The sequence below is a fragment of the Triturus cristatus genome, chromosome 1_1, assembly GCF_964204655.1.
Source record: "Triturus cristatus chromosome 1_1, aTriCri1.1, whole genome shotgun sequence".
Classification (NCBI taxonomy): Eukaryota; Metazoa; Chordata; class Amphibia; order Caudata; family Salamandridae; genus Triturus; species Triturus cristatus.
Genome location: NC_140579.1, coordinates 142,512,542 through 142,656,720, shown reverse-complemented (window position 1 = coordinate 142,656,720; position 144,179 = coordinate 142,512,542). Strand labels below are relative to the sequence as shown.

At 48.7% G+C, this 144,179-nt stretch overlaps 1 protein-coding gene and 1 long non-coding RNA gene across 2 annotated transcripts; both read right to left on the bottom strand.

The window, feature by feature from the left end:
• Nucleotides 1-22,886: 22,886 nt before the first annotated feature.
• LOC146869852 (uncharacterized) lies at nucleotides 22,887-86,259 on the bottom strand. Its single transcript, XR_014967976.1, has 2 exons — nucleotides 86,089-86,259; nucleotides 22,887-24,902 (listed from the first exon to the last, which is right to left on the bottom strand). It is a non-coding gene; the product is annotated as an uncharacterized LOC146869852 (long non-coding RNA).
• LOC146869853 (uncharacterized) lies at nucleotides 36,924-39,831 on the bottom strand. The gene is made up of 2 exons (XM_085623169.1): nucleotides 39,664-39,831; nucleotides 36,924-38,625 (listed from the first exon to the last, which is right to left on the bottom strand). Exon 2 carries the CDS (start codon nucleotides 38,332-38,334, stop codon nucleotides 37,699-37,701), a length of 636 nt encoding a protein of 211 aa, XP_085479295.1. The 5' UTR covers nucleotides 38,335-38,625; nucleotides 39,664-39,831; the 3' UTR covers nucleotides 36,924-37,698.
• Nucleotides 86,260-144,179: the final 57,920 nt, after the last annotated feature.

Sequence of the window (144,179 nt, the reverse complement as noted above, 5' to 3'; positions counted from 1 at the left end):
TATAACAATTGATACATTTAAAAATTGTCATTTACAAAACCTTTGAAATTCACTGAAAAAACCATAGGTTTCAGACATGTTATAGTTAGGAATTAGCATTTAAAAAACCTTACAAATTCACTGAAAAAACCATAGGTTTTAGGGAAAGTTCTAGTTAGTTGGACATTTCACTCGTACAAAACCATAGAAATTAACCCGTTATAGTCAGCTAACAATAACTCGCGCGCCTGCAATGCACTGCTGATGATGTCACATATTACATCACTCATGACATGGTCAGTGACATCACTGATGACATCACTGATGACATCATCCTTGTGATAGAGTGGCAGACCTCCTCTCACCCTAATATAACCTTTGATACACACACTTAAAAATAGAAACTAACATTTTCTAAACAACGGTCATACCAATACCATTTACAACAACCTATTCACTAATTCTAAGATCTACATACACATCAACTCATACACCAACAGTCCTATATAGTCACTCATACATGTACTCACTCATCATATATACTCATACACCTATACATCCTGTTACACACTGTGAGAAGTTGGCCTGATGTATGATGTCACTAGTTCTAGTGTACACCTTATATCAGTCCAAACAACCCTTATGGTGATTGGTTGTAAAGTCAACCTTATAGACCAGCTATCCTAGTGGTAGCATGGACAAGAGCAGTCTTAGGCTAAACTCTGAATGGCATGTGAAGCCAGCTGTGATACCATATATAATCCCTTGAATACCAAATGAAAGGACACCACAAAAGATATATATATAAAATAAAGTGTATTTATTCTAGTCAAACCCTCAGCACTCTTTATGAGATTCGAGGTAAGTACAACACAGTCTTATTCAAGCATACATTAAGTCACACAGGTAAGTAATACAGTTAGGCCCTAGGGGCCACGCACACCATATACTAAAGAAGTGGTATAAGGACCACTGTCACTGAAATAGAATAGGCCTAGGCCATCGCTGGGGCTACACTACACTACCAACAGTTAGGAAGTGGGAGGCCCACGGGATTCAGGTGCAGAGTGGAAACACTCACACGTAATGCGTAAAAGTTGATAGAATCACTAGCAGTTAGAAATAAGCAGTTTTAGGACACTTCTGGTATAGCTAGAAAGTCGAGACTCGGAAACTAGACCCTAGGATAGTCAATACCCTTGTGAGCACCGAAGTACCCAAGTTACCTAGCCCACGGGCTGCAGGTGCATAGGTGTGAACTTGCGTCGGGTTTCGTCGTGGACTTCTATGGATGCCTGAAGGAAAGTTGCTGCCAGGCAGTCAGTGAAGAGTGTCCGGTGGATCCCAAGGCTGGGATCAAGAAGGAAGGATACCTGCAAGCAGAAGGGACAGGGTCTGGGTCACTAGCCAGTGACCACGTGGAACCAGGAAGGAACCAGGCGATGTCGCGAAGATGCAGGTGAAGAGGTGAACCTTGGCCACAAGGGAGATTCTTCAGTCTTCTTCTTTCGTCGAATGTCGAAGGTCCAGAGTTTCTGTTCAAGTTGCAGGTTCAGGATAATCTAATTTTGCAGGGCCCAACTAGCTACTAATATACTGGGCTGGGCTACCTGCAAGGTCCCTCCTATGGGTGGGACCAGGAAGGGGAGTGGCTACACCCCCTTTCCTTTGTCCAGTTTCGCGCCAGAGCTGGGGCTGGAGTGCCCCAGCACCAGTTTGAACTGGACTATGCATAGAGCACCTTGTGTGCCCCAGGCATGGCTCATTCCTTTCAGCCCTCCCTGCCCCAATACACTAAAGTCTGTCTGGGGAGGTGCTAGCACCTCCCCAAGCAGGAAACCTATTGTCCAGGCCTCCCTGGCTGGGAGGGCTCCCAGCAGCAGGAGGTCAGACTCGTGTCTGTGGCAGCAGCATCCATTTTGTGATGCTGAGGCTTTGGTGAGAGTTAAACAGCAAAGTAGGATTTTAACATGTCTCTCCCTCTAGAAGGGAGGAATAATATCCTCATTACCAAAAATGGTATGGGGGTATTATTCCAAAGTGTTAGACACCTTACACGACATGTTTCGATAAAGCCAAACCATAGTTACCATAACCGTTTAAGATTATAAGGTACTTTAAGAGTATATGGTAGGCTATATCATAGAACAGCTATAAGGACATGGTTCCGAAAGCTGCAGACAGGCTCAGCTCATTCTAGAGCACCATCTCACATGTTACCAAGCACTCTGCCTCCAGGATTGTTAAGGCCTACCATAGGAGTGGCTGATAGGTACACATGTGTCTATATATAAGGGTAGATATAGGTATACTATATCTAAGCAAGGGGTGATTACACGACCTTGCCCCAGCTGAGTGATCAGCCAGTTGTGTCTGATTGGAAGGCCAGACCAGGGGTGGCATAATACATGCTGGAGGCCTAGGGTACACCTACGCCCTGGGTACCTAGGGTACACTGTACCGGGTCCAATAAGGTGATCCTTACCAATTGGGTATGTACCTAGGGTACATGGAGTCCATTTTAAAGAGAGAGCAGACAGCCGGAGACCCTGAATGGCAGGATCTCAGGCCAACTAAGTCGAAAAACCAGCTAGACACTAGGCAAAAAGTTGGGGGTAACCATAGTCAGATATCCACCTTCCTATACACACTGCCACTCATCCATAGAGTTACTCACACACATAGTCACTCATGCTGATAAAGAATCAAACATTCATTTACTTGCATATACTGTTACACACACACCAGCACACTTACATCTACAGAAAGTTACACATACTTACTCTTTTAAAAAATCACTTCAAGAAACACATACTTATTCATACAGGAACTCTTCCGATCTCTCACTCTCACATATACTCACTTATATACAGCAATACTCACATATACTAGTTTAAAACATATGTAGTTACTTATAAAGACACTATTGAGACAGTCATTCACTCACTAACACACCCATACACACACTCATCCACCCATACAGTCCTGCACACATACTGTCTTCAACCCATACAAACAGTGACATACTCAGTCATGCATCTATGCACTAAGTAATACCCTCCACTGAACCATACAGACACTCATACTGATACTCGAAAAACCAAGCAATAACCCATATAGACACTCATGTAGCTACTCACCAACCCATGCAGTCACTTATACATAAAAAAGTGAGAGACGGATACAGATATTTACATATTTAAACATTACTCAGTAACCCATGTATTCACTAAGATACACTTAATCAGTCCGTCATACAATTAATTTTACAAAAATAAAAATTCACCCATTTAGACACTTATATACCCATTTATTCTTCCATCGACCTTGAGATCTAATTATATAAATAATATTTACTTTTCAGAAAGACACACATTTACTGGATGATGTCATCAGTGATGTCATCAGTGATGTCATATGAGATGTCATCAGTGATGTCATCAGTGATGTCACGGACCATGTCATGAGTGATGTAATATGTGGAGTCATCAGCAGTGCATTGCAGAGGCGCGAGTTATAGTTAGCTGAACTAACTATAACGGGGGAATTTCTATGGTTTTGTACGAGTGAAATGTCCAACTAACTATAACTTTCCCTAAAACCTATGTTTTTTTTAGTGAATTTCTAGGGTTTTTTAAATGCTAATTTCTAACTATAACATGTCTGAAACCTATGGTTTTTGCAGTGAACATTATATATATATATATATATATATATATAACCTACTTGCGGTCGTTTCACTACCCGACATCTTCAAGCATGCCTTCTTCCAAGGAGGGTTCCCCCATCGTCAACCTTGCTCTCTGGGTAGGTAGCTGTCCCATCTGCATGTCTACCTTTCGCAATGTTTACCAAAGTGATTCGCCCACCTGATTTATCCTTCGCCCTGAATTGCCAATGCCCATTAACGTTGTCTGACACCTCTACACAGTTCTGGCAATTTAGCAAACAGCAGATTGGTTGCTATTCAGAACTGTATAATATTAAATTTATGTTTTAAAATTCTGCCTATCAACTGTCCTTAACTGTTCATATCTCAAGGCTTCGGTAAATGTGCAGCATTAGTTGTTGAACAAGTAGATGCGCATATGCACTAAAATTCACATAGAATAACAATTCTTTACTGCAAATATAGTAAGTACAAATGGAGACGGGGACATTTATCTATCGCCCGTTTGTGTTCAAGGGACACACTTGCTGGCTTCCTGTTTTAATGTTATCTATCACCTTGCATAAGTAGAGAGCTACGATTCTTTTAAGTGCTCCAGAAGGCAATAAGTGAGGAAGAAGGGCTTTGGTAAAACTGCTCAGACCCTGATCTTCTAAAGTATTTTTGCATAGCCCATAGATGTACCCACGGGCGCCCGGGAGATGGGTGGGGGGGGGGTCAAACACGGTCTGGGGAGGGCGGAAGGGGTGTTATGGTGGGAGAAGTGCGGGGAGGGTCATGGGTTGTTTGTGCGGGTGGCACAGAGGAGATGGTCACCTTCCAAGGTGTGAGGGGCGGGTTGGGGGAGGTTGGTGGTTTAGGGTGTGGGTGTCATTGAACAGGAGAGGAGTGGCGGAGATGCGTGCTGCAGCCTGGTCTTGCAGGGGGTTTGTGGATGGGCCGTCAGGATTGACGGGCGCACAGATGTGGTGCGGAGTGTTGGAGGGTAAAGAGGGGTTTACAAGTGCAGTAGACGGAGGGGTGTGGCTACACCCAATGTTTGGCCCGGGTGCCACCTTACGGGCCCAGAAGAAGCGCGCATGTGGGACGACATTGCCCCCAGCTCGAGGTTTGTCTGGCAGCGGGAGTGGAGCAAGGTGCGGGAGATGGTGTGGGTTACTGTTGGGGCTAGGGTGTTGGTGCTGGCCTGGTGGTGGTGGGAAGTTTGCAATTCATGGTGGGCATGCTGGGCACGGAGGGAGACAGGATTGCAGGAGATATGTGTAGGGAGGTGCGCATCCTGGGTTTGGAGTACGGGTGTTGTGGTGCTTGCCACGGGCTTGGAGCGTGGTTGGGCACGCAAGGGGATCGGTCTGGCACGGTGGGGTTGGTTCCAGAGGGTAGGTGCGGGCGGGTTGCGGTGAAGTGTGGGGGGTTAGGCGGTGGGAGGCAAAGGGCTGGGGGGGTGGAGCTTGAGAGGGAGGACGGTGCCACGGCATACTGGATGATTGTAAGGCTGCCCGGGGTGGGGGTTGCGCAGCGGCCCGCCCCCTTGAGGGCGGCCGCCTTAGTGCCACAGGAAGGCACAGGGGTGGGAGGTCGTGTCCCTGGGCTTGACCTAGGGAGACCCCAGTCAGGTAGCTGCTTCCGGCGGGGAGGAGCCAAGGGGGGAGTACATATTCGGTCCCCGCCCCCTCCTCGCCCTCTTGTCCGCTCGTTTGCCTTGGGTCGAGGTCGCAGTCCGCCGTCGTGGATTCGTCGTAGTGCGCACTCAGCCTCCTTTCAGCCTTTGCGGTGAGTCTTGCCGGTCACCTTCCTCTCGCCCCGGCCCTGTCCCTGGGCAGTACCAGGAGACGGGGCCCTGTGGTCGGTGTACCACGGGCGGGGGGAGGGCAGGCGCGGAGGGCTGGCTGTGTTGCGTTGTTGTGGGGTGAGCAAGTGGCCTGTGTGGGCAGTCTCGGCTCTTCCTCCCACCGACGGGGTGTGTTATTATGTTTAGTCTATCATGCGTTACCTCGTCACTCCGAGGGGCCTTGTTCTCGGAAAGTGGGCCTAGCTGACCGCTTCCTCCTGCAAGGCTCCTGGCGACCTGGTTAGCTGGCCTACCTCCCCCCCACCCTGGTCTCAAGGGTGGGAGCGACTGTACCCTGCTACACCCGACTCTGGCTCCTCCTCGGCGGGGACCGTAGTTTATACAGGGCGCACGTCCGTGGACCTGGGGAACTGGGTTCGAGTTTGGGTAACGACGCTCTACAGCACGTGGGCTGTCCCGGGTGAGCGGGTCCCTTGCCTCGGTGGGATAGGAGTGGGCCTGCGGGTTGGTCGGACTCCCTTGAATGGGGACCTCGGTTTGAGTGCCTGCTATCCGCTGTTACCTCCTGGGACCTGGGCCTCACATCTACTGAGTCACTGTGGCCGGAGTGGTTATGGCCGAGACTCTGTGACTCTAGGTTACAGTTTTCTATTCCACCAGAGTCGTGTTGAGGATGTTGTCCACATGGCCCTAAAACTGCCGACGGTGGTGCAGCAATCCAGGGGCGAGCCTCGGGCTCGAGCGCACTCCCTGCGACTCTGGCCATTGCAAGTTACCCCCTCGTGTCTGATCATGAAATGCCATGCCGCGCTCATGCCAGCGATCCTCTCCCTCACGTCGTCCGTGCCAGATTACTGGGTCTGAGACTCGCCGTCTCGAGGCTACAGTCCTCTTCCCATTCATTCTTTCAATTTTGCTAATGCGATCCTGGCCATTTGCAGTTACCTTCCCGTGCCCGAACATTTATGCACGTGACGCGCTCATGCTCAGCGCTCCCATCTCCATGTCGTTTCAGCGCTAGATACACATGGTCGTAGAATCCTAGTCTCGAGGTTACAGCTTCCTTCCTTTGATCCTTTTATTCAGATCTCCTCTGAGGGTGTGGTCCGTCGGCTTATTCTGCCGACTCCGGTGCTCACTAACATCGTTGTATTCGGGGCAATTCAAATAATCACCTCGTGCCGGAATATTTAATGTTATGCCGGGCTCTCGGGAGAGGATGTGGTTCACCAGCTTAAACTGCCGACTTTTGTGTAGGAGACCAGGGTTCGAGCCTCAAGGTTTCATTTACATCCTGTGATTCTGTGATTGTCATGTATACTGCAGAGGTTTGGATGCGTGGAAGACGTGGATTGGCCGTCGCGCTCGGCTGAAGACGGGGGAGCGTTCCGTGGTGGGGCTGCCTCGACTGCGGTTTCTTGGTTTCAAGTGTGGTAGGAGTAGCCTTGGATGGGCACGGCAGTCGGTCGGGCACGTACTGGATGTAACGCTGCCCTGCATAATAGATAGGACTGTGCATGGTGCACAAGCGTTTCAGTTAAGGTCTGAGACTCTGTTCAGGTAGATCTCTTTTGGTAGTGCCTGCTCCGGGACACCCGGGCCCGCGTTACCGTCCCCCCCCTCGCCTAGAGACCCTTACGGGTGATGGTTCGCGTTCGTGGCTTTGTGGCAGAGCTGCCGTCCTTGGGTCTGAGGTACCACGGTTCGAGTCCGGGCTTTTAATTTCTCGGTGGTCAAGTGGTAAGGCGTCGATCTCATAATCTCGTAAACCAGAGATCACGGGTTCGGACCTCGTCCGAGCCTCTTATTGGATTATTTTGGACTCGGCAAGTGGTACATTGGCGCCACTTCAGCGCTTTGGCTGGCGCATGCCGGGCGTTTCTATACGCCTGTCGGGGGTCGGTAGTGATTAGGTGCGAAAGGGAGCAGTCAGGGCACCCGGGTCTGTGCGGCCCCTTCCCCCGTAATCCCCTCGAGGCAGTGGCATGTGTCCTGGGAGGGTTGGTGGTCCGCCGGAAGCGAGCCTGCTGTCGGGTGTAGGAACTTGTAGATCGCGGATCGACTAGGGGAGAGGAGTTGGCAACGGACAGGGCGCTCGAGCCCGGACCTGGGTTCAAGTTCGTTTTTGACGCTGAACTTCTTAACTTCTTGTGATTCTGGGCTAATCTCAATCTCCCTGTGCCCGACAAAATAAATAAATAATGTGCGTCCCCATGTAATGCAACTGGTGCTTTGTAAGGCGCCCTGATACCTGATTGGACTCCGGCAAGCTAGCACTGTATAAAACTCTGCAATATTAGATAAATAATAATGTGCAAGTTTTCAGCTATCCTACATGCTTTATAAAAGTTGGAATAACCTTCCATTGCGTCAGTGGCCTGGGCAATTCTCCCCCCCCCGTCTCGTTTTCTGCTGTGGTGTGCCATGCTCAGTGGTCGACTGGGTGGCAGGCACCCCGGGACGTGCCGCGGGGCCGCGCTCCGTCCGCTACACTACCACCTCCCCAGGCCGGCAACCTTTTAACTTACCAGGAGCAGATGGTACAGGGTAGGTTTTCGGGGCTCACGTGCAGCAGCCTACATCGGGCAGGCGTAGGCGCCCAAGCCTGGTGTCTCTTTCATGCTATCCGGGGTAGCAAAATTTTCCTCGCCTGGACAGTTTGCACTTCGGCGCCCGGGTGCTGCCACCGCTCTGAGGGGGAGAGTCTGCGGCAAGGGCCAGGCCTATCCCCCGAGACGGCCAGAGAGGAGGTAGTCTGTTAGCTAGATGGGCCACTTTGGTGCAGGAACCAGGGTCGATCCTCGGGTCCCGTTCACTGACGGTGATTCTGAGGATCTCACTTTTCCTCTCTTGCATGAATGTGTTAGGTATATACTGTGCTCAGGTAAGCGCTTCACTCTTCTGGGGCGAGTTTGCGCCGCCGATTTGGTACTGGAACCAGGGTTCTAGCCTCGGGGTTGCGTTCACATACGGTGAGTCTGGGCAACTCACTTAATCTCCCCGTGCCTGAAAGTGCAATGTATGAACTGTGCCCATGTAAACACTCCTACTTTAGGGTCGAGTCGCGCTGTCGAGATTGGTGCGGAATTACATTGAGCCTAATCAGCATAGCGCAGGACACAAACCACATTATTTCCGGCAACTAATAATAATTTTCTAGGGATACCCAATGGAACTTGTTTATCGGGCGGAAAATAACAGAGTTCAAACATTTACCTACTGAAACTTATGCTTTCCATGCACAACTAGCTAGTGCATGGCCCATTACGATATGCTGGAGAGAACCAGGCCCGAAGTCTCAGCGCATTCTCAATATGCAGTGATTCTGGGCAAATCACTTAATCTCCCTGTGACAAAAAAAAAAAAAAAAAAAAAAAAAAAAAAGAAATGAGTGTGTCCTTGGTGTAGCGTTATTTGGTGCACAGGGTGTATAGACCAATGCAATAATCCTGCATCAGTTGTAATTTGGACTTCAGCCCGCCTGAAAGAGATTGTTTATTTGTTGTTACAATGCAGGATATGGTTTAGCTTGGTTGAAGACTGTTTAGATATCACCATCCTATTAGGGAGAGGAGCATAGTTGAGTAGACTGCCTTAAGTCTTTAGTTTTGACTAGGCACTATTTAAGAACTCTGCTTCATGTGTGTGAGATGATTTTCATCTGGCAAGGAAATATATGGAAAGGGCTTTAGGGGACAACATATTCTGATTGGCACGAAGTAGAAATGACTTTGAGGAGGAAGGTAGGGGTCATGTTTAACATTGCCTTGTTTTTGGTGTAATGTGATATATGGCTTAATGAAACATAGGGGCTGCATCACACAAATTTGGTACTGAAGTAGTCACAACGCAGCACAAACTGTGAACTGCAGCTATATGCAGGGGCTTGAGTTGGAAAGCATTCGTGTAAATAGCTCATTGTTATGATCCCTGGGAGAATCCAACATATTTGTAGAGGAAACCTTGTACAAACTTCCATAAATTCCTATATACTGGGAGAGTGAGGAAAGAAGTAGGGGAAGAACTTTGTCTATATGCAGCAAGAGCTGCTAAGAGCCATGAGTTGAACTTCATTAAATACAAAACATGGCCTCGCTCTTCTCTTTTGGGACCTTTAGTGAATCACCTGACCGCTTGGCAAACTTGATGCACAGCTTCTTCTATTTGCATGTGGAAGATGGCCAGATGCTCTTGGGGTTAAACGTTGACTTTATGTCTCAACACTTTCCTTTAATTAAGGAACTGTTTAAGTCTACAGTGCCTCTCTTCTAAATTATTGTGCTGGTGGTGAATGGACAATAAATATGCCTTTACAACTTGTTTTATCACGTGTGCTGTGCATTCAAAGACAGGTCATATGTCCCTGGTTGCGGTTTGGGTCTGCGGTGGTTGATTTGCCTTCCTCCCATGCATTGTCATGTAATGGCATCGTTGCTTGTCTTAGAGATTGGGTGACGTTGCTTGAGTTCTGGTTACCTGGTCGTTCTTTGGGGCTCCTGAGGGTATGATGACCTACCGGCAAGGAACAGCTAGGGTGGTTTACGTGTGCTTCAGCAATCAGTTAAAAAAGAATGCAACGGGGGCCCTGGCTCACACGGTAGTGGGCAAAGATCACACACGCCACAGGTGCCGAGGCCTGTTCTGATGCCTGGCGTTGTGCTCCCAGGTTACTTCTGAAGGGCTAGGCCTTCAGATGCTGAAAGGATGTCCGTGGTTATTTACTTGATTGTTAAACGATGGGTTATTTCCGGGGTCTCCGCTGGTGTAGAGCGTTAGGTGCTTGTTGTCCTTCCATCGGGCCGGTTTGATGCGGGATTGTGGTTTTTTGGGCACAGCCACGTGGTGGGTTTTTCTGTGTCTGACTGGGGTTAGCTTTCCGTTAATCTCCCTATGTGTCGCACACGGTTGCAAGACAGGGGGGTCGGTTTGATGCGGGATGAATGTTTTTGGGGCAGAGCACAGGCTGCTTCCTCTTGCTGTGTTTGTTCTTCTAGGTGTGGTAGGGTCAAGTGACGGAGGAGAGCAATCATCTTGTGGTATATCTGGGCATGATAGAACGCCAGGCAAGATTGTAGCGTAGGCAGATAGTGGCACTTATCAGGGAAGGAATGTTGGTCTCAACGGCATGCCGCCATGCAAGGGGACCATGTACCTAGGTCACGTACATCAGGCAGTGACAGGTGAACAGGGACCATGTGTACTAGAATATCAGGAGTGGTTCCCACCACGGTCGGGCAGAAGGGGAGCTGTCATCTGGATGCTCGATGGACACCCTTACTCCATCACACCCATTGTAAGCTGAGGATGCCTGTTGACGCTGTTAGACCTGCTATTAGTTAGTACACTCACTGTTGTGCCTTGGCTCGGTTTGTCTCGCATCAGGGCCAGTTGGGGTTACTGGCGAATTTTTTGCTCTAAGGCCGAAGCGGGCGCTTCTAGAACAGGGCAAGATTGGTTAGGCCAGGCAGCATGACAAAGGTCTTCTCGGCACTGGCAGAATGGTACAGGCTGCCAAGTAGAGCCTTTGCAGAACTTAGATTTGTCTACATCCGGCTAGGGAATGTTTAGCAGCAGGAAGGTATTGAACCATGGTGAGCAATTGGTTTTGGGTTCGTGCGCAACAGGAGCAAGGGAATTGCGTTCTGTTCCATCAGGGTACGGGGACAGTCTATACCACCAGTTACTGTAGAGCTGCCTTTTTCGCGCTGGGCTGGGGTGTCAATATCTTCCAACTTTACAGCCAGACTCTGAGCAGGCAAAGGCATACTTGTGATGGTGCAACGGGCACTCAACAGTAGAGTTAGATGTGTCATCATACCCCGATATAACGGTAGTGATGAAACACAGGTTGTGGCTACACACGACCAGGCACTCTAGGGCAGCTGGGGCGGGGGTGTGCCAGTGCCAAGAGGGTGCGGGTTGCCTGGGTAGGGCTGCTGGCTTGAAGGGAGCACTACTCGGATCGCCACAAGGGCACGTTTGTGTCATAGAAGGCTGAATTGATACTTTTATGGCATGGTGCCAGTTGCTCTAGTTATGCGCATGTTGCTTGGCAGTGTCAGAAACATTCAGAACGCAAGGCTGGTGGTTAGCCTGTTGTCATGCTGTTCAGAGGTATTTTAGCTCAGGCATGGCCATGCAGGGGTTATAGGCCGGTTAACAGGCAGGTGAAGCGGCAGAACGTGGAGGGGCTTGGGTTGGACCTCTGGATACTAGGGCGGAGCCTGGTTGCTCACTTGGTAGCCCTCCCTTGATTTCGATGAAACAGGTACCTTTGATGCAAGTATTAGTACCGGGTAACTTCTCCCGCCCTTCAGCACTGGCTGGTAGCTATGCAGGTTGTGGAAGTGGCCTTCCAACAGGGGCGTATGGTCCATATGATCGAGGGAAACACCGGGGTAACACTTTTGGGCTCTATTCCGCAGGAGAACATTTGGCTTTCTCAGTATTCAATTAGAGAAGCATTTTACAAGTTTCTCTCCTCTGTGGTCACCCTGACCTGTCCCTCCCTGGTATACTAGCAAATTTTGGGAGGGCAAGGCTTACAGTTGATGGGGACTGATGGAATGCGATGGGCGTACTCCAACGGAGTGAAAGAGGAAGCAAGGCGGGCTTGTCATCTCTTACCACCTCCCGCATGGGCACTGCCAGGCAGGAGTGTCTTGTCAAAGGGTTTGTTCTATAGCCATGCAAAGGCAACCTTGGACCATCGCTTAGTTTGGTGTAGGTCATTTCAGTCAAATCCATGGGAAAGTTTAAAAGGACTGTTTAGAAAGGTTGGGGGAACCTGTCCTGATGGTGCACGCTGGTCGCCGGCCCGGTTGGGCGTAGACTTGTTTTGACTGGACCTGGGAGATGCCCGGTATCAGTATGCTGTAGGTATGATGGCCTACCAGGAGCCAGGCGCAGTTGCGCAGAGCAAAGAGGTCTTGGCTTCATCAGGCATGGTCTTATACACGCCAAGTCCACAGGGTGCCGGGAGGGAGATGGGGTGCACCTCCCTAGTTTAGGCACGGTTCTTTTCCTACTGGACCTAGGGGAAGCTTTGGCTGCAGCAGGCTGTTAGTAATAGGCTACCTTGGCTAGGAGCCCGCTCAGGAGAAGCCATTGAGGTGTCAAGGAGAAAAGTTAATAGCGCCATGTGCAAGTTCACTGAGCTAAGAGGCTTTGGCTTCATCAGGCATGGCCTTTTACACGCCAAATCACAAGGGTGTCTGGAGGGTGATGGGGCGCACCTCTCAACGCGAGGCATGAATTTAATTTTACTTGACCTTGGTGAAGCCTTGGCAGCTGCGGGTTGCGAATAGACTGGTCCTACTGGGCCTAGGGGAAGCTTTGGCTGCAGCAGGTTGTAAGGAAATAGGTCTACCTTGGTGGGGGGCCCTGGTAGTGACGGTGGCCACTCCCAAGGCTGTGGAGGAGTTACAGGGCGATCCAGGGTCTGCACATACCAAGGGGTATAGCATGCAGCAGCACCGTGTGGTGCTAAGCCAGGATACCCAGGGATCTTTTAGCGTGTCCACTGGAAGACCTACGGCGCCCCGCTAACCGACAGGCGGTTGTGGGTCTGAGCAACCGGGGGCTGCCATGTATGCTCCGCCCACCCATCACGGGGGGGCGTGGTGAAGCATGTGGACTGGAGGTCCACGGATGGGAGGGGTGGACCCTCCCAACATTTGGTGGTCACCAATTGGCGTTGCCATGGTGACTCTAGGCTTATCAGACGGGCAGGCGGCATGGGGCTGGCCTGCCCTGGGATCGCCCGTAAGATAACCCACCGTGTTTGCATATTTATTATGCTAATAAACCTGCAGCAATATTTCTCCACTTACATTCAGTGTCATGTGTTTTATTATGATTATGTACTGATGTATGCTAGGATAACGGTTGCCGATATTGGCACTATGTAAGGCTGCCCGGGGTGGGGGTTGCGCAGCGGCCCGCCCCCTTGAGGGCGGCCGCCTTAGTGCCACAGGAAGGCACAGGGGTGGGAGGTCGTGTCCCTGGGCTTGACCTAGGGAGACCCCAGTCAGGTAGCTGCTTCCGGCGGGGAGGAGCCAAGGGGGGAGTACATATTCGGTCCCCGCCCCCTCCTCGCCCTCTTGTCCGCTCGTTTGCCTTGCCCGCCCATCCGCTTACCCGGCATCAGGAGGGACAAGAAGGGGGGGGAAGGTTTTTCTAACAACTTTCACTTTTGTGTTGCAGGAGGAGTTACAGGGCGATCCAGGGTCTGCACATACCAAGGGGTATAGCATGCAGCAGCACCGTGTGGTGCTAAGCCAGGATACCCAGGGATCTTTTAGCGTGTCCACTGGAAGACCTACGGCGCCCCGCTAACCGACAGGCGGTTGTGGGTCTGAGCAACCGGGGGCTGCCATGTATGCTCCGCCCACCCATCACGGGGGGGCGTGGTGAAGCATGTGGACTGGAGGTCCACGGATGGGAGGGGTGGACCCTCCCAACATTTGGTGGTCACCAATTGGCGTTGCCATGGTGACTCTAGGCTTATCAGACGGGCAGGCGGCATGGGGCTGGCCTGCCCTGGGATCGCCCGTAAGATAACCCACCGTGTTTGCATATTTATTATGCTAATAAACCTGCAGCAATATTTCTCCACTTACATTCAGTGTCATGTGTTTTATTATGATTATGTACTGATGTATGCTAGGATAACGGTTGCCGATATTGGCACTATTTGTGAGTTGCGGAGTGGTCCATGGGACCCGCTAGGCAACAGTGGGCAGTGTCGGGACCGAGAGGGTAGAGGTGGCGCTATGCGTGGAGCGGCCAGGTATTGGAGCAGATCAACTTACGGGGATCCTGCGCAGGTGATTTGGTCATCTTGGAGTGCCACAGACCGGTTGTGTGGGCGAGAGTGATGCATGGAGGATCGGGAGGGGGGGAATTTTCGATGTGGAGTCAGAATCGAGCATGGGAGTAGGTTGAGGGGCATGCCAGTGGGAGCAGCGGGAGGGGTGGGGGCTGCTGCTGGAGCCTCGGCTTGGGAGTGGTGTTTTGATGCAGGAGCGGAGGGGACCTGGGTTCAGAACTGCTGATGTTGGCGCGGGGAAATAATGTTTAGATCTCGGCGTGGCTCAACAACATCCTGTGATCCTGGGCAGATTATTAATCACCCACAGTAGCGAAAAAGAGGAATTCGGCCTGGGGTTACTAATGGGCAAGCAGCGCCGGGCCGTCCTGTACCGGAGTGTCCTAACCAAACCCTGGCCTGAACAGCCTCCGTACCTGGGACCAGGTGTGTCCACCAGGTGGAAAGGCAACCCGCGGGGGGGGGGGGGGAGCGGCCTGCCTGTGTCCGGGACTGTTTGCCTGCAGCGGGGGGCACTGTGTCTTTAGGGCTGTCTTGTCCACCGGGCGGGTTTTTGCCCCTTGATAATGATTCGCCAGCTTCACACCTCTCCTGGGGGGGCCTGGGTTTCGAGTTGTGGCATTGACCCTCAGTCCTGTGAATCTGGACTAATCTCTTAATCTCCCTGTGCATAACAAATTGAACGCGGGCATGTGTAACTAAACACCATGTCATTAAGTCAAGCCTGCGTAATTTAAAACTTCAAGAACACAGTGCAGGGCTAATTTTCCCAGACAAGGGGTCTGAGGCTGAGCAGGCAGCAGTGCCCTCCCTGATGGTGTCGTGAGTACAATTTTCAGGCCGAGTGGGGGGCTGCGTCCACCGTGGGTTGGTCGGCTTTGCCGGTGGCAGGTTCAAGGGGAGCGGCGCAGGCGGAGGGCCCTGTTGTGTCCTGCTGGACACAGTCTAGTGTTTTCTGCCAGCCACTCCCCCGAGGGCTGGCCCACACACACCCCCTCACCCATCCAACACGGACGTCACCAGTCAGGTGACCCGGCTAATAAAGGGGCCCGAGTGCACGTGCTCGTGGCCAGTTAACTAACGGTAGCCACGGTGTCTGTGTCAGTCATTGAACATCATGTGGGCCTAGGGCCCACGACATAACATTTGGCGACGAGGGGGTCTATCCCGCGTGTGCAGCCGCCCTGTTCCCGGGGGAGAAGGGGGAATGTGCATCGCCCTTGGAGAGGGCAGACCCTGAAGCAGGTGATTAAATCATCGAAGCGTCCGAGGGGCGTGTGAAGGGCCCCACGGTGAAGTTGAGGTGGTGGGAGCCCACCCCGTGCATGACGAGCCTGCTGACCCCCCTGCACATGACGAGCCTGCAGCTCCTACCGCCGGTGTGAGGTAAAGCCCCATGAACACAGAATGAGCACGGGCGAGACCGGACTGCTGAGACGTGCCCCGAAGAAGAAGTGAGCCTGTCCGGCGATCGGGACAAGGTGAGCCCGAGATGGCGACACGTGCTGGGTTTTTATGGAGCCCCGCAAAGGAAGCGGCAGCCGCCCGTTGCTGACCTGACAAACACCGGTGCACAGCCGTGTCCAGCGAGAACTGCAGAGAGGAAGGCTGGCCGCAGTGCAATCGAGCGGAGCGGGGGCACATCCTGCATTTGATCCGCCTGCAATTCCGCGGGTGTAAGGTGAGCCCTGGCTGCGGGACATCGGGGGCATTGAAGCGAAGCGGTAGCCTGCTATGTCACCCCTCGAAGGAGACAAACAATGCCCCATACCGGCAGCTGCGCCAAACTCCCGCACCCCCCCCCCCGCGCAGCGTGTGAACTGCGAGGCTGCGGCGGTGGGGTGGAGTAAGGAAGAGACCGTGTTCCCCCCACCAGGCGATCAGAGCACCGTAAATGCAAACTCTGACCAGGCGGCCGTCAATTAAAAGTGCCGAAGCACACGAGGGCTGCTGGGCGTGGGACTAACCCGAGATGGAAGGCCCATTCAAATGTGTGCAGAAAGAATAAAAAGAAATTTAGAGAAATCTTACCGCAGCATAGAGTGGCCGTGGAGCCACGAGGACTGCTGGTGCCGTTCGCAGAGGCCCAGGGACGTCCAGGTGTGTCTGCAGATTGGTGGGCATCGGGGCTGTAGAGAAGGCAGCACCCACCACGAGGTGCCTGCCCTCCACTCCTGTGCCCCATCGAAGCCCGGGAGTACAGAACAAACGGCAGCATAACGGAACTGAGCGGGGTTCCAGAACGAAGGAAAACGACCGCAGTCAGCCAGAATTTGCCCGGTAGCGCCATCTAGTGGCCGTTTTGCGCTACCGCGGCTAAAAAAAAAAAATCACATTGAAAGCATACAAGAAAAGGGAACCAATTTCTGCAGCATGCACTAAGTGCCAGGGAAGAATGTCATCCATGTGTGAAAAACAAATAAAACATATAACAATCATAATACGTTAGAGGACACAACCAGTGCCAGCAGCAGCACAGAACTGGTTGTTGCACCAGGAACACAGTGAGGGCTGACAAGGGCATAAAGTGATTGTGCAGGAAAGCCGCCATGCCAAAGTGGTGCCAAGAAACTACACAGCTCTAAGGCTGAAGAGATAAGGCGCAGTTAGGCGCCAGGAGCACAGAAACACAGCGCCAAGCACGTACGCAGCCACACAGTGAGTGCATGAAGTAACACAACACTGCACCTAAAACGAAAAGCGCCCACACCCACTGTACTCACCCCAGCCAACCATAAGGAGAGGACAGAGTGGGAGGAACTAAGCAATGGTCAAGACATCACAGCAATAGATGGATCAGAATGGTGCCACCTGCCCCATGGACTGCATGTCAGGTTGACAAAAAAGAAACTGATGCAGAGTGAGAGACCCCCCAGGCCGGTGGAGAGAGTGAGAGACCCCCCAGGCCGGTGGAGAGAAGAAGAGACCCCCAGGCCGGTGGAGAGAGTGAGAGACCCCCCAGGCCGGTGGAGAGAGTGAGAGACCCCCCAGGCCGGTGGAGAGAGAAGAAGAGACCCCCCAGGCCGGTGGAGAGAGAAGAAGAGACCCCCCAGGCTGGTGGAGAGAGAAGAAGAGACCCCCCAGGCTGGTGGAGAGAGAAGAAGAGATCCCCCAGGCTGGTGGAGAGAGTGAGAGACCCCCCCAGGCCGGTGGAGAGAGTGAGAGACCCCCCAGGCCGGTGGAGAGAAGAAGAGACCCCCAGGCCGGTGGAGAGAGTGAGAGACCCCCCAGGCCGGTGGAGAGAGTGAGAGACCCCCCAGGCCGGTGGAGAGAGAAGAAGAGACCCCCCAGGCTGGTGGAGAGAGTAGAAGAGACCCCCCAGGCTGGTGGAGAGAGAAGAAGAGATCCCCCAGGCTGGTGGAGAGAGTGAGAGACCCCCCCAGGCCGGTGGAGAGAGTGAGAGACCCCCCAGGCCGGTGGAGAGAAGAAGAGACCCCCAGGCCGGTGGAGAGAGTGAGAGACCCCCCAGGCCGGTGGAGAGAGTGAGAGACCCCCCAGGCCGGTGGAGAGAGTGAGAGACCCCCCAGGCCGGTGGAGAGAGAAGAAGAGACCCCCCAGGCTGGTGGAGAGAGAAGAAGAGACCCCCCAGGCTGGTGGAGAGAGAAGAAGAGATCCCCCAGGCTGGTGGAGAGAGTGAGAGACCCCCCCAGGCCGGTGGAGAGAGTGAGAGACCCCCCAGGCCGGTGGAGAGAGAAGAAGAGACCCCCCAGGCTGGTGGAGAGAGAAGAGACCCCCAGGCCGGTGGAGAGAGAGAGACCCCCGACCAGGAGAGAGAGACACCCTGCTGCCATGCACACAGAGCCACCCTGATGCCACTACCAATGTCTTCAGTCAGAGAATTACCTACCCTGGAGAGCTGAAAGTGTAGTGAACCGAGAGAAGAAGCCACACAACAGTGACAAGCTCTAATGAGAAATGCGAGCATTTGCACGCCAACTTGCGGTGAATAGTCCCATCGCAGTAAAGAGAACCTGGCTGATATATTACAGCGCCACTGCTGCCAGAGCAGAGGCAAGGAAAAGAGGAGACGGAAGGGCGATTACCCGCCATCTGTAAAGCACCAAGGGAATTCCCAGAAGGGAGAGGGGCCCTGTGTGGCCCGAAAGCAGGAGGAAGAGAGATCGTAATCACCCCACCTGCACCAACGTCGCCCAGCAGTGAGCCAGAGATTATTCAGGGAGTGCCCCCAATACTGCCTTAAGACTGTGGTGTGCAACAGTCCGGTGCAGGCGGGAGGAGAGTCCAGCACTCCGAGTGGCACGTCACCACTACTGACGCAAGAGAAGGGAGATACATACCTCCCAAGCGATCCGAAAGTACAGCTGGAATACTCTGTCAAGGAGAGGAAGGGTATGGAAGGTCTTACACAACGGATCCATCAAAACTCACCTACCTCCACTGCCGTTCCTGAAATGGCTGACGCACCTGAGAAGCACAGGTGTAGAAGCGACTTGCACTGCAACACGATGCCATTGCAGCACGATGCTACTGCAACACGATGCCTTTGCAGCATGATGCTACTGCAACACGATGCCTTTGCAGCATGATGCTACTGCAACACGATGCCATTGCAGCATGACGCTACTGCAACACGATGCCACTGCAACACGATGTCATTGCAGCAAGATGCCACTGCAGCAAGAAGCGACCTGCATTACGTGGTCTGTTGACACATTCTAGAGAAGATAAGGAGTGGCGAGATATAGGACAGTGAAAGTCCTATTCCAGGAAAACGGACGACAACAAGTGAACAGTGGGAATCAACAAAAGGGGACTAGAACAAGTACTCGCAAGATCACCTGAGTGCACCTTCTAAGATACGACAGCCACTGGGGTGGGGTGACATCATTCTTCATAGCGACCGTCATCCACCTGTCGCCGGCTGCTTAAAGAAAAGGGCATCCCTGTTCTACTTACACAAATGCCAAATCAGAAGAGCTGCACCTAGTGTCCGGCGAGTATCATGACTGCAAAGATTCGACAGTCATCCCTATTCACTGCCAGCTATCACCAGATGTGGTGCAAGTCGTCTTATGGCAGCCACTCCATCATCTGTCATGTGCATCACTGCCATCCTTGGCGCGTCAAGACCAATAACTGGAGTCCCACACCATTTGCCAGAACCAGCGACGATCCGAAAATACAGTGACCATCTGTTGAACCAGCGCATGTCCTGATCCTGGTAGCGAGAGCATGTTTCTGGCCAGGACACATCCACCCCTGAAGTTTGCACGAGTGACGAGGCAGTGGCTCCAGAGTCAGAGCCCATATGCAGTCCCGGGGCAACTCATCCAAGGGGCCTCCCAGAGCATGAGAGATGGTCTGTACTGTGCCCCACCAATGGATTCCAGGAAGTACCCAGGCCATCCAACACACATCCACCCCTGAAGTTTGCACGAGTGACGAGGCAGTGGCTCCAGAGTCAGAGCCCATATGCAGTCCCGGGGCAACTCATCCAAGGGGCCTCCCAGAGCATGAGAGATGGTCTGTACTGTGCCCCACCAATGGATTCCAGGAAGTACCCAGGCCATCCAACCGAGAATCTCAACAGGTCACAGTAGGCCAAGACTGTCGTCAAAGGATCAAGCGACGCAATCGTCTGGTGTGTTACAGTGGACTCATCTATACGCTCCTGATGCACCCTTGTTTGAACAATAAGACACTGATTGCCTCACAGCAAGAGTACGCTGGACCGATGAACATCACGTAGGTGGACCATCCCTCAACTGAGGCGAAGCTGAAAGGTCCGGATTTCAGCAGCATCGTGTTCATCCCCAGATATACCTGGTTAAAGTATGGACATGTGCAAAGACGTCCGGGTGCTCCCAGCTGCACCTGTCCACCGGTGTCCTGCGAACTACATCTCTGAACTGTGGGACTTCCATTATTTTAGTTGTTTTTCTCATTCCTTCCCATAGGTTGGACTTTTGTTTGTTGTTTTTCGTTTTATTAAAATTTGGGAGGAATGTTGTGTCCTGCTGGACACAGTCTAGTGTTTTCTGCCAGCCACTCCCCCGAGGGCTGGCCCACACACACCCCCTCACCCATCCAACACGGACGTCACCAGTCAGGTGACCCGGCTAATAAAGGGGCCCGAGTGCACGTGCTCGTGGCCAGTTAACTAATGGTAGCCACGGTGTCTGTGTCAGTCATTGAACATCATGTGGGCCTAGGGCCCACGACATAACAGGCCCATGGCGTGGTGTGCCCGGGCCCCAATGGGAGGCTAGGAGGGCGATTGTGGAAAGCAACACCGCTGTCCTGACGTCGTTTAGGTCGTGCTCCGTGTGCTGCTGCTCGACATTTGTCACGGTGAAAGGCGGGGGAGGATAGCTGTTAGGTCAGTCACCTTTCGTGTTCTGGTGCTCCCTGACCTGCACGGCGTCAGGCTTGCCCGATAAGGTGGTTTCTTGCCCCCGCTTTGCCTGGTGCGACAGGGTTCGCCCATCGGGGTCAGTGTGCTGCGATCCACGGCCCGCGGGGGCTATTTGAGAGTGCGGGCCAGTCCCGAGCTTCCTACCGCGTTCCGTGGTTACGTTCCAGGGTACCCTCTGGAAGATTCGGGCAAGTTGCCTACCCGGACCCGGGTATGCTGGCCGCGAGCGCGTGACCCCCCCCCCCCTACCCCGGGCGGCGAGTGCGGCCTTTCCTGCTCTTCTTCCGGGCCGCATGCAACATGTCTAGCACCAAAAGGCACAGAATAGAGCATTGCTCATGACTCCGTCCTTGCCACTATATTGTTGACGCCTTCATACCCATGTATTAATGCAAGCAGTGGGCTGCGGACGGGGAGCGGGAATGCCAGTTTTGAGCGCGGTGGCTGTTCTTCATCGTGTGATTCTGCACAAATCATTCCTCTCGTTGTGCCTACAACAAGATTTTCCTCCAGGGGGTGCCTCGAGTTGCGTTTGGCAGAAGGAGGGGCATAGAGGGAGGGTCAAGTGCTCCTTCCGTTGGGTTAAAGTCCATTTGCTCGGCGAACGACGAGGCAAGGCGCGCATCGGTTGCCAGAGCACTGCAAACTTGCCCTCCCAGTGGTGGCACAGACCAGTTCGATATCTGATACAAGGGTAACAATTTAGCACCCAGACGGCGGATGGCATGGCAATGCACTACTCGTTTTGCCACGGGGGCTCAGCCAGTTCGTCCGATGGTTACAATGGTAATAGTTTACCACACTTTTATTACTTACAGCCTTGCCCCTTACGGCTCTGCCATGAGGTGTGTGGGGGGGGGGGCTGCACGGAAGGTAAAAGGCAAAGGAAATGGGAAGCAATCTGGGTCCAAGGTATTTTCACTCTCATCAGTAAATGTATAGCTTTATGATTTAGTATTTGTTTCAGTTGCATTAATGATCACCGCTCAGATGGGGTGGCGGCAGCTTGTCCAGACCTGAACCTTGACTGTGCAGCAGGTGCCGGGGGTGGTTGAGAGCCACGCAACTCAGAAATATTAGCAGGTGGCCGCACACCGCACCCCTATGGCCATGCCCAGCCATTGATTTATCCCTACTGCTCTGTGTGAGCCTTGTCAGTGAAGCGGGCAGCTGCCACAGAAGCAGAGCGGTCCACAGAAATGTTTTCAGCAGATATAAGTTGTTGTAGGTGTGGGAACCCGTGTCAGCCTTGAATTTGTAAGGGATATGTCCTGGGTTGCCAGTATCTGCGGTAAAGATATGTCGGCTGAACACACAAATCGGCTTTCTTTTGGAACTGAGAAAAGTATTGCGATGAGTAGGGAGTGTTTGCCCTAGTCCGAGATTTAGGATGTGCTGAGATACTGGTCAATTAAGGGAGGAGCTTACATTGGCTTTGTATCAGTCGTGAAGATTTGCATTTCCAGTCACAGCTTCATAATTTTACTATAAAGTGGAAGTTTTAAGGACCCCTTCCATGCAGCTGGTCACTTTCCTCAGTCAGTTAAATTACTAGGCCATTGCTTAGAACATGAGGTTAGGAAATCCTAACATAACTCTACACCCACCACAGGCTGTATCGGTGTGTGTCGGGGGAGCCGCTCGGGCGTCTGTCCTTTCAACTGCAAACGTACAGCGCTATGGGCCCTCCCGTTCCTGGTGCTTTGCTGCAGTGGTACGTCACCGTAGGGGTTCTGTGCCCTAACTGGTGCATTCTCTGACAGCTAAGTTTTCTTCGTCTTCACTGCTTGAGTATGCTCGCGAGAAAGTGTCACTCATGTTGGTGAAACATTCACTCATTAAACGGAATATTACGAAAATGTCACACATAGCAATCCACATCTCTGGCAGCTATGATTAATGTGTTGGATCCCATATCCTCTGCCATACATGTACACAAAAGGCAGGGTGGATATGGTTTATCGATTTGCACATCATCATATGTACATACATTTTGAAACGTAATTCATAAAATATAATATTATACACATTCAATATTGGGTGCTAATACAGTGCTTGATACTTATCCACCTCAAGTATCGAATATATTGAGATCACCAAGTGAATCTCAAAATTAGCTTCACACCAAAGGCACTGTAGCACACCGAAAAGAGTTAGTCAATTTTCAATTCAATATCCTTAAGTCCATTCCATAGCACTGAATATCACAAAAAAGTTCAAATATTAATCCAATTCCACGTCGAGTTGTTAATGATTGGCCTTTATTCCAAATTCACAAAGACAGCCATTTCCAATTCACAGGCAGCCGACGCGCGTTTCGCCCAATGGGCTTCCTCAAGGCTGCAAAAATTACACATAATAATCAACAACTTGTTCCTTACTATTATTAATACATACCATAAGATAACCTGTATTTTATTGACATATTTATATAAGTAATGTTATTACAGGAACACCTGTGTCAAGAACCATTACCACAGAACACAACACAAATACAACACATAAAATAAAAATAAAGTTTCATTGTCTCCTTAAGATTAGATTGAAACTTCACCAAGAGTAGTGATAAAAATCGGTTTAGTAGTCCAAGAGCTCCAACAATATACATGTATAACCCATAAAGTGAAATTAAACATATACCAATGTCACAGCATGTGTATATCACCCATTTTGTTAATCATACCAAGAATATGCAATTTAAATATAAATTCCAATGGTGAGAAATATAATTCTCACCTCCAAAATAAGATATTCTTGCATATGTTGTCTCGCATAAGATATCGGTTCCCATTCAAGTCCTATCGCAACAATTCTGCAAAGCAATCCAAATTAATGTAAAAAATACCAATGAAAACCCCCATAGGGGAAAAGCAGAAAGCGCAAGTCTAGAAGAACTAGAGCGACAAGTACCTTATGATTTCTGAATAATAAATCTCATCCGCTGTCCAACTGCAAAGTGCATAATAATAAGTCCAGTCATCGTCATTCTAAGTGTGTAGAATCCAAATCAATTGGTATACAATATACTTCATTCCTGGGACCATGTTATGTCCAGCGGATGAGATTTATTATTCAGAAATCATCAGAATACAATCGCTTTATCCCACAGGAATTTTGCCAACACTGTTCACTCACAAGTCTGCTCGAGCCCTAGTAACAGCTATAACAAAAAGGTCCATTACCCTTAGCAAGTATTTGGGAAAACATAGTGTGTAGAGGAATTTCCTCGGCGATACTCCTCCATTTCCCATACAGTTCCTTTAGCCTGCGGATCTCCTTCCTCATCAGGATAGCACACTTTATTCAGCTGATAGTTTAATCTTCCCACATCATATGTAGTGAAATTAGCAACATGGGTAGCCCAGAGTAGTGCAAACCAGGCCCTACAAGAACCATTGTGTGAGAATGGCAGAGGAATGAAAGGTGTTCCTCCTTTTTTCTAATGAGCAGGCATCATCCCACACACCCAACAGTCAGTAATGTTCGTAGCATTATATGTGTGGTGTAACATCTGGATGAACATGTCATTAAAATAAGACTGTCTATGCTTCTGCTCATCATAAGGGAGGGTGAAGTAGTGGTGCTCAATAGGTGCTGGAGTAGTGGCAGTCAGTGTTCGTCGAGCAGGAGACACTTCTTCTACAACCCAAGTTATTACTGCAATAATGATCACAGTGACAGTAAACCCAGCAATGCACATAGTCTTCTTGTTGCAAATTCTGCAGCAGTCAATTTCTTTTCCCTAGGCATGTTTATCTTGACGTTGAAATAACAAAGCAGATGGAGCGCTAAAGTCCTGGGCAGCCATTGGTTTCTTCACTGAGTTTGAGACGGGTGTCACTAATAGATCCCCCCTTTGCAGCCCAGTCTTTCACTAACCCAGGACGGTTGCTCAACCAGTCTTTTTTCAGCAATGCAGTTTCTCTCCGGGGCCGCAGCTGATATCGAGATGCACCAGGGATTGTGTGGTCCGGGAAGACTTCCTCAGGTGATAGGGCTTGGCCTCTCTCTGTGTCCAGGTAAGTGCAGCAGGCTCCACCAGGGCAGATGACACCTTCTTACAGTGCGTGGAGAGAATCCAATTCTTCCGATTGGTCATTCGGACTGCAGTCCTCGTCGCAAGGAGCACTTGCTCGGGTCCGCGACACCTGGGCTCTAGGATGTATGACCTCTGGAAGACCTTGACCATTACATGGTCACCGGGCCGGAGGTGATCGCTGTCACCCTGTGACCTGTCAGGAAGAGCTTTTCGAACCTGTTGATGAATAGAAAGCAAGCTATCAGTCAACTGCGATAGATAGTCACTCATTAGAACACAAGGTACATCATGCACTGGGCATGGCTTAGGAATTCCCCAAATATTCATAGGCCTTCCAAATACCACCGAATATGGTGTACGGCCAGATCGTGTATGTGGTACTGATCTAATGGACCGCAACGCCAAAGGTAGTGCATCAGGCCATTTCAGAGATGTGGAAGCTTGGATCTTAGCTAATCTAAGCTTGAGGGTAGAATTGTACCGTTTCACCTGCCCTGCTGATTGTGGGTGGAAGGCAGCATGAAACTCCTGCTTAATCCCCAATCCTTTAAAGACATACTCAACTTGCCCAATAAAATGGGGTCCGTTGTCACTCCACAAAAGTCTGCAAACACCAAATCTGGGAAAGAATTCTTTGAGAAGCACCTTTGATGTAGTCAGAGCTGTATTATCTTTTGTAGGGTATGCCTCAATCCACCTACTGAAGGCACATACCACCACTAGGACATATTTTAGATTTACAGCGTTCAAGCTGGATGTAATCCATCTGCAGAACCTCAAAAGGTGCAGTCGGTGTAGCAAACCCTCCTGTAGGAGTTTGTGTCCCTTTTCCAGGATTATACTGGAGACAAATCAAGCAGGACTGCACTATCTTTTTAGCTGTGCCAGCAATTTCTGGATGATTCCAAACTTGCATAAGCAACTTCGCTATTGAGGAAGCTCCAACATGTGCCGGCCCATGTGCCATGTGAATCATAGGATGTAAATAGGCTGTGGGCAGTCTTCATTTAGTCATGTCTTTATTTCTCCAACAGCCCTCATCATCTAATGTTCCCTCCTTGGACCATTGCTCTAGCTCCTCAACAGAGGCAGATCGCTGCATATCCAGCACTTCTTGCTTGGCATCATGCCAACGTTCAGCCTGAGACTTAACCACATACATAGATGTAGTGCTTCACTGCATTGCAGTCTCACGGGCTATGCGATCTGCAAAAGCATTGCCTTGCCCTATTTTATCAGTCACTTTCTTGTGTGCGCTACACTTAACAATCGCTATCTTCTTCGGATATGTCAAGGCAGTAAGGAAATTATGCACTAGTTCTCCATGCACTGTGTCCCATGTGATGCAAGAAAGCGTCTTTCCTTCCAAAGTAACCCAAAATCGTGAGCCACTCCAAAATCATAGCGGCTATCCGTGTAGATGTTGACAAGTCAGTACTAAGTTCACACGCCCTTGTTAATGCTATCAACTCGGCTGCCTGAGCTGACTTCTGTGGAATGCGAGCTTTCTTAACTACTGTCTGAAGCGTTGTGATTGCATATGCAGCTGATGTCTTGCCATCCGGTAATTTCAAGTAGGACCCATCAACCCATAATTCTCCATCAATATTCAAAAGGGGCGTATCTTGTAGGTCAACACGACCCTTTGTCTGTTCCTCAGTAAGGAATGTGCAATCATGAGGCTCTTGTGACGGGGATTGAGTAACCGGATATGGCAACAGAGTAGCCGGATTCAGAGTTGAACATCTTTTCAGTGTGATATGAGGGGCCAAAAGTGTCAATTCATAACCTGTCAAGTGAGCATTAGTTAAATGCTGCGTTTTGGTCTGGTTCAAACGGGCATCAACTGCATGGGGTACTAACACAAGCAATCTATGTGACAAGACTATCCCCTCACTCTGATGTATGGACACAGCTGCCGCTGCAACAGGGGGAAAACACCCAGGCAACGCACGAGCGACTGGATCAAGGACAGCTGAAAAATATGCACAAGGACGCTGCTTGTCACCGTGTCTGTACTAAAACTGAAAGTGCACAACCATCCCTCTCGTGTACATAGAGTATAAAACCCTTAGTGTAGTCTGGAGTGCCTAATACTGGTGCAGAACAGAGAGCTTGACGCAACTGTTGAAAAGCTTCTCTTCCAGGGGATCCTCATCAATAGTCATAAGCACTGAATATTCCCGCCCATGTGCGGGGACCCCGGAAATAATAAAATTATATATGTAAAAAACACATATATACAGCTCTGTATATGTATAAACATATATCATTTTTTCCAAGCAAATGCAGCTCCCATAAAAGGCTAGGCAATGTAAATATACACATCCAATAACACATATATACATATAAATATATATATAAAGGTATAACAATACACCTAAATCTTTTTTTTTTTTTTTAATGAGGTAAACACTCATGAGAAATCAAAAAATAAAGAGAGCAAACTGTGGAAAAACACAGATGTACAACACATTGCCAGCCTGCAGGCTGCATTGCAATATAATACCATAGAGACTAAAAAGCCCTGTACAGGTAAAAACTGGCACCGTGCCTTTAAGGCAGCCCTGACTTCCATATCCCATCATGCCTCAGGGGTGACAGTTAGGTCAGTTGTTCTTTCCGGCTCCTTCAGTCAGGACCCTGGAATTCAGCTCTCTTCTTTTTTGACTCTTTAGTCAAGAATTATTACAACTTTAAGATTTTTTGGACTTCTTCTTACAACATCTTTGAAGAAGTTAGTATCCTGTGTTTTTCTGACTGACTTTTTTTGCTGTTTTGTCAGAAAAATGCCTTCTTTATTTGTTCCATGTCCATCTTGTGGAAAAAAGAAGGCTGCTTCAGACACACATGAGGTGTGTATTATCTGTCTGCCGGACTCTCACTCTCCAGCAACATGCCATCATTGTGAAGACCTTTCCAAAAGGACTTTAAAGGAGAGGGAGAGGATTAGGCTGTATGGCCTAGCAGAACGGTCGACGTCGAAGCAGTTGGTCCCTGTTTGCTCCCCATCGACGTCGGGCTCGGCGTCGAAGACTCCAGCGGCGGGATCGTCGCTGAGAGGTGAGGAGTCAAGGGGAAGTCATGCTGCAAAGAGAAAATCGTCGTCGACTTTAGATTCAGCGTCGAAGCGGATGCGTTCGACGGCGTCTAAAAGCTCGGCGTCGAGGACTCGGCGCCACAGTTCAACGTCGAAGAAGCATCTGTCGACGTCAAGAGAAGATCGATCGACGTCGGCACAGAGATGTTGTTCGTCGTCGAAAGAAAGACATCGTTCGACGTCGAGGTCGGCGAGACATCATTCGACGTCGCAAGAAGTACGTAGGCGATCTCCACAGTCGACGTCGAGGCCAAGATCGCCGTCAAGATCAAGATCGCCGTCGAGGAAACATCGTTCGAAGGCGAAGAGGCTTTCGACGTTGTCGGAGCATTCGACGTCGAGACAGAAGTCTCCGTCAGGAGTGACGTCGAGGCAGACGCCTCCGTCAGGGCCGACGTCGAGGCAGACGCCTCCGTCAGGGCCGACGTCGAGGCAGGAGCCTCCGTCGGAGTCGACGTCGAGGCAGGAGCCTCCGTCGGAGTCGACGTCGAGGCAAAGGCCTCCGTCGGAGTCGACGTCGAGGCAGGTGCCTCCGTCGGAGTCGACGTCGAGGCAGGTGCCTCCGTCCTCACAGGTCTCCAAAGCTTTGGTGAGGTACATGAAGCCTCCGTCGAAGATAATCTCGACGTCGAGACAAGAAGCTCGGAGCCTCGAAGATTCGAGTCAAAGATCTCCGGTGATAGGCCTATCACCGTCGAGGCAGCCCTCTGTTGAGGGTACGCAGGAGGTGTCGCATGTTCGCCTCACGATTCGACCAGTCTCAAGGCGAAAATCTCCTCATAGACTGATATATACGACTCCTGAGTCACCGCGTCTCATATCTATCTCGCCTTCAGGATCAGAGGGCTCAGGTTCAAGATCAGAATCACCAGAGCTTGTGCATCAATCTCCAGTACCTGCAAGAGAAAGTTCGCAGGAGGAGGACAATGCTGTACCTCAAAGTCCCGTAAGGGAGATGCCTCAGGACCCTGCTGTACCAGACGCAATAAAGGCATCGCTAACAAGAATAAGGGGCGTGGTATTCCCAGCGACACCGATCAGACCAAGATCTCGAGAAAGAGAATCCCGAAGTCACTCTCGAGCACCAAGAAGGCGATCCAGGTCTTCCTCCCGCAGAAGGGAGTCGACCAGATCAGAGAGAAGGCGCCGTAGAACCCCTTCTACCTCCCCTTCTTCCAGATCATCCAAAAGGGATTATTCACCGACACTCTCGGAGACGCCACCCTCTCGGGTATCTCCGGTAGATGATATTTCTACGTTTCAGGAAGTGTTGTGTAGAGGAGCTACTAAATTAAATATCCCTATGCCGGTTCAGGAGACCACTTCATCCATAATTTTTGAAACTCTTCATGAACGTACAGTGTCACGCCCGTTATTGCCGTTAGTCCCCGGTTTGCTACAACCGGTAATGGATATCTTTCTTACACCAGCAACCACCAAAACGGCGCCGGCGAGAATTCTAAAAAAGTACCGTCCAGCTCCGGAGGATCCTCTATTCCTTAAATCAGATCCTCCACCGGACTCTGTCATCACCGCCGCTGCCAGGAAGACACATGCAGTAGCTGGATGTTCAACGGTACCACCAGATAAGGACAGTAAGACACAAGACTCCTGGGGGAGGAAAGTTTGCGGCTCAGCATCCTCAAGCTTAAAGGTGGCGAGTGCCTCGGCGCTTCTGGGGCGCTATGATAGGTCATTATGGGACTCTCTGCAGAGGTTCATTGACAAAGTTCCATCAGAGGACAGACGGGACTTTGAAGAGATTTTGCATGAGGGGAGTCTGGTTTCTAACCAGATCATAAGTGCAGCGGCGGATGGGGCAACACTGGCAGCACATGAATATGCGCATGGAGTCACAGCCAGAAGATCATCCTGGCTTAGATTGACGGCCTTGAAACCGGAAGCGCAGGCAAGAATTTTAAATCTGCCTTTCTCCGGTAGTTCTCTTTTTGGGTCCCATGCAGACGAAGAAATGGCCCGTATGAAAGCAGAGCTGGAGACCATGAAAGCTGTCGGGCTTGAAAAGAGAAAAGAGTTTCGACGCCGCAAGGGAAATGACAGGCGCAGTTACCAACAGAGGGTTCAAACCCCTCATTGGCAAAAGAACCAGGACCAGCAAGGTCAAAAGAAACAGCAATACCAGTCCCGCAAGCCATCCAGGGGACGAGGTAACAACAGGCAATCTAATGCTGGAAACAAAGCTCCGGGGAAGCAATGAGAAGCCGCTTCCTCCGTTGCTGTCCACCGCTCCGGTGGGAGGAAGTGTTGCACATCATCTTCCAGAGTGGCAGTCCATCACAAAGGACAAGTGGGTACTGAATATACTGCGTCATGGGTACTCGCTTCGTTTCAGAAGTCACCCCCCATCGATTCCTCCTGTCAATTCATCCCAGCATCTAAAGCAGCTCAGAGAAGAGGTAGCGACGCTTCTACTCAAATCTGCAATAGAGAAAGTGCCCATAAACCAAAGAGCAAAGGGAGTTTACTCCAGATACTTTCTCATCCAAAAGAGGAGTGTGAAGGTAGAGTTCAGACCCATTTTAGACCTACGGATACTGAACAAGCACATAAGAAAGGAGAAATTTCGCATGCTGGCGCTCCACCAAATATATCCTCTTCTCCGGATGGGCGATTGGATGTGTTCACTGGACCTTCAGGATGCATATTTCCATATTCCCATCCTAAGGAATCATCGAAAATTTCTCAGGTTTGTGGTAGGCAACTCTCACTATCAGTTCAAAGTCCTCCCATTTGGCCTGAAGTCAGCTCCTCGAGTATTCACAAAATGCGTGTCAGTAGTAGCGGCTGCTCTGAGGCGCGCAGGAGTCTTCGTCTATCCCTACCTAGACGACTGGCTAATAAAGGGCTCATCACCACAGAATGTGCGGTCACAGCTGTCGCTATGCCTGAACTTATGTCGCAAGTTGGGTCTCAGAGTGAATGTCAAAAAGTCCAATTTTTCACCAACGCAGAGGATCCACTACCTGGGTGCAACTATAGACTCCGTAGTAGGAAAAGTGTTTCCTTCGGAGGAAAGACAGTCATCCATTATGCTAAAAGGCAGACAGATTATAACCAGCAATCTGTCGTCGGCAAGGCAAATCTCATCTCTGCTAGGGGCCATGGCATCCTGCATCTTCCTAGTTCCCAATGCCAGGCTAAGGATGCGTCCTCTCCAGCAAGATCTCGAGGACAAATGGGATCAAAGGAACTCCCTGTGGGAAGAAAAGGTTTGCCTCTCCTCTGCAGCCAAACAGTCAGTCAAGTGGTGGCTGAAACCAAGGAATCTACAAGTGGGGATCCCCTTCCATCAAGAGCCCCCAACTCAGACCTTAATCACCGACGCATCCCTTCAGGGATGGGGTGCGCATTTTGGGACTCTGCAAACTCAGGGACAGTGGTCCAGCAGCGAGCAGTTGTACCACATCAACATGCTGGAGCTCAGGGCAGTCCACCTAGCCCTCAAAGCGTTCCTGCCTGCGATCACGACGAGTACCATTCTAGTGCAGACGGACAATACCACCACAATGTACTACCTGAACAAGCAGGGGGGTACTCGATCCAGAACGCTCTCGCTGGAAGCTCAGTCCCTGTGGCACTGGATCCTAGCAAGGAACATCTCATTGAAAGCGGTGCACCTACCAGGAGAACTCAACGTGCAAGCGGACTTGCTCAGTCGGCATTTCCAAGAGCCAGAGGACTGGGTAATCAACGACGAGGTGTTAGAAGACATCTTCGGGGAATGGGGGCGTCCTCAAGTGGACCTCTTCGCGGACGAGCAAAACACAAAATGCCGAGGCTTCGCCTCAAGATACCATCGACCAGGATCCCTAGGGAATGCCCTTTTGATCAATTGGTCAATGACATTTGTGTACGCTTTTCCGCCTCTCCCACTAATTCCCAAGGTGGTGACCAAGCTACAGAATTCATCTGCCAAGATGATCCTCATAGCTCCGGACTGGCCGAGGCAGTGGTGGTACACGGATCTCTTGCACATGTCGATCCGACCCCACAAGCGGCTGCCGTGCAGGCCGGACTTGTTATCCAAGATGCAGGGGAAGATTTACCATCCCAGCCTTCCCTCGCTGAGCTTAACAGCATGGCTCCTGAAGTCCTCCAGTATGGCCATCTGAACCTCCCTCAAGAGTGTATGTCCATACTGAAGGAAGCCAGGAGGCCTTCGACAAGACACTCCTACTTCTGTAAGTGGAAAAGATTTTATATATGGTGTGCTCAGCATCATTATGATCCCACTAAATGCCAGGAGGATGTAATTTTACCCTATCTTCTACATTTAGCAAGGGCAGGGTTGAAATTTTCATCCATAAAGGTTCACCTAGCAGCCATAACAGCATACAGGCGTTCGCCTTCACAGCAGTCATTTTTTAAAGTGCAGGTAGTGAAGGATTTCTTGCAAGGACTCAAGAAAGTCTATCCCCCTGTTAGACCTCCCTCTCCTTCCTGGGAGCTAAACTTGGTTCTGTCGAAGCTCATGGGTGCGCCTTTTGAGCCTATTCATAAGGCTACCCTACAGCACCTCTCATGGAAGACAGCATTTTTAATAGCCATCACTTCAGCACGGAGGGTCAGTGAGATACAGGCCCTCTGTTCTAAAGAACCCTACACTATTTTTCATCTAAATAGGGTGGTGATGAGAACTCATCCTTCGTTCCTACCCAAGGTGGTATCGGATTTTCATGTAAACCAAGCCATATCCTTACCAACCTTTTTTCCCAACCCCTCCTCTCCAGCAGAGAGGGCGTTGCATTCTCTAGATGTCAAAAGGGTCCTAAAATTCTACCTAGATAGGACTAAGAATGTCAGGAAATCTGATCAATTGTTTGTGAACTATGGGGTTGTCCGTATGGGCTTTGCTGCATCCAAACGTTCCATTGCTAGGTGGATTGTTTCAAGTATTACATTGGCCTACCAACTGGCTCAGAAACCATTGGGGGCGCGCCCTAAAGCGCATTCGACAAGAGGAAAAGCGGCTACCGCGGCTTTTCTCAATAATGTCCCACTCTCCGAGATCTGCAAGGCAGCCACTTGGAGATCTGTCCACACTTTTACCAGGCATTATTGTCTGGATTCGGACACCAGAGCAGACACTCAAGTAGGACAAGCCTCCTTGAGGAATCTGTTCCATGCATAATCATTTTCATGATTCGCTTTCTCCATGGGTGATACAACCTTAGTTTCATTTGCCTGCTGGTGGAAGGGGAGCTTGCTACTCAATCAGTGCTTATGACTATTGATGAGGATCCCCTGGAAGAGAAGGGTAAGTTACTTACCTGTAATCCTAGTTCTCTTCCAGGGGTATCCTCATCAAAGTCATAAGCAACCCACCCACCTCCCCAGGCAAATGAGAAGAAGTGTATTATTCATTATGGAAAGGATATATCTTTGTGTTTAGGACTACGGTCCCGCAAAGAACAACTGACCTAACTGTCACCCCTGAGGCATGATGGGATATGGAAGTCAGGGCTGCCTTAAAGGCACGGTGCCAGTTTTTACCTGTACAGGGCTTTTTAGTCTCTATGGTATTATATTGCAATGCAGCCTGCAGGCTGGCAATGTGTTGTACATCTGTGTTTTTCCACAGTTTGCTCTCTTTATTTTTTGATTTCTCATGAGTGTTTACCTCATTAAAAAAAAAAAAAAAAAGAGATTTAGGTGTATTGTTATACCTTTATATATATATTTATATGTATATATGTGTTATTGGATGTGTATATTTACATTGCCTAGCCTTTTATGGGAGCTGCATTTGCTTGGAAAAAATGATATATGTTTATACATATACAGAGCTGTATATATGTGTTTTTTACATATATAATTTTATTATTTCCGGGGTCCCCGCACATGGGCGGGAATATTCAGTGCTTATGACTTTGATGAGGATACCCCTGGAAGAGAACTAGGATTACAGGTAAGTAACTTACCCATTCTGACATTCAGTAGTCCATGGAAGGGGCATTGGAGTGTCTTTGGTCAAGAGGGCCAACAAAGGTTTAATATGTGAGAAACTAGGGATCCATTGCCTACAAAAAGAAGTAAGACCAATGAATGCACGAACATCTTTCTGAGTACAAGGCGCAGGCTTGTCTAAAATAACTTGAATGCAATCTGGCATGAGTGCACGTCCCTCCTGAGACAGGAGGTGACCTAAATAGGTAACCTGCTGTCTACAATATTGCAATTTCTTCCGAGAAAATTTGTGATGTGTGATGCAAGAAAGGAGAGAAAGGACAATGTTCCTTCTTCACATTGGTCAGTGGTGTCTACAGCCAACAAGATGTCATTAACATATTGTATGAGAGCTACCCCTTTTGGCACAGGAAAAGAATCAAGTTGTCTTTTCAAAGCCTGGCTATAAATGCTAGGACTCTCAGTATACCCTTGTGGAGCTCTGCAAAATCTGAAGGATCGATTATTCAAAGTGAAGTATCAGTGTCTTTCTTCAAAATGGGATGGATAGGACTATTGCAAATATTGTAAGGGACTTCTTCCACAACTCCTACTTCAATCAAATCGTGGACAATACGTATGAGTGTCTCTTCACCTTCGAGAAATTTTGTATTGAGGCAATCGAGATAATTAAGCACCTTGCTTCACCTGAATATGAACTGGTGGGATAACCATTTGTCCTACATCTGTGTCTGACGTAGCCCACAATACTAGGGAGTGAAGCCAATGCAATATCTTCTCTAACAAGACAAGATTTTTCAACCAAGGGATAGTTGTCATTCAAAATAACACGCATGTGAGAAGTTGGCCTGATGTATGATGTCACTAGTTCTAGTGTACACCTTATATCAGTCCAAACAACCCTTATGGTGATTGGTTGTAAAGTCAACCTTATAGACCAGCTATCCTAGTGGTAGCATGGACAAGAGCAGTCTTAGGCTAAACTCTGAATGGCATGTGAAGCCAGCTGTGATACCATATATAATCCCTTGAAAACCAAATGAAAGGACACCACAACAGATATATATATAAAATAAAGTGCATTTATTCTAGTCAAACCCTCAGCACTCTTTATGAGATTAGAGGTAAGTACAACACAGTCTTATTTATGCATACATTAAGTCACACAGGTAAGTAATACAGTTAGGCCCTAGGGGCCACGCAAACCATATACTAAAGAAGTGGTATAAGGACCACTGTCACGGAAATAGGATAGGATAGGCCTAGGCCTAGGCCTAGGCCATCGCTGGGGCTACACTACACTAGCAACAGTTCCGAATTAACAGTTTAAGGACACTTCTGAAGCAGCTAGAGAGTCGAGACTCGGAAACTAGACCCTAGGATAGTCACTACCCTTGTGAGCACCGAAGTACCCAAGTTACCTAGCCCACGGGCTGCGGGTGCATAGGTGTGAACTTGCGTCGGTTTTCGTCGTGGACTTCTATGGTTGCTGACAGGCAGTCAGTGAAGAGTGTCCGGTGGATCCCAAGGCTGTGATCAAGAAGAGAGGATACCTGCAAGCAGAAGGGACAGAGTCCAGGTCACTAGCCAGTGACCACGTGGAACCAGGAAGGAACCTGGCGGTGTCGTGAAGATTGCAGGTGAAGGGTGAAGCTTGTCGCTGCAGCCACGGGTACCAGGAGACGTCGAGGACGACCAGGACCAGGAGGCGAGCTGTCCCACGAAGGCTCTTGCTGTCGGCGGCGGCGAAGTCGAACTAGGACTCACCAAGCCTTGGCAAGCGGAACCCACGAAGAACCGAGGACTTGCTTCTGGTGCAGACCAGGAAGGTCTGGGGTGCTTCTCTTTTGCAAAGAAGCGGGAGCCAGTCTGGGGGAGCCAAACCAGCAGTGAAGATTTCAAGGTGTGTCGTCACAGAGGCCGCTAGCCAACGGGCAAGCAACCGGACAGACGCGGCAAGCAGGAAAATGCAGAAGGGCCCCACGCAGGACTCGTGGAGTGTGGGGGGCTGATCTTCGGTGCAGATGGTGCTTGGGGTTGGGGCTTCTCAATCCCCGGTGCACAACTTCGAGGGTGCCTCAGAAGCTGCGCTGGAAGATACTAGCCACTTTTCCCAGGTAGCCGGTCCCATGTCTCTCGTCGCCTCCACGGATCTCAGCTCGGCTGTGGATGTGGATCAGGGTCGGAGAAGTCTGGAAGTCAAGGCTCTGGTCGGGCTCTGCAGTCGGTCCCTCGTAGAACTTCAGCAAAGCAAAGGGTAGTCTCTTGATGGTGCCTGTTTGCACAGGGTAGCCACTCCTTGGCCACAAGAGAGATTCTTCAGTCTTCTTTCGTCGAATGTCGAAGGTCCAGAGTTTCTGTTCAAGTTGCAGGTTCAGGATAATCTAATCTCCTGGGGCCCAGCTACCACTCTTATACTAATCTGGGGGGCTGGGTTGCCTGCTAGGTCACGCCTTATGGGTGGGACCTGGGAGGGGGGTGGTTACACCCCCTTCCCTTTGTCCAGTTTCGCGCCAGGACTGGGGCTGGAGTGCCCCAGCACCGGTTTGAACTGGACTATGCATGGAGCACCTTGTGTGCCCCAGGCAGTGTCTCGTTTCATTCATCCCTCCCTGCCCCAATACACTAAGGCCTGTCTGGGGTGGTGCTCGCACCTCCCAAGGCAGGAAACCTATTGTCCAAGCCTCCCTTGCCGGGATCACTCCCAGCAGCAGGAGGTCAGACTTGTGTCGTGGCAGCAGCATCCATTTTGTGATGCTGGGGCTCTGGTTAACTTTAACCGGGTAAGTAGGTTACAACATGTCTTCTCCCTCTAGAAGGGAGGGATAATTTCCTCATCCCCAGAAATGGGATGGGGGTATTATTCCACAGTGTTATACACCTTACACGACATGTTTTGATACAGCCAAACCATAGTTACCATAACCGTTTAAGATTATAAGGCACTTTAAGAGTATATGGTAGGCTATATCATAGAACAGCTATAAGGACATGGTTCCGAAAGCTGCAGACAGGCTCAGCTCATGCTAGAGCACCATCTCACATGTTACCAAGCACTCTGCCTCCAGGATTGTTAAGGCCTGCCATAGGAGTGGCTGATAGGTACACATGTGTCTATATATAAGATAGGTATAGGAATACTACACCTAAGCAAGGAGTGATTACACGACCTTGCCCCAGCTGAGTGATCAGCCAGTTGTGTCATAATGGAAGGCCAGGCCAGGGGTGGCAGAATACATGCTGCAGCCCCTGGTAGGCCTAGGGTACACCTATGCCCTGGGTACCTAAGGTACACTGTACAGGGGCCAATAAGGTGATCCTATCCAAATGGGTTATGCACCTAAAGTACATAGTATCAATTTAGAGAGAACAGCAGGGCTGTGGGTCTGATTAGCAGGCCCACAGCCACATCTAAGTCGAAACCCAGTAAAGCAAAAGCAAAAAGTGGGGGTGAACATAGAAAGCAGACCCTACTCTCCTACAACGCACACCTTCTGGAGAAAATCGTATCGTAACCGTGAAATGCTTGAGCAGGTCGAGACCCACAATATTGTCCGGCGTGTTAGGGGAAAGCAAAAATGGACATGCAGCAGAGAATTTATCCACATGAAATGCAAGTGGTTGTGACATTGAAACCTATCGATCTAATGGTTAAGCCAGACAGGGGAGCCCTTGGAACAAATTGTTTAGACAGGGCGCTACGAGTAGCTCCTGTGCCAACCAAAAACCGATCAGTGGAACCCAAAACACGTGCATTAACATAGGGACCCTTCTGATCTACTGGGACTTCAACTGATTCCTTACCCCATCCTAGGCATTCCTATACATAAGCAGAATCCTTCAAATCAGCGATCGGATAATCAGACATTTGATATTGGTTGCGTCTATCAAAAGTATTACAAGAATTCTGAGTATGCTCAACAGCCTCAACCCTGGTGCGATCGTCCATAGCTCCCCTATATCCTAAATTCCCTGGGCGGCTTCTCATTTGTCCTCGGCCACGCTGATATCGCTGAGCACGCAATTGCAGACAGTCAGCAGCCCAATGTCCAATCTCCTTACAATAAGCACACTGATCAAGAGACAAAGTAGTTCAGGTGATAGAGGTTGCAAACTCTCGCTGGCCTTTAGGTGACTAGCTATTCCTGGCAACATGTTTGCCACAAATTTATCAACAAACAGATGCCTGCCCGTGTCATCTGTCAATGACTGGCCACTAAAGTCGTGGAATGTCTCCTCAAAACGTGTAAAAAAGTCAGAGACTGATTTATCTGCCTTTTGCTTACCGGATGCTAACATAGTCCAGTCTATCTTTTTAGGAGGAATAAGAGTTTTCAATTTAACTATAATAGCCCTTGGAAGATCTAAAGTCTCTTGTTGCGGTTTCTGTGTTGGTTCCCTTTCTGAATCTATCTTCTCTAGTACCTTCCAAGTATCTCCAAAAACTTCATGATCATCAACTTTACGAACAGACCTCCACATACCAGGGAGTAGAATAAGCCCAAAAAACATATCAATATCAGACAAAGTCATGGTACAAGAACTAAAAGCTCCTTCAACCTCTTCATAAAAAGCAGCGGGATTCTTCCACGGATCTGGCAAAGCGGCTTTAAGAGCCATAACATCTGCTCTACTCCAAGGAGTATACACCCAATTATAGATAAAATATTCCTTCACATCAGTGGAAGTTTTATCGTCATCCGTTCCTGCACCCTTAGGAGGGACATACAAAGGTGCAGCTTCACGTATTGGTTTCCCATGAACCACAATAGTTTTATCTGTCCCCGGATCGTCATCCTGCAACACAGAGGTCCGAATTGTTTGTTCAGCTGCAGCAGCTGCCTTTTTCTCCTCTCGCAAACGGAATTCATCAGCTCGCAGTTTAACCACGTGTCTAATTAAGTCAGCCACCTGGGAAAGGAGAAAAAGACCGTCACTCAACTGTTTATTATCATTTTTTATATCAACAGGCTCTAATTCAGTGGAATGTTTTCTAAACCTTTCAATTACTGTTCCAGTAAACGTCTCTGCAAAGTATAACTGCTCTTTCTCCTGCCATTGCTGAATTTCCGCTAGAAGATCTGGAGCAGAAATATCACCACGGGCCGCTTTCCGAGCAAAAGATCTAAGAGTGGCCGCACGGTCAGCCGTCAGAAAAGAGCGGGTCTGTCGTTCAGTACCCGATTCTGATTTGTCCTGATCTGAGAGAGATGTCATCATCAGAATCAACCTTGGGGGCAGAGGGTAAAGTATAAGGAGGCGGAGAACGATCTAATAGAAGTGAATCGTCCTGTGGTTTATTAAGTAGAGGGTAAAGGGGACTCTGGACAGGATATTGGCCATTTACCTGTAAGCGGTGCTCCCTAGCCTCCCTCTTTTGTTTCCTTCGCATCTTTAAGTGTCATTTCCAGCGCTTTCGCATAGATATTTTTTGCGTTGTTCTTTTTCAGCGAAAGCTTGCTCTAGTCTCACATGTTCACGCGCTTCTTTCTCCCACATTCGTACACAGTCAAACATATCTGGTCTACTTTTGCGCTTAAACATACATTGTTCCACATACTGAATTTTTTTAAGATTGAATGACCCATTTATAGACCAGCGCAACCTTGCTAGTATTTTTATTGCATAGTGTACTATACATTATAGAAGAAATACCATGTTTAATGTACATATCCCTATTTGGTGTCCCCTTGGGGGGAGCAGTCTGAGTTTGTTCAAGATTCACATTGGTACCTCAAAGAAAGCAGCACATTCTACGAAGTGCGCTTGAAACAGCCATGCCAAGAATATTGTAGCATATACAATATTACACATAAAGTGGCACTTAGCTCAAAGTGTGCCGTTCAAGTTTTCACAGTTCTCATTACCTGCTTAAATAAATTGCAATTCATATATACCCAGACAAATCACGTTTTTGGCCAAACAAGCAAACAAATGTCGACGACTTACCAAGAACAAATCTCCAGCCGCCCACTGCCAAGTTCTGAATCGACCAAATGGTCTCTGCACGGCGAACACCAGAAGGAATCTCAGTCGAGGACCGGTATCACATGGAGGGTCAAATCGGGAAAAGTGGAAAGGCACCTTGGCTGCCAAGACACAGGTCTCCTCAAGCAGTGATCATCCGTAGCGAGATTCCAATCCTCCGTCAAGACCACTCCGTCGGGCATCCGAGTCGCCGATGAGCCCCACGGGTTAGGTGCCAATTTGTAGAAGTAGACCTCAGCAAGGCCTACCGGTGCTAGGGGTTCGCCCTTCTATGCGCACTAGTCCTCAGACCAATAAGTAGAGTGGCACGGAAGCTGTAATATCAAGAAAACTGTTTATTAAACCTCATGAGTGGAACTACATCTATACAAAACCTTCAGGCAGTGTATGAGGTAGCCCAAGGAGTATTAGAACTGTGGGTCTTTTATACCCACACAGGAGCTCAAAAAGAGGCGGTACAAGTACACATAGGAAGAGTTACACACATAGATGGTCATACAGAGAATGCAGAGTCAACAAAGAAGGAGTAGTAATGAGTTGCTGACATTAGTTAAAACAGCCTGACAGTTACAGACTAAGACAGGTGCAAGAGCAGCTACAGACTTTTCTGAGCATGCTCAGTGCTGCAGGAGCTAAGTATAGATAGTTATTCTAGTAAAGCACACGGGTAGGCAACAGCGAAGAAGGAAGGAGCACATGGTCAGTCAAAATGGCTTCCAAAAACATAATGGCTTCAGCTCATGCTAACAGCGATCTCTGCCAAATTCCAATAGCTGGTCCGGCCACGGGGTGTAGGAGTGGCTGCCATAATAGGGGCGAAGGGTCCTTAGGGTGCAGGGTACACTGGTGGGAGGACTCTGGCTGACAAAGTGCATTAGGTACCTACACTCCCCCCCCCCCCCCCCCCCCACCTGCATCCCAACAAAGACTTTCAATTGGGGTGCTGGGTAATGCACACCTGGGTGGTTGCACCGGTACGGCTAGACAACATCCAATCACAACCCGTGTCAGTCTGGGATTGTTTCCGGTCAGGCGGTCCTCCCGCTCTCGCCAACCACTTGCCTGCTTCCTGGTCTTACCAGCAAGTTTGGCAGAGGACTGCTCCTGCAGGGTCTCAGCAGCTATAGATCGCTTTCAGATGGTGAGGGACTGCAGGCAGTGATAAAATGAAGGGCAGGCAAGATGGCTCGGGCACGGTTGGTCCCACTTGGTTACCCCTAGCAATCTAGGATCTACAGCATTTAGTTTAGGGGAAGCTATATTACACCGAGCTTTCTGTCAGGCGCAATTTGAATTCATCACCCGAAGCCATCCTCTGACTCCTGGGTGTGTAGCGAAAGACCACAGATCACATTCAGACGGAAGCAAAGTTATTGTCCGGTCAGATAAACGGTCCCCTATTAACTTACAAGATGCATGATCAAGGCTATCTAGGGTGGCCGGCGCAGGAAGGGCAATGCGGCGCTTAGCAGAAGTATGTCCATTTGGGGGCTCGGCTATTGACTCACAGGCAGGCCGCCAAGCAAGCTGGATCAAGTACCTAGGTCACGCGCATTATGCTGAGGTGTCCGGTGGAATCACATCATCATCATCAGGACATGAAACTGCGCAGTTTAGATTCCGATGTAATGTTGCGGCACCTGATATTGTGTACTGTGACAGGCATTTCCCTAAGGCCTCTTGTTGAGACGCAACAGTAGCTGGGCAGGCGCCTACCTTGGGAGGATGGTCACAAAGGTATATCAGCCTGGGGGGGCCAAGCTAGCAAGACATTTTCACACTCTAACGGGAGCACCTTGGGCAAACAGTGGGTGGAGCTTGCTATTTGGGCAGAGGACAGGAGGTTCAAAGAGCTTTCCAGGGTCCTTTTGGCTTAGACAAATGATCTATTCACAGGAGGATAGAAGGAATTACAATGGCCTCGCTGTTGGCATCATTGAATAACTACACGGTACTACAGATAGGGAACATAGCAGCTACTCTGCCAATGTTTATCTCAAGAGGATCTGATACACGTGAGTGTAAGGCCTTCTTGACGCTTGGCATAACAGTCCAGTGCACTGCACAGGGGGTGGAGAATAGGCCAAGTCCCGGGTCAATTTGTTTCCTTTTGAAGAAGATGGGGTTTCACCTGTCTAAAGTGGGGTGGGGGGCACGGTCAGGGGAAGCCATGGAGACCTCGCGCAGGAGGGTTAACAGCGCCATGCGTAAACTCACTGAACAAAGGGGATTTAGCTTCATCCGGCATGGTTTACTGCACGCCAAGTCCACAGGGTGTTCTGATGAAGATGGGATACACCTGTCCAGAGTGGGAATGGACCAGTTCTTGCTTGATCTGGGGAAGGCCTTGGAATCAGCAGGGTGTAGGTAACTAGGCCTATCGTGGTGGGGGGGCCCTGGGGTGACGGTGGCCACACCCAGTGCTGTGGCAGAGTTAGAGCGATCCAGAGGCTGTAAGGTACAGAAAGGTACCCTATGCAGGAGCACAGTAAGGGTGCTAAAGCCAAATATCCCCAGGGAGGTCCTCGCGTTAGGCCCTGGAGGAGCCACGGCGCCCCGTTAGTCCTACCGGCAGTTGTGTACCTGAGCAACCGGGGGTTGCCTGCAACGCTCTGCCCCCCTTAGCTGGGGGCGGTACAAAAGGGGGTGGTGATGGACGGAGCATCAGAACCAATCAAACACTCACACCCAGTCAACAGATCTGGGTTTGATCCATCACCGTTCTTTAGCCCACTCTGCCACCCCAGTTCAGACTTGGCCATATGCAAATCAGTCTGACCCTGTGCCTCATGGGAACAGTCCAGCCCGAACTGCCAAGCCATGCCTTCCCTGGACCGGACACAAGCTTCCTAGGACCGGTTTCTGGCATTTCAGCCGTCTTCAGCCAGGCTTGCTTGAATCCAGTGGCACAGTGAGCAAGGGACTCACGTCTGAGCATACCCTGCCAACTTATGGCGAACAAAGCGGTACAAAAGGGGGTGGTGATGGACGGAGCATCAGAACCAATCAAACACTCACACCCAGTCAACAGATCTGGGTTTGATCCATCACCGACTGGGGGAGAATGTCTGCATTCCGTCCATCATTTGTTTGTTGTAACCCCTTAGCTGGGGGGGCGTGAGTGGGAGGGATGGGGAGTGTTGCCGATATTGGCACTATGCAGGGCTGCCCTGGGCCCACGAAGGGGGCCCTCCTAAGAGGGCGGCCCCCCTTTGTGCTTCAGGATGGCACACAAGTCAGCCTCCCAGTGTTGGGGACCCTCCGAGGCTCCCCCATGCCCGCGTCACTTCCGGGCAGGAGGGGGCAGGGGGAGAGGTATTTATACCTCTCCTGCCCTCTGTTCGCCCTCTTTTCATGCTGCCTTGACGCCGTTTCCCTCCCCACCGCTTACCCGGTGTACAGGCAGGGGAGGGAGGGGTGTTTATCTAACTTGTTATTTTGTGTTGCAGGCGGAGTTACAGGGCGATCCAGAGGCTGTAAGGTACAGAAGGGTACCCTCTGCAGGAGCACAGTAAGGGTGCTAAAGCCAAATATCCCCAGGGAGGTCCTTGCGTTGGGCCCTGGATGTTGTGTGTCCCTCATAGGCCTCTCAGGATCGGTTCGTTGCTCAAATGAGTCCACCTATTGACACCCTCAATTCCGATTTGCCATAGTAGCACGGAAGCTTAAGGTGGTAGATCGGGGGAAGGAAACGATGGGAACAGCGGGGAGGGAGACCTGTGAACACGAAAAGAAATATTCAGAATAACTGGTACATTCACAACATCTAAAAAGTACAGAACATATACGAGAACCTATTTTCTAATGTACCTGTAAAGGAAAATAACTGGCGTCTGTAGCCACTTTAGGAAGGACGATTAAGTCACATCAGAACCTTCCAAAGAACAATACCATGTCTTTCCAAGTCACCTAGCTCTGAATAACTCACGGTGCATATACTGTGAACAGAAATCAGCATATCAGGCTTGTTCACTAGATATACATAGAAACAATCACACCTGTAGTTGTGCTACCACACATACCCACCATAAGTGGTGTTTGTTTGGGCTTCACAAGGGAGGAAGGTTTGGCTTAACTTTCACCTCTCACTGCTCTGCTAGAAGACGAACAACAAGACACATGCCACATAAATTAACGCCAACGGAATGAATACTATATTATTCTGGTTGCACTCATTCTTAGAACAGCATGTTACATCACACACATTTGATAATGGTTTTTTCAGCTTACGCTTGGTGAACAGCACGAGAATAAATGTTGAAATAATGTTATTTAATATACCACCTGGTATAATTGCAGCGTGTTCAGAATGCCCAAATGATATTTCTCAAGTAAACCCCTGAGCCCTTTTCAGGAGCAGGTAACCGGGCTTCGAGGGAGAGTGGAGACTCATGAAAATGATGTGCGCAAATCCAAGGAAAGGATTCTCAATCTCTATGCGGCCAACAGCGACGTAGAAGAAATGAAAATTTGGTGTTACCGACACCCTTACCGCACTTAAAACAAAAGCGGGTTCGATTTCAAAACCCTGGGATCCCCAACCCGAAACAGGATAATCTACAGCGTCTTTCCCGACGCTGCAGGCTTACATAGCCTTCTGGGAGAGTTCCTGCTTCATTTCCTGTGCGCGTACGACACGGCACACAGGGTCCTGGGGGATGTAGTTTCTGGTGTCGGCGCGTCGTAGAGACAGCCGGTTTCTTCCTCCCAACTTGTCTGCAACTCCTGGAAGACGGCGAGATACTTGCCCCAAACAGCCTCCCTTTGTTGTTGGAGTTGTGAGGAGTGTATAGCGGTTGTTGGTCCCAGGTACGCGACACTGGAGGAGCGACGGCACCCTGTTAGTCCTACGGGCCGTTGTGGACCTGAGCAACCGGGGATTGCCTGCAACGCTCTGTCCCCCTTAGTTGGGGGGGGCGTGAGTAAGGGGGTGGACTGGTGGTCCACCGGGTGGGAGGGGCTATCCCCTCCCCCAAAGCTAACAAGCACCGGTTGGCTAGGGCCATGGTGTAATTTAGCTCAACAGGCAGGCAGGCGGCGTGGGGCTGCCTGCCCTGGGATCGCCCGCAAGATAACCCACCATGTTGGCATATTTGTTATGCAAATAAACCTGCAGCAATTTTCTCCACTAAGAATGTGTCTTGTCTGATTATTTCTCCAAATTATTGCTGTGGGAGGGATGGGGAGTGTTGCCGATATTGGCTCTATACTCCTACGGCTCATCGTCCCCCGACATCTTCAGCGAGCAGCGCGCAATGGCACAGGACGATGGGAGCGAGGACAGAGCAGGGGCACCGTAACGTCGGCGCGCACAAACGCCAACCATGCGGCTCTCTGTGAGCGCGGGAGCAGAAGCACAGAGGCCAGTGGGGTGCTGGGTCTTGTGGCAGTAGACTTATCAGTGAATGCAAGCGTGGTGTCTGGCACATTACAATAGCCGACATGCAATCTCTCTGACATAAGGAGGTCACTACAAGGAGGTGTGAAGGAGATAGTTCCTTTGGGAATCTTGGCACATGGGGAAGGCATATGGCACCAAGCAGTTAAAAATAACTCTGTAACCAGTCGCAACAAACGCTGTCAGGCTAGACATTAGCAGATACCATGCATGAGGAGCGGGGTGAGCAGTGGCTGCAAGTGACATTTGAAAGTGGTGTGGCATAAAAGTTCGGAATGAGTTCCCTGTGGCGAGTGAGCGAGCTCGACCACCATCATAAGGGGGACTCGGCGGCAGGGTGGGCAAATAGTGCATTTTCAAGCAAATTTGGAAAAAAAATATTAATAAAGCAATTGTGAAAGTAGAGTTATAAGATCAATAAAGAGATTTTATATGATAATGAAGTAGGTAGCTGCTTATTCAGTATAACCAGAGAACTGCATAACAGATTTTGAGATAACAATGCAGTGAGTACCTCACAGATATTTATTTATTGAGATATTGCATACAGGGCAATGCTGGTTGGTTGGGGCTATATCAGCCGCAGTAATGTGGCTTGGGAGCACAAGGTTATTACAGCAGATAATAGCGGGGGCTAAGGGGGAATAGAGGAGGTTTAAATTAGGCGGCAGGGTTGCTTAAATTATGCAGCAACAAAAGCCATAATTATGCGGTATAATGCAGCACAGTTCTGTGCCAGGGGAGGATAAACAGGCCCAAGTCATTGGCCATACGCAGCTTCCCACGTAGAGCACAGGATATTAACAAAGGTATTAAGCTACACTGCGGTTTTCCACAGGGCCAGGAACTAGGGGGGCAGTGATTATAAGATGGAGGCATAGACTCATACAGAATTATAGCCCTAGGCACCGCTCCAAGCCCCAGTTAAGGGAATACAGTAGAGCAGTGTCCTTGGATTGGGAGGAGGTTCATTCTGGCCCCTCCGGCCTTGGGCAAGGGTGTGCAAGGCTCTTCACCGGGGGTTCGGGGGGAGGGGGGGGTTGGGAGAATGGTGCGCTCCTAACACCTTCTTCTTCCCCCCTCCCCAGCATGCCTACACCAATGCTGGATGGGTCGAGGGGGGGAATACAGGGGTAGGGGGCATTCGGTAAACAGCTAGTAAAGAGGATAGTGCGTTTTGGAAGGTCAAACACAGAGAGGCAGTGCCACCTGGTTCTTGGAGTAATGCCAGAGATAATTGGAGAGGTATCTACAGTGGGTAGGCATACAGCGAGCGATAAACAAGCCTGGGGCAGAACACTAGGGCGTGCCAGTAGGTGGAGAACGACGGAAGTCGGCGTGTACAGTGGACAAGGGTTTGGGCATTAGAGACTGGGTACAGGTGGTGCAAATAGAAAAGGCTAACATGTTGTGAATAATTTAAATTTTAGGCAAGGAAGCAGTCCATTCGGACGGAGAAGGGACTGAGTGAACTGAGCAAAGTGGTGTCAATAGTGGCGGAGGTCATGGACTTGACAAAGGGAGCAGGAACAAGCATAAGGGGGCGGGGACTGGAGCAGAAGGTAAGTTTAGAAAAAACAGGATGGGCGGCATGCTGCAAAGTATAAGAAACACCGCCAAGACAGCGCTGGGGGGGGGGGAACCGTAGCAAGCATATGCCCCACTTGGGTCATGCACATTGGCATAAGTTTGGATTTAAGGGCTACCACACACAGTAAACGTACCCCAGCCACCTTCTGCAAGGCTATCGCCATTTTCAATTTTAGGTCAGCCACAAAAGGGGAGTGGTCCAGGACACGCCCGGGCAATGATGGGAGACGAGGAACTGTATCACAGCGGTACACTGGAGCTCACAGCAAATGAAGAGGCGCGGGACCTAGTGGGGTTGCACCAGGAGTTGAGTACCTCGGCGGCCAGGATGCACAGCAGCTTTGGGCCCGCTTTGCGGCAACGGTAAAAGAAAAGAACTGGGAGGGGTGGGAGTTGGCAATGGCTGAAATGCAAGCACCCGCTCCCAGAGGTGGGGGACAATGCAAGGACATGGAAGAGTTGCAAGGGGAAGTTTTTGCAACCAATGGCCATACTTGTGCATCGACACGGGGGGGAAAGCGGTGTATGGAAAAGAAAGCGAGGGGGAGGGGCGGATGTATCGCAGGAGCAAAAAAGGCAAGATTGCCACCAGAAGACATAACAAGGTCAATAACAGGGGAGGACTCACAGGCAGCAGCATCAATTTTGCAGGTGTCTGTGCTAAGTAGGCGAATGGGAGAGGACAAACACCAGTTAAACAAGGAGGTGGCATTAACAACTGACATTGGTCCCTTGGGTTCGTTTTCGAAAGTAAGGCAAAAACCTTTCAAGCATTGGCACGGGCAAACTGGGAAAAGCGATGGGGAGGCAGTAGGGGGCAGTAAAGGGATCACGGCAGGTGGAGCGCAGGATGGGTCCCCAATGCAAGTCTGGGGGTGGGTGGTTATGGAGCATGGGGCACACGAAGGGGCAGGGAGGAAAGTATCGGATCGGACGGTTAAAGGTGACACCATTTCACCGGAGAAGGCTCCATTGACAACTGCATCTCAAGCCAGCAATACAAGCACCACACCATCCAGTAAGGCTGGGGCAGGGGGGTCTAGCGGGACACGCTCACAAGCATGGCATATTCCAATGGAAGTTAAAGAGAGAGTTTGGAAGAGATAATTCATTGATATTTTCACTCTGCTGGAACATGTGCATAGGGGGGAAGACACATTACGGGGATATGGGCCCAGCAAAGAGAGCTGTTGCCAGTGCATCCCGACAGCTTTCATTTGCTGGGGTTCCAGTTCAGAGGAAAGCTTTACTATGACCGGTGCATGCCCATGGGATGTTCAATTTCATGTGCGTATTTTGAGGCATTTAGTTCCTTTTTGGAGTGGGCAACAAACAAGGTACAGCCAGTAGGTGGCCAGCTCCATTATCTAGATGACTTCTTATTTGTAGGCAAGGCAAACTCCCCCGAGTGTGCTCAAGCATTGGCAGCCTTCAAGGTCATGTCGCACAAATTAGGAGTACCATTGGTTGCAGAGAAAACGGAAGGCCCCACAACTAAGCTAACAATTTGTGAATAGAGTTGGATTCCTTGGAGGGGGTGTCACGCCTCCCAGTTGAAAAGGTACAGGACTTTGCAGCAGCTATTGAAAAGGTATTAGCAATAAAAAAAAGCACCATTAAGGGATATCCAAGAGTTAATTGGTAAGCTCAATTTTGCATCCAGGGTCATTCAGGTAGGGAGTCTTTTCAAGAAGGTTGGCAGTGGCAACAGCAGGCATTACTCAGAAACATCCCTTTGTAAGGTTGGGTGGGGGGCTGAAGCAAGACTTGCGGATGTGGTTGTCTTTTCTACAAGGTTTCAATGGAGTCAGAATATGGCCAACACAATGACAGGAAATGGTTGCAACGGTACACAGATGCCTCCAGGCGGGGGGGCTTTGGGTCAATATTGGGTGCTGCCTGGTGTGCCAAACAGTGGCCACCTGCTTGGCGGAATTCTGGCCTCACACACAATATCACAGCATTAGAGCTCTTTCCTATTCTAGTATCATTGTCACACTGGTCGAATACCTTGGCTAACAAGAAATTAGTGTTCTGATGGATACATCTGCCAGTGGATTCCTCACCTTGTGAATATTCCCTGCACCAACAACATTCGGAAACTTTTGTAGCAGTCCACGCCGATGAGGTCGAAGACGACATCACAGAGACACAGCTCCGCTCGCGACTCCGCTGACGTCACCGGCTCCATAAGAAGACCTCGTCGGCGTGATGACGTCCGTTCCCTTTTTTCCGCGCCGTCGACGCCAACGGATTTCGGGAATCTCTCTCTGTAGCTATACTTGTTACTTTGTTTTCTGCTGGTTTCTCTTTGTCTTCTTCAGCTGAAATGTCGACGAAGAAGTCTGGATTCAAGCCTTGTCGAGAATGTGGGAAACATGTCGATAATGGATCCGCATGACGACTGCCTGTGGTGCCTGTCATCGGACCAGGATGTGGAAGGATGCTCTTGTTGCCGCAAGATGAGCTCCAAGGCTCTTAAGGAGAGGGAAGCAAAGCTCTTCATTGCCAAGATGAAGAAAGAAAAAGAGGCCGAAGGAAATCAAGGTCGAGGTCGGCGTCGAAGTCGACTTCGGGGCATGCTTCTAAATCTAGGAAGCACAAGAAAAAGAGGAGGCATTCATCTCGACGTCACTCAGATAGGGATGCGGCTCCGAGATTGACATCGCCCTCCCGACGCCGTAAGGACTTCGTATCTCCCTCGCCCGTTCTGGATTCACCTATTGGCCTGTCGTCACATGTGGCTTCACCGGAACATTCCCCGGCTCGGGCCCCGGCTCCATCTCAGACGCCGGCTCCGTCTCCGTCTTCGTCCCCGGCTCCATCTCCGTCTTCGTCCCCGGTTCCGATTGAGGAGCTTCCAGCTCAGGGAGAGCCTTCGGCTCCACTGAATCCAACGTCGGCGCCGGTTGGCCCGAGTCCGGTGATGCCTGAACAATATCCTGGGTTTCCAGGACCCTACGCATTATCTTAATGCTATGTACGGAGTCTTCTCCAGAGCCATGTACCCCTCTGGTGCACCTTCGGATTCTATGAGTCCTATGGCCTTTAGTTTGGGAGTTCCCCAAGCCTATCCTCAGGCTCCCTTCATGCCATTTTTTACGGCGACGCCGTCTTGGCAACTACCGGCGCCGAGGACATTGACGCCGCTCCCTTCTTCACCGGCACCGACTCGACATTGTTCGACGCCGGCTGGTCCATCGGATCCATGCTCGGCTCCGACCCCGGCGCCGTCGGATTCGGTCACGGCGCTGCCGACTCCAGTTGTGAGGATCAGGTCTAGGAGGGAGGCCCAAAGGGTGCTGGATGAACAAAGATACCTGATGGAGGAAGTAGAGGAAGGGGAGCTCATAGAATCGGACGATGTGTTTGATGAGTTGAAGGAGGCTAGTGGCCTGGACTTATCACCTGAATGGGAGATTACTCCTCCTTCTGACCTTCCTTCAAAGGATGTGGCTCCATACCATGCCGTTATAAAGAAGGCTGCTGAACTTTTAGATCTGCAATTGCCTTCTGCAGAGTTCAAGACTAACATCTTAACAGAAGTTCTGCACTCTCCTTCTGCTGTTTGAGCCTTTACTCCCTTTTAATGAAGCCATTATAGAGCCAGTAATGGAGGTGTGGCGTAAGCCCTTTTCTGCTCCGGCAGTCTCTAAAGTTATTACCAGGAGGTATAGGGCAGCTCGTGGGACCCAGACTTTTTGACATCTCACCCATCTCCAGAGAGTCTGGTGGTTCGAGCTGCCTGTTCCAGAAAATCATCGGGTTCTTTTCCGCAGGTCCAGAGTGAGAGGGAGGTGAAGAAATTGGATCAGTCGGCCAAGAAGGTCTTCTCTTCTGCCAGCATGGCCCTTAAGTCGACGAATGCCACCTGCCTTTTGGGCCGGTATATACATGCACTTATGGACTCAGCAAAGCAGCTAGCCCCTAAGCTGTCAGAAGAGGATAGGATAAGTTTCAATGAGGTCCTTTTGGATACCCAAGCGGCGGCACATCAGGTGATCCAAAGTGGCTTGGATACAGCTGACTCGGTTGCAAGAGTCATGGGGTCTTCTGTTGCCACCAGGAGGAGTGCGTGGTTTAAATCTTCAGAATTCTCCCCTGATGTTCAGTCAACGCTATTGGACTTGCCTTTTGATGGCTCCAGACTCTTTGGCAAGAAAGCGGATGCTGCGCTTGAACGATTTAAAGAGAGTAAGGCCACGGCTAAATCTTTGGGCCTTCAATCTCAGTCAAGGGGTTCGTTCAAGAGGTACAGGGGCTTCGGAAGGTCAACCTTTCATTCTTACAGACAGCCCCAGCAGCAGCAACAGCAACAAAGCACTCTGTATAAGAGCTACAGAGGCAGACTCAGGGGTCGCTCTCGAGGTCTGCAGCTCTCCTCCTCTTCCTCAGCCCCTCCCACCACCGCAAAGCAGTCCTAGATCCACCATTCTGGATCATGTTGGTCCTGTGAGGGGCCGGCTTACCCATTTTTTACAAGATTGGAAATCTGTTACTACAGGCCTTTGGGTTCTAGCTCTTGTAGAAAATGGGTACGCCCTTCCCTTTCGGGAATTTCCTCCAAATTACCCTCCTTGTCAAGGTGCTTGCTCGGAGGACCACCGTCTTCTCCTGCAGGAGGAAGTCCTGACGTTACTAAGAAAAGGTGCGATAGAGGTGGTTCCAGAGCAGGAGAGGGGTCAGGGATGCTACTCCCGGTATTTCCTGATTCCGAAAAAGGACGGCAGATTGCGTCCGATTTTGGACCTCAGGATCTTGAATCTTTATCTGAAGCAAGAGAAGTTCAAGATGCTCACGCTAGCACAGGTTCTTCAAGCGCTGAATCAGGAGGACTGGATGGTGTCGATCGATTTGCAGGATGCGTATTTCCACATCCCCATCCTGAAGTCGCACAGGAAGTATCTCCGGTTTACAGTAGGGTCACAACATTATCAGTTTGCGGTCCTTCCGTTTGGTGTTACTACTGCACCTCGAATCTTCACGAAGGTGATGGCAGTGGTGGCAGCCCATCTCAGAAGGTCGGGGATCTCAGTTTTCCCCTATCTGGATGACTGGCTGATCAAAGCGGAGTCGCCAGGGAAGGTGCTTCATTATCTGCAGGTTACAACTCAGCTGTTGTACAAATTGGGTTTTTCGATAAACGTACCCAAATCTCACCTGGTGCTCTCTCAGCGCAACCTGTTCATAGGGGCGGTACTGGACACTGTGTGTCGGGCATTCCCACCTCCACAAAGGATTCTCAACATACAGGAAATGATTCCTTTGTTTTACAATGGAGCGGTCGTTCCAGTCCTGAAGGTCCTTCCCCTGCTCGGTCTGTTTGCTTCCTGCATTCTGTTGGTCAACCATTCACGCTGTCACATGAGGGCGCTCCAGTGGTGTCTCCGCAGGCAGTGGTATCAGCACAAAGGAGATCTCAGGGAGTCTGTGAGGATCTCGGGAGAAGCTGCAGCGGATCTGTCTTGCTGGAGCGTGGAGGGCAATCTGTCTCAAGGAAAGCCCTTTCATCTACCTCCATCGGTGGCCACAGTGATAACGGATGCATCCACTTTAGGGTGGGGTGCTCATCTGGGGGATCTGGAGATCAAGGGTCTTTGGTCTCCATAGGAAAGGTTGCTTCACATCAACCTTCTGGAATTGCGGGCGATACGTTTGGCGCTCAAGGCCTTTCTCCCTTCCCTTCGCGGTCAGTCGGTTCAAGTCCTGACGGACAACACTACCCGATGTGGTATGTCAACAAGCAGGGAGGAGTGGGGTCTCTTTGTCTTTACAGAGAGGCTTTCCGTCTCTGGTCCTGGGCTCAGGATCATCAGATTTGTCTGATGGCAAATCATCTGGCCGGGGTTCTGAACGTACGTGCAGACAGTCTCAGTCGGCAGTTCTCCACCGACCACGAGTGGAGGCTTCATCCGGAGGTGGTTCGTCACGTCTTTAGGATGTGGGGAACTCCTCAGGTGGACCCGTTTGCCACTCACGAGAATGCTCACTGCCCGTCATTCTGCAGTCTCCAGTATCCGATGCAGGGAGCTTTGGGGGACACGTTTCAGTTGAGATGGGACTCTCATCTCCTTTACGCGTTTCCTCCCATACCCTTGATTCCTCGGGTTCTGAGGAAGATTCGCCAAGACCGGGCCCAAGTCATATTGATTGCCCCGGATTGGCCAAGAAGGGTGTGGTATACAGATCTTCTCCACCTCTCCTCGTGCCCTCTGCTCCGTCTCCCTCTGAGGGCAGACCTCCTCTCGCAGTCGGAGGGGCCGGTTCTACACCCCCACCTCCAGAGCTTACACCTTCATGCCTGGAGATTGAACGGGGCAACCTGAATTCTTTTTCTCTCCCGCCAGATGTGGTGGATGTAATTTTGTCTGCCAGACGTCATTCCACTAAATCTATCTATTCCTATAGGTGGTCTAAATTTGTGCTCTGGTGTGGGGAGAAGTCAATTGATCCTTTGAGGGCTCGTTTATCTGACATTCTTCAGTTTGCCCTTTCTCTTGATCAGCAAGGTTTTGCTGTAGCCACTGTAAAGGGTTATCTTTCAGCCTTGTCGGCATTCCTTTGTTTGCCGGATCAACCATCATTGTTCAAATCGCCTATTGTTTTACGATTTCTAAAGGGCCTCCTTTAATTGTGCCTCAATGGGACTTATATCTTGTCTTAACTTATCTGATGGGTTCTCCCTTCTAGCCCTTACACAAGTGTCCCTTGAGACTGATGTCTTTCAAGATGGTTTTTCTCATTGCGATCTCCTCGGCAAGGAGGGTAAGTGAGCTTCAAGCTCTGAGTTCAAAACCCCCGTTCTTGACCATTCACGCTGAAAGAATGGTACTCAGGACCAGGGCTGCTTTTCTGCCTAAGGTGGTAACTCCCTTTCATCTGGGGCAGTCCATTACCCTCTCTAGCGTCTATACTCCCCCTCACCCTTCCAAGGAGAAGGAGAGACTTCACCGCTTGGACCCTAAAAGCGCGGTGAGCTTCTACCTTGACAGGACTAAAGACTTTCGAGTTGATGACCAGCTCTTCATGGGCTTTGTTGGCTGCAAGAAAGGCAGAGCCGTGCACAAGCGCACCCTTTCCAGATGGATTGTCTTGTGCATCAAGATATGCTACTCTTTGGCTGCTAAGGAACCTCCAGAGGGTTTAAGGGCTCATTCTACTAGAGCTAAGTCTTCCACTTCTGCTTTGTCTAGAGGTGTTCCTGTGGAGGACATTTGTAGGGCGGCAACTTGGGCCTCCCTTCACACTTTCGCAAAGCATTACTGCTTGGATTCCGAAGTGAGGAGAGACGGACATTTTGCTCGTTCCGTCCTTCAGGACTTTCTGGTATAGAAGGGTGGACACCCTCCTCCAGGAGTGGGACTGCTGTGGGTATCTTTTCACAAGGCGAGGAATCCACTGGCAGATGTATCCATCAGAAGAACAAGTTACTTAACTTCGGTGAAGCTTTTTCTGGGGGATACAGTATCTGCCTGTGGATTCCTCACTGTCCCACCCGCCTCCCCATTGTCCACCCTTGTATACCTACAATTCTAATGATGATGTCTCAAAATGTATTTGTTACTGTCAAAGGCATTGTGTTGTTTCTTTTGCCTTCCTTTTTATTCTCCACACAGTTAGTGTCGAATTGTATATTATGTACTGTGTATACTGTGTATATATTGCTGTCAGTCCGTCCGTGTGCCTCGAAGGCTCGGAAAAAAGGGCAGAACTGATGTCATCACGCCGACGAGGTCTTCTTATGGAGCCGGTGACATCAGCGGAGTCACGAGCAGAGCCGTGTCTCTGTGACGTCGTCTTCGACCTCATCGGGGTGGACTGCTACAAAAGTTTCCAAATGTTGCTGGCGCAGGGGATATTCACAAGGTGAGGAATCCACAGGAAGATACTGTATCCACCAGAAAAAGCGTTACCGAAGGTAAGTAACTTGTTCATCCGGTCAGACAACATGGCAGCCGTCCACGCAATTAATAATCAGGCGGCGTCATGTCCCATTGTATTAAGCTTATTAAGGCATCTGGTGAGCATGTGTCTCCAGTACAATATCCAGATAAGAGCAAAGCATGTGCAAGGGTTTCAGAACAAGGCAGCTGATTCTCTCTCGATTCCAGTGGCAAACGTTCCCAGCAGAATGGCCAGAGGCGCGGCAGCGGGGGGGGGGGGGGGGGGGTTTGAGTTTTAGGGGACGTTCCACACATATGTACACCAAGTTACACTTGTAATAAAGGGCTTATTGTAGACTCATTACTCAACCTTTCTGTGCTTCTGTTCTACTCCACAGAGTGTAAAAACCGTGTGGGTCATTGGGCACTCTTACGTGTCCATGGCTTCATACAGAGCTCGTAACATTGGGTGGAATACGGCATTCCCGTTTCAACGTACAAAGGTGCGATGGTTTGGAAAGCCAGGGTTGCACTGGAGAGAATTGGGGAGCGTCATTCAAGCATTCCGCGCTCACTCAAAGGACCCGGATGTTTTAGTAATTCATCTAGGGAGAAATTACCTTCCAGTGATGGGGAGGGGTAAGTTACTTCACATGCTAAACAAAGATCTCACCACTTTAGCCTGGAACATGGATACCACGGAAGTTCTATGGTCCGAGATCATTCCCAGAAGGGTTTGGGCTGGTGCTCGCTCCCAAACGGGCATAGAGTTGTCAAGGAAGAGGCTAAACAGCCTCATGGCTAAATGTCTGTGGAGGGCAGGCTTAGACAGAATTATGCACACACTGATTAACTTGCGGCAGCCACATTATTACAGTGTAGATGGGGTTTACCTATCCAATACTGGAACAGATGTCCTGCTACGGAATATGCTAGCGGCATTGAATGCAAGGGGCTGTTGGTTGTTCTGAAGAATTGGGCCGCAGTTATGGCGGGGGGGCCTCACTGGCAGCGATAGCTCCCAGCGAGGCATGGCGGTACTTACAAAGCGATCCAACAAGAATACAACAGGTTGCAAAACGGGAACAGACCACAAACAGGACAGTCAGGACCCAGGGGGGACTGGCAAGCTCCCCAATGGCCTTTGTTCACGTGAACCGGAAGCAAACAATTAAGTACACAATTAAGTGCAGAGCCTGTGGCATGGAACAAGTTACCAGGTCACCTTCGCAGAGAGGGGTTGAGGGAACATTCAGCCAGGGTCTGGCGGGCTGGAAGTACATATGCTTACCCGAGAGGAGTGTGTGGCAACCGGAAGTAAAAGGTTACCCGGTCGGGCTGGAAGCGGAAGCTTGCCCGGAGTGAAAGTGAAGTGTTGGGTCCAGAGGTGATAGGTCACCAGGGCAATGGGGCCGGCACTGAATGGAAGGCACAGTGCGGAGGTTATGGGTCAAGGACACAGGCTCGCCTAACAAAATTAATGGCGTTTAAAGGATCGCTTGTAAGTTGAAAAATGCCTAATAAACTGCGGCCCCAATTCTTCCATAAAAACGTGAATTTGGTGTGGTCTGAATTTATTGGGATCCGGGTAGGGTGACTAGGTGGGGGGTGCCTCTGCTAAGCGTGTGTGGGCCTGTATATGAGTACACTTGTGGAATCCTTGTACTGGGTTTACGTGCGTGTCCCACTCGGGTAGTCTGATTTCCGCTTACCACTTTTGGGGTCCAACAGCCGCCACTAGGAGGCGGATTGTACACAAACGAAGCCTGTGACTTTCACCCCCCTCTTCTGCATGCTTCTCTGCCACTAGATACTAGCTTTTATTTCTCTAGTTTTTTTTCACTTTGTTAGCCTTGCTCAAAGTCCATCTCCTTTTAATCGCCCCCTAACCAACTTCCCTTCCCCAGCCTCCTTCCGTCTCTCGCTACCTTCGCGCTCTTCCCTTCGCATACACTCCTCCTTTCTTGGCACCCCTCTTCACCTCAATTCTCCAACCGCCCCGCTGCCCTCTCCATCCTGTCTGGTGTACATGTTAATGACATTAAATGACCCTTCCCCCGCCCCTATTCGGCCCCTGCAGGCCCAGGATGCTCAGGGGTGGGGGGAGAGGCTTCCCTGCAGATGGCCCGGGTTGTCCTGCCACCGACGGGCCATCTTCCCCATTTCACGCCCCGAAAAACAAAGTTTTGGAGGCAACCCAACCCTCGGACTGCAAAATAGGGTCTAGTTATTCATGGCTTTCTCGTACTTAGAAATATAAGGGGATTAGCCGGCCCTCCTCGTGATTAGCCAGTGTGAGACAGCAGAAGCCCCCTTGCCCACAGCCCCTCCTCCCAGCTTCTGGGCCATATGGCATCCTGCTAATCTGCTCTGCTACCATCCTGGATTGGTTCTCCCTTAAATGGGATCATTCCAGGAAGAGTTGCGGATGCCCTGCCGTCTGGGGCCTGCTGCATTTAAAGGCAGCCTGGTAGCCAGAGGGGGCCCTCTGCCTCCTTCACTGGCTGCCAGTAAAAGAGTGAATCAGTTTTAAATCACTCTGCATTGTTCATAAATCCCTTCAAGGGACAGGCCACTCCCTGATCTCAGCCATAATTCAGCCATACAAAGCCAGGAGAAAGCTTTGCTCGGATGACTTCCATCTCATCGCTACCCCCAGAATCAAACGAGTTAGAAGTGGCGGCAGACTCTTTTCATTGAATGCAGGCAGACTTTGGAATGCCCTGCCACTCCATCTCCGAAATGAACCTAGTCACCGCACCTTCAGGAAACAGCTTAAAACCTTTCTCTTCCCTTAATTCATTTATTCTGTTTGTCCACTCGCTCAGTAGTCCTGCCTAGCGCTGGGAGGCCTCCGGGTAGCCACGCGCTTTACAAATGCCCTTTTCATTTCATTTCATTTCAGGGTCCTGGTCTTGGAGAAGCACTGAGTTATGCCAACTCATCTCTTAAGGGTCAACACTCACTCCTTTTAGCCAAATGACCCAATATGGCAAACTTTTTTTTTTTTTATCGGCTCCCTTCAAAAATGTGTGCACATTAATAAGACACTGAAATGCAGTTCGACTTTCTAAACAATAATCTCTCTTTGCTAAGAACTTATATCCCTCCTGTTGTCTCCAAGCGCTGTAAATAACGGACATTAACTATCACACACATTAGTGATATTCCATTTAATGACAGAAGGATGGGAGGGTGAATATGTTTTCTTAGGACCGAAATAGTGACCTGCAAGTCGTTCAGATGTCAGCGGTGACCATTTAATTAGTGGAACCATCTTGCAGGCTAGTGTAGTCAAGGACCACATAGTTTCTGTGTCAGATATGTTTTCACTTATTTTGTTTTATTTTGCGCTTGTCAACCGAAAATATTCTTCATCAGCAGCGCCCAGTAGTCAGTTCTTTCAAAGAGCATGCTTCAGTGTGTATTTGCACTTAATTAATTCGCAGATGGGAACCTACATTTACACCTGGGCAGTACTTTAAGTAGGATGAAAAAGGAGAGGGAATCTCTGAAAGGAAAATGGCAGAAGAAGCATAACTAAGAATTCTTAACAAGAAGCCCAGCCTATACGATTCATGGCATGGCCTAAAACTGATGCAGCACAATCTCGTACGTGACTTCGCGTGACACTTGGCCAGTAATTGAATTCCTCTTTGTATGCATTTGTTAGAGCTCCCAGACATGCAATACAAGCAGGGCCAGTGGAATTATAGGATTTTACCACTGTTGCATCTTCCTGAATTTGCCACAAAATCCATTATTTGCTGCATAATCCGCATATTTATTTGTAAAAAAAATGTTTGTAGCATAAATGGATCAAAAATGCAGACACACGTGTTGCCAGACAACGGAAGTTCCTTCACAAAGGTTGACTAGCCATCTTTATGTTGCTTAGCCAAGCCTGTGGTAAGCACCACAACTCCTGTCCTGCAACCCCCAACCCCAGGATGCACACCTCCCCACACAGATCCCCCACAATCCTGATGCCCTCGGAACCCCACATAATACCTACTAATTGCAAACTTCAAACCACCACCAAGCCAGCCCCAGATCTATCACCCCAGCCCTACTATCCTCACACATCATCCACCTACTCTCCCGCAAGTCTTATACAGTTTTTTTTACTTATAAGGTCCCAAAGGCGAGACCTATTGGCTATGCCAATGCTTGTTTTCATTACCAAAAAGGCAAAGATATCCACACAGTTCCTCATAACACAATTTAACTCCACACATTTCCAATCCACATGACATTGTTTTGACACCAAACCACATAATTCAACTCAACACCACAATTACACAACACATCAATTACATTCAAATACACCACTGAATTACACATAATGCCTCAAAATTCAAGAGCACACCACATAACTAAACTCCACTACATACAACTTCAAAATACCATTCCACATAATTACACACCATAACACACAATCCCACTCCACATACTTCCAATACACCCAATACCACATAACTCCTATCCACATATTTCCACTGCACAGCATGCAACATAATTCAGTACACAAATCCATTCCACACTGCACAATTCCACTACACACATTTCCACAACTGACAATTCCAACCCTAACCACACAATTCATCTACACATCACATACATACACTCCATAACACATGGGTAAAAGACATTGTTTTTCACAACGTCAATATCTCACTCAAGCAAATGCAAGACCTATTGCATTTCCATTGCTTATTTTTGCAGCAGTCAATCAGCAGCACACTGCTACCCAGTGCTCAATTGAGCCCATTTGTTAGGCATCCCTTCCATGCATTATTTCTTTAATTTATCGTTCCAAAATGGATGGCAATATTTGAAAGGTAAATTAAGGATAAAATAAATGAAAAATAATTGCAACAGTTCACTGTGTGAATATGCATGCACATATGCCCATGGCTCTCTTGCAATGTTTGTTGTTATAGTTTGACTAAAAAGATTCCTAGATGGATGCACCTGGGTGCTCATGAATTTATCTTCATGTGGAGAGCTGGGCTGCCACCTTGAAATAGCTTGTCAATCTGTAACAAAATCATTGCAGGATATCCACAAGCACATGAGCATGTGAGTTCATGCACAGCTGCCATCTCGCAATTTTTAAAGACATTTACCATATAAAATCCCAGAATGACGTCCTTGTATCTGCATGCATGCACACGCACGGATGGTCCTCATGGACTGTTTTGGTCATACATTATGTCAAACCAAACACTGGCAAAGCCCATGCGTCTGCATCCGTCTATTAAAGGTTAAACCTATCAGATGTACCAATGTTTGTTTTATGTGGCATCCATACAGTGTTGCAGTGAGTCCCATTACATCACTGAGCATGACCTGTGGCAGTAAAGGCAGGAGAAAGGGAAGAATGGGTTGCCTTGCCCCAGGTGTGAAAGCGTAGCAAGGGAAGGTCATTGAACAGCAGTGAGGTGTGAAGTCACTAAGATGTGGAGGGCTGGGTGATTTTTGGATAAGTGGGATATGCATATGTTTGAATTCCAGTTTTCACATTTGGGTTTTCAGCTGGAGGTTTGGAGTACCAATTTCAGCCTTCTTTTGCCTTATGATACTTGTAGTTTGTATTTGCAATGCTTAGAGCAAAGGTCCATACACCTCACATGTGACAACTTGAAATCACTGATCTAGTACCCAGTTGGCAGTGAACCATTATGCTATGTTACTATATGTTGTATCACGTGTATTCTCTCCCGAGTATGGTTTTCTGGCACAACGAACTGTGTGGGGTGCCTTGCCACATGTTTCTAAAGCTTACAGCACAGAGTCTAAGTCATTCTCTGATGATTTGTTCTGTGCATTGTGTTGTGGTCTGTCTCTAGCTAAGGAGGCAATGACGTCTGAAATAGAATACATGTCCATTGCACATGGACATTAATTAGAGTAACCCATGGGTAGCTAGCAATGGCTATCCTTGGCTCGTCCTTTGATACTTCTGTCATTGTGCTAGCTGCACTTGGTTTCAGGAGGTATGAAAACTTTAATAGGACTAGGAAATAAACATGACTTCGACAGACCTGCGAATTTTCTGTAGTTCCCACTTCTGGTCATTTTCAAAGCCCCTAAAAAGCAATTATAAGACACTCTTGGGGTCTAAGGCTGGCATAATGAGTCAGCACTGTGGTGTTATCAGGGGTCAGAGGATGATGACGTCAATTCTGCCACAGCTGCAGTGTTGTTGTATGCCACTTAGAGAGTTATAATGAATCTAAAGTGCTCATTTAGATCCCAGTGGGCAGCTGTTGGGTTTGGTGGCGGCTTAGGCCTGCCCCCTCCTCACTCCCATCCTCCAGTGGAGGAGCTCCACCCTAGCTAGACACCCCTGCCTTCCCAATGGAAAAATACCTATGCCCAGGGCACGAGTCGGGGGGTACACGCTGGTGGACAGCGTCCACCCACTATTTTCGCAGGGGCCCTGGGGTCCAACGAGCCCACCAGGTACCTCCAGTAAGTGCAACAGAGTTGCGTTGCAGAGAGGTGTAAAAAGGGGCTTGGCCTCGGACCACCTCTCTGCAAAGCAGCTCTGTGGCGCTTACTGGCAGTACCTGGTGGGCTAGTTGGCCCCCAGGGACCCTCAGGATACAAGGGGACTTAATCCCCCAACTTACAACGTGCTAGGGGGCGCGTTTGCACAGTGGTGCAGGGAGGGGGCGGACCTGATATAAGAAGTTAGCAATCCTGCTTTGTGGGACTTACTGGTGGTAATAAAAGGGGTAGTTGGCCCCCAAGGTTGACATTGGGGGCTAACTATTCCTCCTGTTACCTCCAGTAAATCCCACACAGTGGAATTGCTAAGAAGTGTTTCAGAGGCCACGCTCACCTTTCCACGCCACTCTGGAAACGTGACTGGTGAGTTATAGTTTAAAAAACCTTTGAAATTCACTGAAAAAACCATAGGTTTCAGGCACGTTAAAGTTAGATATTAGCATTTAAAAAACCTTAGAAATTCACAGGTTTCAGGGACATAGTTAGTTGGACTTTTCACTAGTACAAAACCATAGAAATTCGGCCGTTATAGTTAGTTCAGCTAACTATAACTCGCGCCCCCGCAATGCACTGCTGATGACTTCACATATTACATCATTCATGACATGGTCAGTGACATCACTGATGACATCTCAAATGACATCACTGATGACATCATCCATGTGAAAATCTGATGCACCTCCTCACACTCTAATATAACATTTGATACACCCACTGTAAAATACAGACTACCGTTTTCGAAACCATCGACACACCATCACCAGTTACTACATACGCACTCCCTAATTCATAGGTCTACACACCCATCCACTCATTTACCCATCCAATCACTAATACATGCAGTCACTGTGAGAAAGTGCCATCTTTCCTTCTATGGTATGCCCCCACTTTTTGCTGAATTGCTGAATGTACTTTGACTGAGTGTACCCTGGACTCCTGCCAATCAGGTGCCCAGGGCCTATGTTCCTTCCCTAAAAACCACAAACCCAAATTGGCGAACCCTGGCCACATGTCAGACCCTGGTAAATGGTACCCTAGGTAACCAGGGCCTTGTGACCAGGGAAGGCCTCTAAGGGCTGCAGCACTTATTGTGCCACCCTTAGAGGCCCTGTACCCTAACACAAACACACTGCCCTTGCAGGCTGAGTGTCTGGGTACAAGACAAAACAAAGTTGACATGGCACACATCCGTGTGCCATGCCCACAACCTACGCTGCCCTGGCATACATCAGCCACCCCTCTAGCTGGGTGCCCTATGCCAGTTGTGTGGGCACAGGAGCATGAGCCCTGTGCCCCTACAGTACCCAGGTCCATTCCTGGGCACTGTAAGTGCGGTGCTGCCATTTAAGAGTACATGGTGCTGAGAGCTCGCCAAACACGAACTCCACAGCACCATAATGGCAACATTGAAGACGGAGACGTTTGGTAACAAACTTCTCAGCACATTAAACCCGCACTGATGCCAGTGTGGGATTTAGTGTACAAAGCACCACAGAGGGCATCTTAGAGATGCCCCCTGAAACCTAACCTACAATCCATGTCTGGTCTGAGAGGCTGCCTAGGCTGCCACACAGCAGACATATTGCTGGACCCCTTGTATGAGAGCCCCTGCTCTCCTGGGCCTGCAATAATGCACATCCTGGGCGAGGTGCTAGGTCTCCTCCCCCAGGATGGACAGGGGGAAGCTTCAAAGGCATGCCGCCTCTGTGAGCTTCCCCAGGCCACTTGCTGCCCCCACTCTGGTGGGAAGCCTGGCTGGAAACCCCAAATAAGGACAGGGGGATGTGCGAGCCTGCCAAACCCACCCCTCAGGTGGGGGAGACGAGGTGAAGCACATCTCTGGGCCCTCGCCATCTTGAAGATGGGAGGCCCTGCCCAATCAGGACTAGGCTACTGCTCCCCTCCCACAGGAGAGTGGCAGAATAGGGGGTGTACCCTCCCAAGGACAGGGACCCATTGGTCCATGCCCTTTACCTACCTGTAACGCCCCTAAATCTGGTATTTATGGGCACCCTGAACCTTCCTTCCTTAGATTCCAGATTCTGAAAAACAAAGAAGAGCAAGAAGAAAGAAGACCTACCGTGCAGCTGCTAAGAAGAGGAAGACACCAACTGCTTTGGCCCCAGCCCTACCGGCCTGTCGACCCTCAAATCTGCTCCTGCTACATCCCGGCACCTCTTGTGGCCAGCAACCTCAAAAACCCTGGAAGACCTGGCTACCTTTTGGCTCTAAGCACCTGGGACTCCCAAGAGCAGAGGCTCTGCTCAAAATCAGATTCTAACCCCTGGCATCAGCTCGGAACCGCGAACCCTGCACACTCTGCACCCGCCAAGCCTGGCCTGTGCTGGAGTGAACAAAGACCCCGAGGACGTCCCCCCGGCGACTGTGACCCCGAATCCGGCACCCAAGGACTCACCTCGACGCTCCTGACGGCGCCTGCAGCCTCAGAACCAGGTACCCCCCAACCGCGATCAACGGAGGGTAAGATTTCCCGACACCAAAAGGCACCCTTGCACCCGGCGCCCTGCGGCCCCCTGTGCCCAACTCCTGGGTACCTACCTATCCTCCAACTACCCAACTTACCTCTCGAAGTGGTGATGGCACCTGAAGAATCTGTCCGAGCGTGCAGCCTTTTTTTAACCAGGAGCTTTCCCATTGAAATCCATTGAGCGCCCAAAGGCTCAAAAGCAGCCAGCTGCCCGAGTGGCCCTGGCAGTGTAACCTCTACACCTATCTACTTCCCCATTTGCCCTGAGCAAGTGACCAGGAGCCCAACTCCCACAGCCGCGTCAGCAGCCACCAACCAAGGCCCCCCTGCCTCCCATAGGATAACATTGGACCTAACTCACTCTGCACCCACTGAGGGTGTAACAACTGTACTTACCTGACCCTAGGAGACCCCTGAGTCTGTGCCCAGAACCTTAACTCTGCCAGTTGAGTACTTACCCAAAAGCCGATAACCCAATTTTCCTCCATAGGGTAACATTGACTGGTTTCTTCTGAAATCTCTTCTAAGTGGGGAGTTTCTAAAACTTAAAATATTCACCAAAAATCAACCAAATAACGAAAACGAAAATACTCACCTGCTATTAGGAGAGATCCCAGTGCTGGATCTTGGTGCCCAGCACTGACCCTGAAAAATATTCACAACCGTACTTACCATTAACCCAATTTTCTTCCATAGGAAATTATTAACTGTTTTTCTGTGAAATTTCTTCTAAGTGTCGATTTTTGCAAACTACAAATATTCTTTAAAAATCGTACCAACTGTGAAAACGTGATTACTTACCTATTTTAGATAGAGGTCCCAGTACTGAGTCTAGGAGCCCAGTACTGGATTACAAAAGTAACGAGAACATTCTATACCTGCAACTTGAATTTTCTCCCATAGGGAATCATTGACTGTTTTCTATGAAATTTCTTCTAAGTGTCAACTTTTAAAATAGCAAAATATTGCCTACAAATCACAACAGTAACTAAGTCGTCTTTTATCACTTGTTTCTAAGAACTGTCCCAGGACTGAATCTAGGATCCAGTCCTGGAGTTACAAAAGTCAAATGCATATTGCAAAAGTATTTACTTAAAGCATCTCATTCTGAGAAAATATATTTTAATACCTATTGTTGGTTCTAAAATAAAACAAACATATTTTTTATATAAACCATTGGCCTAGAGTTCAGTTATTGAGTGTGTGAGACCATTTGCTGACTGAGTGTGTACAACAAACACTGTCCTCTGATACTGCCTTACTGCTCGACCAAGCTACCACTTTAGAGAGTAAGGTTATATCTAACTTTAACCTCTGCCAAACCTCTGGGGACTGAGGACTCTATACACCCTGTACCTATTTGGGAACAGTATATACAGAGCCACTTTCTCACAGTAGCCGATAACAGTCACTCATCAATACAACACTATCATATGCACTCATACACCTATACAGACACTTACACACCGCCACTCATCCATGGAGTTACTCACACACGTAGACAGTCATGCAAAGAATCAATCACACTCCCATTTACTCACCTATACAGTTACACACACCACCTCACTTATTCTTACAGATACTAATGCATACTTACTCTTATATAATCACTGATACAAGTCCACACTCATCCATACAGCCACTCACAATCACTGACTCTCACGTATAGACATTTATATACTCCAACTCTCACATACACTGCCTTTTACATATATAGTTACTTGGACATGTACCACTGAGACATCCATTCACTCACCAACACATGCATACACACACTCGCCCACTCATACAGCTGTTTCCACATGCACTCTTGAACCCATACACCCAGTGAATCAACCACTCACACATCTATGCACTGTCACACACCTCCCACCGACCCACACACACACTCAGTCTCCCATACAAATACTCAGGCAATCAATCAATAACCCATATAGACACTCATGTAGCTACTGACCAACCCATGCAGCAGCTTACACAACAACAGACAGACAGATACAGACATTCACACAGTTTAATCACTAACCCATGCATTCAGTAATTCAGATTTAATAACTTATACAGTCAGTCACGTACATACTAAATGCTCCATCCAGACACTTATACGCCCACTCATTCTTCAATACACCTTGGCATATATATGAAACATATTTAAACTTTACAGAAACACAGAGTCACTGGGTGATGTCATCAGTGATGTCATTTGGGATGTCATCAGTGATGTCACTGACCATGTCATGAGTGATGTAATATGTGAAATCATCAGCAGTGCATTACGGGGATGCGAGTTATAGTTAGCTGAACTAACTATAACGGCAGAATTTCTATGGTTTTGTACGAGTGAAATGTCCAACTAACTATAACGTCCCTGAAACCTGTGGTTTTGTCAGTGAATTTCTAAGGTTTTTTTAAATGCTAATTTCTAACTATAACGTCCCTGAAACCTATGGCTTTTTCAGTGAATATATATATGTGTATGAGTAACTGAGAGCCTGTGTTGTATATACTTGTGGCACAGTACATTCCTTTTGCCATATGTGGTACTGTTACATATATAACACAAACTTGGAACTATTTTTTTTAAATGGTAGAAACTTTTATTTAAGAGTTAAATACCGCAGTACTTCAGTTTTCTCTCTGCCCCAGCCCAACTTGGGTCATACATCTGACTGAGCACTCATTATTAGGCCTGCTATCTGCAGTCTGATGGTAATAATGTAAAATAAATGTAGCAGAGTAGGATCTGCTTCTTATAGTTACCCCCACTTTTTGCTGATGTTTCACTGTTTTTCGACTTTAGTCTGGCTGGGGCCCTGCTAACCAGGACCCCAGCCTAGCTGCTTCCTCTCTAAATTAATTACCAGTACTTTGGGTACACTCCAGATTGGATTCTGGGGTACCCTTACAAGTCAGTAGTATATGGTATACTATGTACCCAGGGCATAGGTACCCCAGAGGCCTACCAGGGCTGCAGCATGTATTGTGCCACCTCTGGGAAGCCTTCCAAAATTACACCACAGGTCTGCTACTGCAGCCTGGGTAAGGTGGTGTATGCACCACTTACTGAGATATAGGTTACCTATATCTCTCCATATCACTGCACATGTAAACCTATCAGTCACCTCTATGGCAGGCCTTAACAATCCTGAAGGCAGGGTGCTGGGTTTCATGTGAGAGGGTGCCCATGCATGAGCAGAGACTGCAGCTTTCGGAACCCTTATTCCGGGTTTGTTTGTGATGCAGCCAAACCATTTACTCTTAAGTGCATTATAACCTTGCGGTAAATGCTAACTTTGGAATGGCTGCATGGAAACACCTTGGAATCATACCCCCACACCAGTAACTGGTGTGGGAGGTATGATTCCACCCTACTAGAGGGAGAAACATGACAGCACCGGTATACCCGGTACCAGCTTAACAGACCCTGGCATCACCAAATGGATGCTGCCAGCCACAGACACGAGTCTGCCCTCCTGCTGCTGGACGAAACTCTGGCAGGGGAGGCCTGGACACCCCCTCCCAGACAGGCTTTAGTGTAATGGGGCTGGGTGGGTGCACTTCAAGAGTGCTTTAAAGTCTGCACTGGGCGCACATTTGGTGTCCTTGTGCATAGTCCAGCTCAAACTGGTTGCAGGGGCTACCAGCCCCTGCTCTGGCACAAAACTGGACAAAGGAAATGGGTGTAGCCACCCCTCTTTCCTGACCCTCCCATAGGTGGGTCCCTAGAGTTTGTCCCACCCCTTCCATGGGTATAAGATAGGAACCCCTGGCTACAGGATTTTAGATTACACCGGGACGAAACTGATACAGAATCCTGGAACTTCGATGATCTACATTGAACTAGATGACTGAAAAATCTTCCTTGGAGTAAAGGAGTTACTCCACTGAAAGGCAGGCACCAAAGACGCATCTGCCCGGTTTGCATCTCCCAAAGAAATTTGCAACACAGGAGGTGGGTTTCCGTGGTCTTAGAGGTCGAACAGTACCCACAGCAAGTCTGAGTCCCGTATCCCTCATGGCGACCATGCAACCCGAACCCCTGGACACCGCGTCACTTTGCAGAAGCATCAGCTTTCCAACGACTCCTGCAGCTGAGCTTTGGGTTACATGTAGCCCTGACCCCGAGCAGCAATTGCACTGAAGATTGCCCGCCTTCACTCCACGAGTGTTCCGTGAGCTGGCCCTTTGTGTTTTCTCTCGAGGTCCCTTTGCGATCCCTGGTCCGTCGACTGGTGGGTCCCTGTGAAGGCAAATCTAACTTTAATTGGGCTTACCTGGTTGCTCCAGATGTGCCCTGACTCTCCATCACTTGGGGAGTCCCCAGGACCTTGCTGGTCCGCACCGAAGCATCTTTTCTCTTCCTGCATGGGTTGCTGTTGCCAAGGCTTGTTGTGTTTAATCTGAGCACCGACACTGCAGCACTTGACATCCTTTGTGGGACAGCTCGAATCCAGCTCCAGGTCGTCGTCGACGCCTCCTGGTTCTCATGCCTGCAGAGTCAAGCTTCACCTCTTCGCACCTGAATCACCTGACATCGGTGGGCATTCGTCCATCGTGCCCCTTGTCACTGGCAAGTGACCCAGACTCTTGTCCCCTCTGCTTTCAGGTTCTTCTGATCTTCGATCCAGGCTTGGATCACACCGGACACTTTTCTTCTTCCCAGCATCAGCACTTTGCAGCAGATCGCCATGGAAATCAACGACGATTCCCAACACCATTTGACACCTATGCACCCAGCTTCCCTGGGTGAGGTACCTCGAGTACTCTGGTACTCAAGTGGGTGCTGGCCCTAGAACCCCCCCCCCCCCCCCAAGTCTAAAGGGGTTTGCTCAAAGTCCTCTCCCAAGTGTCCTTAACTTCTAAAATTCCAACCGCGACTTTCCCATAGAATAGTACGGGGTTCGTGCCTGTGTTCTCACACTGCACGCGTCCCCCGTGGGTCTCCTGTGTCACTACCTTGGGTGGTTCCTTGGGGTCCTAGCCATCCTACGTGCTCTAGCCACTAGTCAAGTCGTGGTTCTTATACCACTTTAATATATGGTTTGGTCCGCCCCTAGGGCCCATTGTATATTATGCTATTTACTGTCGTTTTAGAACTGTATTATTTTGTATCTTGGACTCTTATTTCATAAAGAGATTAGCAGTGAGTGTTTAGAAGTAAATACATATATTTTATATATACCTTGTGTGGTTCTCCTTTCATTTAGTAATTCAAGAGGTTATAATCTGGTAAACCAAGCTGCTTTACACTCCTTCAAACTTAGCCTGAAGACTGCTCTCCATAGCAAGCACTAGGATGGCTTTCAATAAAGGTTGTCTTTAAACCTATCATCAATAAGGGTTGTTTGGAATAGTGAAGAGTACAAACACCAGGAACTATTGTCAACTAGGTAGCGAGTACCTTGCGGAACAACCAAGTGATGTACTAATGATGTTTAAATGGATGTATACTGATATGTGAAAAGAAATAAAAATGCCAATAAATTATGTTTAAAAAAAAAAAATAAGGGTTGTTTGGACTGGTACAAGGTGCCCACTATAACTAGTGGACAGCATATACCAGGCCAACTTCTCACATTGGTGTATCTGGTACCCTAGGAATCCCATGAAGGCGGATTATGTGTTGACTGAAAAGTTGGGACAATTGTTTAGCAGTGGGTGTACCCTTGAAAGGTATATAGTGTGCCATCTTACTAAAAGTGTCGACAACTACTAAAATGGTATCATAACCGTGCGAGGAGGGGAGATCAACAATCAAATCTAAGGAGACCGTGTGCCAAGGATATGGTGGGGTTGGCATGGGTTGTACGAGACCTTTAGGAGCCTGCCTGTCCGATTTTCCCCGTGCACAAATTTCACAGCCCAGAACATATTGACGAACATCTCGGCACAGATATGGCCACCAAAAACGTTGTTTGAGTAAATCTTCCGTCTTTAAAATGCCCTTGTGGCCAGCCAAAGGATTGTCGTGACATTCCTGCATTGCCTTCAACTGAAGTTCCTTGGTAGGCAAATACAGGGCGGTGTCTTGATAGGGAAGGCCGTTGCGGACAACTCGTTGTGGATCTTCTGCGGCCCAGTTTTCCATTTCAAGGTCAGACATCACATTCCGAACATGATGGTCAAAGGGTTCTACTGAGATGGTTCCAATGAATTTTCCATCGGGTATGAGTTGCTGATTTGTAATGACCGAAGGTTGATTTTCTGTGTCTAGAGAGGGCATCGGCCTTTCCATTCTTGGCTCCAGGACGAAAGGTAATAAAATCAAAGTCCGCGAAGTACAGAGACCAACGCAGCTGATGTGGTGTGAGAGTTCGAGCAGATCGCAAGAATTTTAGATTACGGTGGTCAGTAAACACCGTTACTGTGTGTTTTGCCCCCATTAAGTAATGCTTCCAATCTTTGAATGCATCTTTGATGGCAAGGAGTTCTATTTCTGTAATCGTATAATTGCATTCCGCCGGGTTGAGTTTGCGGCACCGATATGCCACCGGATGTAACTGTCCCATGTCCTTTTGCCTCTGAGAGCGTATCCCTCCAATGGCTAGATCCGATGCGTCTTGTCTCCAAGTAAAAAGGCTCTGAGGGATCTCCATGCAGCAACACTGGTGCTGTGGTGAAACTGTTCTTCATCAACTGCAAAGCCTCCTCAGCTTCTGCTGACTATTGGAAAGGAACTCCTTTCTTCAGGAGACGAGTCAATGGAAGTATTTTGTGGGAGAATCCATGAATGAAGCGTCTGTGAGAATCCGATGAAGCTTTGCACTTCTTTGATACTGGTAGGAGATTTCCAGTCTGTTATCGCCTTCACCTTCTACTCATCCATTCGAACTCCTGCAGGTGATAGCACAAAACCTGGGAATTCCACTGTATCTGTATTGAAGAGGCATTTCTCCAATTTAACGTAGAGAGTTCTCTCGTAGATGTTGTAAAACGGCTCTAACTTGGTCTTGGTGTTCTTCTACAGTGTTGGAATAAATCAGGATGTCGTCTATGTAGACTATGGCGCACTGATTGATAAATCGCTTAAAAAATCATTGATGAAGTACTGAAAGGCAGCTGGAGCGTTACACAGACCATATGGCATCCCCAAATACTCAAAGGCCAAATTTGGTCCTGAACGCAGTCTTCCACTCGTCACCTTCTCGGAGTCTAATCAAGTGGTATGCTCCTCGTAGATCTAGGCGAGTGTATATCTTTGCTTCTTTCACTTGATCAATTAATACCGAATTAAGGGGCAACGGATATCGATTCTTAACAGTTATCCTGTTGAAAACCCTAAAGTCAATGCAAGTCCTGAGATCTCCCCCCTTCTTCGGTACGAAAAAAAGTGGGGAAGAGACAAGGGACTGTGACGGTCAGATAAATCCGTTCTCCAAATTTTTTGCTAGATATTCCTTCAGATGGATGTTTTCCTTCTCGGTCAAGGCGTAGACCCTGCTGCAAGGTAGATTAGTCCCTGGTTCTAGATTAATTTTACAGTCGTAGGGCCCATGGGGAGGTAACGTCTCTGCCTTAACCTCAAAGACGTCTGCAAATTCTTGATATTCTTCTGGTATCGTGGTAGTTTAGATCACACATACCGAACCTCCTCCTTCACACAGTTGAGTGGCTGCACAAGTTACAGATGAATGTAAGGCAGCATTGAAACTATTTTTGGTGCAATAGTCTAAATTTAATTGAATAGTTCGGGCTCCCCAATCAATTAATGGGTTATGTTCCATTAGCCATGGTAGACCTAGAATCAATTGAAATTGTGGCGTGTCTATTAAATTAAATTGCAAGGTTTCTCAATGTCCTTCGACAGTAGTCATATGTACTAGTTCAGTATGGCTACTGATGGGCCCCGAAGTTAAACCCGTACCATCCACCGCTCTGACCATCTCACTTTTCTCCTTCTTGATAACTTGTAAGCCGATCTGGCTAGCGAATTTGTGGTCACAGAAATTACCTGTTGCTCCAGAATCCACCATTAGAGTTATGCCTGTCAATACCAAGCCTCTAAACTTTAAGGTCACCGTCATAACCAGATGGGGAGAGGAGACTTGTAATGTGTTTGCCAATTGCTGATTATTTGGAGTCGTTTTTCCATTCGCATACACAAGTCCAACTCCGCATACCTGTGGTGCCTCTAGTTTTCCTTCTCCTTAGCAGGCAACTTTGGTCTCTTTAAACAATTCTTGACAAAATGTCCACTTCCTCCACAATATAGGCATAGCTTGTTCAGTCTTCGTTTCTCTTTTTCCTCTTTTGAGAGTGGACCTCTGACGACACCAATTTACATGGGTTCTATTCCAGAAGAACTCTGCTGTTCGTGTGGATTCTGTTTTTACACGATCAAAGCGAGGAAAACTTGGTCTAAATTCCCTCCTCCGTTCTCCTTTGCGCTCACTTTGCCGATAGTCTATCTCTAAGGTTAAATTCACTAAGGCAGAGATGTCGGTGGGACGATTTGGGATTTGCGATAGGGTGTTTTAGTTCCTCTCGTAACCCTCTGTAAAATATTAATGCTCTTTCATCTTCGGGCCAGTTGGTCTCTACCACTAGCTTGTTAAATTGGGCCAGGTAAGCCACAAGTTCTCTGTTACCCTGTTTTAATTCCAACAACTCGTTGACCAAAGCCTGGGATGCTGTCCTCCTATCAAAAATTTGAGCAAATTCTTTCTTGAAATCATCTAGACTGTATAGAATTGGGTCATCATTGGTTACCAACGGCATGGACCAAGAGACAGCATCCCCGCTAAGGTATGACAGGATGAACGCTACTCGGGATTGCGCATCAGGGAAGATCGTTGGGTGGCACATAAAGTGCAGAGAAAAAATGTTGTGCTTTCTGCGGGTCTCCATTGAATCATTCTGGAGGGGCTAATGGTATTACTGGGGATAATTAATGAATTACTTGTGTTGGGGCAAAGGATGAGGAACTGGGATTTTGACTCTGAGTGTCAAAGGACGTAGTGCGTTGACTGGACCCCAAAATTGGTGTTCCTGTTTTAAAAGTAAGTATTTCTTGTCTTAGGATTTAATTTTCCTCTCTGACTGCCTCTAATTGTCTTTGTATATTACTCAAAATCTCGCCTACATTTTTTAAATCAAGTCCTTCCGCCATTCTGCTCAGGTGCTTGTACCAATGTGGGCACTTCACTCTGTCAGGGTCTAATGCTTGGAAATATCTGAACCGCACAGGAGCAGAATGACACTAGGTCCCAATGCCCTTCTCAGAAACCCCCTGCTAGGTTTCAATATTCCATTGCAAGGTAAGTCCTAAGGGGGGAAGGGGATTAGGGACAGAGAAGAGCCTGCTCCAAACCTGCCTGTTCTTCTTTGTCTTCTTCTTCTTCTTCTTCTTCCCACAGGACTGTTAACATAACATTATCATTTAATTCACTGTGACTTTATACTTACTTTCTTGTCAATTTTAATGTGAACTACTTATCTTACCAGAATATCTTTTGAAGCCTACTTCTCTTCTTACTTCCCATACTTATTCTGTAACGTAGGTATGAAAAGTCTTCACTCTATTCTCTTCTTGTTTACTCCCAGGTTCGACCTGCACTGGATTAGGTTGCCTTAATTCAAGAAAGATATGGTAAGTATGCGTTTGTCTCGTGCCTTTATTTGGGTATTGTCTGCTTCCTCTTCCTATCTAATGAACTCACTTTGAAGAGTAGTAGTGAAGTCCTTTACTGTGGGAGTCTGATTGAGTGTAGGGTGTTGTCTTCTATCTTTCTTTATTCTCAATCACAATGGCTCTGGCGAGTTGTGTGCAGCTTTCTAATTAAAGTATGGAACTCTTTCTTCCTAGTTGCCTGTTAATCTCTCTGCCTTTAGAAAGACTAGCCTTTTTTATATTAGCCCTATACTGCCCTGGACGCTGAGAGGAAATTGAGTAATTAACATAAAAACGCAGCGAGATGTATTGTCTCGCACGCGTCTAGGAAAGTGGGTAATTAACAGAAAGACGCGGTGAGATGTATTGACTCGAACGTGTCTAATTACACTTTTAACTGCTGCCAATTTAACTTCGATATTCATTTAATTTCGCGGTTTATTAAGAATCAGGACAGCATTTCTCACTTTAAATGCTGACTGAAAAAAAAGTCACACGCAGGACTTGGGTCATGCAAGGCAGACGCGGCACTTGAAGTAACGTGCCCGCGTCTGACGAAATTTGAACAGATGATAAAATCAGCTGAAACTAAGCCCTTGAATTATCGAGTCCTGTGAGGAATTAAGTATTATGGAAAAACTACTGTCTACCACAGTACTTCAAATGTTTATTCACGACTGCTTTTGTTTCACAAAACCTCCACATGAACGTTTTATTTCCTTCAGTATTATTTTAGTTTTTTAATCTTAAATTTGCACTAACCTGAATCTGAAGGGGAATGCTGAGTACCGGCGAAACTAACCGAGTTTTTCGCAAACTACCCTTACTAGCTAACACGACACTGGGAAAACAGATGCTCTTCTCCTAATCTCTTCACTGAAGTGCGCAGTGGAATGTTGAAGCGCACTTCACCAGGTGTCAAGAATCCTAAACAACTAGACTGCTAACAGCGGTGTGCTGTTGCAGTGTTAGAATGCGGCGGCCATCTTGAAATTCCATGGGTGCCAACTAGCACTCCAACTAGAGGGATTAGCTGACCTTGAATAATGTTGTAGGGGGAGCATAGTGGCCAGCGTTGCATTAGAGGGAGGAAACCTCCTGTGAGTCCTGAGAGTCCCTGAATGCCAAAGCCTCTTTTCCATTGATTAAAGGCTGCTGTCTGTATTTGCCCAGATTACTGGGACTCACAAAGGAGGACATATCCATGCCTCCATCACAGATCACTACAGCCTGAGTTGGAACTCTGCTCAGGCCAGTGTCCACCTCAGAACCCAGGGTTAACCCTACTACACCCTTATTCTGAGTACCACCACTTGGAGCTGAACTAGGGGGAACCGTTGCCTTGGGGGCTGTGGTGGCTGGAGTTGAGTCTTTGGACTTGGTACAATCACTTGTCCAATGGGTTTTCTGTTTACAGATTTTACACCGTGGTTTGTTTTGGCCTTTTCCTTTGTTAGAGTGGAACTCCCCACCAGATGCAGATTTTTGAGGCCCTTGAGAAGACTTCTGGTCTTTACCCTTGTCCCCACCCTTCTCAGAGGTTTTGGAATCCTGCTTCTTGGAGTCACCACCTTGGTTCTGAACCTTCTGCCTCACCCTGGTTCTGACCCATTTGTCTGCCTTCTGACCCAATTCTTGGGGAGAGGTCAGATCAGAGTCCACCAGGTACTAATGCAACAGCTGATTTTGACAATTATTAAGGATCTGCTCCCTCATAATTAAGTTGTACAATCCTTTAAAATCACACACCTTACTGCAAAGTAACCAGCCCTCCAGAGCCTTAGTAGCACAATTTACAAGGTCAACCCAGTCTTGAGTCTGTGCCTTTTGGGTGTCGCTGAACTTCAACCTGTACTGTTCAGTTGTTAGGCCAAACCCATCTATCAGTGCAATCTTCAAATCTTTGTAATTGTCAGCATCCTCTTCTCTAACAGTGAGGAGCTTGTCTCTACGTTTGTCTGCTAAGGAGAGCAACAAGATTGCTGCCCACTCTCCCGAGGGACCCTCTGTACTTTACAGACCCTTTCCAGTGCAGTTATCCATTTGTGGATGTCATCCCGAATCTGGTAGGGAGGGACAATCTGGTTCAGGTTCCTGTGGTCATGAGTATGATCTTTACCTCTAGGTACTCTGTTGCTGCCACCATGGGGCTCTAGCCCCCATCTGTGTGAAGCTCTCTGGAGCTCCAGGGATTCCTTATCTTATGCCAACTGCTCTTGATCCTAAGCTTAGCTTTCTCAAACTCAAGCAGTCTGCATTCTCTCATAAGAGGACTCCCTCTGAGGAAAAATGGCACACCACCAATCCTTCCAGGTGGGGTACAGAGAGGGCCACTGAGGCCTTCTCCCTCACCTTCAGGATGGATTGGATGTTCCAGGTTACAATCAACTTAATCCCCCTGGTCAGCTTCAGAGTCCAGGTCTAAGGTGTTGTCACCTCTTGGCCTTTACACTTATGCTGCCCCACCCAACCTGCCTCATCAGACCCTGGGGTCTTTCTGAGATCATCTAACAGCAGAGCCTCCATGAGGCGTTGAGTGTTTGCACTCCTACCTGTCTTCAACTTCCTAGCTGTACACATATTTCTCAATTCCACGAATGTGAGATGGTCATACTTGGATGACAAGGAGCCACTGGCTTCAGGTCTTGAAGACATACTAGTGTATTGAGGTGTTGCACCTACCTAGCCTAGTGGGAGCTACTAGACTCTCTTGAGTTGGGGAAAAGGGGTGTGCTGGTCCCTTTGCTAACCCAACTCCAAGTTCAGTAGAACTTACTTTATTCTAGACTTGATTTATATGTACCTGTAGTGGTTCAGTTAGTCACTCAAAGAGATTATCTGAAGCAAAACACACAGTAACGGTGTTTACGGACCACCGCAATCTAAAATTCTTGCGAACTGCTCGAACTCTCACACCACATCAGCTGCGTTGGTCTCTGTACTTCGCGGACTTTGATTTTGTTATTACCTTTTATCCTGGATCCAAGAATGGAAAGGCCGATGCCCTCTCTAGACTAGACACAGAAAATCAACCTTCGGTCATTACAAATCAGCAACTCCTACCCGACGAAAAATTCATTGTAACCATCTCAGTAGAACCCTTTGAGCATCATGTTCGGAATGTGATGTCTGACCTTGAAATGGAAAACTCGATCCATAACGAGTTGTCCGCAACGGCCTTCCCTATCAAGACACCGCCCTGTATTTACCTACCAAGGAACTTCAGTTGAAAGCAATGCAGGAATGTCACGACAATCCTTTGGCTGGCCACAAGGGCATTTTAAAGACGGAAGATTTACTCAAACGATGTTTTTGGTGGCCATATCTGTGCCGAGATGTTCGTCAATATGTTCTGGGCTGTGAAATTTGTGCACGGGGAAAATCAGACAGGCAGGCTCCTAAAGGTCTCGTACACCCCATGCCAACCCCACCATATCCTTGGCACACGGTCTCCATTTTAGTAGTTGTCGACACTTTTAGTAAGATGGCACACTATATACCTTTCAAGGGTACACCCACTGCTAAACAATTGTCCCAACTTTTCAATCAACACATAATCCGCCTTCATGGGATTCCTAGGGTACTCATTTCAGACCGAGGCTCTCAGTTCCTATCACGATTTTGGAAAGCTTACATCAAGGGCCTTAGTATTGACCATTATTATTCCACCAGTTTTCACACAGAAACTGATGGTCAGACAGAACGTATTAACCAAGATCTAGAACAACACCTTAGACTTTATTTGTTAGACAAGGAGGGTGACTGGCCTGACCATTTATGGACTGCAGAGTATGCTCACAATAATGCTCTAAATGTATCTACTGGTCACTCCCCTTTCTTTATAAACTCAGGCAGACATCCCAATTCCCATGCCAATTTTGATACTGTCAATTTTCCTGCTTTCCAAGATATCGCCAGACAATTAACCAAAATTCACCACTCAGTAACCCAGAATTTGTCGACTGCTAAAGATCGTTATAAACACTTCGCTGATCGAAAACGAAAAAAAGAACCTGAGCTGCATGTAGGAGAATTAGTCTGGTTGAGTACTAAAAATCTCAGGCTCAAAGGTCTCCGTAAATTTCAACCTCGTTTTATGGGTCCTAAATCCAGTCACTTACCAACTATCTCTTCCTGGCACCGTCAAAATTCATCCAGTTTTTCATGTTTCTCTCCTCAAACCAATTCAACCAGGATTACGTAGTACAACCCCTCCTGATCCTTTGTTTGTTAATGGTGAGGTTGAATATGAAGTTAAACAAATCTTGGGTTCTAAACTCATCCGTAATGAACTGTTCTACCTCATTGATTGGCAGGGTTATGGACCTGATGAATGTTCCTGGGAAAAGAATACTAATGTTCTTCCCCCCACGATTAATTAGGGCCTTTCATGCTAAATTCCCTGCTCAACCGCGATTGGAGGAAACCCCGTTGGGAGGGGGTACTGTCAGGACTCACAGGAGGTTTCCTCCCTCTAATGCAACACTGGCCACTATCCTCCCCCTACAACATTATTCAAGGTCAGCTAATCCCTCTAGTTGGAGTGCCATTTGGCACCGACGGATTTCCAAGATGGCTGCCAGCATTCTGACACTGCAACAGCACACCGCTGTTAGCAGTCTAGTTGTTTAGGATTCTTGAAACCTGGTGAAGTGCGCTTCAACATTCCACTGCACACTTCACTGAAGAGATTAGGAGAAGAGCATCTGTTTTCCCAGCGTCGTGTTAGCTAGTAAGAGTAGTTTGCGAAAAACTCAGGGTTAGCTTCGCCGGTACCCAGCACTCCCCTTCAGATTCTGGTTAGTGTAAATTTAAGGTTAAAAAACTAAAATAATACAGAACGAAATAAACCATTCATGTGAAGGTTTTGTGAAACAAAAGTAGTCGTGAATAAACATTTGAAGAAGTTTTTCCGTAATACTTATTTCCTCATAGGACTCGATAATTCAAGGACTTCGTTTCAGCTGATTTTATCAGCTGTTCAAATTTTGTCAGACGCGGGCGCGTTAGTTCAAGCGCTGCGTCTGCCTTGCATAACCCAAGTCCTGCGTGTGACTTTTTTTTCAGTCAGCATTTAAAGTGAGAAATGCTGTCCTGATTCTTAATAAACTGCAAAAGTAAATGAATACCGAAGTAAAATTGGCAGCAGTTAAAAGTGTAATTAGACGCGTGCGAGTCAATACATCTCGCCACGTTTTTCTGTTAATTACTCAAATTTCCTCTAAGCGCCCAGGGCAGTATACGGCTGATATAAAACAGGCTAGTCTTTCTATAGGCAAAGAATTAGGAGAGATTAACAGGCAACTAGGAAGAAAGAGTTCCATACTTTAATTAGAAAGCTGCGCACAACTCGCCAGAGCCATCGTGATCGAGAATAAAGAAAGATAGAAGACAACACTCTACACTCAGACTCCCACATTAAAGGACTTCACACTACTCTTCAAAGTGAGTTCATTAGATAGGAAGAGACGATACCCAAACAAAAGCACTAGAGACAAACGCATACTTACAATATCTTTCATGAATTAAGGCAACAGAAACCAGTGCAGGTCGAACCTGGGAGTAAACAAGAAGAGAATAGAGTGAAGACTTTTCATACCTACGTTATAGAATAAGTATGAGAAGTAAGAAGAGAAGTAGGTTTCAAAAGATATTCTGGTAAGATAAGTTGTTCACATTAAAATTGACAAGAAAGTAAGTTTAAAGTCACAGCGAATTAAATGATAATGTTATGTTAACAGTCCAGTGGAAAGAGGAAGACGGAGAAGAACAGGCAGATTTGGAGCAGTTCTTTCTCTGTCCCTAATCCCCTTTTCCCCCTTAGGACTTACCTTGCAATGGAATACTGAAACCTAGCAGGGGGGATTCTGAGAAGGGCATTGGGACCTAGCGGCATTCTGCTCCTGTGCGGTTCAGATAGTTCCAAGCATTAGATCCTGACAGGGACACAGGAGCAAGTGTCACAATGGTGACAAAAGATCTTGTGGCTCCTGAGCAGATCATACTTGGTGAAATGTACCAAGTGACCAATGCTAGCAATGTCAGGACATACCATTCCTTGGCAGTTGTTAATTTCTCCTGGGGAGGGGTAACTGGCCTTAAGAAAGTTGTGGTAAGTGCAGACCTCCCTGTTGAATGCTTGCTTGGCAATGATTTGGAAACTTCAGCTTGGGCTGAAGTGGAGCTCAGGACTCATGCAGAAATGTTGGGAATCCCTGCACATGTGTTTGCTGTGACCAGGTCACAGTCAAAAAGTTCAAAAACTGAACAGGCCCTGGATTCTGGGAGAATGGACCAGGTGCCTCCCAAGAAAAGGAGCAGTAGGGGTAAGGCAGGGTTTTCCTGCCTGACTCAGAAAGCAGACCAGTCTCTTGAGGGAGATGATCTCAGTCCTGAAAAAGGAACTGTCCCAGCGGAGCTTGGGACCTTCCAGGGAAGATCTGAGACAGGAGCAGCTGAGCTGCCCTTGTCTTGAACCCCTCAGAAAGCAAGCTGCTGATGAGGCTGCTAGGAATGCTAGTGGAACCCATAAGATATATTGGGATGATGGACTCCTGTACTCAGAGAGTAGAGACCCCAAGCCTGGTGTCTCCAGGAGGTTAGTTATACCTCTGAAGTTCATGGGCTTCCTATTGACACTAGCCCAGGATATTCCCTTAGCAGGACATCTGGGCCAAAACAAGACTTGGGACAGAATTGTCCCTCACTTTCATTGGCCCCACATGTCTGAAGACACCAAGGAGTTTTGTCGCTCCTGTATCACCTGTCAAGCCAGTGGTAAGGCAGGTGGTACAACAAAGGCCCCCCTGATACAACTACCTGTGGTGGGGGGGGTTCCCTTTGAGAGGGTTGGGATTGACATAGTTGGTCCCATGGATCCTCAGACAGCATCTGGGCAAACATTTATAATGGTAGTGGAGGATCATGCCACTAGGTACCCAGAAGCCATTTCCCTTAGGACCACTACAGCTCCTGAGGTGGCAAGGGCCCTAACTGGAATCTTTTCCTAAGGAGGTAGTATCAGATAGGGATGCAAACTTCATGTCTAGCTACTTAACAGTAATGTGGAAGGAGTGTGGAGTGAATTACAAATTTACCACCCCTTATCACCCACAATGCAATGGGTTAGTTGAAAGGTTCAACAAAACGCTGAAGGGCATGATTAAAGGTCTCCCAGAAAAGCTTAGGCATAGATGAGACATACTTTTGCCCTGCCTTCTATTTGCCTACAGGGACGTTCCACAGAAGGGGGTTGGTTACCGCCCATTTGAGCTTTTGTTTGGACATCCAGTTAGGGGTCCATTGTGTCTGGTGAAGGAGGGATGGGAATTACCTCTCAAACCCCCTAAACAGGATATTGTGGACTATGTACTTGATCTCCACTCCAGGATGGCTGAGTACATGAAGAAGGCAACTAAAAACCTTGAGGCTAGCCAGGAATTACAAAAGGCCTGGCATGACCAAAAGGCTGTGCTGACTGTTTACCAGCCAGGGCAGAAAGTATGGGTGTTGGAGCCTGCGGCACCAGCAGCCCTCCAAGATAAGCGGAGTGGTCCCCATACAATACTTGAGCAGAAGGGAGAGGTTACTTACCTGGTGGACCTAGGAACTCCCAGGAGCCCCCATAGGGTGCTCCATGTTAACAGGCTCAGGCCATATGTTGACAGGGCTGACATGGGCTTGCTCATGGCAACTGATGAGGGACAGGAGGAAGAGAGTGACCCACTCCCTGACCTGCTCTCTCAGAACCCTGATGATGGATCAGTAGATGGTGTAGCCTTGGCAGGCAGCCTCACTGTCCAGCAACAAACTGACTTCAGAAAAGTTCTCAGCCAGTTTAGACATATGTTCTCACTGACTCCAAGTCAGACTACCTGGTGCACTCATGAAGTGGACACTGGGGACAGTCTGCCTGTTACGAATAAGATTTACAGGCAACCTGATCATGTCAGGGACTGTATCAGGGCTGAAGTCCAGTTGAGGTTGGAATCGGGGGTCATTGAACCCTCAGATAGCCCTTGGGCTAGTCCAGTGGTCTTAGTGCCCAAACCTCACACCAAAGATGGCAAGAGAGTTGAGGTTTTGTGTAGACTACTGGGGTCTCAATGCAGTCACTAGGACTGATGCCCATCCAATCCCTAGGGCAGATGAGCTTATAGATACTTTGGCCTCAGCAAAGTTTCTGAGCACAATTGACTTAACAGCTGGCTACTGGCAGATCAGACTAGCTGGTGATGCAAAGCCAAAGACAGCATTTTCTATCCCTAGTGGGCACTACCAATTTGTGGAGATGCCCTTTGGTTTGAAAAATGCACCTGCCACTTTTCAAAGGTTGGTGAATAAAGTCCTTACAGGCCTGGAAGCCTATAGTGCAGCATATCTAGATGATATTGCTGTCTTTAGCTCCACCTGGGAGGATCACCTGGTCCACCTGAGAAATGTTTGAGGCCCTTCAAAAAGCAGGCCTAACTGTCAAGGCAACTATGTGCCAGATAGGGCAGAGTCAGGCTGTGTACCTGGGCCACCTTGTGGGCGGAGGCCAGGTTCAACCATTGCAGAGCAAAATCCAGACCATAATGAACTGGGTTGCTCCAACCACCCAGACTCAGGTCAGAGTTTTCTTGGGCCTGACTGGTACTATAGAAGATTTGTCAAAGGTTATGGATCCATAGTGACCTCTTTGAATGACTTTACTTCTAAGAAAATGCCCAAGAAAGTTCAGTGCACAGCCAGCTGTCAAAAGGCATTTGATGACCTAAAGCAGACCATGTGCACTGCTCCCATTCTGCAAAGTCCTAACTACTCCAAATAATTCATTGTTGAAACAGATGCATCTGAGTTGGGGGTTGTGGCTGTGTTATCACAATTGAATGATGAAGGTCAGGATTAGCCAGTAGCTTTTATTAGCAGAAGGCTGACCCCCAGAGAGAAACGTTGGTCAGCCATTGAGAGGGAGGCATTTGCTGTGGTTTGGGCTCTGAAGAAGTTGAGGCCATACTTGTTTGGCACGTACTTCATTGTTCAGACAGACCATAAGCCCCTCTTATGGCTAAAACAGATGAAGGGTGAAAACCCCAAACATCTCAGGTGGTCCATTTCCCTACAGGGGATGGACTAAACAGTGGAACATAGACCTAGGAGTAACCATGCCAATGCAGATGGACTCTCCAGATATTTCCACTTAGAACATGAAGACTCAACTGGTCAAGGTTAGTTTAATGACCTTACGTTTGTGGAGGGGGTGTTGTGTAGGAGAGTAGGATCTGCTTCTTATGGTTACCCCGACTTTTTGCTGATGTTTCACTGTTTTTCGACTTTAGTCTGGCTGGGGCCTGCTAACCAGGACCCCAGCCTAGCTGCTTAGTCTCTAAATTGAATACCAGTACTTTAGGTACACTCCAGATTGGATTCTGGGGTACCCTTACAAGTCCCTAGTATATGGTATACTATGTACCCATGGCATAGTTACCCCAGAGGCCTACCAGGGGCTGCAGCATGTATTATGCCACCCCTGGGAAGCCTTCCAAAATGACACCACAGGACTGCTACTGCAGCCTGGGTAAGGTGGTCCATGCACCCCTTACTGAGATGTAAACCTATCAGTCACCCCTATAGCAGGCCTTAACAATCCTGAATGCATGGTGCTGGGTTTCATGTGTGAGGGTACCCATGCATGAGCAGAGCCCCTCTGCAGCTTTCGGAACCTTTATTTCGGGGTTGTTTGGGATGCAGCCAAACCATATACTGTTAAAAACATTATAACCAAACGGTAAATGCTAACTTTGGAATGGCTGCATGGAAACATGTCGTGTTTGGTGTCAAACACCTTGGAATCATACCCCCACACCAGTAACCACAAAATGGATGGTGCCAGCCACAGACACATGTCTGCCCTCCTGCTGCTGGACGAAACTCCAGCAGGGGAGACCTGGACAATAGGTTTCCTGCCACAGGGAGGTGTCACCACCTCCCAGACAGGCTTTAGTGTATTGGGGCTGGGTGGGTGCACTCCAAGAGTGCTTTGAAGTCAGCACTGGGGGCACATTTAGTGTCCCTGTGCATAGTCCAGCTCAAACCGGTTTTAGGGACTACATTCCCCTGCTCTGGCGCGAAACTGGACAAAGGAAATGGGTGTAGCCACCCCTCTTTCCTGACCCTCCCATAGAAGGGTCCCTAGAGTTTGTCCCACCCCTTCCTTGGGTATAAGATAGGAACCCCTGGCTACAGGATCTTAGATTACACCTGGACGAAACTCTCATACAGAATCCTGGAACTTCGACGATCTACATTGAACTAGATGACTGAAGAATCTCCCTTGGAGTAAAGGAGTTACTCCCCTGCAAGGCAGGCACCAAAGACGCATCTGACCGGTTTGCATCTCTGAAGCTCCTGAGGACTCCGAAGAACTTTGCAACACAGGAGGTGGGTTTCCGTGGTCTTAGAGGTCGATCAGTGCCCACAGCAAGTCTGAGGCCCGTATCCCTCGTGGCGACCTTGCAACCCGAACCCCTGGACACCGCATCACTTAGCAGAAGCATCAGCTTTCCAACTACTCCTGCAGCTGAGCTTTGGGTTACTTGTAGCCCTGACCCCAAGCAGCAATTGCACCGAAGATTGCCCGCCTACACTCCACGAGTGTTCCGTGAGCTGGCCCTTTGTGTTTTCTCTCTAGGTTCCTTCGCAATCCCTGGTCCGTCGACTGGTGGGTCCCTGTGAAGGCAAATCTAACTTTAATTGGGCTTACCTGGTTGCTCCAGATGTGCCCTGACTCTTAACCACTTGGGGAGTCCCCAGGACCTTGCTGGTCCGCACCGAAGCATCTATTCTCTCCTGCGTGGGTTGCTGTTGCCAAGGCTTGTTGTGTTTAATCTGAGCACCGACACCGCAGCACTCGACATCCTTCATGGGACAGCTCGAATCCAGCTCCTGTTCGTCATTGACGCCTCCTGGTCCTCGTGGCTGCAGAGTCAGGCTTCACCTCTTCCTACCTGAATCACCCGACATCAGTGGGCATTCGTCTATCGTGCCCCTGGTCACTGGCAAGTGACCCAGACTCTATCCCCTCTGCTTTCAGGTTCTTCTGATCTTCGATCCAGGCTTGGATCACACCGGACACTTTTCTTCTTCCCGGCAGCAGCACTTTGCAGCAGATCGCCACTGAAATCAACGACGATTCCCGACACCATTTGACACCTATGCACCCGGCTTCCCTGGGTGAGGTAACTAGAGTACTCTGTTGCTCCTGTGGGTGCTGGCCCTAGAACCCCCTAAGTCTAAAGGGGTTTGCTCAAAGTCCTCTCCTAAGTGTCCTTAACTTCTAAAATTCCAACAGCCCCATTCCCATAGAATAGTACGGGGCTCGCTTCTGTGTTCTCACACTGCACGCGTCCCCCGTGGGTCTCCTGTGTCACTAACTTGGGTGGTTCCTTGGGGTAAAATAATAACACAAATGAAGGGTCTAAGGGATATTTTAACGACCTAGCCTAGTTCCAATCCCCAAATCGGACTATATCAACCACAAAAAGTGAGAACTAGGAGTCTAGAATAAACAAACAGAAGCGCATAAAGGCAGGGGTATACATTCTTAGAGCAGAGTTTTGGATAACCATCAATCTGTTATCGTGATCAGTATTATCATTTGGTGATCCACCCAATTAAGGAGTATATCTCTTGATCATAGAGACTATCTCCATGGGATACTCTCTTGCTCGAATAGATGGAAGGAGCTGAAGCCTACGATACAGAAAGACAGTAGTGTCTATAATTTGTGATCCAAAAAATTATAATGCAGTGCAAAAAAACTAATAAAGTAAGTGAAAAATGTGAAATCTTAAGTGTTGCGTTGGAGAAAAACCCATCTCTTATCAAGCAGGCTCCTCACACCCTTAATAAAATTAGTGCAGAAAATTCGCAGTATTAACAAATAACTGCTAAATGAGAGGTCGACATGTTTGAGCCCTAAGGGTAAATTACCCATGGCTTTCTTCAGGACCTATTTTTTATCAAAATCTTGCTACTGCCAAGTGTAGAGTGAAAGTGAATAAATCACACAATCTATTTGTTGAAGGTCGGAATCAATACAACCTTACATTGGTTTCAATCCTGCATTTCAAGGGGTGCACCAATCACCTAGAAAAACATAACAATTATCAACATCAACCCCTGTATTAGAGTGTACTTCTGAAGTTGGCCTGTAAAAACAGACACTTTCTTAAACCAATCATAGCGAAATGCAATAATGCTGGGCTTACCCTCACCTCACCTGGAACCCTTCTCGGGAATATGAGGCCCCACTCTGAAACAAGTATAGCGGAAAAAAGGGGGGCTTTATTAAAATTAAATATTAATGATTGCTCAACCCTTATGCTCATTCGTACTAAATCCAAAACAATGAATATAACACATAGTGTCCACTAAGGTACACCTTTTATAACTGCAAAACCAGTCTCAAAATTAAAAACTTGAACAAAACTCTTCCACATGAGAAAATTCCAACTTATCGCATGGTTTTCTCAGTCTTAATGGTTACGCTAATCTGAAAGTGCCGGGCAATGGTAAGTGTCTTGTAAAAGTTGCATGTAACACATACTTAACCACAAAGCGCCGGATGGTAATAGCTCGAGCCACTGTGGTGGCCAAAGCATACCTAGTGCAAAAAAACGTTCTCAGTTCTCACATTTTCGCTAGTCATGATGTATCAGCCCCTGATGATGGTGTAAATCGGGCTGCATATTACGTAAAATAATCCTCAATATGCCAAACGTCATAATTCGCGTACTTGTTATAGAGGACATCGTTGTCATAGCAAGGTAAAATGAAATAAAAGGGTGTCCGGTGAAAAAAGGCCCCCGTAACGAGAGAAGCCACCCGTTGTAAGACCTTGTGGGCCGCGTGTGCTTACCTGTCCGTCGTTGCCTCGAACGTCTTCTGAGTCGGGGAAGGAGGCAAGGGCGGGAACAGGCGCCACGCTTAAATAATTTGTATTAGCGCACCTGTTGGTAATTTGCGTTCGCCCAGCTCCTAATGATGTTGTTAGAGCAGACGTACGTCCTTGCAAAGCACCTCCTCTGTATTGGTTGTCAGAGCGAGGTGGTCTACGTCCACGGTATCGTAAGGCAAAAACTACAAAGTGATGTCATCATGTTACAAAATGTAGTTCAAAATGTCTAAATATACGATAATCTTGCCGTGTGATATTATGACAATGTAAAATGTAAACCCCCCAAAGCATGGGATTTATGCATCCTGATGTGTAAAAAGCATGCGTAATATGCGCACTAATCAAGGAAGGTGGAATACTTAAAGTACGAATAGTCATGGACATCGTTAGTGTCAAAAAAGATATATTCGGTGACGAGTCTGCAAAGATGCAGACCTCTTGTCGGGTATTACAAGATGGAAAACGCACCAGGCTACATTCCTGAGTTCCTAATAATGCTTCATGTTGATATTTTCATACAGATTTCCATCTATTTTTAATACTAGATAAAAAGGACTTCTTGATTAAGAATAACACAAAGTACCATGTCGGTAAATCTCAAAGAACACTGATGCACCCTCAAGAAAAACATGTTGGTCGTACTTATCTCATGTGCCTCTTCTGATTTATTATATGGCACAGAGAATAGCGGTGGTAGGTCAGAGTGATACTCGAAAGTGACTATCACTGCAATTGTATGTGTCGATGGTATAAATTAATATTGATATTAATGTCGATATTAATATGTCTCAATTGCTATTTACACAAAAATCACAGGCTGCACTCCTGAGTTCTCAATTCTACATAGTATAGAAGTTCTTGTACACGCTGCCATATATTTTAAATTGTACATTCAGTCGACTTATTAATTCAGATTGACACGACTGCACAAAAGCACCCTCTAAAGAGACGTATTGGTCATTATAATCACATTTCACTCTTATGATTTGTTAAATGGCTCAGATAGTTGTAGCAGGTCGAGGTAATGCTCAAAAGAAACTCCCACCTCCGTTGGTGCAAATGGATACCAACATTTTAGATTCACTAACCGACATATGTGTTACCAGGATGCTGTGTCACAAAGAAAGAATAGGAAGGAATATCGCTATGAAAGACCAGTATACTATGTCAACAGGGATGTGGCTATAAGCTGGTCCATGGTATGTCGTCATTTAGGCCCTGGACATCGCAGTGAAGCCTGAAAACCCATTTTTGTTCTTTTAGGAACAAGTACCTAGAAATGTCACTGATGTGTGATGGTATAGAGGGTTTTTCTAACACTGTCCATTGGAAATCTTCTGCTCCGTGGTTTATTTCGACAAAGTGTCTAGTTAGTCTAGTGGTGGTTTTCTTGCACCTAAATGTGCTTTTATGTTCAAGCATGCATGCCTTTACCTTCCGAGTAGTCATTCCGACATACTTGGTCTGGCACGGACAAGTCAGCAAGTAAATCAAATTACTGCTATTGCAATTTGTGAAATTAGATTGAACCCATGGTCTGCTGGTTCCTATATCTAAAGTTGTAGTATGTGTTGTCTGAGGGTAGATTGAGCATGTCCCGCAGGGGTGATGTCCTTCTACTGCCGGGAGACCCCATAATGTTCCTACTGACCTCCCAGGTGTGGGTTTGGGGCGTGTATGTATCAACCTGTCTCGTAAATGACCTGATCTTTTAAAGGCAAACAAGGGCGGGGCAATCTTATCACTGCAGCAATTCAGAATACGCCAATGTATGCTATTAGCCCAGGTACTGAACGTGTTGACAAAGGTCAACCGATCTTGTGTTGGTTTATTTATAGGTGGTTCCAAAAGGGCATCACGGTTGTTGTTAGTGGCCCGTTTCAAAGCTTGTTTGACAAGTTTACGTGGGTAGTGTCTATCTACCAGTTGTTCAGTCAGAAGTACCGCATGGTCCTTGAAACTCTTTGTAGTGGAACAGTTCCTTTGTACTCAAAGAAACTGCCTATAAGGCAAGTTGTCGCTTAGGGCTTTGGGATGTTGACTATCATACCTCAATAATGAGTTCCGTGCCATTGGCTTACGGTATAGTTCACTCTCTAAGCCCAATGGGGTGGCAAAGATGGACAGGTCTAAAAACGCCAATCTCGTCATGTTCATTTCGACTGTAAATTTTAAGAACTCATTACGCATGTTAAGCCATTGGTGGAACAGGAGAATAGACTGATGATCACCCCACCATACTACCAACACATCATCGATATAGCGCTTCCATAAGCGAATCGATTCAAGAAAAGGGTTGGTTGGAGTAAGGACATGTTCCTGTTCAAAGGAGTGTACATACAGGTTGGCCAAACTTAGCGCAAAAACACTGCCCATACTGGTCCCTGAGGTTTGTAAGTATATGGTGTCCTCATACTTAAAAAGTTGTCTTTCATTGCTAAACGAGCAAGGGACATGATGAAGTGTACCGGTGTGATAGATTTTAAATCAGTCTCCTCCAGAATGGAAGCCACTGTATCTAGAGTTTCATCTTGAGGAATAGAAGTGTACAATGATTCGATATCAAAGGAAACTAAAAAGTCTCTCTCGGTGTCGAATTCCATTTGTGGCTGCAAACATAGAACATTTTTCGTATCTTGAAGATACGTCGGCATCCTCTGTACAATTGGTCTCAGAAAATAGCCCACAAAGGTGGATAAAGGTTCAAATATAGAACCTAGGCCTGAAATTATTGGTCTGCCAGGAGGTGGTCTCTGGTTCTTGTGCACCTTCGGTAGGACATAAAAATATGGCATTACCGGGTACTTTGTTTGTAAATATTGGGCTTCGCGTGAAGTTATCCAACCTCCGTTAGATGCCTCTTCAATAAGATCTCCAATGGTCTTTCTGAGTCTCTCGGTAGGATCTACTGTTAAGATCCTATATGATCTATTGTAATTAAGCTGCCGAAGGCATTCGGTCCTATTGTCTGTTGTGTCTAGAATGACAATAGAACCCCCCTTATTGGCAGGTTTGATGGTAATTTCACTGTCTTTTGATAGCGATAACAAAGCTTGGTGTTCTGAACGCGGTAGATTATTGTAGGTATTGCGCTTATATTTGCACAGTTCAGCAATATCTCCTAGGACTGCTTTTTCAAAAGTCAGTACCTGAGGTGGTACTGTGTGTCCAGGAGGGTTGAAAGTAGAGCGTGTCCTCAGGCCTGTATTCAGTTCACTTACATCTTGTTCTGACGGTTGTTTATCTTTAAAGAAGTAGTGTAGTCTTATTTTACGAAAAAAAACTGTGCTAATTCGCACTGGATTTAGAAGGGATCACCCTCCGAGGTAGTGACAAAACCCAGTCCTCTATTAAGAACCAGTTCCTCATCCTTTGAGAGGATCCTCTTGCTTAAGTTTACTACGAGGCTGGGTTTATGTTGTTCCCTGGTTGTGTGGAGTTCTTTCTCGTGTTGCTCCGTGTTCCTGTATGTGGACCCGTAGTTTGGTCCCAATGTACCTGGGCCTGTGTATTTCTTCTCCTGCCTCTGGATCTTCGTGGGCCATACCCTAAAAAAGTCTGGTTGTCATATTCAGGTTGAAATGCTTGTAAGGGAGCCATTGGTGGCTGAAAAGTTTGTGGTGGATATCCCCATGGAGTGGGTGGCCACCACTGTTGGAATTGTGGTGTGATGTATCCCCTACGATTGTTAGACCTGTAGAATCTGCCTCTACCTCTATATTGTGACTTCTGGACACCTGGTCCATCAAAATCGTTGTAACCCTCATCGGAACTAGATCCTGAATAAGGGGACCCATATCTACTACCATTGCTCTTAAACTCAGGAGGGGAATAGTTCTCACTCGTGTACGGATACACTCTATCATGTTGGAATTTTGCCATATCTTTTTTGAATTTATCAATTTTGGTTAGTAAGATAGAATCTTTAAATTCTTTATTATTTTTGTTAGATTCATCTTCATTTTTCTTAAAGAGTGTCGCCGTGATGGTAGTTTTGATTTGAGATTCTAGAATTTGTATCTCTACCAAAATAGAATCAGTAACTCTCTTAGCTGTGCTAATAATTAAAATTAGCCAGTCGCGCGTACAGCGCCAGGCTTGTAGAAACAACCGCGGTGCATTGGTAACAACCAGCCCTGGAGGTGCACAACTTGCTCTTAAGTATTCGGCCATAATAGCACCGTGTATGGAGGAACATGAGTATGATCAAAACTTTTCCCCAGCCATCCCCTATGCTTATCGAAGGTGCATTAGGTCCCTCAAGAATACTAGGAGTGTTATCAAGGATCGATTGATACACAGCATCGTCATATGCTAGGCCACTAAATTCGGCCATCTTTGATTAAGCTCCTTCCATCTATACGAGCAAAAGAGCTTCCCATGGAGGTAGTCTCTATGATCAAGAGATATACTCCTTAATTGGGTGGATCACCAAATGATAATACTGATCACGATAACATATTGATGTTTATCCAAAACTCTGCTCTAAGAATTTATACCCCTGCCTTTATGTGCTTCTGTTTGTTTATTCTAGACCCCTAGTTCTCACCTTCTGTGGTTGATATGGTTCCTTGGGGTCCCAGTGATCCTACAAGCTCTAGGCACTGTGTCTAGTCAAGTTCTTATACCACTTTCTTAATATATGGTTTGGTCCGCCCCTAGGGCCCATTGTATATTGTGCTATTTACTGTCGCTTTAGAACTGTATTATTGTGTATCTTGGACTCTAATCTCATAAAGAGATTAGTAGTGAGGGTTTATAAATAAATACATATATTTTATATATAGCTTGTGTGGTTCTCCTTTCATTTAGTAATTAAAGAGGTTGTAATCTGGTAAACAAAGCTGCTTTACACTGCTTCAAGACTTAGCCTGAAGGCTGCTCTCCATAGCTACCACTAGGATAGCTTTCAATAAAGGTTGGCTTTAAACCTATCATCAATAAGGGTTGTTTGGACTGGTACAAGGTGCCCACTATAACTAGTGGACAGCATATACCAGGCCAACTTCTCACAATTTGGTATTGGACTATTGCAGGGGATTAGCTGACCTAGTGCGTTCTGCCTCCCACTAGGTTGGAGAAGACGCAGTTGCCAGGCATCCAACACAAGCGCATGCTTTGAATCCTGGAGATTGGGTGGTAGTGAAGAAACACGCCAGAAAGACGTGCCTAGAACCCAGGGGAGATGAACCTCGCCAAGTCATACTGGTCACTATTACAGCAGTGAAGTGTCCTGGGTTACCCAATCGGATACGTGCTAGCCATACCAAACGGGTTCCTGAACCTTCTGATGAAGAACTGACTGAATCAGTTGAAGTAGCTGAAGGTTGTGAAGTCGAAGAATCTAGAGTGATAGATTCCGAAATAGTAGACTTGGAACAACCAAGCACAAGTCAGGAGGGATGGATACCAGAAATTGATATCCCTGATATTATTGTCCAAACAAGAAGCAGAACACGATTAGAAAGACAGGACAGTAGTGAGGACCAGATAGGTGTATAAGAGCACGCTCAGGAAGAAGAAAATAAAGCAACCCTAGAATCTGAGCAGGAATAGATAGAGAAAGAAGAAGACACTCAGGTAGAGGTGACTGAAACTGTTCACAATCCTGAGGAGGGACAGATAGGAGAAGAAGAACCAGTTCAGGCAGTAGCCAAGCAAATTGCAATATGACCTGATCAGGACCAGTTAGGAAGAGAAGAACTAGTTTGGGCGGCAGAAGGAAAGCTAGTTGAAAACAGACCCAAACAGGGCCTGCTAGAAGAAGAAGAACACGTTCAGGCGGATGAGATAATAAAAAGACCTGAAAAGGAACAGATAGAGAGTGATTCAACTGGAAAAGAACAGATTGTGCCAATACCCTCTGAAAATAAAAGAACATTGAATAAAGATGAAGAGGGTGAAAGTGCAGTACAAATAAAAAGAGCCAGAAAAGGTGATAACTGGTCAGGAGGAGTGAAAAGACTGAGATATGTTCTGAAAAGAATAACAGAAAGACCAGAACAAGTGAATGAGATCCGAAGTCAAACTCGGACAAGACAAAAGAAAGAGAGAAAACTACGAAGAAGTCCAAGATTGAAATTTCTGAATAATAAATACCAAGGCCCTGAGTGGACCTACGTAATATTGGAAGAATTTGAGAATCTGAACATAAGTGAGGAATCTGAAAATCGGAATCCTACACAGATTAAAGAAAGGGAGTAAGAATTCCTTAAGTTAAAATCTGAAATTCTTGGTGCCAAAAGTAAGAGAAGAAATTATCTTCTCAGAGTAAAATGGCAAGAAATAGAGTCACTGAGCAACCGAAATGAAATCTTATACAAAGGCGTTTTAAAGCTTGCATATGTATTGTTATATTAATGATACTAATATGGTTATTTTTAAAACACAGCCTGTGCAGACTACCGCCCCATCTCCCTTATCAACACGGAGGTCAAAATCTTCGCCACTTTGGTGGCACAACGACTCCGCCCCCACTTGCAAGCGCTGGTTCACCCTGCCCGGGGTACCCGACATTGCATACGCCGCCTCCATCTCGCTCTTGCACATCACCATCACCTCACCCCGTATCTGGCCTTGCTCTATATAGATTTCAAGAAAGCCTTTGATACAGTAGATTGGGGCTACCTCGAGGATGTGTTGAAGAGGATGGGTCTCGGTCCCGCGTTCCAACGCCTCATCCGGGTCCTCTATTCTGCTCCCAAGGCAAGGGTCCTTATCAACGGCGTGTTCTCTGAGACATTTCCTATCCAGAGGGGCACTCACCAGGGCTTCCCGCTCTCGCCGCTTCTATTTGCATTAGCAATGGAACCCCTGGCTTCCCTTATCCGCCAAGACCCCATCATCCGGGGTCGGGTCGGGCCTGGGGTCCGAACCAGATCGACAAGATCGCCTTGTAAGCTGATGACGTCCTCCTCTTCCTGGCAGATCCCGAGAGCTCCGGCCCGCGATGCTTGAACGCCCTCTCTGCCTTCGAACAGATTGCCTGTCTCAGGCTCAACCCGGCGAAATCCACACTGGTCCCCCTGCACCCCTCCCGGGCATGCTTCGACTGGCAAGCGTCCATCCCCCTGCGTAGGCAATCATTCAAGTACCTAGGGGTGTGGATCGCCCTCCTCCCGGAGATCAAATGGGCCCTGAACATCACCCTTCTGGTCACCAGGGCCAAAGCGGACCACAGGAAATGGCAATCTCTCCCTTTCCACCCCCTTGACAGGAGTGCCCTTTTAAAAATGATGGTCCTCCCCCGCTTCCTGTACATCTTACAAAACATTACCATTTATCTCCCAGGTAGCTAGTTTCAGGAACTGGACGGGGTCCTTACCCAATTGTTTTGGGGAGGGAAGAGGCCGCAAATGTCCCTGGCACACTGTCGCATACCCCCCTATGACGGGGGCATAGGGGTGACCAATCTTCACCTCTACTACCTGGCCACACGGCTTATCCTGATCCACGATTGGTTCGTGGACAGCTGGTCCGACCCGGCGTATCGGGTAGAATTTAGGTCATTGGACTTTGCGCAGCTCCAAGCCTACCTGTACGGGTGCCCCGTGCCGCAGGCTCTTCCCCCGTCACCAGAACGGTGCTTGTGGCCTGGCGAGCCGCATTAAGACACGTAAAGTGGGACCGGAAACTCACCAGACAAACACCTCTGGGGTGTTGGGACGTTGCTGGCGGAGGTCTCGTCTCTCCAGGACTTTCGCAAATGGGACCACATAGGGATCTCGCTATTGGGAGACGTCTGGGTGGGGGACCATGTCAGATCATTTGCGGACCTAAAACACCGTTACTCCCTCCACTCCTCCCAATTCTACAACTATTTACAGCTGAGGCATACCCTCCAAGTTCACATCCCATCCCCCACATCCTTCCCAGAATTCAGCCCCGTGGAGATGGGGAACCTGGGCAGATGGGGGGGTGTCCCGGATTTATCGCTCTCTCTTGAACAACGGCCCGCATCCCTAGACCTGCTTTGTGTCCGCTGGGAGGGGTGGCTGGGTCCCTTGGAGGACGCGGATTGGAGCAACGCCCTTATGGCCCCCAAAACATTGACGACCTCCTCCAAGCTGCATCTAGTCCAACTCTATTATCTCCACGCGGCATACCTCACCCCAGCACGCCTGTACAGCGCCTGCCTGTGACCCTCCCCATCCTGCACGCGCTGCAGTCAAGCTCCAGCGGATTTTTACCACATGGTGTGGCAATGACCCGCCCTTGCGCCGTTCTGGGCAGGGGTGGAACTCGAGCTCACACAAACTCTTGGGCGGGAGGTTCCCCACGACCCGCTGTGCCTGCTCCTGGGGGTGTGTGATGGCCTTGATGGATCCCGGGCTGATAAGCGCTTCCTGGGAACAGCAGTGGCGGTAGCGAAACGCGACATAGCTGTGCTTTGGTCCCAAGCCAAACCTCCTTCTATACGGAGGTGGAGGAGGGGAGTGGACTGGTGTGGCACCCAGGAGGAGCCCCTCTTCGAGGCCCGGGGCTGCCCCGAACGTTTTGGCAAAATATGGGGCAAATGGTTCAACTTACTGCTGGTCTGAGGGGGTTCGTGATTATCCTGTATATGATTATCTATAAGCAGGTGTTGTACTCATCCCATGAATGCCTTATGAGTCTCTGTTGTCCTCTATTGATTGTACAGTGCTTAAATAATGTCAGAAGGAGTAACATACCACCACATACCACTAACAGATGGCATATCATGTAGTGTATTAGCAAGTCAGTTTTATTCAACTGGGAAATTACAGTATTATTATTCAAATTATTCAAACTTAGATGTAGTATTTTCAGAACTTCCTATTTGAAGGAACATGAGTCCAGTACTTAGTGCGCAGGGTGCACAGTTCATGGGTGAATTCTTCCTCACGATGAAGTCTATAGATTTAGTTAAAACACACAAGAGTAATTTAACTTGTACTTTACGATAAGAAGAAAAAGTATTTTTGAATTTAGTTGAGGAAAGAAGGCAAACTCATGTACCAACATGGGCTGAAAGGGAGGGAATTTATACCGCTGGCAAGGCTCATGCTGCGATGTCCCTGGACTTTGTAAGGATATGGAAGACCTGCATTCATAGATTGAAGACAGATTATAATAAGGTATTTATTGGTTCCAGTGACTGTGAACATAACTTCCTAATTTTGGGAGGTTGGGGACTAAAAGGGGGAACTGATCCAGTATTTCCTGGGGTTTACTATGTGTGTGGTAATAATGCTTATTATAAGCTACCTACACAATGGTACGGAAGCTGTTACCTGGGGATTGTATTTCCTAAAACTTATCATATTAAAAGAATCACTGGAAGCAATGAAAACACTAATGGACTAACACGAAGAAAGAAGGCTCGTTTTTCTGAAATAGTAGGTGATATATTTGGTGCACTGATACCTTCAGTGGGAGTCATGTTAAATTCACATAGAATTTGTCAATTATCAACAGTAGTTGATCGTCTATCGATGGATACTGCTGGGGGTTTCTTGATGATAAATACAGAAATGGTTGCAACTAGATCAATGGTTTTACAAAATCGTCTTGCACTTGACATCTTATTAGCAAAGGAGGGTGGAGTCTGTGGAATGTTGAAAGTCCAACATTGTTGTACTTACATTCCAGACAAAAGTAAAGAAATTAGAGGGTACATAAAGAATATTACAAAACTTCACGAACATTTGAAATCACTGGAGGTTGACAGTGTTTGGGAAAGACTAACAAAAAGCATTACTTCAATAGGGACTCGTTTTACTAATATAGGAAAAGGTCTTTTAGGTCAAATAATCCTGCCCTTAGTTGTGGTGACAATAATAGTATTAACAATAATGGTTTGGTGTTTTGCTGTAGAAGAAGAAAATATTGAATAAATAAAAAAGGAAGGAAAAGAAAGAGGGAAAACGAAGAGATAGAATTAGAAGAAATGAAAGGCAAGATCTATAAAAAGATGAGAGATTTTGAGAATAAAGGGGGAGAAGGAAAAGTGAAAGAGGAAATAGAACTTGAGGAATACTGAAGCTGGCATCTGTTTTGGGATGGGTATTTTATGATGGCACAAAATGCCATCAGAGAGGAGATTGATGGAGCAAGGACTCGTTTTTAAGAGACTTGCTTGTATTCAATTCTCTCGTCTAACTTATTAACATGAAATACTAACTATGTCTTGGGATTAATCATCACGCATTTCATAAACATAAAAGGTAGAGAAGTTTGCCTATGTGTTTACTAACCATTAATACGGATAGTAGACTAAACGCGGCTGTAACAGGGAAACCTTTACTGCGCATGCGTCAATTGCATCTACGCAAAGTGACATCTAACGGCTTTGAGGGAATTTCCTGTGCATGGGCAGAACGCATTAAAATGGCGTCTTTAAGACCCACATGCATGGCACCTGCTTTGCTGCTTAGAAAACGCTCTATTTACTATGCGGAGAAAGTACTGATAATTTAAGGGAAATAGAGTAGAGGTGGGTGGTATACAGTGAAACCATCTATTTTTTAAATTAATATTTTCTCTCTTTGACCTTTCCATTAGTTTGTATTTTGGCCTTCTCGCCATGACTTGAGTGTTCCGAGTGAAAGTCGTCTGCGCATCTCCAACCGAGTTGCACCCGGAAGGATGACACCATATTTTGAATCACAGCCAAGGCCGCAGACTGCTAAACCCTGGGAAACCAAAAGTCAAGAGTTCAACCATTTAAGTCATATGGACATTGTTGATAATTTGTTGCAGATATGAATACAATCCGAATGGCAAAATAGAATTGAATATAAATTAAGGGGATGGATTTATGAACAAAGGACAACATGGTGTGATGACCTAACGCCCCTTGCCTGTCCAATAAGAATTCGTATTGTTACGATATTGCAACTTTAGGGGGGTAGTACATGAATCCCAAAAGGTATAATTGGGGTGGTTTAGTTAGTTAGCTAGTTGTGGGTGTGTGTTCGAGAATGCGAGGATGCTGTGAGCCAGTGATGCTGTCGGAGGGACGAGTGATGCTGATGAAGAATTGATTGCAGAATTTCTTACTTTAAGCAATTGATTGGAAAGGAGATTGCGGAAGAATCTCGAGGAGGAAGAGAGTGACAGAGAGGGGTGCGACGAGTTGTCGGTTCTAGAGAGGTCCACTATCCTGTCCTGATTCCTGTCCTAAAGCCTTTGTCGCGTGTTCTGTTCCAAAGGACCTTTACCAGCTCTTTGGCCAGTGAGTTGGTCTTCACACCATCTTGGGTAATATAAAATTTGTATATTTCTGATGTACTGCTCTCTCTATCCTCTCCTTTCTGAGCAAAAGTCATTGCATTGATCTGAGAGTGTATTTGATTAATTGAATCTTCCTTCCTTGATTGATGGTGCCTGTGGTGTGCATTTGAGATGGTTCACTTACATTTCAAATTTAGATAAAGGTTTTTAAAACTTCTTGTGTCTGTGCTTATATTGCATATAAAAACGTGAAATTAAGGTTAGGTGCATCTTCACCATCAACTAGTTCCAACTAATTTGGTCCATTGACCAAATGGAAAGAACTTATTGGTCAGTGAAAGGTTAGTTAAGATGAACAACTAATCTTGAAGAATTAATCAACTCATAAAACTTTCCAAAACTCCAGCGGTTTTACCAGATATTGTGTGTGTGTGAGTATGTTTTGATGGGCCCAGGTGAGTATATGGTATTGGAGTATCTTTCGTTGGAGCGCCGCTGAATCATGAGCACATGGAAAGTGAAACTGAAATGAGTCTCTTAGCTCATTTCAGTTTCGGTTTCACTGAAATGACGTCAGCACAACGTGCATGTTGATCGTCATTTCGGGGAAACCAGGGGGGGCCTTAGGAGCTGGGGAAGCTCTTCCCCAGCTCCCAAGGCTGTTGGGGGGTAAAGGGAATACCTCTGGTGCCGGCACCCGAGGGATTTCCTGTGCGGGAGCCGTCTGACGCACATGAGCACTTATGTGTCGGACGGCTCCTGTGTATCCAAAGTATAGAAAGGGTTAAGAAAATTATGATTAAGATTCATATTTTTTCGAATTGCACGTCAGGATTGGAGGTGAGGATTATGCATATCTTTCTTTGTTTTTTATGACCACAGCAGTTTCAAAGTTAAACAAAAAAACACTGTAAAACTTAAAATCCCATAAGTTCTTGGGAAGTGTCCATATTAACCATTAACCAATATCAGTACGATCTGTCTATTGTATACATATCTCCGTTGTCTGCAGTCCTTTCTCTTTCTTCACTGCTGTCAGTTAAGTCCCTCTTTCCATTCACGACTCTCTTGGGGATTACGGTTTTTGGGGGGATTAAGAGCTTTATTATTATTAGGATTCACTATTCAGGATTGTTCCCTTGGTAATCGCTAGATTTTGTATCAGGTTCACTGTGAGCGCATTCGCACAAGATAGCAGAGACAGGCGGCAGGCTCTAGCCCAAGCGCATTTTTTTCGTAACACAGCGGGTCCACTAGGGGCGATATTTCGTGCCACTAGCAGCCTGTTGGACACATCGCGATGTGTGAGGCAGCGAGCTGTGCATAGAAGCGCTCCCCAGACTTGCGACGCGCGATAGGGAGTAGCAGTGGGCATTTACATGACCACATCACTGTGTGGAGCCTTCCTCCCTACCAACTCTTACAAGACACTGCGAACGCGGTGAGACCTACGGCGTGTGGCTGCCTGGGGAGTCGAACCAGGGATTCTCTGCACAATCATGAGCACCTGCGAGAGGGCTACCCCATATATGTTACAGGGAGATTTTGACTGTTTTGGTGCTCTCGTCTCTATTTCTATGAATCCCTTCAGGAATCACGATTACTCCCTCGAATTGGCCTCTGAAGAGAAATGGCTCCCACATCGCCAGCTTCCTGCAGGGGTGGACATCACAGGCAATTTCTAAGGCATTGGCACCCCTGCAGGAAAGTGTGGACAAACTAACGTCCCAGGTTCCTGGGACTTCTGGGATCTTAGATGACATGGGGGCAGGTCCTAGCGGCATGTCAGCTTCTACTTTTCTAAAGGCCCATAAACGTGGTGCCGGGAACCTGGAAGGTATCGGCTGCTTATCGTACGACTTCCTTAAGAGTGTGCACACGTTAAGAAATGCACCCTACCAGGAGGAATACTAGCCCAGGAATACTGGTGTCACTGTTGCACCAAATTCTGACCCTAATGATGGGTTTTCCGATATGGAGGAGGGTGGACAGACGAGGATGGATCCTCAGATGAGTAGGATTCGGGAAGGCCTTTGGCACCCCGCCTCGGTGGCCTCTGGGTCCTTTGAAGGGGATTCCGACTCTGCTGACATTTTCGAGCCAAAGGGGATATGCCACCCAAGATCCTCAGAGTGGCTCCCGGATCAAAAGATGGCAGAATATGTTGCAGGTAAGATACGCCAACCCATAGACAGAGAGGTGCATGCACACCTTCGGGGGAAATGCCCTAGACCGTCCTTAAAAGTGAAGGTGGCAACCACCACTGAGATTGATCATAAGTTATACACCTTCTTTGCTAAATACATGAAGGATCCTAATAAGGGCATTGACCGCTCCTGGACGGTGTGCCAAGATAAGTTACTCAATGTAGTAGGTCCATTAATGAAAATAATTGAACTGCCGGAAGGGGAAATCCCTACTCACAGATGTGGTGGCTGGGTGGGCGCAACGGGCGATGTGCCTTCTTGGCAACGCCAACTCCTTCAGAAGATTGACCCGAAGCTGGGGAAACTCTCCTCATCGTAAGCTGTGGCCATGGGGGGCGTGGCTAAGCACGCGATGGAAGCGGACGTGCCCGGGTAGAGCTCCCGATCGAGCCCTCCTGCCCCGGGCCGCTTCTCCGCTGCAACAATCCTAAACGTTGCGGATTTGGCCGGCGGGCCCTCCACGGAGCCTTCTCCGCCACCTGGCCGAGTTTGCGGCGAATCGGCGGTGGAACACCGCGCCGGCCCTGCGGACGAGGCCGCGACCGCTCTACAGGACGCGCGGCCGCGGCTGGCGGCTACGCGAGACCGGGGCGCTGCCCTGTCCCTTAGGCCCGAGGCTGCAATCTGAGGAGGAGCTATCGCGACGCCGAGCGGCGGCCTACAACTGCGGCGAGGGCGGCCTGGCGACGGGGGGGCCGCGCTTGGACCCGCCGGGGGGACCCCCCTGTGGCGCCACGGAAAAGGCAGTGACGGACAACGACCCCCCCTGAGACCGCGTGACCGCACCACTGGCGACGGGTGGGCCTGCGCCTGAACCCCAACGACGACTACCTGCACAGCACAGGTAGCTGCAGCGTCCTACGAAGACTGAAGGTGCCATAGGGGAGCAGCAGCGGCAGCCCCCCCGGATCTGGGGAAACACGCACGGACCTGCCTCCCCGCGCCACACTCTGCCGGGACAGGGGACGCACTGAGGCGGTTCTCCTCTTGGTGACCCTGGCGCTTCAGCAACACGACGCGCCAACACACGCTGCCACCGCCCGCGGAGCCCTGGAACCGCCGAGGGAGCGCCGACCTGGGCCTCCTTGGCACACACGCACAACGCGACCCCTGCGCCACGCGCTACGGTGCGGGCCGACGCGGGAAGAAGGACTCAGGGGTGCCCTGCGGACTGGAAGAGGGACACTGAGTGCTGACCCGGCTGCGACTGAGCCCCCCACTGGCTGAGCCCCTGCACACGCGGCGAAGGCGACACGGCCTGGCTGGCCGAGGCGGTGAGACACGGCGAGGTGGGCCGCTCCCATTCCGCTGGAGCAGGGCATCAACGGAGCAACACCCCCCTACCCCACGACGACGGGGGGGACGTCTTCCGCACGCCGCTGGCTCCATGCCTAGAGGGGCGCGAACCCGCTCCGGACCGGGGTCGACGGCGGAGAGGAGGCGCCACGAGCCAACGAGGCCCGCGATGGATACGGACCATGTGACGGCGAAACTAGACAGTGTCCTGGCGGCCATGGAGAGGATGGAGGAATCGCTGCAGCAGACGCGCACCTCCCTGGAGACCCGCATAGACAGTGTGGCAATTGACCTGACGCACCTCAGAGCCGACCACAAAAAGCTGCAAACGCGCACCACCGCGCTGGAAGACGCCATGGCAGAGGTCGAGCCGGCGACGAAACGGGCCGAAGCCGGGGTGAGCGACCTTCTACACCGGGTGGAACTACTAGAGGGAAGGGCTGAGGATGCGGAAGGCCGGGCACGAAGGAACAACATCCGCCTGGTGGGCATCCCGGAGCGATGGGAAGGAGCAAATCCTGTCCGCAAGGTCGAGGAGTGGCTACGGGACCTACTACCGGACAACACGCTCTCCCCGCACTTCGTGGTGGAAAGGGCCCATCGTGTCCCCGCGAAACCACCGCCTCCGGGCTCTAACCCTCGGCCGTTTCTCCTCCGAGTCCTCAACTACAGGGACCGCGATGCCATCCTGCGAGGGGCCAGAAACCTAGGGGACATTACCATTGACAACGCGACGGTGATGTTTTTCCCGGACTACACGGCGTGAGTACAGCGGCAAAGATACTCTTTCCTGCCCATCAAACGACGGCTGCGTGAAGCGGCCCTCCAGTACTCGCTGCTCTTCCCAGCCAAACTGCGAGTGGTGGCGCACGACAAAACACACTTCTTCACGAGTCCCGAAGACGCGGAGGCCTGGCTTGATGGCGGAATGCCAGCCGCGCCACGACGGACGACGGGAACTGGCGCGATGGAAAGATCGAGGGGACCAAGACGACGACGCCACCGCGGGTCGCCCACGCCGCCGCCAACCGGCGGGACACCGAGTCACTCCCCGCCAGCGGACCTTGTTCATCAGGAGCAGCGGGACGCCCTGCGCAGGGTGGCAGAGATTAGCAACTCTCCGGCGTCGTCGGCCCGGCCGGACGCCAGCCCGACGGCCCACTCAACGGACGACGAGGCAATCTACGGCATCCCGGACACACAGGACTCTGGAGGACCCCCGGAGGTCACACCGCAAACGGCGGACCTCTTTGGCTGAAGTGCCCCGGAACTGGGCTGCCACCTGACGTACATCGCCAACCTCCCGAACCCCTGCGGGATGACCCCTTACGGAACTGAACCTGCTGGAAGAGCCCAGGCACCTATGCTGACGGCGCTGCGGGGGGGCCCGCTCGTGGGGCCGGACACTGTAAGTACAATTTCTACTTAAGGCCGCACGGCCTCCACGCACCTGATTTACAACCACGCAGAGACGCCTTTTAGTGCCACATGCTCGGCTTGTTGCTACTGGGGGGTCGTGGGGGGGAACGTGCCCGCGCCCTCCCCCCTTCCCCCCCCCCTCTCTCCGTGGGCATTCCAGCCCCCCGCTGACCTGATGGCCGGGCGCGCACCTGCTACGGCCTTGAACTGTGGCCATCGGACGCCCGCCGCCCGGCAGCAGCATGTACACAACGCCTGGGAGGCATGCGAGGCGCTTCCGACCCTGCATTGCTTCCGTTGTTGTTCAGAAGATACTTTACCCACCCCCCGAGACTGTCTAGTTCGTAAGCTCGCTTGAGTGTTTGGACGGCGACCTGTTGTGCAGCCGACCTTTTGGTATTCTACAAGTTCTCATCTCTCTTTATTTAGTTGCCATGTTTCGACTTTCTATGCACCCTTTCTTCCCTCTCCCCTCACCCTGTTGGAGATCACGACACTGCATGCACATCACTAGTTTTAGCTGCGCGGCGGATGCGGGCTGCTGGCCCCGGGGGGCCCTTGAGATGGGGGGATGCGCTCTTGGGGGCGGAGGGAGACCCCCACACACAGGACAGTAATGGCTGGTACCCAAATATGCACCTGGAATGTCAGGGGGATGCACACACCGGCTAGGCGCTACCATATTTATTCGTACCTAAAGCGGCACAGGATTAACGTAGCGCTGCTCCAGGAGACGCATCTGAACGGCGCTGAGGTGAGGGCACTACACCGTAGATGGCGGGGACAACTCTACGCCACGGAATACTCCTCCTTCGCGCGCGGAACACTGATATGGATCCGCCCGGGGACCCCGTGGGAGGCCACAGACACTGCGATAGACAGCGAGGGCAGATACACGGCCGCGCGAGGCAGGCTAGATGGTCATCCTATCACACTGATATCCCTCTACTCCCCAAACATCGAACAAGCAGGCTTCCTGGCGCGGCTATCAACGACTATGGCGCCCTGGCATGACACTTCGTGGATTATAGGGGGCGATTATAATTGCACCTTAGACACCACGCTGGATCGCTCCTTCCCGCCCCCCGCGAACGCCCCTACCAGGGGAGCCACGAGGGCGTTGCTGGAGTGGGCTGCGCAATGGGGCTTACACGATGTCTGGCGACAGCGCAATCCGGGGACGCGGTCGTACTCCTATTACTCTGGCGCTCACGACTTATACGTCCGCCTAGACCGCTTCATGGTATCCACAGGCCTCCTGCCTCATGTGACGGACGCGCAATACATGGGCCGCACACACTCAGACCACAATCCACACTTCATGTCCGTAGCCTGGGCCCACCCACAGCCCCCTGTACCCACATGGCGCCTGCAGCCAGCGCTGCTACTAGATGCGGCTTTTCGCGCTGCCCTACTCGAGCGTACCGCGCAGTACTTCGAGGACAACACTGACACAGCAACTGACTCGAGGGTGGAGTGGGATGCCTTCAAAGCCGTGATACGGGGTCACTGTCTGCGCACCCAGGGGCAGATCAGACACCAGTTAGAGGGAGATCTCACTAGGCTGGAAACGAGTTTACTTGCGCGGGAGGAGGAGGCGGCGGAGGGAGACGAGGGCCCGCTGCAGGACGCCCGCTCGGAACATGCACGTCTCCTGGAGCGACTTCGCCATGTCAACTATGCGGCACACTCGGCGAGGACTCACCGCCTTGGTGACAGACCAGGCAAGCTTCTAGCGTGGCTGATTTCGCGGGATGCCCGCTCCCAGCCGGTGATGGCTATACTGGGCGAGGGTGGGGAACTGGAGTACACGCAAGCTGGTATCCATGACACTTTTACTGCCCACTATACTGCATTGTACCGCTCCCGACTCGCGGTTCCCTACGCTGCTATTACAGACTATCTCTCCCCTCTGCCGATGCCGCAATTGACTATCGCTCAGCAAGACGAACTCGGCGCTCCACTGGAGGCGGACGAGCTTAGAGAGGCCATCTTTCAGCTCTCCAACGGGAAAACTCCGGGCCCGGACGGGCTACCGGCTGAATTTTACAAGGCTGGCTCGGATATCTTAATCCCGGAGCTCCTGCGCATGTACGCGGCGGCGACGGAGGGAGCTGCCCTGCCCCCAACATTGAACGAAGCCACGCTGGTCTCTATACTTAAGCCAGACAGGGACGGCACGCGGGTGGGCTCTTACCGTCCATTGGCTCTACTAAACACAGACTATAAGATCCTTGCTTCTGCACTGGCTAGGAGGCTGGCCCCTCACGTACCCACTCTTGTACACCGGGACCAAAATGGGTTCGTCCCAACACGCCATACCTCCCACAACATCCGCAGGCTCTTCCGGGTACAGGAATACGCCACGCGGCAGTGGCCCAGGGCGGGATGCCTGATACTGGACTTGGAGAAAGCCTTCGACTCCGTCGAGTGGCCATACCTAAGGGCAGTCACGGAGAAATACCAACTGGGGGGCGGCTATAACGCCATGATCGCCCTGCTTTACAGTGAGCCGACCGTCCGGGTCCGCACGGGCCGCATCCTCTCGGCCGCCATCCGAGTCCGCAGAGGCACCCGCCAGGGTTGCCCGTTGTCGCCGTTGCTATTTGCACTGGCAATGGAACCCCTGGCTGCGACACTCCGAGCACACGGACTGGAATGGGGAATCCCATTGCCGGACGGCCTACACACGGTGTCCCTATATGCAGATGACCTGCTGCTATACGTCAGGGACATGGCCGCCATCCCTGCTTCCCTCGCTGACGTTTTCCGCACCTTCGAAGCACTGTCGGGCCTGAGGGTTAACTGGGCCAAGTCGGGAGCCTACCCCTTTGGCTCGGAGACACCTGAGTGTGACGTCCGCCTGGGAGGAGACAGGCTGCGGTGGTACCCCACCACCTTCCGCTACCTGGGGATACGGATTTACAGGTCCCCGGCGGACGTCCTAGATGGGAATCTCCTCAGAGCAATCACGTCCGTGCGCACGCAGGTTAGCTACTGGAACACCCTGCCCCTCAGCGTGCCTAGCAGGGTAGCACTGACCAAAATGATAGTGCTGCCCCGCCTCTTGTACTACTTTGCAAACCTGTCCTTGTATGTGCCCGTCAGAATATTCCGCGACCTGGAGGTATTGCTGCGCACCCTCATCTGGAACAAGGGGAGACCGCGGGTAGCACTGGCCAAACTGTACATGCCTGCTGACTCGGGGGGACTAGCGGTCCCCAATATGGAGCTATATTATCTAGCAGCGCAGATGCAATGGGTGGCGGGGTGGCTGAGCGGCAAGCAACTAGAGGACACTGCTTCGCACGCGAATGCTTGGACGCGGACGCAAGTCCACGCGCTGTTCCATCCGCTGACTCGCGCGCCCTGCCCCACCCAGATTTACCTGGCGGTAGCGCGCAGGTGCTTCCAGAGGTGCCTCCGCCTCACGCGCGCGACCACACCGTACGCTCCGGAGTTACCATTACTGGGCATGCCTAGCCCGACGGGACCCCTCACGGAGGCCCATTTGGCAGGGTGGGAACAGGCAGGTGTAGATACGCTAGGTGACCTGTATGAGGACGGCGACTTGCTGACGTTTGCCACCCTGACGGACGGCACGGCGCTCCCGGCAGGACAGTTTCTCCTGCATGCCTCCCTCATGCAGACGCTCTCGGCCTCTTGGGGCGACATGACGACGGAGCTACCGACGCATACCTTCATCCAATATCTGCATATTATGGGCAATGGCGCACATGTCATACACTGGCTAGTGCAGGCACTCCTCGCACACTCACGACTGACCACCTCGACATTAAGGGAACGCTGGGCGACGGACAGGGGCAGAGACTGGACAGATAAAGAGTGGGCGATGATACTGGCCGGCCCGGTTAACGTTCCACGCAACCCCTGCTTCAAGCTCATACAATATTACATATTGCAGCGAGCGTATCTCACTCCGGAGAAGATCAATAAATATTTCCTGCGGACGGATGCCGCCTGCCCACGGTGCTCGTCACCAGGAGCGGACCTTTTGCATATGCTCTGGCACTGTGCGGACGTGCAGACGTATTGGAGCGACGTGCTGTCACTGATCGAGCGCGGCGCGGATGGACGGCTGCCACGCACGTGGGAAGCGTGTATCTTGGGCCTGTACAAGCGCACAAAAGCGAATAGAGTACAGGCGCGCTTTTGGGACATGGGGCTTGTTACAGCCAAACGCTTGCTCACCAAGCACTGGAAGGCGACGGCCCCTCCGCACATCAGGCACTGGAGGGCATCCTTCGTCAACTGGGCGCAGGCGGAGAGTGCAGTGCTCCTCCGTGAGGAAACTGCGGGACTCAGGCAGTACCCCATCGCTCACCTTTGGGATGGCCTCCTCGCCACCTTTCAGACGGCCTGCCGAACCCGTGGGATAACCTAAACACCAGGCGGACACTGATATACTACTTGATCGCTGGCAACATGTCTGAGACCCTGATGCGGTTCGCTCCTGGCCCCCTCGACCTGCATATTCCCCAGACACGTCTCACATACCACGCGGCAGGCTACTACTGCCGGATACTTCTTGCGCTGTGCTCTGGTGCACGCGCGGGACTTACCGCCGCTGCTACCCGAGAGGGCGCGCACGCTGACGAACCCCCCCCCTCTTCTCCTCTCCCCCCCCCCCACGACCAGCCACTCGACGCGCTCCCCGGACGGCCGGCTACGCTCTGCTGGACAGCCCCTATCTCCTCACACATTGCTGCACGGGGATCTCCACTTTCCCCCCCCCCCCCCCTCACCCTTCTTCTTCTGGCCCCTACCCGAGTTCTCGACCCTGACCTTGATCCCTAAAGTTTACGTTGCACACCCGGGACACAATTCGGCGACTAACTACGCTCCCTAGCAGAGCATGTGTTCCACCATAGCAACGGTCGCCACGCGCACCCTTGCGAACTACGCTGTAACCTCCTTGACGCGCTCCACCCCACGCTACACGCGGGCCACCGGGACTCCGATGCCCACAAATCAGGGCGCTTGACGGACAACCCAGCACCCAGCACACATCCTTCTGTGAGCCCAGGAGCTAGCTGACAATGCTGCGCAGCGGGCGGACACGAAGCGCCCCCTCACACGCGGACAATGCGCTTATAGCTGAGAAATAACGCGACACATAACAGAAAAGCACCACCGATTCGCTTACACGCAATGTACACACCTGAATCCTCTATCTAGGTACAACTGAGCTCCGCCGCCGGACCTCCGGGTTGTCGGCTAAACGGCTGTGTTTAAACATTTGACGGTATGTACTCAAACATTGCTGACCTGATGCTATGTCGCAGAAATGTACATTGCCAATTGATGCAACTATGGTTAATAAAAGTTCTCAAAAAAAAAAAAAAAAAATCGTAAGCTGTGGCCATAGCAAAGGGCAAATTTGTGGCCACCTTTTCAGCGCTTGATAAAGTGCAAACCTCCATCAAGAAAATCTTTCCGGGAAAGGTTTTTGCTGGTGTGAGAAGAGACAGTGGTCACTCCTCTGGCCGCTCCTCCCAGTCAGGCCCCAACAGAGGCCACGGCAAGCGCAATAATCACTGGAGTGATGGCAGACAAGGCACCTTCTATCCAAACCAGGGATCCGGAATAGGCAGAGCCAACTGTGCTAGAGGTGGGGCTAACGCCCCCGGAGGATCTAACGTAAGGAGTATCCTTTCTTTCCCTATCAATCTACGGGGGAGACTACAATTGTTTTCACACAGGTGGGAGGAGATCACATCAGACCCATAGGATTTAGAGACAGTAAAGGGCTTCCACACAGAGTTCTAGGGAACTCCAATACAGCCAACCAGACCAAGCCCTATGGTTTTTTCATAGACAGATATAGAGCTGATCGACCTAGAGGTACAGGAACTACTCTCCAAGAGAGCTATTCGGAGGTCAGTACTCCTCCCTTGGGGTTTCCTCAGCAACCTTTTTCTAGTGGAAAAGAAGGACAGAGGTTTCTGCCCAGTAATACACCTAAGCTGCTTGAACAAGTGGCTGGTGTATTGGCACTTTAAAATGGACGGCATATACCTCTTACGAGACCTATTACTACAGAAGAACTGGATGGTACATCTAGATCTCAAGGACGCCTATCTGATGGTTCCCATTTCCTCTTCATTGCTGGTTCCTGCAGTTTGCATGGAGGGACCAGCTGTGAGGGTTTCAGTCCCTTCCAGTTGGCCTATCCTCGGCGCCATGGTGCTTCACGAAGCTCCTCAGACCAGTAATGGAGGTCCTAAGGACGAAAGGCATACGATTGATCATCTATCGCAACGATATCCTCCTGACGGACCAGTCACGTAACCGGTTGGTGGCCCACCTGAACATGACCATTACACTCCTGCAGAAGTTGGGATTTGTGATAAATGCCCAGAAATCAGAGTTGACACCGTCTCAGAGCATGGTATTCCTGGAGTTTCTAATAGACTCCAATTCTGCCTTCAGGAGGAGAAGATAGTGAGGATCAAGGAAGAAATGAACAAGGAATTGTGGGGGGACAGAATCTCCCACAGGCAACTGGCCAGGATAGTTGGATTATTGTCTTCTTCTGTCCAAGCCATCTTCCCGGGCCCGCTCCACTACCTTGCATCACAGAGAGTGAAAGTGGCTCATCTTCAGAAGGGTCTCTCATATTCGAACTGATTTCACTGACGGATGAAGCCAGGATAGAACTGCAGTGGTGGACAGACCACATGAAAGCTTGGAATGGGAGGACAATCTTCGGGTCCCTCCCGGACCTGGTGATAGACTCAAACACCAGCAGCCAGGGCTGGGGAGCTAAATGTGGAGCTGTCTCAATTGGAGGACGTTGGATGGAGAAGCCTACACAACAACTGCATAGATCTCCTGGCGGGTTCCTTTGCAATCACCTGACGGATGAAGGACAGAGACTGAACACTGGTGCACAGATAAAAAACAAAAAAAACAAGACTACCTGAACGTGCTACTCGACGCAATGTTGCCTTGAGTGGAACGTTCAGGTAGTCTTATTTTTGTTTGTTTTTCTGCCATCATCTGTGTACCAATGTTCCTATAAAGCAAAGAAATGGCTCATTATACTAAATAAAAATGTATAGTGTGGGGCCCACGGCTGCAGTTCTTCCTCCAAAGGTGCCTGTTTTTTAACTTTCAAAAAAGATTTCTTTTGGCGCAAAAGTTAAAAGCTAGCAGCAGAGGAGAAAAAGCTGCAGCCGTGGGCCCCACACACTATAAAATGTAATTGAGCATAATGAGCGATTTCAGTGCTTAAATTGTAGACATATACAATGCTGGTCAAAGTCATTATTTACCAGGACTGCGAGACAGCCTTATCTGAAAGAAACACGTTAGTTAGATTCCTCACCTTAGAATATTCCCAGGCGTCAGGCTGGATCCGGAAGGATTTTTCGTCAGCAATACCCTTGCGTGTTGCTAGGCGTCGTCTGCGGCTCCGCGTCCGTCGTCGTGATCCCCGGGATGACGTCGTCGGAGTACTTAGACGCCGCCCTCGCGCGCTGACGTCAGTTCTTCTTTTTTCTGTGCCAGTAAGCACCGATCCGGGAAGAGCATACCCTTTTAGTAATTTTTTGACCAAACTTTTTTGAACTCTTTTGGTTCCATTCTTCGTCGACCTCGACTCTGGTGCCGATAGGGATGCCTGGCTTTAAGTCTTGTGACTCCTGTCACTGACTGATGTCGGTCACGGATCACCACCCCGGTGCCTCTATTGTCTTGGGGCCGACCACGATGCTGAGTCGTGCCTCGACTGCCGGGCCTTGACTTCGAAGGCTAGGCGGGAGCGGTCCCGCAAGCTGCTCGAGTTCCGGCAGTCGGCTCCGCGCCGCTCAAGGTTCCAGTTGAGGAGGAGGTCGAGGGACCGGTCACGGAGCCGCAGCCATCACCGCTCGTCGGGGTCAAAGTCTTGGCGATCCGGTAAGTCGAAGCACTGCAAGAAGTCGATGAGGCGACATCGCTCTCCTGGCTCCGTCAGAGCCGCAGGAGTCCCGTCCGACCCCATACCCTCCAGTCCCTGGGTCTGACGCGACTCCGGCGGAGGTCAGGGACTTCCTCATGGCCATGAGGAACCTGGCTCCGACGTCAACGCCTGCCGGTGCGCCATCGGGCCCCGCAGGCTTGACTGGGAGGCATAGTGAGCCGGCGGCTCTGGCCCCGGTGCCGTCGTCGACTCCGGTCCCAACGCCGCAGGCCCCAGTCGGCGCTGGTCGACCTCACGATCCCTCTGCCGGCGCCGACCCCTCCAGAGTCGCCCCCGGCACCGCCTTCGGACGACGCCGTTCCCCAGATTAGTCCCGGTCCCCGCCCGGCGCCACACCCGATGCCGATGGACGGCAGGTTCATCTTCCGCCCAGCTCCGATCCTTCCTCCTGTATAACAGGAATCGGATGACGGTGACGACTAGGAGGGGTCTGAGGACCCTCTGGCCCGGCAGGGCCAGTTATCTCAGGACTGGGCAAACGAACTGGAGGATGCCAGTGGTCTTGACACCTCCCCTGACACTGGCTTCATCTCTCCTCCGACCGTGGCTTCGGAGGAAGGTGCTACATTTTCTGTGGTGCTGCGCAAGTCGGCCGAAGCCCTTGGGCTGGAGCTGCCTGCTGTGGCCGTGAGGACTAATCTCCTCACCGAAGTGCTTCAACCGTCAGCAAGCTCCTCGGAGCCTCTGCTGCAGTTCAATGAGGCACTAATTGACGTTCTGAAGGGCACCTGGTCCAAGCCCTCCACAGTTCCTCCTGTGGACCGGAACGTGGCCCAGCGCCACCACCCTGTACCGGGCGACCCCAGTTTTCTGTCGATGCACCCCACGCCTGAGAGCCTGGTTATCCAGTCCTCTACCTCCCAGACCTCCTTCCCGTCCGCTCCCCCGGATCGGGAATCCAAAAGCTTGGAACAGTTTGGGAAGAAACTGTTCTCCTCTCTTAGTTTGGGGTTGCGGTCTATCAACACCGCGTGCCTTTTGGACCATTACTCCCACTCCCTGTGGGATACGGTGGAGGACGTGCTGCCCCAGTGTCCGGAGGAGGCCCGGACACGGCTCACCCAGGCTCTTGCCGAGGGGCGGGATGCGGCACGGCATGCAATCCGATGTGGACTGGACACAACGGAGTCGCTAGGCAGGGCAATGGCGACCACGGTGGCGATTCATCGCCACGCCTGGCTGAGGTCCCCGAGTTTCTCCTGGGATGTCCAGAGCACCCTCATGGACATGCCCTTTTTGGCAACAAAGCGGATAGTGCGATGGAGCGCTTTAAGGACTCCAGGGCTACGGCCAAGTCCTTGGGCCTCTCGGCCCGCGCCCGCAAACTTCCGCTTTTCGCCCCTTTCGTGGCCAAGGAAGGGGCGCCCCTCATGTCCGCCTAGCCACAGGCCGCAGAACCAACCTCCACGTGGTCGAGGACGTTGATTCCGCCGAGGCGGAGCAGGGAGACAACGAGCCGGTCCGTCCACATCTACCCCAGCAGCATCCGCCTCAAAGCCCTCCTAGTCCGAGCTTTCAGGCCCATTCCACGCCAGTGGGAGGCAGAGTTCGCCATCACCTGCTCCACTGGCGTACCATCACATCGGACAGGTGGGTGCTGCAAACCATCCGAAGGGGCTATTCCCTCCCCTTCGAGGCAACCCCTCCAGCCATGCCACCGCAGTGCCACCGGATTTCGGGGGATCACTTGCAACTTCTGAAGGAGGAAGTTACGGCCCTCTTGGCCAAGGGGGCCATCGAGCGCGTTCCTGGTCCAGAAGTAGGTCGTGGTTGTTATTCCCACTACTTTCTGGTTCCCAAGAAGGGCAAAGGGGGCCTGCGCCCTATCTTGGACCTCAGGAGCGTCAACTCCTTCCTCCAGAAGGAGAAGTTCAAGATGCTCACCTTAGCTCAGGTTCTGGCTGCCCTAGACCCTGGAGTCTGGATGGTATCGTTGGACTTGCAGGACACTTATTTCCACATCCCTGTCCTGCCGGCCCACCGGCCCACTGGCGTTACCTGCGGTTCACGGTGGGCCAAGAGCATTTTCAGTTTACCGTGCTCCCCTTCGGCCTCACCAGTGCCCCTCGGGTGTTCACGAAAGTGATGGCAGTGGTCGCAGCTCATCTGCGCAGATTGGGCGTTACAGGTCTTTCCCTATCTCGACGACTGGTTGTTGAAGGCGGGCTCGCCCCAGGCAGTCGTCTCCCACCTCCAGACTACGGCCGACCTCTTGCATTTGCTGGGGTTCTCCATCAATGTGCCAAAGTCGCATCTGAGTCCCTCCCAGAAGCTCCTCTTCATCGGAGCGGTTCTGGACTCGGCACAGTTCCGGGCCTATCCTCCGGAACAGCGGGTCCGGGATATTCAGGCTCTGATTCCTATCTGTCGACCTCTATCCCGGGTTTCGGTCAGGTTGGTGCTGCAGCTTCTGGGTCTGATGGCCTCCTGCATCCTGTTGGTGCATCACGCCAGATGGCGGATGCGGGCTCTGCAGTGGGACCTGAAGTTTTAGTGGGCCCAGCATCGGGGCAACCTGTCTGACCATGTCTTGATCTCGGAGGGCACTGCAAGACAGTTGCAGTGGTGGCTCAAGGACCGTGATTGGGTCAGTGGCAGATCCCTCTCCCTACCCCAACCGGAGCACGTAGTAGTGACGGATGCGTCCCTCTTGGGCTAGGGGGGCCACATGGGAGAGGCGGAGATCAGAGGCCTCAGGTCTCCGGTGGAGTCTCGGCTCCATATCAACCTTCTGGAGCTGAGGGCGATCCGACTTGCACTGAAGGCATTCCTTCCCTCTGTCCGGGGAAGTGTAGTGCAGGTGTTCACGGACAACACCACCGCCATGTGGTATTGCAACAAACAGGGCGGGTGGGGTCGTGGACCCTTTGTCAGGAGGCTCTGCACCTCTGGACATGGCTGGAACATCAGGGCATCACCCTGGTGGTTCAACATCTGGTGGGCTCTCTGAATGTCAGAGCAGACGAACTCAGCCGCCGGTGCATGATGGATCACGAATGGCGTCTAAACTCGGACGTGGCACAAGGCCTCTTTCGACAGTCGGGAGAGCCTTGGTTAGATCTATTCGCCACCGAAGCGAACGCGCAATGTCAGCAGTTCTGCGCGTTGGAGTTTCCAAGGCGGCACTCGCTCGGAGACGCTTTTCGTCGTGAGTGGAGTTGTGGTCTGTTGTACGCCTTTCCGCCTATACCACTTCTGCCCAGAGTGCTGAAGAAGATCAGGCGCGACCGGGCCCAAGTCATCCTGGTGGCTCCGGATTGGGCACAAAGATACTGGTATCCCGAGCTACTCAGCCTATCGATCGATCCCCTGATCCGCCTGCCTCTTCAGGAGGACCTTCTGTCGCAGCAGCAGGGGACGGTCCTCCACCCGAACCTGTCCAGCCTCCACCTCCATGCGTGGAGATTGAGCGGCGGCAGTTGATGCCATTTGACTTGCCTCCTGAAGTCTGTAATGTTATTCTGGCAGCCAGGCGTCCCTCCACAAAATCGGTATACGCCTGCAGGTGGAACAAATTTGTGGCATGGTGCACAGCAAAGGCTGTGGATCCCTTTCTGCCCCTCTCTCTGAGGTTCTCCTCTTTCTTCTTTCCCTGGCCCAGCAGGGCTCTGCTCTGGGCACCCTTAAGGGATTTCTTTCAGCTATTTCTGCTTTCTTACGGCTTCCTGATTACTTTATAGTGCACTTTTTTATAATGAATATAACACATAAGAAAGCATCATTTTTGTAAATAAAGTGAAAAAACAATATTATTGCATATATACAATTAAAACCTGACAAATATGTGAACAACACATTTCCCAGTTCAGATAACAATATACATGGATAAAGTTTTACTACTGCATTAATTCTGTCCTGCCCCCCCTCAAAAGAGAAACAAACATTTGTGAAAAGAAATCAAATCATACCGCACCTCTCACTCCATTCTACCATCATTCATACTGAACATGCATACACTCATTCAATCTATCTATTAGCCCCCAGGCTTAAAAAGACGTGCTGCAATACTGCATGGTGAAGGTCCTGTTCATCCATCCATGGTGTGGCCGAAAGCCGGGGATATCTAAAGCCAACGTACGTTTCGGTGGATTCAATTAATTAGTGTCCACCTTCCTCAGGGCCATCCACTTTCTATTTTTACTTTCAATAGTGGAGGTGCAATGAAAAATCTGCAAATGGATGGGGTATTGAAAAAACTATTTAGGAAATCCCAAGACTAAAAGATTCTTATTTGTAAAACTATGTTTGTTTATAACACGGAAAATAATCTTGTGTATAATTACTATGCCTACACTTGCTGTAATAGTCATGCAGAATCTAGAGCGAACAGGAATTGTAACAGTTAGTACTCTTAGAAGAAAGAGAAGAGAGATTTTTATTATGTGCTCTATACTTAGTTTTTTGAAATATTGAGTATAGACAGCGATAAACAGGAAAGGAAATAATTTGTGTGATAAGCCAACTTATTCACGGTGTTACACCCGTAGTGATTTCCCCTATTTTATTAGCTACGATAGCTTGAAAGCATCAAGTCTTGTACTGACCCTGATGATGTGATCAGAAAAATGTCTTTTTCTGCAATCCGCTGTATCTTTGCCAGCCAGAAACCGTGTCCTAGTTTGGGTACTTCCTATTGGTTGGATGACTCACTTTCACACGTGGCATAGTTTCGCCTGTGTCACCTCACTGTAATACAAGAGGGTTGCTCATATTACTTACTGTTCTGAATTATCTTTTTAGAGCCATCTCTTTCACTGAGATGGCAATATAGAGAATTGAATACTGAATGTACAGCTATTATGACAAGCTCTATCCACTTATAGCGAATTACCTGTATGGTTGAGATATCCTGGATTTTATAGAGGGTATTTCTTATGGGATGATGTCATCCAATATGATGCGAATTGGATCTTTTGAGATAAACTGCTAGTTCGATCAATCAGGCCGCATTTATCTGAAAGAATTATAACGTATGAAAAATCAAAGCAATGAACCTATGGAAATTGCTATTTTCTATATATCCCTGATATATTGCCTATCCCTATATTGCTGACACCGATTAGTGTCTGGAAACATAATAGCTTGATTGTGTTTTAAATGCGACGAAACTGGTTATAAATTGTACATATACGGAGACAGACAAACAGTACTTATTTTTCGCTATTGCTATTTACACCGACTATGATCTTAGGCAGTCATTAGCTATAATATCTTCTTCCTATACCCCTAATTATTATAGTTCGCCCCGTGGGCTAAAACTTGCTGCCATTGTTTACATGTATCAATGTCAGTTGTCAGGATACTATTAACGAAAAATTAGCAAGTGACATTCTATTGATGGTTTTTATTCTAATGGGAAGTTTTCCATCGTTGCTGTGCATTGAACTACAGTCCACAGCCCAAACATTTTTTTTGTATTAAATTATTTCAAACAAACCAGGATAATCTAGTTCTACTTTTAAAACTGTTATCCGAGATTGGACATCGTCTACTTAACGCTGCTAATGTCAAGGCCTGTCGGCCTTCTGTTGATGCTAGTGTATATAAGGTATACCCTTGATTAATCGGAGTTTCTTACAGAAAGGATATCACTTGGTAAAATACTACGATATTTCATGAATCGAATGCTGTCCTGTTATGCTTTGTTGATACTGTTTTGTTATTAGACCGGAAATAGTGCTTATCGCTTGTATATTGGAGTGTGAACCATAAGAATAGTGATTATATTTGTAGACTAATTTCAACAGATTCAAGGAAGCGTAGCTCGGTATGAGAGTTGTCGATATACCCTTAGCTTTATATTAAGTAGCATCTGTTTGCGTCTGCCACGTACATTAGTCATCAGGCTTATGGCCGTGCTCACTGCTTTGACAGTACTTGTATATGAGATCTGATGCTTATGCTTAATCTCGGAAAGATGGACGTTAGAAGTTATATATTTAAATACTCTTAGCGGTATATATTTCTATTTTACTGCTATCTGCTCTACAATCTCTCATGCAATTCATAATGCCGAAAATTAAACGCCTATTATAGTATATTGGCAAACGCCATTTCGAGATAAGTAAATATCCATGATGTGAGGAAATATCTTTATGACCGTGACGCTTATTGTGAGAACAACATGATTAAAGAAAAGTTGGCGTAATTTGGAATTGTTTGTATGACTAGCGCCCAAAAAATGGTCAGCGTCTATTTCGCTCTATGATATCCGTTACGCAGCGCGCTTGTAATGGTGCTTACTTGTTAAGACGGTCCTTCTGCATCGCGTATGGTGATTCTGCTATTCCCAAAAAGCTGAACGCTGGGAGGTTTACGTTTATATACTCTCAGCAGTGTAAGTTTCTATTGTACTAAAGGCTACTCTATGATCCATCACGTGATTTTGAGTTCCAAACCACAAGCTACACTACTGTTGTTGTGTGATTACGGCCGCCATTTTGAAATGGGCAAATGTTCGTATTATAAAGAGATGTCTCTTATGCAATAACTCTTGTTGTTTTACGTAAATTTGTGGAAGATAGTGATCTTAATGACATCTATTTTAATTTTGGACGCGCGACAGTACTACTAGGATTATGGTCGGAAATCGTCCATATATTCCTTTATCAAATTGGTTTGAAATGTATATAATCCCAAACATATATTTTGTGTGAAGTACTATTTATTTAACCAATCATCTTAAAGTCGTGAGGGCATACTTTTCAGACAAAATAGTAGTTTTTTCCAAAACATATATGTGTATTTGTGCATATTGATGGAACACTCACTCGGGTATCAGCGCCTAAAATGAGATGTAATGCAAGAATCTAAGCTGTTTGGATATGATTTTATTAGCGATTTCCAAACAGAAATCATATGAGTCTACTTATTTTGATAAGGCAGAAAATGACAGTTTGTAAGGTCATGCATGTAGGAAGGGGATAGATTTATTTTTATCTCCCTTCCATGTTTTATAATGACAATTGACGCATAATTAGATCAACCAGTGATATTCCATATGATTTCCTCATTAAGGCCTGCTGCTACCGTATTAAGGGTATAAATCCAATATGTTTCCCTCCGTTTACGTGTGTCAGTGACATCATAGCCTGGTTTAGATTTTACTTTTTCAAGAATGAGCCAGCGGAGGTCCTTTTCGGAGTGTCCCTGATCTATGCAGTGACATACCATAGGCGATGACAACTTTTTAGTTCGTATTGCTGACCTATGTTCTAAGTACCTTAACCTAAATTCACGTCCTGTCTCACCAACATACCCTTTGCCACAAGGGCATAGGATAAGGTATATTATGTTGTGACTTTTACAGTTTGTGTGTGTGAGAAGTTGGCCTGATGTATGATGTCACTAGTTATAGTGTACACCTTATATCAGTCCAAATACCCTTATGGTGATTGGTTGTAAAGTCAACCTTATAGACCAGCTATCCTAGTGGTAGCATGGACAAGAGCAGTCTTAGGCTAAACTCTGAATGGCATGTGAAGCCAGCTGTGATACCATATATGATCCCTTGAATACCAAATGAAAGGACACCACAACAGATATATATATATAAAATAAAGTGTATTTATTCTAAGCAAACCCTCAGCACTCTTTATGAGTTTAGAGGTAAGTACAACACAGTCTTATTAATGCATACAGTAAGTCACACAGGTAAGTAATACAGTTAGGCCCTAGGGGCCACGCAAACCATATACTAAATAAGTGGTATAAGAACCACTGTCACGGAAATAGAATAGGCCTAGGCCTAGGGAATCGCTGGGGCTACACTACACTAGCGTTAGTTAGGGAGTGGGAGGCCCACGGGATTCGTGTGCAGAGTGGAAACACTCACGCGTAATGCGTAAAAGTCAATAGCAATGTTACAGTTTAGAAATAGATAGATTTAGGACACTTCCGGAGTAGCTAGGAAGTTGAGACTTGAAAACTAGACACTAGGATAGTCACTATCCTGATGAGCACCGGAGTACCCAAGTTACCTAGCCCACAGGCTGCGGGTGCATAGGGGTGAAGATGCGTCGTTTTCGTCGTCGACTCCTATGGATGCCTGAAGAAAGATGCTGACAGGCAGTCAGGGGAGAGTGTCCGGTGGATCCCAAGCCTGGGATCAAGAAGAGAAGAAACCTGCAAGCAGAGGGGACAGAGTCAAGGTCACTAGCCAGTGACCACGTGGAACCAGGAAGGAACCAGGCGATGTCGTGAAGAGTTGCAGGGGAAGGTGAAGCTTGTCGCTGGAGCCAGGAGGACCAGGAAGCGTCGAGGACGACCAGGACCAGGAGGCGAGCTGTCCCACGAAGGCTCTTGCTGTCGGCGGCGTCGAAGTTGGACTAGGACTCACCAAGCCTTGGCAAGCGGAACCCACGAAGAACAAGGGACTTGCTTCTGGTGCAGACCAGGAAGGTCTGGGGTGCTTCTTCTTTGCAGAGAAGCGGGAGCCAGTCTGGAGGAGCCAAACCAGCGCAGAAGATTTTAGGGAGCGTCGTCACAAAGGCCACTAGCCAGCGGGCAAGCAACCGGACAGACGCGGCAAGCAGGAAAATGCTGAAGGGCCCCACGCAGGACTCGTGGAGTGTGGGGGGCTGGTCTTCGGTGCAGATGGTGCTTGGGGTTGGGGCTTCTCAATCCCCGGTGCACAACTTCGAGGGTACCTCAGAAGCTGCGCTGTAAGTTACTAGCCACTTTTCCCAGGTAGCCGGTCCCACGTCGCTCGTCGCCTCCACGGATCTCAGCTCTGCTGCAGATGTGGATGAGGGTCGGAGAAGTCTGGAAATCAAGGCTCTGGTCGGGCTCTGCAGTCGGTTCCTCGTCGAACGTTTCACAAAGCAAAGGGTAGTCACTTGATGGTGCCTGTTTGCACAGGGTAGCCACTCCTTGGCTACAAGGGAGATTCTTCAGTCTTCTTCTTTCGTCGAATGTCGAAGGTCCAGAGTTTCTGTTCAGTTTTGCAGGTTCAGGATAATCTAAAGTCTTGAGGCCCAACCCCCACTCTTATACTAATCTGGGGGCTGGGGCTACCTGCTAGGTCACGCCTTATGGGTGGGACCTGGGAGGGGGTGGTTACACCCACTTCCCTTTGTCCAGTTTCGCGCCAGAGCTGGGGCTGGAGTGCCCCAGCGCCGGTCTGAACTGGACTATGCAAGGAACACCTTGTGTGCCCCAGGCATGTCTCATTCCTTTCAGCCCACCCTGCCCCAATACACTAAAGGCTGTCTGGGGAGGTGCTAGCACCTCCCCAAGCAGGAAACCTATTGTCCAGGCCTCCCTGGCTGGGATCACTCCCAGCAGCAGGAGGTCAGACTTGTGTCTGTGGCAGCAGCATCCATTTTGTGATGCTGAGGCTTTGGTCAGAGGTTACACAGCAAAGTAGGATTTTAACATGTCTCTCCCTCTAGAAGGGGGGAATAATATTCTCATGTCCAGAAATGGCATGGGGGTATTATTCCCGAGTGTTAGACACCTTACACGACATGCTTTGATAAAGCCAAACCATAGTTACCATAACCGTCTAAGATTATAAGGCACTTTAAGAGTATATGGTAGGCTATATCATAGAACAGCTATAAGGACATGGTTCCGAAAGCTGCAGACAGGCTCAGCTCATGCTAGAGCACCACCTCACATGTTACCAAGCACTCTGCCTCCAGGATTGTTAAGGCCTGCCATAGGAGTGACTGATAGGTACACATGTGTCTATATATAAGGTAGGTATAGGAATACTACACCTAAGCAAGGGGTGATTACACGACCTTGCCCCAGCTGAGTGATCAGCCAGTTGTGTCTGATTGGAAGGCCAGACCAGGGGTGGCATAATACATGCTGCAGCCCCTGGGAGGCCTAGGGTACACCTATGCCCTGGGTACCTAGGGTACACTGTACAGGGTCCAATAAGGTGATCCTTACCAATTGGTTATGTACCTAGGGTACATGGAGTCCATTTTACAGAGAGAGCAGACAGCCTGAGACCCTGAATGGCAGGATCTCAGGCCAACTAAGTCGAAAAACCAGCTAGACACTAGGCAAAAAGTTGGGGGTAACCATAGTCAGATATCCACCTTCCTACACAACCCCCCCCCAAACGAAAGGAGATAAGGCTGGCCTTTACAAGGTAAGCCTCTATTGCCTGAGTGGCCATATAAGGAAGAACCAGCACTGGCATGGTTACCCCCTGTCTCATGGTCCACTAAGCAATCCCTCATCCTAAAGATATCATAGGGTCTCCACCATAGGGAATCTCTACCTTTGGTGTGTCTTTGCAAAGTAAAAGGCTGGTGTTGAGATGGAGTACTGAAGTGAGTGTCCCCAAAGTGAGGCCTCAGCTTCCTCCAATCATCCTCCACCATGGATGCCTTTCTTTCTCTAACTGAGTTGCACTGTGCTCTCAGGGTCAGCCTCTGGCTACCTAAAGCTGGAGGCTGGGTCCCTTTTGTGGGCTTACTGGAGGGACAGGTCAGGTTTGGGGCCCTAAGGTCCCATGTTTGCCTGTGCCCAACAGAATCCCTCTGGGGGAGGTCCCTAACTACCTGTGAAGGGGATCCCTCAGGAATGTTTTTACCCATCACCTGGCTAGGGCAACTAACCAGGCAATCCTCATTCTTTTGAAGGGGGGGTTCTTGTGGACAGGGGCCCTCTTGGGGTCCACTGGCCTCCCTGACCTCTGCAGCCCTGGGCTGACTGAGGCAGGGTAGAGAGAGGCAGGCTACCTGCACCAGACTGGGTCCCACCTTGGAAGGGGCCACTGACATCAGAGGCTCTGCCAGGCCAGGCCTGGCTACCTCTGGGGCAGTTCCTTCACAAGGGGTGAGGTCAGATCCCTGAGGAGGCTGACCTTTTCCTAATGTCTGGGGAGAGGGAGACTTTTCTTCCTCCCCACTACTCTCTGTTTGTGTGGAGTGATCCATAGTTTCAGGCTTCACTACACCTATATCAGTCTGAGTGTGGGCTGAGACCATTACAGCCTTGCCAACCTTTTCAGGAAGGCACTCAGTTTGTGTTTGAGCTGTGACTGTCACAGCTCTGCCAATTTCTACAGGGAAGTCTGTCTGTGCCTGGGCTGTGGCTACCACTGCCCTTCCAACCCTTTCAGGGAGGAAAGCTATTTGGACAGGGGTTGTGACTGGCACAACCCCACTACCCTTTTTGGAAAGGCCTACCATTTTGGAATGGGTGTCTTGTTCAACTCCAGCCCAAGCTGAGAGTTCTAAGTCATTCCCCAGTAAGCAGTCCACAGGCAAGGTTGGAGACACTGCCACCCTTTTAGGGCCAGTGACACCTCCCCAGCTGAGACATACCTCTGCCATGGGATGACTGTTCTGTTTGCCATCAATGTTAGTTACCTGGTATGAGAAACCAGGCAAAAGCTGCTCAGAGGGAACTAGCCTATGGGCCACCATAGTGATGCTAGCTCCAGTGTCTCTGTAGGCCTCAGCTTTTCTACCATTGATGTAGGGTTCCTGTCTGTACCTACCCAAAGTGTTGGGACAGGCAGTGAAGTTGGCAAACCCCATGCCACCATCACAGACAAGAGTAGCTGCTGCAGGGGAATTGGCTAAGCCAGGATCCCCCTGTGTTCCCCAAGAAAACCCAACCAAATTTTTGGGGGCACTCCCACCACCTGGGGGATTACTGCTGACAGTAATAGGTGGTGTGACAGGAGTAGTTGGAGGAACAGTTTTGTTTTTAGCCTGTGGACAACTGCTGTCAGTTTTCCAATGCCCAGGTGTTTTACACACATGGCAGTAAGGCTTTTTAACTGTGGAAGAGGAGGGAGCTTGGGACCCACCACCCTGTGTGGAGTTTTGGGGCCCTGAGGTAGATTTCTCTTTTGCTTTATCCCCACCCTTCTCTTGAGGCTTGGTGGTATCTTTCTTTTGGTCACCACCCTGATTTTTAGGCCTAATCCTGGTCCTGACCCATTTATCTGCCCTCTTTCCCAATTCTTGGGGAGAGGTCAAATCTGAGTCTACCAGGTGTTGATGGAGGAGCTGGTTCTGACAATTACTAAGGATCTGCTCCCTCATAATCAAGTTGTACAATCCTGTATAGTCCTGCACCTTGCTGCCAGTTAACCAACCTTCCAAAGCCTTAGTGGCACAATCCACAAAATCAGACCAGTCCTGTGTCTGTGTCTTCTGGGTGTCTCTGAACAACAACCTATATTGCTCAGTGGTTAAGCCAAACCCATCTATCAGAGCACTCTTCAGGACTTTGTAATTATTTGCATCCTCATCACTGACTGTGAGGAGCTTGTCTCTACCTTTATCAGAAAAGGAGAGCCACAAGATAGCTGCCCACTGACTTTGGGGTACCTGCTGTACTTTGCAGGCCCTCTCCAAAGCAGTCATCCATTTGTGGATGTCATCCCCATTCTGATATGGGGGGACTATCTTGCTTAGGTTTCTATGGTCATAAGACCTATCCCTATCTCTAGGAATGTTGCTGCCACCAGTGGGTTCTGACCCACACAATTTTTGCTCTCTAGCCAGAGCAAGCTTCTCTTTGGCAAGGGCAATTTCTTCCCTCTGAATCCTCAGATTAGCTTCCCTCATTCTGGCTTTATGCTCCTTTCTCTCAGGTGAAGTCATTCCCCTGTGAGAGGAAGCATTAGAGATGCTAGAGACATGGGAGTGGATGGATTCCCCTGAAGGGGATCTGTCCCTCCTGTTTCTCTGTGAAAACCTACTTGGGGGTCTGTATGGGGGGACCCCATGCAAACTCCCATGTAAGCTTAGGTTAGCCTGGCTAAGTCTCCTTACTTGGCCCTGGCTGTCTACCTCCCCATCTGAAGGCCCATCTGACTCCTCTGTGGTGGGTAGACCCCTATCTACAGCTATGGCACCCTCCCTGGCAGCTCTTTCAGCATCATAGGCCTCCAGAAGCTCCACTAGCTGTCTAAGGGTAGGGTTTGCACCCTGTTTTATTCCTCTGGAGGTACACAAGTGTCTCATCTCCTGGAATGTGAATGCATCATACCTAGAGGGAACCTGTCTAGGATTCTCCTCTCCTGAGGGAGCATCAGTGTGATCTCCATCCAGGGGCATGATTCTAGTGAGGGTGTGGTGTGTGCACCTACCTACACTAGTTGTTTCTACTAAACCTCTCTAGTAGTTGTAGTCAGGGTGTGTTACTCCCTTCAACCTACAACCACTAAGTCCAGTAGGACTTAAGTATACTAAACTATGTTATATGTACCTAGACAATATCTGTGTGATCTTCCAATTTAGTATCTCAAGATTATAATGGTATTACAACAGCAAGCTCAGATCCCAACCGCTGCTCACCAATGTGAGAAGTTGGTCTGATGTATGATGTCACTAGTTATAGTGTACACCTTATATCAGTCCAAATACCCTTATGGTGATTGGTTGTAAAGTCAACCTTATAGACCAGCTATCCTAGTGGTAGCATGGACAAGAGCAGTCTTAGGCTAAACTCTGAATGGCATGTGAAGCCAGCTGTGATACCATATATGATCCCTTGAATACCAAATGAAAGGACACCACAACAGATATATATATATAAAATAAAGTGTATTTATTCTAAGCAAACCCTCAGCACTCTTTATGAGTTTAGAGGTAAGTACAACACAGTCTTATTAATGCATACAGTAAGTCACACAGGTAAGTAATACAGTTAGGCCCTAGGGGCCACGCAAACCATATACTAAATAAGTGGTATAAGAACCACTGTCACGGAAATAGAATAGGCCTAGGCCTAGGGAATCGCTGGGGCTACACTACACTAGCGTTAGTTAGGGAGTGGGAGGCCCACGGGATTCGTGTGCAGAGTGGAAACACTCACGCGTAATGCGTAAAAGTCAATAGCAATGTTACAGTTTAGAAATAGATAGATTTAGGACACTTCCGGAGTAGCTAGGAAGTTGAGACTTGAAAACTAGACACTAGGATAGTCACTATCCTGATGAGCACCGGAGTACCCAAGTTACCTAGCCCACAGGCTGCGGGTGCATAGGGGTGAAGATGCGTCGTTTTCGTCGTCGACTCCTATGGATGCCTGAAGAAAGATGCTGACAGGCAGTCAGGGGAGAGTGTCCGGTGGATCCCAAGCCTGGGATCAAGAAGAGAAGAAACCTGCAAGCAGAGGGGACAGAGTCAAGGTCACTAGCCAGTGACCACGTGGAACCAGGAAGGAACCAGGCGATGTCGTGAAGAGTTGCAGGGGAAGGTGAAGCTTGTCGCTGGAGCCAGGAGGACCAGGAAGCGTCGAGGACGACCAGGACCAGGAGGCGAGCTGTCCCACGAAGGCTCTTGCTGTCGGCGGCGTCGAAGTTGGACTAGGACTCACCAAGCCTTGGCAAGCGGAACCCACGAAGAACAAGGGACTTGCTTCTGGTGCAGACCAGGAAGGTCTGGGGTGCTTCTTCTTTGCAGAGAAGCGGGAGCCAGTCTGGAGGAGCCAAACCAGCGCAGAAGATTTTAGGGAGCGTCGTCACAAAGGCCACTAGCCAGCGGGCAAGCAACCGGACAGACGCGGCAAGCAGGAAAATGCTGAAGGGCCCCACGCAGGACTCGTGGAGTGTGGGGGGCTGGTCTTCGGTGCAGATGGTGCTTGGGGTTGGGGCTTCTCAATCCCCGGTGCACAACTTCGAGGGTACCTCAGAAGCTGCGCTGTAAGTTACTAGCCACTTTTCCCAGGTAGCCGGTCCCACGTCGCTCGTCGCCTCCACGGATCTCAGCTCTGCTGCAGATGTGGATGAGGGTCGGAGAAGTCTGGAAATCAAGGCTCTGGTCGGGCTCTGCAGTCGGTTCCTCGTCGAACGTTTCACAAAGCAAAGGGTAGTCACTTGATGGTGCCTGTTTGCACAGGGTAGCCACTCCTTGGCTACAAGGGAGATTCTTCAGTCTTCTTCTTTCGTCGAATGTCGAAGGTCCAGAGTTTCTGTTCAGTTTTGCAGGTTCAGGATAATCTAAAGTCTTGAGGCCCAACCCCCACTCTTATACTAATCTGGGGGCTGGGGCTACCTGCTAGGTCACGCCTTATGGGTGGGACCTGGGAGGGGGTGGTTACACCCACTTCCCTTTGTCCAGTTTCGCGCCAGAGCTGGGGCTGGAGTGCCCCAGCGCCGGTCTGAACTGGACTATGCAAGGAACACCTTGTGTGCCCCAGGCATGTCTCATTCCTTTCAGCCCACCCTGCCCCAATACACTAAAGGCTGTCTGGGGAGGTGCTAGCACCTCCCCAAGCAGGAAACCTATTGTCCAGGCCTCCCTGGCTGGGATCACTCCCAGCAGCAGGAGGTCAGACTTGTGTCTGTGGCAGCAGCATCCATTTTGTGATGCTGAGGCTTTGGTCAGAGGTTACACAGCAAAGTAGGATTTTAACATGTCTCTCCCTCTAGAAGGGGGGAATAATATTCTCATGTCCAGAAATGGCATGGGGGTATTATTCCCGAGTGTTAGACACCTTACACGACATGCTTTGATAAAGCCAAACCATAGTTACCATAACCGTCTAAGATTATAAGGCACTTTAAGAGTATATGGTAGGCTATATCATAGAACAGCTATAAGGACATGGTTCCGAAAGCTGCAGACAGGCTCAGCTCATGCTAGAGCACCACCTCACATGTTACCAAGCACTCTGCCTCCAGGATTGTTAAGGCCTGCCATAGGAGTGACTGATAGGTACACATGTGTCTATATATAAGGTAGGTATAGGAATACTACACCTAAGCAAGGGGTGATTACACGACCTTGCCCCAGCTGAGTGATCAGCCAGTTGTGTCTGATTGGAAGGCCAGACCAGGGGTGGCATAATACATGCTGCAGCCCCTGGGAGGCCTAGGGTACACCTATGCCCTGGGTACCTAGGGTACACTGTACAGGGTCCAATAAGGTGATCCTTACCAATTGGTTATGTACCTAGGGTACATGGAGTCCATTTTACAGAGAGAGCAGACAGCCTGAGACCCTGAATGGCAGGATCTCAGGCCAACTAAGTCGAAAAACCAGCTAGACACTAGGCAAAAAGTTGGGGGTAACCATAGTCAGATATCCACCTTCCTACAGTGTGATCTTTCAAAATTCTTGATTTTCCATTGTATTCCCATTTGTCCGTGACTACGGCAGTGTCACATGCCACACAGGTCCCACATCTATGATTCGCCTTAACCCCTTCGATGCTCATGACGGAGCGGCTGCAAAGCTTCCGTTGGTGAAGTGCGGCAAGAGGCATCTGGGCTGCAGGCTGGGGCTGCAAGGCTTCCCTTTGAAAGTGATGACCTCTGGGTTGCCCCTGGCATGGTGCAGCCGGCATTACCAGACTTTACTGGTGTTCCAGGGTGTAGAGTGAATACTGAAAACTTTTTGCCAATACATTTTTTTCAGTTGTTTATGGACGATGTGTTTTTGGCAGAGATTGTTGAGCAGACTAATTTGTATGCCGAACAGTTTTTGAGGGACAACAGTGCCAGTCTTAGGCCACACTCTAGAGCTACCCGGTGGACTCCCACAAATCTTGAAGAGATGAAGAAGTTCTTGGGTTTAACTTTTTTGATGGGCTTGCTAAGGAAGCCATCAATGTCTTCATATTGGTCTACTAGTCCCTTGATGGCAACTGCTATTTTTCCGGCAGTCATGAGTCGTGACAGGTATTTGCTTCTGCTTCGGATGATGCATTTTGTTGATAATGGTTTAGCGTTGCCACGAGATCACCCTGAGTGTGACCGTCTTTTTAAGATTAGGCCTGTCCTTGATCCCTTTGTTGATCGAGTTTCTGAGATCTATGCTCCTGGGAAAGAAATTGCAGTGGATGAGTCTTTGGTGTTGTTCAAGGGCCGCTTGGTTTTTGGGCAATACATTCCTAGTAAGAGGGCACGCTATGGAATAAAGCTGTATATGCTGTGTGACAGTAGGACTGGATATGTCTCTAATTTCAGGGTGTACACCGGTAAGGAATCCAGGAATAACCCCCCTGGTTGTCCGTCCACTTTTGGAGTGACTGAGAAAATTGTTTGGGAACTTGGTAGAGGATTTTTTAACAAAGGCCACCATTTAAATGTAGATAACTTCTACACTGGTGTGCGGTTGTTCAGGGAATTGGCCAAAGTGGACACTGTTGCTTGTGGCACAATCCGCTCTAACCGTAATGGTTTCCCGAACTTGTTTGTCAAAAGCTTGTGCGGGGACAGTGCAGTGCGTTGCGTTGCGAGGAGCTTCTTGCTGTGAAGTTTTCAGACAGGAGAGATGTCTACATGCTGACTACCATCCATGATGAAAACACTGCACCTGTGACTGTTTGGGGTCAGGTCGCTGAAGCGCGCAAACCTGTGTGCATTTTAGACTATAATAGCCACATGGGTGGTGTTGACAGAGTAGATCAGAGGTTGGAACCTTACGCTGCTCTTCGTAAGGCTTACATTTGGTACAAGAAGTTGGCTATCCATCTTTTCCACGTGGCAATCTTTAATGCTTTTGTTGTGTTCCAGGATTCTTGCCCTGAGTCAAAGATGACTTTTGCTAAGTTTCAGGAGTCTGTAATAGGCAGCCTTGTTGTAGTGGAACAGGCAAGTGTTCCTAGAATTGGAGTGGTGGAGGATGGTGCTAGATTGAGAGATCACCACTTTCCTGATCACATTCCTCCCACACCCTCAAAAGATTTTCCCAGTAGGAGATGTAGAGTCTGTTGGCGAAGAGGTACGCAGAAGGAGATTCGTATGTACTGCCCCGACTGTCCTTCTAAACCTGGGCTGTGTGTCCCTGCTTGTTTTAGAGCGTACCACACGCAAAAGAATTTTTGGGAGCATTCATGAGTGGTAAAGTGAACTGCCTGGTCTGTATTCTTTGGAAATTTTGATTCTGTTTCAAGGTTGGCGTTAGTGCAATGTATTTAGTTGCTGATTTTGTGTTTGTAGATTTGTATCTATTTGCGATTTGTTTGTGTTTTTATTTTTTTCTAAAAAATCCTAAATGTGATGGCGGTGTGTGTAGGCTGGCGCTCGGCTGTTGGTGTGTGTGGACTGGCACTTGGTTGATGGTGTGCGTGGAATGGTGCTTGGCTGGCGGTGTGCGTGGACTGGTACTTGGCTGGCGGTGTGCGTGGACTGGCGGTGTGCGTGGACTGGTGCTTGGCTGGTGGTGTGCGTGGACTGGAGCTTGGCTGGCGGTGTACGTGGAATGGTGCTTGGCTGGCGGTGTGCGTGGACTGGTACTTGGCTGGCGGTGTGCGTGGACTGGTGGTGTGTGCGGACTGGTGCTTGGCTGGTGGTGTCCGTGGACTGGAGCTTGGCTGGCGGTGTGCGTGGATTGGCGATTGGCTGCCGGTGTGCCTGGACTGGCGATTGGCTGGCGGTGTGCCTGGACTGGTGCTTGGTTAGCGGTGTGCGTGGACTGGTGTTTGGCTAGCGGTGTGCGTGGACTGGCGCTCTGCTAGCGGTGTGTGTGGACTGGCGCTCGGCTGGCTGTGTGTGAGTAGTGACTTTCTGCTGGTCACTATACACATTGCTAGCTGAGTGCCACTCCACGCAATCCATCAGCCTGTGTTGCTGTGTCAGGATTGTGGGCGTGTGAAAGTGATGTGCCCTTGAATGGCGTTGTGTGCTGGTGTGAGTTTTGTTATGTTTTGCTTTGTTACTCCTTTTCTGCAGGATCTTCATTGGCTCTGCGTTAATAACCGCATCAAATTCAAAGCTCTGTGCCATATTTTTAAAATCAAACAAGGTGCAGCTCCAGTATACTTGAGAGAACTCATCTGCCCTTACATACCACACCGCGCTCTGCGTTCCTCTACCCAGGGTAATCTAACACTTCCCAGGTTTAAACTGACAAGAATGGGCAGACGCTCTTTCTCGTACCTTGGTCCGAAACTCTGGAATTCCCTTCCTAACCATGTGAAGTCGGAATCCTCCTATCTAAAATTTCGCGGAGACATTAAGACATGGCTCTTCATTCAGCAAACGGCTTGAATTACCTAGTCTAATTTATGACTCACTGCGCCGGGAAACCCTATCAGGGTAGCTGTGCGCCTAATAAATGTAATAATAATAATAATAATAATAATAATGGGCCCGCGGCTGGCGGTGTGAATGGTTTTGTATGTCTCACACGTATGAAAGGTGTATGAATGGCCTGTAAAGAGGTTGGTGCCTTGTCGTGGCTTTACAGCTCACGAGCTGTGAGTCAATGGTTCAGTTTCTCGCCCTTTCAATTATTAACAGTGCATTTCATTTTTGTGAAATCACTTGCTAATACAATTGTATATACTGAACCATCACTCACCCTTGTGCCAAATCCAGCTCAAAATGTGTGAAAAAAGTGATTTTTTCAGCTAAAATTGAGGTTTGCAGGGGATTCTGGGTAAGGAAACGTTGGGGGATCCACGCAAGCCATACCACCCTGGAAGCCGCCGGGTGTCTAGTTTTCAGAAATGTATGGGTTTGGCAGGTTTCCCTAGATGGCCGCCGAGCACCGGGCCAAAAACCCAAGTGACCCCCCATGCAAAACCAGGTGGTTTTGCGATAGGCAATTTTGATGTCGCCTCACTACGTTTTGAGCCCTTGCCTGCCGCGGGTACTTGGGCCTCCCACACAAGTGAGGCACCATTTTTACCGGGAACGCTGGGTGGTGGTAAATTTGTGTGAGCCCGGTGATGCCACAACTTTCCCACACCAAAATGTGTGAAAAAAGTGATTTTTTTCAGCTAAAATTGAGGTTTGCAGGGGATTCTGGGTAAGGAAACGTTGGGGGATCCACGCAAGCCATACCTCCCTGGAAGCCGCCGGGTGTCTAGTTTTCAGAAATGTATGGGTTTGGTAGGTTTCCCTAGATGGCCGCTGAGCACCGGATCAAAAACCCCAAGTGACCCCCCTTGCAAAACCAGGTGGTTTTGCGATAGGCCATTTTGATGTCGCCTCACTACGTTTTGGGCCCTTGCCTGCCGCGGGTACTTGGGCCTCGCACACAAGTGAGGCACCATTTTTACCGGGAGACCTGGGGGAACGCTGGGTGGTGGAAAATTTGTGTGAGTCCGGTGATGCCACAACTTTCCCTCACCAAAATGTGTGAAAAAAGGGATTTTTTCAGCTAAAATTGAGGTTTGCAGGGGATTCTGGGTAAGGAAACGTTGGGGGACCCCTGCAAGCCATACCTCCCTGGAAGCAGCCGGGTATCTAGTTTTCAGAAATGTATGGGTTTGGTAGGTTTCCCTAGATGGCCGCCGAGCACCGGGCCAAAAACCCAAGTGACCCCCCTTGCAAAACCAGGTGGTTTTGCGATAGGCCATTTTGATGTCGTCTCACTACGTTTTGGGCCCGTGCCTGCCGCGGGTACTTGGGCCTCCCAAACAAGTGAGGCACCATTTTTACCGGGAGACCTGGGGGAACGCTGGGTGGTGGTAAATTTGTGTGAGCCCGGTGATGCCACAACTTTCCCACACCAAAATGTGTGAAAAAAGTGATTTTTTCAGCTAAAATTGAGGTTTGCAGGGGATTCTGGGTAAGGAAACGTTGGGGGATCAATGCAAGCCATACCTCCCTGGAAGCCCCCGGGTGTCTAGTTTTCAGAAATGTATGGGTTTGGTAGGTTTCCCTATGTGCCGGCAGAGTAAGGGTTCAAAAACTACAGCTATGCACTTTGCCAAAAAAGGGTCATTTTTCACTGGAAAATTGAGGTGTGACCACGTTGCGTTTTGCGCCGTTTTCTGTCGCGGGCACTAGGCTGACCAGCACAAGTGAGGTACCATTTTTCTCGTAGGACTTTGGGGAACGCGGGGTGGGTGGAAATTTGTGGATCCACGCAGATTCCAGAACTTTCCATCACAGAAATGTGGGGAAAAAGTGTTTTTTTCTCAATATTTTAGGTTTGCAAGGCTTTCTGGGTAACAGACCCTGGTGGGAGGCACTCAAGTCACCCCATCCTGGATTCCCCTGGGTGTCTAGTTTTCAAAAATATATAGGTTTGCTAGGTTTCCCTAGGTGCCGGCAGAGCTAGGGTTCAAAAACTACAGCTGGTCACTTTGCCAAAAAAGGGTCATTTTCACTGCAAAATTGAGGTGTGACCACGTTGCGTTTTGTGCCGTTTCCTGTCGAGGGCACTAGGCCGACCCGCACAAGTGAGGTACCATTTTTCTCGTAGGACTTTGGGGAACACGGGGAGGGTGGAAATTTGTGGATCCACGCAGATTCCAGAACTTTCCATCACAGAAATGTGGGGAAAAAGTGTTTTTTTCTCAATATTTTAGGTTTGCAAGGCTTTCTGGGTAACAGACCCTGGTGGGAGGCACTCAAGTCACCCCATCCTGGATTCCCCTGGGTGTCTAGTTTTCAAAAATATATCGGTTTGCTAGGTTTCCCTAGGTGCCGGCAGAGCTAGGGTTCAAAAACTACAGCTGGTCACTTTGCCAAAAAAGGGTCATTTTCACTGCAAAATTGAGGTGTGACCACGTTGCGTTTTGTGCCGTTTCCTGTCGAGGGCACTAGGCCGACCCGCACAAGTGAGGTACCATTTTTCTCGTAGGACTTTGGGGAACACGGGGTGGGTGGAAATTTGTGGATCCATGCAGATTCCAGAACTTTCCATCACAAACATGTGGGGAAAATGTGTTTTTTTTGTCAATTATTTACGTATGCAAGGGATTCTGGGTAACAGACCCTGGTGGGAGGCACTCAAGTCACCCCATCCTGGATTCCCCTGGGTGTCTAGTTTTCAAAAATATATAGGTTTGCTAGGTTTCCCTAGGTGCCGGCACAGCTAGGGTTAAAAAACTACAGCTAGTCACTTTGCCAAAAAAGGGTCATTTTTCACTGCAAAATTGAGGTGTGACCACGTTGCGTTTTGCACCGTTTCCTGTCGCGGGCACTAGGCCGACCCGCACAAGTGAGGTACCATTTTTCTCGTAGGACTTTGGGGAACGCGGGGTGGGTGGAAATTTGTGGATCCACGCAGATTCCAGAACTTTCCATCACAGAAATGTGGGGAAAAGGTGTTTTTTTTGTCAATTTTTTAGGTTTGCAAGGGATTCTGGGTAACAGACCCTGGTGGGAGGCACTCAAGTCACCCCATCCTGGATTCCCCTGGGTGTCTAGTTTTCAAAAATATATAGGTTTGCTAGGTTTCCCTAGGTGCCGGCAGAGCTAGGGTTAAAAAACTATAGCTAGTCACTTTGCCAAAAAAGGGTCATTTTTCACTGCAAAATTGAGGTGTGACCACGTTGCGTTTTGTGCCATTTCCTGTTGCGGGCACTAGGCCGACCCGCAGAAGTGAGGTACCATTTTTCTCGTAGGACTTTGGGGACCACGGGGTGGGTGGAAATTTGTGGATCCACGCAGATACCAGCACTTTCCATCACAGAAATGTGGTGAAAAAGTGTTTTTTTTGTCAATTTTTTAGGTTTGCAAGGGATTCTGGGTAACAGACCCTGGTGGGAGGCACTCAAGTCACCCCATCCTGGATTCCCCTGGGTGTCTAGTTTTCAAAAATATATAGGTTTGCTAGGTTTCCCTAGGTGCCGACAGAGCTAGGGTTAAAAAACTACAGCTAGTCACTTTGCCAAAAAAGGGTCATTTTTCACTGCAAAATTGAGGTGTGACCACGTTGCGTTTTGTGACGTTTCCTGTCGCGGGCACTAGGCCGACCCGCACAAGTGAGGTACCATTTTTCGCGTAGGACTTTGGGGAACACGGGGTGGTTGGAAATTTGTGGATCCACACAGATTCCAGAACTTTCCATCACAGAAATGTGGGGATAAAGTGTTTTTTTGTCAATTTTTTAGGTTTGCAAGGGATTCTGGATAACAGACCCTGGTGGGAGGCACTCAAGTCACCCCATCCTGGATTCCCCTTGGTGTCTAGATTTCAAAAATATATAGGTTTGCTAGGTTTACCTAGGTGCCGGCAGAGCTAGGGTTCAAAAACTACAGCTCGTCACTTTGCGAAAAAAGGGTCATTTTTCACCGCAAAATTGAGGTGTGACCACATTGCGTTTTGCGCCGTTTCCTGTCGTGGGCACTAGGCCGACCCGCACAAGTGATGTACCATTTTTCTCGTAGGACTTTGGGGAACACGGGGTGGGTGGGAATTTGTGGATCCACGCAGATTCCAGAACTTTCCACCACAGAAATGTGGGGAGAAAGTGGGGTTTTTGTCAATTTTTAGGTTTGCAAGGGATTCTGGGTAACAGATCATGGTGGGAGGCAGTCAAGACACCCCATCCTGGATTCCCCTGGGTGTCTACTTTTCAAAAATGTATAGGTTTGCTAGGTTTCCCTAGGTGCCGGCAGAGCTAGGGTTCAAAAACTACAGCTAGACTCTTCGCAAAAAATGTGTAAATTTTCATTGTGAAAATGTGGTGTGTTCACGTTAGGTTTTGAGCCACTCCCTGTCGTGGGCACTATGCCTACCTACACAAGTGAGGTACCATTTTTATCAGGAGACTTAGAGTAGTTCAGATTTGTAAAGCAACTGTTATTACCTATTGATTTTTGATGCATTTCTCCAAATGAAAGACATTGTGTAAAAAAAAGTCATTTTGAAAAATGACCAATAATACTCATGCTAGTATGAGTATTCCCAATTTCGAAAATGTGCAAATATGCACTGTTTCTAAACTCTGTAATTTGTTCCCATTTCAGAAATACATAGGTGTCTTTCATACCGATTTTTCCATGTATACATTTTCCCACAATAATTGCTATATACCCGGAACATAATAAAAAACCATTACAAAATGCTGCTCAGTTTTTTACTCTGGGTTCGTTGGGCTCTTGGTGAACCTACAAGTCCTATATATCCCCACAACCAGGAAGGTCCAGCGGATGTAACGGTACATTGCTTTCAAAGAGATGTTATAATTAGAAGAAGTTACAGGTGAAAACGTTGGCACAAAAGGCTGCTTTTTTCAACTAATTTTCAATTTTTCCTATATTTAACTGTTAGTTTCTATAAAGAAACCTTGATGGATCTACACAAATGACCCCTTCCTGAATTCAGAATTTTGTCTACTTTTCAAAAATGTATAGCTTTACAGGATCCATTATTGCTTTTGTACCCATTTCTACCATTAACTGGAAGGAGGTTGAAAGCACAAAAAATAGCAAAAATAGGGTATGTCCCAGAAAAATGCCAAAACTGTGTAAAAAAATGTTGGAATTCCGACAAAAATCTTTCATTCCCTAAAAGCTGGTGAAATGGTGATTTCAGCCCCACAAACCCTTTTTTGATACCATTTGCAGAGAAAAACCCAGACACTTTCATTTGCAGCCAGTTTTTCCCATTTTTCACAAAAAAACAAAAGTTTGCTGTATTTTGACTAATTTCTGGGAACCCTCTAGGAGAATCCACAAACCCTGGGTACCTTTAGAATCCCCATGATGTTGGAAGAAAAGGACGCAAATTTGGCGTGGATACCTAATGTGGTCAAAAAGTTACAGGGGCCTAAGCGCGCACTACCCCAAATAGCCCAAAAAAGGCTTAGCACAGGAGGGGAAAAGGCCTAGCAGCGAAGGGGTTAGTAATGGGTAAACCTGTAATCGTACTGTCCTGCAGGTGTTTATGTTTTAGTTCTCTCGTATGTACTAGCTTGTCTCTTATGTTAGCATTTCTGCGGTAGGCTCCTATTGGTTTTTGGAGAACCATATTGTCATCGTTGGTATTTAGTATTGTCCAATGTTTCTCGACCATCTTTTTTACCTTAAAGTTTAGTGCTGAGTGATTGATGATACATACCAATTTGTTGTTCTTTTCACGCTGCGTTCCACCCAATAGAGCCTCCCGGTTGAAAAATCTGGCTCTTTTGAATGCTGTCCTTATTAGCCTCTTAGGGTAGCCTCTTTCCAGTAATCTGTTTCTTAGTTGTTCGCCATGTATGTCATATTCTGCTCTGCTAGAACAGTTTCTCCTTATTCTGAGGAATTCCCCAAAGGGGATAGAATCTTTGTGACTGTTAGGATGGAAACTGTCGTGGCACAGTATTGTATTTCTGGCTGTGGGCTTTCGAAAGAAGCTTACTTGTAAAGAACCTGAATCACCTAGTACAACTATGTCCAGAAATTCAACTCTGTTAGGGCTAAAATTAGCCGTGAATCTTAGATTAGCATCACTGAGATTGAGCCAAGAGATAAATTCCTTTAGGGTGCTTGTATCTCCATCCCAAATGAAAGAAAGAGCTTGTGATAGCCGCAATTAAACCACTATAGGTCGTGTGGGAGTATTTTGTTATATTAATACCCCAAATAGTGCTAATATGTCAATTAATTATTCCCATCTTATGCTTCTAATAATGTTTTTAACCTGTTTAGTTGACATCCAGCATCGTATTGTCGGGAAAAAATCCTTAAAGCAGAGCAAATCATTTAATCACCACATCTGCAACAAAAGGGAGTACAAAAAGGCTTATTGTACATGCCAGGCTAATTCAGCTGGAAGAGTGATGTGCTATGAGAGAAGCACAAGTCAGTCTCAACTTACATACACTTCAAGTCTACTCTTATAATACTAATTTTGGCCTATATCAACATTTAATACAATGTTCATAAAAGAAAAAGCTTCCTGCTTTTCCGATAGTCCCACCCAGATTAAATATTTATTTCAAGAACAGCTCTTTCCTGTGTTTGTGACTTCTCACGCCAAACTTACAGACTACAATGGAAACATTCTTGCTGCTCTGAACTTCCTGTTAAATATTCTAGGCAGGACGTTCTCAGCCCGAATACAATGAAGAGGAAAAAACACTTAAACCAGACTGCATTTAGACCTTTTTTGAAAGCAGTCTGTAGGTTATTTCCAGGTACAATTGTGCAACTTTAACATGCACGTTTCAACAGCATTATACAGTTTTTCTGTCTTTACATAATAATTCACAGTTTGTGGGCAAGTGACATGTAAAACTGAATAATTAGGTCCTAAATCTAAATTAGGGTTTGATTCCTTTCAGTATCTTGATGTTTTGGGCTTGTCTATTTAACTTGTCATGAGGCCGGCCATCTTCTATGAATTTTAGTATGAATTTTATATTGTTCTTTTTGTACATTTTATCTGTGCGACCCGCTTATGGATATTTTTTATCCAAATAAACATTTGATTTGCGTTGTTTTTTGGTCTCGCCTGAGCCAGCGCATGCGCTGGTCTGGCGAGACATTTAGTGAGTGGGCTTTAGAAATCCTACCACAAGCTTTTGCTTGTGGCCTAAAGCTTACGGTTACGCGCGCGGGCTCGCGCGCCGGCATGCGCGCAGCTGCCATCTGGCTTTCCTCTTCATGGCTCATTAAGCGCATCGCTCGCGGGCAGCGCGCGAACGCGATCACTTTCAGTTCACGGCCGCGCCACTTTCAATGCCGCACGGCTAATGCTTGTTTTGGTAAGTTAATGGTAGAGCAATTTTCCAAAATCAAAAGGATTATCTTGACTAATCATGGATCCATTAGGACATGCAACAAATCTCGAGCCATTTTTAAACAATCTGCGATTGATTGACGTCTGACATGGATTAAAGTTTTGTGGAGTTTTTTTTTTTTTTTAAATCAGCCTGAGTGAATTATCATGACTAATCATGGATCCATTAGGACTTGCAACAAATCTCGAGCCATTTTTAAACAATCTGCGATTGATTAATGTCTGACATGGATTCAAGTTTTGTGGAGTTTTTTTTTTTTTTAATCAGCCTGAGTGGAACTTCAGCCTTTTGTTGCTGCTTTTGTGTTGTACAGTTTGCTGTTCGTACAGTTAAAGGTCACATCTAAAGATTTCTTCATCAATTCGAGTAATCAATCGCTTAAAATCAGAAGCACTTAGTGTTCGCTGTACATTACCAAGCAATTTGATTCAAGATGAACTTGAAATTTAAGCAAATGATTTTTAACCGGGCTTATTTTTAGTCTGGGGGACGAATGAAGCAGAACGGTGCGATAGATCGTAAAGTGCCTTTTAACTTGTTACAACTCACTTTGACCAAATGGAGCCTTTGAGGAGCATATGTGCGTCTGCTCGATGTTTTCCAAGCTGTAGTTGCTTCATTCATTTGCTTTGTTAACTATCAATTTTTAGCACTCTGTTACGGCGCTGGTAAAAGGGCTAATGGAAGTCTGGCTGCGCCGTCCGCGCTCTTGACATTATTAGACAGTGACTGGGAGATTATCCGCCTTCACAGGTGGTGGCTAATTCAACAGGACTCTCAGCCCGGCTTTCTCCTTGGGCACTCGTTTCTAAGGGAGAGCGGCAATGGCCCTTCTAATGAGGCATTTCAGATTATCAATTAATGGATGCGAAAATAAGTATTTTCCTTTTTTTTGTCACGGCTTCGATAATTACACGCGTTTTCTTGTTGCAGAGAGGACCGAAGCATTACGGGCCAGCAGAACTAAAGCGGCAGCTTGACCAGGCAACAGTGAGCTCAGCTAAGACTGCGAGTTACGGGCCGCTCCGTTCTCTGCTGAACTGACAGGTGATGTTCACACTGTGGTGGTCCCTATAAGCAGCTCTCAAGAACTCTCGACAAGCTAAGAACTGGCGGGTCTAGGACAGAGTCAGTCACACGTCAGATGCTACCAAGCATATTAACTAACTCTGCCCTAGTCCAACTGTCCATTCACTGGCCGGCCGGGCACAAACTCCTGGGTACAATGAGGTCGTTCGGCCTGTTCCCCAGACCTGCACACTTGTGTTATAGTGACGCAACGCCAAGCCGCCTCAAGCTCCTACCCTCCGACCTTGCGGCCAGTAAGTACCCAGATTATACTGGACGGCTTATTTACTAGACATGTCTTCTCAGTCGCAGATGCTGTGCTGTAAGGCAAGGATTGTTTTAAACAAACAATCTCGCAGCTAAAACGGGTCATTAAAAGCCAGCAGGTGCGCGCGGCTCACGGTTATTACACTAATATTACATCCTCTCAGCCACTTCATAACATCTAATTGTCTGTAAATTAAAAGGCATTATCATCTCCCGTTGAAGGATGGGCTGGGAAACGGATGGAACAAGGTAATTACAGGATTTCTTCTACGGATGCCAGGAGGCCGAGGCCTTCTCCATCGCGGCATTCCTAGCTTTCTCCTCCAGGAGGTGTTGCTTCCGGGTCATCTGGTCTCGTGGCAGACAGCCCGCGGTAAGCTCGCCCACTACTTCGATCGAATGGCACAGCTGGGATGTTTATTTTTAATGTGCCCTATAGTGGGTGCTCATTTCTTCTTTGTATCACTCGCCATGAGGGTCCCCGCTAGAATGGCCTTTGTCACCCTTCAAGCTTCATAATTCTCAAACAGAATCCCTTGTAAAGCTAAGCATTAGTTGAAGTGTGTCTGTTATGGTTGGAGATGTCACTCAGTGACAAACACGGGGGTATTCCTAGCGTACCTCATACACATAGACCAGCCTCCATGATGATGGTGGGTCTGGGACGGTGCATCACTGCTGGGGCAATGAGGCCATCATAAGAGAAAGTCGAAGACACTTTGTGTGGATCCTCCAGCCAGTGAGAAGGCGAGTGTGAAAACAACCTGGGCATTTAAGGTAGTATGGGGCAGCAGAGAAGGCCTGGCGCCAGGGCACAAGGGCAGCTTCATGCGCCAGGAGATGCTGTGGGTACCTGGGAAGCACCAATACTGCGGATATGGTTGGCATTGAGTTTATGAGTGCCTGATTGTTGCTCTTTTCAGGTATAGTTCTTGGTAGTGAAACAAGCACCTATGCACAGATTTGATGCATTTTGCTTTCAGCCTTATGGTTACTGCAGTGTCTCTGTACCCTGACAAGAAGCCCATGGAAGCTGCTTGCAGAAATCTCCTGGAGCTATTCCAGACTTCACTAACTTGGCCCCCAACTTAATGGCGCAACTAACTCATACTGTCCCTGATGGCGCAGGCCTGATGTGTGTTCATATAAGCTAAGTTTGTCCCACGGCTAAACCTCTACCTGGAATATAGAATAAATGTGTTTCCTAAACATTGTAGTTTATAAGATGAAGTGAAGCCTCTTTAAAACAAGCATTGGCATAGCCAATAGGTCTCGCATTTGGGACCTTATAAGTGTTTGGTGATGCAACAGTTAATGTTATGGCACCAAGGATATTGTGCTGCATAACTAAATACTTGTAAGGTCCCAAAAGCGAGACCTATTGGCTATGCTTGTTTAACTTTGAAACTGCTGTGGTACTAAAAATGTAAGAAGATATACATAATCCTCTCCACGGTCCTTTAAAGGATTAAAAGTTCCCTTCACTATAACTGGGAGATTTCTTATTTCATGCAGCCAGAGCCACGAGTTGAAGTGAAAGCAGCAGCTCTGGCAAGAGAACACACATCCTCGCTCTTTGTTAGGTATCTTCGCTGCTGCCACTCCAGCGCTTCATCAGAAAGAACTCGGCGTGAAAGCACGTGCGGAAAAACGTCAGCGCCATGACGTCCCACCGTTATGGAATCGTCCATCTCAGAACTGTCTGCAACTGCAACACTGAATCTCAAAAGGCGCGCGCGACAAAGGGCTCCCGCCGCGCGTCACTGCCTTCTAGAACTTTACCTCCTAGCGGCGAGTGCGTCACAGCCGTCCCTCCTAAGACCCCGCCCCTTGTCCTCTCCTCTCGGGCGGTTTGAGCTTCCGCGCCTCAGAGGGTCCCGACCGCTGCTGCCCGCGCCCGACATTTTCCGCCCCCTCCTGCTTGTACCCCACTCTCACGAAGCGTGGGGCCCCCTTGGTTTACCCTGGCAATAACTTACCGCGTGACACCCCAGCACCTCAGAAACCAGGCTCGTCGTTGACTCTCAAGATCTGCCCTGCGACGCTTCGTTAGGGAGTATCCGAGGAACCGAAATAACCTTGAGGAACTTTTAAGGAATTGTCAGAGAGCCACTGCTCACCACAGGCCTCATCATAGTCTAGCAATTGCATTAAAATCTTATCAGCAAACCCACTGTTCTCGACCACCTCCTCTGAAGATTACCGACGTTCAAGTTTCTCCACAAAAAAAATTCTAGCTATTTCAGTATCACTTCCTACAACAACTGCGTGCCTCATATTACTTTAGAAACCACCAACCTGACTTGGGAGTCATCTGAAACAGAACCTCGAGACTATAGATCAGAAAATGCCTGCCCATCTTAGATCTCCTTGAAAAATTACCACTGTGATAGCTCCTCAGGAGATACTGAACCCGCCCATAGGTTAGGGAATGATCCTTGCATTCAAATCTCAGTTCAGAATTCTCAGCCCTCACGTAGCATCTCAGGAAATGCAAACATCACAAATGTCTCAGGAAGTGCTGTGCTAGACCAATGGATGTTGCCCCAGAAAATGATAGCCACTCTGCTGTGTCCCAAAAAGTACCCGCCCTTCCATAATTACAACAGCAAACTCAAGGATAGCTAAGATGTCTGGCAGAAATCGGCATGTTTCTATTTCAGAAGATGCAGAAGTACTTGATGAATCCAAAGCCCACGAGTCAGGGACTAACAGACCCTCATTGAAATCTACAGGGAGCAAACGGCGCTCTAAAAGCCCCTCAAGAAGAACACCACCCACTAAAAGCTCACCAAAAAGCAAACAGCAATCTAAAAGCCCCCCAAGAAGTACACCACCCACTAAAAGCTCACCAAAAAGCAAACAGCAATCTAAAAGCCCCCCAAGAGGTACACCACCCACTAAAAGCTCACCAAAAAGTAAACAGCAATCTAAAAGCCCCCCAAGAAGTACACCACCCACTAAAAGCTCCTCAAAAAGTCAACGGCAATCTAAAAGCCCCTCAAGAAGTACACCACCCACTAAAAGTACCTCAAAAAGCAAACCGCAATCTAAAAGCCCCGCAAGAAGTTCACCACCCTCTGAAAATGCCTCAAAAAGTAAACAGTCTAAAAACCTCCAGAGAAGTACGTCTCCAAAAAGCAGTGCTAAAAGTAAATTGGGTATTAAACGTCCCTCGCGGAGCGAACCATCCTCTAAAACCCCTCAGTCTAATGGTGACTCGCAAAAAAACACTCCATCCAAAATCTCCACAGAAAAGGCACAAAAGTCTAGTTTCTCAAAGAAATCCTGGTTTAGCTCCTCAAAAAAAAAACATCCTTCCGATACCTCCGCAGGGGAAATTGGCACCACAAAATCCTCCCGAGGTAACTCGGATGCTCCTATCCCTGTGGTTAATCCTTCCAGTCCCGAAGCTACTAGTTTATCTGATGACGCGTCTGTAACATCTGACTTAAATAATGAATCGGTGGGGAATAAATTATCTAGATTTTTAGAAGTTGGTTCTTCCTGTATCCCCTTATCCATGAGCAAGTGCCCCCCTGAAATTTCCCCAGGGATTACTTTCCCTTCTAATGTAATCCCAGAAATGATCTGCTGTTCGAATATCTTTTCAGAGTGTCCCCACCCTCAAAGAGTTTCTCCAGGAATCACCTGTCCCTCTAATATAAACCCAGAAGTTATCTGTCCATGTGTTCTTTCTCCTGGATTGCCCTGCCCCTGCAATTGTCCTCCACAGACGAGCTGCCAAACTAGTGTCTCCTTGAGAAAGTCTTGCTCTAGTGATACATTGTTAGGAAAATGTTATACTTGCCCCAGCGATGCTTGCAGGGACACCTACCCTAATGACAGCTCATCATGGATTACACACCCTTCTCCCATCACGCCGTGGACAACTTGCCCTTATAGCTTCTCAGGAAAAATATACTTCCCTGATTTCTCCCCAGAGAATATGTGCCCTTCTTATAGCTCAACGGAAGCTACCTGCACTCCAAATATAATCTTTGAGAAGACCTGTATTACAAGGAAGTGCTTTACTCCTCCTGTCAACTCTTACAAAAGTGAAATTTCCTCAACAACCAACTTATCACACCCTGTTTCTAAATGGAAACCATGCCCCGATACTGTTGTGCCAGTATGTCCTTGCACTTTCTCGATCCAGAAGATTTGCCCACATCCTCCCTCTCCAAATACCTGCTCCCATGCTTCACAGGGAACAATCTGCCCGTGTGCTTCATCCTCAGGGAACGTGTGTAAATACCTACACCACCCGAATTTTTAGCACACTGTGTACTTGCCCCTATCCCAGCTAAGCAGGGAATCAGTGTCTCATCTGTGCAAATTATGCCAAGACTATTAGCACATCCCTTATCTCTTCTGAGTGTACCTTATGGAATATAGGTCTCTATGCCTCCTTACAGGAACACCTATACTTTTACAGTCTCCCTTATCTCTGCAGGCTCATTTAATATTTCCAGTTCTAAGACAGTCAAATATTTCATATGACTGTAGTAACCCACACAGTACTGGTTCATCAAGAGTTTTCGTCCCTCCACTACCTTGGGAATGCTCTTCTGTGCTTGCCTGTATTCTCTACACAGATTCCTTACCACTCTGCAATTACTGGGCTTGCCCACTCTATCATAATTTATCAATAGATCAGTATCTTGTCTAATATCAGTCTTCAGAATAGCTTTCTTCCTCCTCAGCGTTCAAGAACTGACCCATCTAAAATCTCCTTCAGGATTTTTAAAGTCGAGTGTTTTTCATATCTGCTTCTCTAATATATAAATGTAGATTGCACTTTTTATGTAAAGTTACTCATTTACCATAATTACTTGCACACATGATTATTTTCCCGTCTGCTATGTCAACACATTCTCCTCCTTTAATCTCAGACAGAGCTAAAGATATTATGCTCTGCTTACATAAATTACCTACGCACTATATCTACATTGTTTATCTACTCTATGTTTTATAGATTACTAAATTCTCTCTGCGAAATTTACAAAGATTATCAAACCGTCTGCAATATCTAAATATGTCTTCCCCATGCTATGTTAACACCTAATCTATCACTCAGACCTGACTATTTATATAATATTCCCCTTTGCTGTATTTACACAGATTACCTTCCCCTTTACTGAAATTCAGGATTACCTGTTATGTTGAATGAACCAGTCATCTTTGTTCACATGCATGCTTATGAATGACATGTAAATTGCTGTTTTGTTGTGTGACCTACAGTTTATGGAAGAATAACTAGGCATTCTTCATCTTTTTCATATGGGCATTAGTATCCTGGTCTGTAACCAAAAGGGTGGAGGCCACGTATCAGGAATGCAGTGAGTTAAAATCTCAAATATTGTAATCAATCCAAAAAAGGATGGATTGTTTTGTATCCATTGACTGCAGTTGTGGAGCCTCCTTGTGACACCTACGGTAGAAGATGGACATGGATTGATGAGAAGCTTCATTGCATAGTAAATGTGAGTATTTGTTGGTCACTTTTTTCTGTATTTAGCTTAGTCTGGCCATTCAGTGGCGTCACTAGGGAGGTGCGGGGGGTGCGGACCGCACCGAGTGACACCACGCACATGGGGTGACACCAATCTCCGAGCTCCGGTGGACCCTTGGCCTGATCGGCCAAGCCTGGTAGGGGAATACTAAATAAATATATAAAATTCCTGCGCAGTGTTGCGAGGTAAGTCAACTCGGCGCGACACTGCCCTTTCGCGCTGTATTCAGACAGAAGCAGTGTCGCGCAGGGCTGACTTTATAGATAAGCCTTGCGCCCCAGACAGAGCAAATGTTCCTAAATGAAAACATAAAGTCTGCTTCAAAAATGAGGTTTCAATTATCGCTAGAAAAAGCTCCTCTCTTCTTGTGCGCGCCAGATAAAACTTGAAACACGTTTGTTGATGGTTGAGTTTCTGTAACTTTGATTACTGGATGGATAGTATAATACAGCATAGGGAGTGCTTGGTTGTCAGAGTGCTGACTTGTAGTTTTATCTATGTGGCAACTGTTTTGATGTCGAATGTGATAACCAGAGTGGCGCTTGTGTCCTGACTTCGGTTGCTGCACTTAAGCAGTGGAGCGAAAAGTAATGAGTGATGGAGGGTTTGAGCTGTTATTCAGGTTACTATTGTTGTGTTATTAGAAGATGTGAGTTATGAGTGTGGTTTATGGGAAGCAGTTTTGATGTCTCATTAGGAGCAGTGGAACCGAACGCTTGCTTCAGAAATGTACAGTTAAACCATAGCTTCTGTAATGGAC

Bases quoted from the DNA above. Each gene is read 5' to 3' on its own strand.
- LOC146869853 (XM_085623169.1), bottom strand. From the start codon at position 38,334: ATGGCTCTTAAAGCCGCTTTGCCAGATCCGTGGAAGAATCCCGCTGCT.